General features: G+C 33.1%; 23 protein-coding genes, 2 long non-coding RNA genes, 1 other non-coding gene and 1 pseudogene across 32 annotated transcripts in view; 15 read left to right on the top strand and 12 right to left on the bottom strand.

Annotated features, from left to right (window-relative positions):
• The first annotated feature begins 14,275 nt into the window (after positions 1-14,275).
• LOC117134118 lies at positions 14,276-14,988 on the top strand. Its single transcript, XR_004458275.1, has 2 exons — positions 14,276-14,489; positions 14,840-14,988. It is a non-coding gene; the product is annotated as an uncharacterized LOC117134118 (long non-coding RNA).
• A 1,285-nt stretch (positions 14,989-16,273) lies between these two features.
• LOC103848377 (pyruvate decarboxylase 1) lies at positions 16,274-22,446 on the top strand. Its single transcript, XM_009125300.3, has 4 exons — positions 16,274-18,037; positions 18,530-18,693; positions 18,882-19,839; positions 19,929-22,446. The coding sequence occupies exons 1-4, from the start codon at positions 17,525-17,527 to the stop codon at positions 20,094-20,096; spliced, it is 1,803 nt and encodes a 600-aa protein (XP_009123548.1). The 5' UTR covers positions 16,274-17,524; the 3' UTR covers positions 20,097-22,446.
• Positions 22,447-22,719: 273 nt separating this feature from the next.
• Positions 22,720-24,826, top strand: LOC103848359 (mitochondrial inner membrane protease subunit 2). Of its 3 annotated transcripts, none has more exons than XR_004458197.1 (6): positions 22,720-22,860; positions 23,191-23,387; positions 23,458-23,530; positions 24,006-24,165; positions 24,274-24,468; positions 24,545-24,826. XR_004458197.1 is itself a non-coding variant. In XM_009125292.3 (6 exons), exons 2-5 carry the CDS (start codon positions 23,234-23,236, stop codon positions 24,349-24,351), a joined length of 465 nt encoding a protein of 154 aa, XP_009123540.1. In that variant the 5' UTR covers positions 22,720-22,860; positions 23,191-23,233; the 3' UTR covers positions 24,352-24,380; positions 24,655-24,826. The 3 variants fall into 3 exon arrangements, 2 of the variants coding, with proteins under 2 accessions (XP_009123540.1, XP_009123532.1); XM_009125292.3 differs by having other exon boundaries at positions 24,274-24,380; positions 24,655-24,826; XM_009125284.3 differs by having other exon boundaries at positions 22,776-22,915; positions 24,274-24,585.
• Positions 24,827-24,994: 168 nt separating this feature from the next.
• Positions 24,995-27,205, top strand: LOC103848351 (mucin-5AC). Its single transcript, XM_009125271.3, has 5 exons — positions 24,995-25,229; positions 25,323-25,479; positions 25,622-25,727; positions 25,799-26,773; positions 26,851-27,205. The coding sequence occupies exons 1-5, from the start codon at positions 25,139-25,141 to the stop codon at positions 27,067-27,069; spliced, it is 1,548 nt and encodes a 515-aa protein (XP_009123519.1). The 5' UTR covers positions 24,995-25,138; the 3' UTR covers positions 27,070-27,205.
• Positions 27,206-29,878: 2,673 nt separating this feature from the next.
• On the top strand, positions 29,879-33,147 carry LOC103848342 (putative serine/threonine-protein kinase). Its single transcript, XM_009125262.3, has 6 exons — positions 29,879-31,225; positions 31,377-31,489; positions 31,596-31,806; positions 31,883-32,120; positions 32,193-32,343; positions 32,610-33,147. The coding sequence occupies exons 1-6, from the start codon at positions 31,153-31,155 to the stop codon at positions 32,994-32,996; spliced, it is 1,173 nt and encodes a 390-aa protein (XP_009123510.3). The 5' UTR covers positions 29,879-31,152; the 3' UTR covers positions 32,997-33,147.
• A 1,294-nt stretch (positions 33,148-34,441) lies between these two features.
• Positions 34,442-36,616, top strand: LOC103848331 (lactosylceramide 4-alpha-galactosyltransferase). The gene has a single exon (XM_009125254.2). The coding sequence runs from the start codon at positions 34,860-34,862 to the stop codon at positions 36,054-36,056; it is 1,197 nt and encodes a 398-aa protein (XP_009123502.1). The 5' UTR covers positions 34,442-34,859; the 3' UTR covers positions 36,057-36,616.
• A 1,037-nt stretch (positions 36,617-37,653) lies between these two features.
• Positions 37,654-42,605, bottom strand: LOC103848308 (josephin-like protein). The gene is made up of 3 exons (XM_009125242.3): positions 42,589-42,605; positions 41,279-41,286; positions 37,654-38,266 (listed from the first exon to the last, which is right to left on the bottom strand). The coding sequence occupies exon 3, from the start codon at positions 38,252-38,254 to the stop codon at positions 37,844-37,846; it is 411 nt and encodes a 136-aa protein (XP_009123490.2). The 5' UTR covers positions 38,255-38,266; positions 41,279-41,286; positions 42,589-42,605; the 3' UTR covers positions 37,654-37,843.
• LOC103848320 lies at positions 40,634-43,395 on the top strand. The gene is made up of 2 exons (XM_009125246.3): positions 40,634-41,265; positions 42,780-43,395. Exons 1-2 carry the CDS (start codon positions 40,867-40,869, stop codon positions 43,209-43,211), a joined length of 831 nt encoding a protein of 276 aa, XP_009123494.2. The 5' UTR covers positions 40,634-40,866; the 3' UTR covers positions 43,212-43,395.
• Positions 43,396-43,399: 4 nt separating this feature from the next.
• Positions 43,400-49,262, bottom strand: LOC103848299 (protein OCTOPUS). The gene has a single exon (XM_009125234.3). The coding sequence runs from the start codon at positions 45,430-45,432 to the stop codon at positions 43,594-43,596; it is 1,839 nt and encodes a 612-aa protein (XP_009123482.1). The 5' UTR covers positions 45,433-49,262; the 3' UTR covers positions 43,400-43,593.
• Positions 49,263-50,475: 1,213 nt separating this feature from the next.
• LOC103848291 (mitogen-activated protein kinase-binding protein 1) lies at positions 50,476-55,903 on the bottom strand. Its single transcript, XM_009125227.3, has 19 exons — positions 55,728-55,903; positions 55,438-55,656; positions 55,253-55,361; positions 54,815-55,177; positions 54,671-54,726; positions 54,204-54,444; positions 54,065-54,120; positions 53,718-53,967; positions 53,415-53,578; positions 53,193-53,335; positions 53,017-53,115; positions 52,805-52,940; positions 52,617-52,703; positions 52,377-52,538; positions 51,876-52,172; positions 51,607-51,782; positions 51,326-51,506; positions 51,045-51,248; positions 50,476-50,871 (listed from the first exon to the last, which is right to left on the bottom strand). Exons 1-19 carry the CDS (start codon positions 55,770-55,772, stop codon positions 50,581-50,583), a joined length of 3,279 nt encoding a protein of 1,092 aa, XP_009123475.2. The 5' UTR covers positions 55,773-55,903; the 3' UTR covers positions 50,476-50,580.
• Positions 55,904-56,083: 180 nt separating this feature from the next.
• On the top strand, positions 56,084-56,617 carry LOC103848265. Its single transcript, XM_009125212.3, has one exon. The coding sequence runs from the start codon at positions 56,140-56,142 to the stop codon at positions 56,476-56,478; it is 339 nt and encodes a 112-aa protein (XP_009123460.1). The 5' UTR covers positions 56,084-56,139; the 3' UTR covers positions 56,479-56,617.
• LOC103848276 (protein DEFECTIVE IN EXINE FORMATION 1) lies at positions 56,547-61,201 on the bottom strand. Of its 2 annotated transcripts, XM_009125214.3 has the most exons (13): positions 60,915-61,201; positions 60,720-60,830; positions 60,358-60,440; positions 60,123-60,240; positions 59,872-60,038; positions 58,854-59,527; positions 58,698-58,768; positions 58,309-58,565; positions 58,009-58,190; positions 57,525-57,808; positions 57,326-57,443; positions 57,060-57,242; positions 56,547-56,988 (listed from the first exon to the last, which is right to left on the bottom strand). In XM_009125214.3, the coding sequence occupies exons 1-13, from the start codon at positions 61,040-61,042 to the stop codon at positions 56,671-56,673; spliced, it is 2,694 nt and encodes an 897-aa protein (XP_009123462.2). In that variant the 5' UTR covers positions 61,043-61,201; the 3' UTR covers positions 56,547-56,670. The 2 variants fall into 2 exon arrangements, with proteins under 2 accessions (XP_009123462.2, XP_033146572.1); XM_033290681.1 differs by lacking the exon at positions 60,915-61,201 and having other exon boundaries at positions 60,689-60,830.
• Positions 61,202-62,091: 890 nt separating this feature from the next.
• Positions 62,092-64,345, bottom strand: LOC103848258 (60S acidic ribosomal protein P0-2). The gene is made up of 5 exons (XM_009125206.3): positions 64,025-64,345; positions 63,868-63,936; positions 62,965-63,063; positions 62,499-62,891; positions 62,092-62,408 (listed from the first exon to the last, which is right to left on the bottom strand). Exons 1-5 carry the CDS (start codon positions 64,277-64,279, stop codon positions 62,253-62,255), a joined length of 972 nt encoding a protein of 323 aa, XP_009123454.1. The 5' UTR covers positions 64,280-64,345; the 3' UTR covers positions 62,092-62,252.
• Positions 64,346-64,499: 154 nt separating this feature from the next.
• On the bottom strand, positions 64,500-65,930 carry LOC103848245 (transcription termination/antitermination protein NusG). The gene is made up of 4 exons (XM_009125198.3): positions 65,502-65,930; positions 65,245-65,423; positions 64,812-65,166; positions 64,500-64,716 (listed from the first exon to the last, which is right to left on the bottom strand). Exons 1-4 carry the CDS (start codon positions 65,877-65,879, stop codon positions 64,633-64,635), a joined length of 996 nt encoding a protein of 331 aa, XP_009123446.1. The 5' UTR covers positions 65,880-65,930; the 3' UTR covers positions 64,500-64,632.
• Positions 65,931-66,078: 148 nt separating this feature from the next.
• On the top strand, positions 66,079-68,661 carry LOC103848231 (transcription factor MYB1). Its single transcript, XM_009125187.3, has 2 exons — positions 66,079-66,623; positions 67,592-68,661. The coding sequence occupies exons 1-2, from the start codon at positions 66,311-66,313 to the stop codon at positions 68,440-68,442; spliced, it is 1,164 nt and encodes a 387-aa protein (XP_009123435.1). The 5' UTR covers positions 66,079-66,310; the 3' UTR covers positions 68,443-68,661.
• Positions 68,662-68,672: 11 nt separating this feature from the next.
• Positions 68,673-71,788, bottom strand: LOC103848239 (serine/threonine-protein kinase BSK6). Of its 2 annotated transcripts, XM_009125193.3 has the most exons (10): positions 71,668-71,788; positions 71,359-71,579; positions 70,832-70,967; positions 70,604-70,737; positions 70,420-70,525; positions 70,266-70,351; positions 69,906-70,127; positions 69,678-69,824; positions 69,203-69,316; positions 68,673-69,115 (listed from the first exon to the last, which is right to left on the bottom strand). In XM_009125193.3, exons 1-10 carry the CDS (start codon positions 71,741-71,743, stop codon positions 68,885-68,887), a joined length of 1,473 nt encoding a protein of 490 aa, XP_009123441.2. In that variant the 5' UTR covers positions 71,744-71,788; the 3' UTR covers positions 68,673-68,884. The 2 variants fall into 2 exon arrangements, with proteins under 2 accessions (XP_009123441.2, XP_033146801.1); XM_033290910.1 differs by having other exon boundaries at positions 69,678-70,127.
• Positions 71,789-78,900: 7,112 nt separating this feature from the next.
• On the top strand, positions 78,901-80,517 carry LOC103848217. Of its 2 annotated transcripts, none has more exons than XM_009125173.3 (3): positions 78,901-79,080; positions 79,306-79,447; positions 79,701-80,517. In XM_009125173.3, the coding sequence occupies exons 1-3, from the start codon at positions 79,063-79,065 to the stop codon at positions 80,255-80,257; spliced, it is 717 nt and encodes a 238-aa protein (XP_009123421.1). In that variant the 5' UTR covers positions 78,901-79,062; the 3' UTR covers positions 80,258-80,517. The 2 variants fall into 2 exon arrangements, with proteins under 2 accessions (XP_009123421.1, XP_009123428.1); XM_009125180.3 differs by having other exon boundaries at positions 78,902-79,080; positions 79,704-80,517.
• An 831-nt stretch (positions 80,518-81,348) lies between these two features.
• LOC103848211 (beta-glucosidase 23) lies at positions 81,349-84,633 on the bottom strand. Its single transcript, XM_009125168.3, has 13 exons — positions 84,424-84,633; positions 83,900-83,969; positions 83,765-83,820; positions 83,574-83,649; positions 83,385-83,462; positions 83,187-83,274; positions 82,845-83,100; positions 82,638-82,753; positions 82,336-82,553; positions 82,195-82,229; positions 82,005-82,107; positions 81,752-81,860; positions 81,349-81,673 (listed from the first exon to the last, which is right to left on the bottom strand). Exons 1-13 carry the CDS (start codon positions 84,583-84,585, stop codon positions 81,466-81,468), a joined length of 1,575 nt encoding a protein of 524 aa, XP_009123416.1. The 5' UTR covers positions 84,586-84,633; the 3' UTR covers positions 81,349-81,465.
• A 10,999-nt stretch (positions 84,634-95,632) lies between these two features.
• LOC103848203 (glutathione S-transferase U8) lies at positions 95,633-99,547 on the bottom strand. Its single transcript, XM_009125163.3, has 2 exons — positions 97,952-99,547; positions 95,633-96,199 (listed from the first exon to the last, which is right to left on the bottom strand). Exons 1-2 carry the CDS (start codon positions 98,273-98,275, stop codon positions 95,843-95,845), a joined length of 681 nt encoding a protein of 226 aa, XP_009123411.1. The 5' UTR covers positions 98,276-99,547; the 3' UTR covers positions 95,633-95,842.
• A 1,944-nt stretch (positions 99,548-101,491) lies between these two features.
• On the top strand, positions 101,492-106,314 carry LOC103848194 (annotated as a pseudogene).
• Positions 106,315-107,103: 789 nt separating this feature from the next.
• Positions 107,104-107,876, top strand: LOC103848629 (protein CHROMATIN REMODELING 4-like). The gene is made up of 2 exons (XM_033276581.1): positions 107,104-107,254; positions 107,296-107,876. The coding sequence occupies exons 1-2, from the start codon at positions 107,104-107,106 to the stop codon at positions 107,874-107,876; spliced, it is 732 nt and encodes a 243-aa protein (XP_033132472.1).
• A 3-nt stretch (positions 107,877-107,879) lies between these two features.
• LOC103848184 (transcriptional regulator TAC1) lies at positions 107,880-114,545 on the top strand. Its single transcript, XM_033291661.1, has 2 exons — positions 107,880-108,734; positions 108,772-114,545. The coding sequence occupies exon 2, from the start codon at positions 113,572-113,574 to the stop codon at positions 114,091-114,093; it is 522 nt and encodes a 173-aa protein (XP_033147552.1). The 5' UTR covers positions 107,880-108,734; positions 108,772-113,571; the 3' UTR covers positions 114,094-114,545.
• Positions 110,159-110,295, top strand: MIR2111 (microRNA MIR2111). The gene has a single exon (NR_128661.1). It is a non-coding gene; the product is annotated as a microRNA MIR2111 (primary transcript).
• A 454-nt stretch (positions 114,546-114,999) lies between the features above and the next one.
• Positions 115,000-117,462, top strand: LOC103848174 (oxysterol-binding protein-related protein 3B). Its single transcript, XM_009125139.2, has 9 exons — positions 115,000-115,271; positions 115,486-115,696; positions 115,768-115,840; positions 115,915-116,033; positions 116,112-116,233; positions 116,321-116,497; positions 116,586-116,730; positions 116,807-116,985; positions 117,065-117,462. The coding sequence occupies exons 1-9, from the start codon at positions 115,159-115,161 to the stop codon at positions 117,300-117,302; spliced, it is 1,377 nt and encodes a 458-aa protein (XP_009123387.1). The 5' UTR covers positions 115,000-115,158; the 3' UTR covers positions 117,303-117,462.
• A 709-nt stretch (positions 117,463-118,171) lies between these two features.
• Positions 118,172-123,913, bottom strand: LOC103848122 (cytosolic sulfotransferase 11). 2 transcript variants are annotated; one of them, XM_018656128.2, is made up of 2 exons: positions 120,415-123,913; positions 118,172-120,207 (listed from the first exon to the last, which is right to left on the bottom strand). In XM_018656128.2, exons 1-2 carry the CDS (start codon positions 120,753-120,755, stop codon positions 119,700-119,702), a joined length of 849 nt encoding a protein of 282 aa, XP_018511644.1. In that variant the 5' UTR covers positions 120,756-123,913; the 3' UTR covers positions 118,172-119,699. The 2 variants fall into 2 exon arrangements, with proteins under 2 accessions (XP_018511644.1, XP_033147126.1); XM_033291235.1 differs by having other exon boundaries at positions 118,181-123,913.
• A 1,209-nt stretch (positions 123,914-125,122) lies between these two features.
• On the bottom strand, positions 125,123-128,036 carry LOC103848133 (cytosolic sulfotransferase 11). The gene has a single exon (XM_009125104.2). The coding sequence runs from the start codon at positions 126,252-126,254 to the stop codon at positions 125,265-125,267; it is 990 nt and encodes a 329-aa protein (XP_009123352.1). The 5' UTR covers positions 126,255-128,036; the 3' UTR covers positions 125,123-125,264.
• Positions 128,037-131,365: 3,329 nt separating this feature from the next.
• LOC117134109 overlaps positions 131,366-131,619 on the bottom strand; it is a 15,898-nt gene continuing 15,644 nt past the window's right edge. The window contains exon 2 of the long non-coding RNA XR_004458264.1: positions 131,366-131,570. This is a non-coding gene — a long non-coding RNA (uncharacterized LOC117134109). The remainder of the gene's footprint in view (positions 131,571-131,619) is intronic.

The following is a 131,619-nucleotide window of genomic DNA, read 5'->3' as shown; positions in this document are numbered from 1 at the left end:
TTTTCGTAGGGGTTAACCCATAGATTTTGAGAAAAAATTTAAAAAATGAAAATTCTATTTTAATGCATAGTTGCATCCTTCACTAACATATGATGAAGGTCAAAGAGGTTTGGAACCTTTGTTGTCTCCGTTTTTCTAGAGAATAGCGATTTTATAGTGGTTAGTCAACCAATTTAGGAGTATTATGAAGTTTTACTAAATTAATTGACAAAAAATTTAAACGACGCCATGTACCATGAAATAGAGTTTAATATACATTAATACAAATGCAGAATGTGTTTAGAAATTTTAAAACAACACTAAAGATCATATGCTTCAGTATATAGAGCATTTACCGAAAAATTAATATTTTCGTAGGGGTTAACCATAGATTTTGAGAAAAATTAAAAAAAAATGAAAATTCTATTTTAATGCATAGTTGCATCCTTTACTAACATATGATGAAGGTCAAAGAGGTTTGGAACCTTTGTTGTCTCCGTTATTTCTAGAGAATAGCGATTTTATAGTGGTTAGTCAACCAATTTAGGGAGTATTATGAAGTTTTACTAAATTAATTGACGAAAAATTTAAAAGACGCCCATGTACCATGAAATAGAGTTTAATATACATTAATACAAATGCAGAATGTGTTTAGAAATTTTAAAACAACACTAAAGATCATATGCTTCAGTATATTGAGCATTTACCAAAAATTCAATATGTTCGTTGGGGTTAATCCATAGATTTTGAAAAAAATTTAAAAAAATGAAAATTCTATTTTAATGCATAGTTGCATCCTTCACGAACATATGATGAAGGTCAAAGAGGTTTGGAACCTTTGTTGTCTCCGTTTTTCTAGAGAATAGTGATTTTATAGTGGTTAGTCAACCAATTTAGGGAGTATTATGAAGTTTTACTAAATTAATTGACAAAAAATTTAAACGACGCCCATGTACCATGAAATAGAGTTTAATATACATTAATACAAATGCAGAATGTGTTTAGAATTTTAAAACAACACTAAAGATCATATGCTTCAGTATATAGAGCATTTACCGAAAAATTCAATATTTTCGTAGGGGTTAACCCATAGATTTTGAGAAAAATTCAAAAAAATGAAAAATTCTATTTTAATGCATAGTTGCATCCTTCACTAACATATGATGAAGGTCAAACAGGTGTGGAACCTTTGTTGTCTCCGTTTTTTCTAGAGAATAGCAATTTTATAGTGGTTAGTCAACCAATTTAGGGAGTATTATGAAGATTTACTAAATTAATTGACAAAAAATTTAAAAGACACCCATGTACCATGAAATAGAGTTTAATATACATTAGTACAAATGCAGAATGTGTTTAGAAATTTTAAAACAACACTAAAGATCATATGCTTCAGTATATAGAGCATTTACCGAAAAATTCAATATTTTTGTAGGGGTTAACACCCATAGATTTTGAAAAAATTCAAAAAAATGAAAATTCTATTTTAATGCATAGTTGCATCCTTCACTAATATATGATGAAGCTCAAATAGGTTTAGACCCTTTGTTGTCTCCGTTTTTCTAGAGAATAGCGATTTTATAGTGGTTAGTCAACCAATTTAGGGAGTATATATTATGAAGTTTTACTAAATTAATTGACAAAAAATTTAAACGACGTACATGTACCATGAAATAGAGTTTAATATACATTAATACAAATGCAGAATGTGTTTAGAAATTTTAAAACAACACTAAAGATCATATGCTTCAGTATATAGAGCATTTACCGAAAAATTCAATATTTTCGTAGGGATTAACCCATAGATTTTGAGAAAAATTCAAAAAAACTAAAACTCTATTTTAATGCATAATTGCATCCTTCACTAACATATGATGAAGGTCAAAGAGGTTTGGAACCTTTGTTGTCTCTTTTTTCTAGAGAATAGCGATTTTATAGTGGTTAGTCACCCAATTTAGGGAGTATTATGAAGTTTTACTAAATTAATTGACCAAAAATTTAAAAGATTCCAATGTACCATGAAAGAGAGTTTAATAAACATTAATACAAATGTAGAATCTGTTTAGAAATTCTAAAAAAACACTAAAGATCATATGCTTCAGTATATAGCATTTACCGAAAAATTAATATTTTCGTAGGGGTTAACCCATAGATTTTGAGAAAAAATTAAAAAAATGAAAATTCTATTTTAATGCATAGTTGCATCCTTCACTAACATATGATGAAGGTCAAAGAGGTTTGGAACCTTTGTTGTCTCCGTTTTTCTAGAGAATAGCGATTTTATAGTGGTTAGTCAACCAATTTAGGGAGTATTATGAAGTTTTACTAAATTAATTGACAAAAAATTTAAACGACGCCCATGTACCATGAAATAGAGTTTAATATACCTTAATAAAAATGCAGAATGTGTTTAGAAATTTTAAAACAACACTAAAGATCATATGCTTCAGTCTATAGAGCATTTACCGAAAAATTCAATATTTTCGTAGGGGTTAACCCATAGATTTTGAAAAAAATTTAAAAAAAATGAAAATTCTACTTTAATGCATAGTTGCATCCTTCACTAACATATGATGAAGGTCAAAGAGGTTTGGAACCTTTGTTGTCTCCGTTTTTCTAGAGAATAGCGATTTTATAGTGGTTAGTCAACCAATTTAGGGAGTATTATGAAGTTTTACTAAATTAATTGACAAAAAAATTTAAACGACGCCCATGTACCATGAAATAGAGTTTAATATACATTAATACAAATGCAGAATGTGTTTAGTAATTTTAAAACAACACTAAAGATCATATGCTTCAGTATATAGAGCATTTACCGAAAAATTCAATATTTTCGTAGGGGTTAACCCATAGATTTTGAGAAAAAAATTAAAAAAATGAAAATTCTATTTTAATGCATAGTTGCATCCTTCACTAACATATGATGAAGGTCAAAGAGGTTTGGAACCTTTGTTATCTCCGTTTTTCTAGAGAATAAGTGATTTTATAGTGGTTAGTCAACCAATTTAGGGAGTATTATGAAGTTTTACTAAATTAATTGACGGAAAATTTAAAAGATGCCCATGTACCATAAAATAGAGTTTAATATACATTAATACAAATGCAAAATGTGTTTAGAAATTTTAAAACAACACTAAAGATCATATGCTTCAGTATATAAAGTATTTATCGAAAATTCAATATTTTCGTAGGGTTAACCCATAGATTTTGAGAAAAAAATTAAAAAATGAAAATTCTATTTTAATGCATAGTTGCATCCTTCACTAACATATGATGAAGGTCAAAGAGGTTTGGAACCTTTGTTGTCTCCGTTTTTCTAGAGAATAGCGATTTTATAGTGGTTAGTCAACCAATTTAGGGAGTTATGAAGTTTTACTAAATTAATTGACAAAAAATTTAAAACGCCCCATGTACCATGAAAATAGAGTTTAATATACATTAATACAAATGCAGAATGTGTTTAGAAATTTAAAACAACACTAAAGATCATATGCTTCAGTATATAGAGCATTTACCGAAAAATTCAATATTTTCGTAAGGGGTTAACCCATAGATTTTGAGAAAAAATTCAAAAAATGAAAATTCTATTTTAATGCATAATTGCATCCTTCACTAACATATGATGAAGGTCAAAGAGGTTTGGAACCTTTGTTGTCTCCGTTTTTCTAGAGAATAGCGATTTTATAGTGGTTGGTCAACCAATTTAGGGAGTATTATGAAGTTTTACTAAATTAATTGACAAAAAAATTTAAACGACGCCCATGTACCATGAAATAGAGTTTAATATACATTAATAAAAATGCAGAATGTGTTTAGAAATTTTAAAACAACACTAAAGATCATATGCTTCAGTATATAGCATTTACCGAAAAATTCTATTTTCGTAGGGTTAACCCATAGATTTTGAAAAAAATTAAAAAAATGAAAATTCTATTTTAATGCATAGTTGCATCCCTCACTAACATATGATGAAGGCAAAGAGGTTTGGAACCTTTGTGGTCTCTGTTTTTCTAGAAAATAGCGATTTTATAGTGGTTAGTCAACCAATTTAGGGAGTATTATGAAGTTTTACTAAATTAATTGACAAAAAATTTAAACGACGCACATGTACCATGAAATACAGTTTAATATACATTAATACAAATTCAGAATGTGTTTAGAAATTTTAAAACAACACTAAAGATCATATGCTTTAGTATATAGAGCATTTACCGAAAAATTCAATATTTTCGTAGGGGTAACCATAGATTTTGAGAAAAAAAATTAAAAAAATGAAAATTCTGTTTTAATGCATAGTTGCATATTTTACTAACATATGATGAAGGTCAAAGAGGTTTGGAACCTTTGTTGTCTCCGTTTTTCTAGAGAATAGCGATTTTATAGTGGTTAGTCAACCAATTTTGGGAGTATTATGAAGTTTTACTAAATTAATTGACGAAAATTTAAACGACGCCCATGTACCATGAAATAGAGTTTAATATACATTAATACAAATGCAGAATGTGTTTAGAAAATTAAAACAACACTAAAGATCATATGCTTCAGTATATAGAGCATTTACCGAAAAATTCAATATTTTCGTAGGGGTTAACCCATAGATTTTGAGAAAAAAAATAAAAAAATGAAAATTCTATTCTAATGCATAGTTGCATCCTTCACTAACATATGATGAAGGTCAAAGAGGTTTGGAATCTTTGTTATCTCCGTTTTTCTAGAGAATAAGTGATTTTATAGTGGTTAGTCAACCAATTTAGGGAGTATTATGAAGTTTTACTAAATTAATTGACAAAAAAATTAAACGACGCCCATGTACCATGAAATAGAGTTTAATAAACATTAATACAAATGCAGAATGTGTTTAGAATTTTTAAAACAACACTAAAGATCATATGCTTCAGTATATAGAGCATTTACCGAAAATTCAATATTTTCGTAGGGGTAACCCATAGATTTTGAGAAAAATTCAAAAAAATGAAAATTCTATTTTAATGCATAGTTGCATCCTTCACTAACATATGATGAAGGTCAAAGAGGTTTGGAACCTTTGTTGTCTCCGTTTTCTAGAGAATAGCGATTTTTAGTGGTTAGTCAACCAATTTAGGGAGTATTATGAAGTTTTACTAAATTAATTGACAAAAAATTTAAACGACGCCCATGTACCATAAAATAGAGTTTAATATACATTAATACAAATGCAGAATGTGTTTAGAAATTTAAAACAACACTAAAGATCATATGCTTCAGTATATAGAGCATTTACCGAAAAATTCAATATTTTCGTAGGGGTTAACCAATAGATTTTGAGAAAAATTTAAAAAAATGAAAATTCTATTTTAATGCATAGTTGCATCCTTCACTAACATATGATGAAGGTCAAAGATGTTTGGAACCTTTGTTGTCTCCATTTTTCTAGAGAATAGCGATTTTATAGTGGTTAGTCAACCAATTTAGGGAGTATTATGAAGTTTTACTAAATTAATTGACAAAAAATTTAAACGACGCCCATGTACCATGAAATTGAGTTTAATATACCTTAATAATAATTCAGAATGTGTTTAGAAATTTTAAAACAACACTAAAGATCATATGCTTCAGTGTATAGAGCATTTACCAAAAAATTCAATATTTCGTATGGGTTAATCCATAGATTTTGAGAAAAAATTAAAAAAAATGAAAATTCTATTTTAATGCATAGTTGCATCCTTCACTAACATATGATGAAGGTCAAAGAGGTTTGGAACCTTTGTTGTCTCCGTTTTTTAGAAAATAAGAATTTTATAATGGTTAGTCAACCAATTTATGGAGTATTATGAAGTTTTACTAATTTAATTGATAATAAATTTAAACGACGCCCATGTACCATGACATAGAGTTTAATATACATTAATAAAAATATAGAATGTGCTTAGAAATTTTAAATCAACACTAAAGCTCATAGGCATCAGTATATAGAGCATTTATCGAAAAATTCAATATTTTCGTAAAGGGTTAACCCATAGATTTTGAGAAAAAATTCAAAAAATGAAAATTCTATTTTAATGCATAATTGCATCATTCACTACCATATGATGAAGGTCAAAGAGGTTTGGAACCTTTGTTGTCTCCGATTTTCTAGAAAATAGCGATTTTATAGTGGTTGGTCAACCAATTTAGGGAGTATTATGAAGTTTTACTAAATTAATTGACAAAAAAATTTAAACGACGCCCATGTACCATGAAATAGAGTTTAATATACATTAATAAAATGCAGAATGTGTTTAGAAATTTTAAACAACACTAAAGATCATATGCTTCAGTATATAGAGCATTTACCGAAAAATTCAATATTTTCGTAGGGGTTAACCCATAGATTTTGAAAAAAATTAAAAAAAATGAAAATTCTATTTTAATGCATAGTTGCATCCTTCACTAACATATGATGAAGGTCAAAGAGGTTTGGAACCTTTGTTGTCTCCGTTTTTCTAGAGAATAGCGATTTTATAGTGGTTAGTCAACCAATTTAGGGAGTATTATGAAGTTTTACTAAATTAATTGAAAAAAATTTAAACGACCCCATGTACCATGAAATAGAGTTTAATATACATTAATACAAATTCAGAATGTGTTTAGAAATTTTAAAACAACACTAAAGATCATATGCTTCAGTATATAGAGCATTTACCGAAAATTCAATATTTTCGTAGGGTTAACCCATAGATTTTGAGAAAAATTCAAAAAAAAAAAAATTCTATTTTAATGCATAGTTGCATCCTTCACAACATATGATGAAGGTCAAAGAGGTTTGGAACCTTTGTTGTCTCCGTTTTTCTAGAGAATAGCGATTTTATAGTGGTTAGTCAACCAATTTAGGGAGTATTATGAAGTTTTACTAAATTAATTGACAAAAAATTTAAACGACGCCCATGTACCATGAAATAGAGTTTAATATACATTAATACAAATGCAGAATGTGTTTAGAAATTTTAAAACAACACTAAAGATCATATGCTTCAGTATATAGAGCATTTACCGAAAAATTCAATATTTTCGTAGGGTTAATCCCATAGATTTTAAAAAAAATTAAAAAAATGAAAATTCTATTTTAATGCATAGTTGCATCCTTCACTAACATATGATGAAGGTCAAAGAGGTTTGAAAACTTTGTTGTCTCCGTTTTTCTAGAGAATAGCGATTTTGTAGTGGTTAGTCAACTAATTTAGGGAGTATTATGAAGATTTACTAAATTAATTGACAAAAAAATTAAACGACGCCCATGTACCATGAAATAGAGTTTAATATACACTAATACAAATGCAGAATGTGTTTAGTAATTTTAAAACAACACAAAAGATCATATGCTTCAGTATATAGAGCATTTACCGAAAAATTCAATATTTTCGTAGGGGTTAACCAATAGATTTTGAGAAAAATTCAAAAAAAATGAAAAATTATATTTTAATGCATAGTTGCATCCTTCACTAACATATGATGAAGGTCAAAGAGGTTTGAAACCTTTGTTGTCTCCGTTTTTCTAGAGAATAGCGATTTTATAGTGGTTAGTCAACCAATTTAAGGAGTATTATGAAGTTTTACTAAATTAATTGACGAAAAAATTAAACGACGTCCATGTACCATGGGTACATGAAATAGAGTTTAATATACATTAATACAAATGCAGAATGTGTTTAGAAATTTTAAAACAACACTAAAGATCAAATGCTTCAGTATATAGAGCATTTACCGAAAAATTCAATATTGTTTCGTAGGGTTTAACCCATAGATTTTGAAAAAAATTCAAAAAAATGAAAATTCTATTTTAATGCATAGTTGCATCCTTCACTAACATATGATGAAGGTCAAAGAGGTTTGGAACCTTTGTTGTCTCCGTTTTTCTAGAGAATAGCGATTTTATAGTGGTTAGTCAACCAATTTAGGGAGTATTATGAAGTTTTACTAAATTAATTGACAAAAAAATTAAACGACGCCCATGTACCATGAAATAGAGTTTAATATACATTAATACAAATGCAGAATGTGTTTAGAAATTTTAAAACAACACTAAAGATCATATGCTTCAGTATATAGAGCATTTACCGAAAAATTCAATATTTTCGTAGGGGTTAACCCATAGATTTTGATAAAAAAATTTAAAAAAATGAAAATTCTATTCTAATGCATAGTTGCATCCTTCACTAACATATGATGAAGGTCAAAGAGGTTTGGAACCTTTGTTGTCTCCGTTTTTCTAGAGAATAGCGATTTTATAGTGGTTAGTCAACCAATTTAGGGAGTATTATGAAGTTTTACTAAATTAATTGACAAAAAATTTAAACGACGCCCATGTACCATGAAATAGAGTTTAATATACATTAATACAAATGCAGAATGTGTTTAGTAATTTTAAAACAACACTAAAGATCATATGCTTCAGTATATAGAGCATTTACCGAAAAATTCAATATTTTCGTAGGGGTTAACCCATAGATTTTGAGAAAAAATTAAAAAAATGAAAATTCTATTTTAATGCATAGTTGCATCCTTCACTAACATATGATGAAGGTCAAAGAGGTTTGGAACCTTTGTTGTCTCCATTTTTCTAGAGAATAGCGATTTTATAGTGGTTAGTCAACCAATTTAGGGAGTATTATGAAGTTTTACTAAATTAATTGACAAAAAATTTAAACGACGCCCATGTACCATGAAATAGAGTTTAATATACCTTAATAAAAATGCAGAATGTGTTTAGAAATTTTAAAACAACACTAAAGATCATATGCTTCAGTATATAGAGCATTTACCGAAAAATTCAATATTTTCGTAGGGGTTAACCCATAGATTTTGATAAAAAATTTAAAAAAATGAAAATTCTATTCTAATGCATAGTTGCATCCTTCACTAACATATGATGAAGGTCAAAGAGGTTTGGAACCTTTGTTGTCTCCGTTTTTCTAGAGAATAGCGATTTTATAGTGGTTAGTCAACCAATTTAGGGAGTATTATGAAGTTTTACTAAATTAATTGACAAAAAATTTAAACGACGCCCATGTACCATGAAATAGAGTTTAATATACATTAATACAAATGCAGAATGTGTTTAGAAATTTTAAAACAACACTAAAGATCATATGCTTCAGTATATAGAGCATTTACCGAAAAATTCAATATTTTCGTAGGGGTTAACCCATAGATTTTGATAAAAAAATTTAAAAAAATGAAAATTCTATTTTAATGCATAGTTGCATCCTTCACTAACATATGATGAAGGTCAAAGAGGTTTGGAACCTTTGTTGTCTCCGTTTTTCTAGAGAATAGCGATTTTATAGTGGTTAGTCAACCAATTTAGGGAGTATTATGAAGTTTTACTAAATTAATTGACAAAAAATTTAAACGACGCACATGTACCATGAAATAGAGTTTAATATACATTAATAAAAATGCAGAATGTGTTTAGAAATTTTAAAACAACACTAAAGATCATATGCTTCAGTATATAGAGCATTTACCGAAAAATTCAATATTTTCGTAGGGGTTAACCCATAGATTTTGATAAAAAAATTAAAAAAATGAAAATTCTATTTTAATGCATAGTTGCATCCTTCACTAACATATGATGAAGGTCAAAGAGGTTTGGAACCTTTGTTGTCTCCGTTTTTCTAGAGAATAGGGATTTTATAGTGGTTAGTCAACCAATTTAGGGAGTATTATGAAGTTTTACTAAATTAATTGACAAAAAATTTAAACGACGCCCATGTACCATAAAATAAGTTTAATATACATTAATACAAATGCAGAATGTGTTTAGTAATTTTAAAACAACACTAAAGATCATATGCTTCAGTATATAGAGCATTTACCGAAAAATTCAATATTTTCGTAGGGGTTAACCCATAGATTTTGAGAAAAAATTAAAAAAATGAAAATTCTATTTTAATGCATAGTTGCATCCTTCACTAACATATGATGAAGGTCAAAGAGGTTTGGAACCTTTGTTATCTCCGTTTTTCTAGAGAATAAGTGATTTTATAGTGGTTAGTCAACCAATTTAGGGAGTATTATGAAGTTTTACTAAATTTATTGACAAAAAATTTAAACGACGCCCATGTACCATGAAATAGAGTTTAATATACCTTAATAAAAATGCATAATGTGTTTAGAAATTTTAAAACAACACTAAAGATCATATGCTTCAGTATATGAGCATTTACCGAAAAATTCAATATTTTCGTAGGGGTTAACCATAGATTTTGAAAAAAATTTAAAAAAATGAAAATTCTATTTTAATGCATAGTTGCATCCTTCACTAACATATGATGAAGGTCAAAGAGGTTTGGAACTTTTGTTGTCTCCGTTTTTTCTAGAGAATAGCGATTTTATAGTGGTTAGTCAACCAATTTAGGGAGTATTATGAAGATTTACTAAATTAATTTAAAAAAAAATTTAAAAGACGCCCATGTACCATGAAATAAAGTTTAATATACATTAATACAAATGCAGAATGTGTTTAGAAATTTTAAAACAACACTAAAGATCATATGCTTCAGTATATAGAGCATTTACCGAAAAATTCAATATTTTCGTAGGGGTTAACCCATAGATTTTGATAAAAAATTTAAAAAAATGAAAATTCTATTCTAATGCATAGTTGCATCCTTCACAAACATATGATGAATGTCAAAGAGGTTTGGAACCTTTGTTGTCTCCGCTTTTCTAGAGAATAACGATTTTATAGTGGTTAGTCAACCAATTTAGGGAGTATTATGAAGTTTTACTAAATTAATTGACAAACAATTTAAACGACGCACATGTACCATGAAATAGAGTTTAATATACATTAATAAAAATGCAGAATGTGTTTAGAAATTTTAAAACAACACTAAAGATCATATGCTTCAGTATATAGAGCATTTACCGAAAAATTCAATATTTTCGTAGGGGTTAACCCATAGATTTTGAAAAAAAATTAAAAAAAATGAAAATTCTATTTTAATGCATAGTTGCATCCTTCACTAACATATGATGAAGGTCAAAGAGGTTTGGAACCTTTGTTGTCTCCGTTTTACTAGAGAATAGCGATTTTATAGTGGTTAGTCAACCAATTTAGGGAGTATTATGAAGTTTTACTAAATTAATTGACAAAAAATTTAAACGACGCCCATGTACCATAAACTAGAGTTTAATATATATTAATACAAATGCAGAATGTGTTTAGTAATTTTAAAACAACACTAAAGATCATACGCTTCAGTATATAGAGCATTTACCGAAAGTCAATATTTTCATAGGGGTTAACTAATAGATTTTGAGAAAAATTCAAAAAAATGAAAATTCAATTTTAATGCACAGTTGCATCCTTCACTAACATATGATGAAGGTCAAAGAGGTTTGGAACCTTTGTTGTCTCCGTTTTTCTATAGAATAGTGATTTTTAGTGGTTAGTCAACTAATTTAGGGAGTATTATGAAGTTTTACTAAATTAATTGACAAAAAATTTAAACGACGCCCATGTACCATAAAATAAGTTTAATATACATTAATACAAATGCAGAATGTGTTTAGTAATTTTAAAACAACACTAAAGATCATATGCTTCAGTATATAGATCATTTACCGAAAAATTTTATATTTTCGTAGGGGTTAACCAATAGATTTTGAGAAAAATTTAAAAAAATGAAAATTCTATTTTAATGCGTAGTTGCACCCTTCACTAACATATGATGAAGGTCAAAGAGGTTTGGAACCTTTGTTGTCTCCTTTTTTCTTGAGAATAGTGATTTTATAGTGGTTAGTCAACCAATTTGAGGAGTATTACGAAGTTTTACTAAATTAATTGACAAAAAATCTAAGCGACGCACATGTACCATGAAATAGAGTTTAATATACCTGAATAAAAATGCAGAATGTGTTTAGAACTTTTAAAACAACACTAAAGATCATATGCTTCAGTATATTGAGCATTTACCGAAAAATTCAATATGTTCGTAGGGGTTAATCCATAGATTTTGAAAAAAATTTTACAAAAACGAAAATTCTATTTTAATGCATAGTTGCATCCTTTACTAACATATGATGAAGGTCAAAGAGGTCTGGAACCTTTGTTGTCTCCGTTTTTTAGAGAATAGCAATTTTATAGTGGTTAGTCAACCAATTTAGGGAGTATTATGAAGATTTACTAAATTAATTGACAGAAAATTTAAAAGACGCCCATGTACCATGAAATAGAGTTTAATATACATTAATACAAATGCAGAATGTGTTTAGAAATTTTAAAACAACACTAAAGATCATATGCTTCAGTCTATAGAGCATTTACCGAAAAATTCAATATTTTCGTAGGGGTTAACCCATAGATTTTGATAAAAAAATTTAAAAAAATGAAAATTCTATTCTAATGCATAGTTGCATCCTTCACTAACATATGATGAAGGTCAAAGAGGTTTGGAACCTTTGTTGTCTCCGTTTTTTTAGAGAATAGCGATTTTATAGTGGTTAGTCAACCAATTTAGGGAGTATTATGAAGTTTTACTAAATTAATTGACAAAAAATTTAAACAACGCACATGTACCATGAAATAGAGTTTAATATACATTAATAAAAATGCAGAATGTGTTTAGAAATTTTACAACAACACTAAAGATCATATGCTTCATTATATAGAGCATTTACCGAAAAATTCAATATTTTCGTAGGGGTTAACACCCATAGATTTTGATAAAAAAATTAAAAAAATGAAAATTCTATTTTAATGCATAGTTGCATCCTTCACTAACATATGATGAAGGTCAAAGAGGTTTGGAACCTTTGTTGTCTCCGTTTTACTAGAGAATAGCGATTTTATAGTGGTTAGTCAACCAATTTAGGGAGTATTATGAAGTTTTACTAAATTAATTGACAAAAAAATTAAACGACGCCCATGTACCATAAACTAGAGTTTAATATATATTAATACAAATTCAGAATGTGTTTAGTAATTTTAAAACATTACTAAAGATCATACGCTTCAGTATATAGAGCATTTACCGAAACAATCAATATTTTCGTAGGGTTAACTAATAGATTTTGAGAAAAATTTAAAAAAATGAAAATTCAATTTTAATGCACAGTTGCATCCTTCAGTAACATATGATGAAGGTCAAAGAGGTTTGGAACCTTTGTTGTCTCCGTTTTTCTAGAGAATAGTGATTTTATAGTGGTTAGTCAACCAATTTAGGGAGTATTATGAAGTTTTACTAAATTAATTGAAAAAAATTTAAAAGACACCCATGTACCATGAAATAGAGTTTAATATACATTAATACAAATTCAGAATGTGTTTAGAAATTTTAAAACAACACTAAAGATCATATGCTTCAGTATATAGAGTATTTACTGAAAAATTCAATATTTTCATAGGGGTTAACCTAGATTTTGAGAAAAATTCAAAAAAACAAAAATTCTATTTTAATGCATAGTTGCATCCTTCACAAATATATGATGAAGGTCAAAGAGGTTTGGAACCTTTGTTGTCTCCGTTTTTTCTAGAGAATAGCGATTTTATAGTGGTTAGTCAACCAATTTATGGAGTATTATGAAGTTTTACTAAATTAATTGACAAAAAATTTAAACGACGCCCATGTACCATGAAATAGAGTTTAATATACATTAATACAAATGCAGAATGTGTTTAGAAATTTTAAAACAACACTAAAGATCATATGCTTCAGTATATTGAGCATTTACCGAAAAATTCAATATGTTCGTAGGGGTTAATCCATAGATTTTGAAAAAAATTTAAAAAAATGAAAATTCTATTTTAATGCATAGTTGCATCCTTCACTAACATATGATGAAGGTCAAAGAGGTTTGGAACCTTTGTTGTCTCCGTTTTACTAGAGAATAGTGATTTTATAGTGGTTAGTCAACCAATTTAGGGAGTATTATGAAGTTTTACTAAATTAATTGACAAAAAAATTAAACGACGCCCATGTACCATAAACTAGAGTTTAATATACATTAATACAAATGCAGAATGTGTTTAGTAATTTTAAAACAACACAAAAGATCATATGCTTCAGTATATAGAGCATTTACCGAAAAATTCAATATTTTCGTAGGGGTTAACCAATAGATTTTGAGAAAAATTCAAAAAAATGAAAAATAATATTTTAATGCATAGTTGCATCCTTCACAAACATATGATGAAGGTCAAAGAGGTTTGAAACCTTTGTTGTCTCCGTTTTTCTAGAGAATAGTGATTTTATAGTGGTTAGTCAACCAATTTATGGAGTATTATGAAGTTTTACTAAATTAATTGACAAAAAATTTAAACGACGCACATGTACCATGAAATAGAGTTTAATATACCTTAATAAAAATGCAGAATGTGTTTAGAAATTTTAAAACAACACTAAAGATCATATGCTTCAGTCTATAGAGCATTTACCGAAAAATTCAATATTTTCGTAAGGGTTAACCCATAGATATTGAAAAAAATTCAAAAAAATGAAAGGTCTATTTTAATGCATAGTTGCATCCCTCACTAACATGTGATGAAGGTCAAAGTGGTTTGGAATATTTGTTGTCACCGTTTTCTAAAAAATAGCGATTTTATAGTGGTTAGTCAACCAATTAAGGGAGTATTATGAAGTTTTACTAAATTAATTGACAAAAAAATAAAACGACGCACATGTACCATGAAATAGAGTTTAATATACATTAATACAAATTCAGAATGTGTTTATAAATTTTAAAACAACACTAAAGATCATATGCTTCAGTATATAGAGCATTTACCGAAAAATTCAATATTTTCGTAGGGGTTAACCCATAGATTTTGATAAAAAATTTAAAAAACGAAAATTCTATTCTAATGCATAGTTGCATCCTTCACTAACATATGCTGAAGGTCAAAGATGTTTGGAACCTTTGTTGTCTCCGTTTTTCTAGAGAATAGCGATTTTATAGTGGTTAGTCAACCAATTTAGGGAGTATTATGAAGTTTTACTAAATTAATTGACAAAAAATTTAAACGACACCCATGTACCATAAAATAAGTTTAATATACATTAATACAAATGAAGAATGTGTTTAGTAATTTTAAAACAACACTAAAGATCATATGCTTCAGTATATAGATCATTTACCGAAAAATTTTATATTTTCGTAGGGGTTAACCAATAGATTTTGAGAAAAATTAAAAAAATGAAAATTCTATTTTAATGCGTAGTTGCACCCTTCACTAACATATGATGAAGGTCAAAGAGGTTTGGAACCTTTGTTGTCTCCTTTTTTCTTGAGAATAGTGATTTTATAGTGGTTAGTCAACCAATTTGGGGAGTATTATGAAGTTTTACTAAATTAATTGACAAAAAATCTAAACGACGCACATGTACCATGAAATAGAGTTTAATATACCTGAATAAAAATGCAGAATGTGTTTAGAACTTTTAAAACAACACTAAAGATCATATGCTTCAGTATATTGAGCATTTACCGAAAAATTCAATATGTTCGTAGGGGTTAATCCATAGATTTTGAAAAAAATTTAAAAACCGAAAATTCTATTTTAATGCATAGTTGCATCCTTTACTAACATATGATGAAGGTCAAAGAGGTCTGGAACCTTTGTTGTCTCCGTTTTTCTAGAGAATAGCAATTTTATAGTGGTTAGTCAACCAATTTAGGGAGTATTATGAAGATTTACTAAATTAATTGACAAAAAATTTAAAAGACGCCCATGTACCATGAAACAGAGTTTAATATACATTAATACAAATGCAGAATGTGTTTAGAAATTTTAAAACAACACTAAAGATCTTATGCTTCAGTCTATAGAGCATTTACCGAAAAATTCAATATTTTCGTAGGGTTAACCCATAGATTTTGATAAAAAAATTTAAAAAATGAAAATTCTATTCTAATGCATAGTTGCATCCTTCACTAACATATGATGAAGGTCAAAGAGGTTTGGAACCTTTGTTTTTTCCGTTTTTTTAGAGAATAGCGATTTTATAGTGGTTAGTCAACCAATTTAGGGAGTATTATGAAGTTTTACTTAATTAATTGACAAAAAATTTAAACGACGCCCATGTACCATAAAATAGAGTTTAATATACATTAATACAAATGCAGAATGTGTTTAGTAATTTTAAAACAACACTAAAGATCATATGCTTCAGTATATAGATCATTTACCGAAAAATTCAATATTTTCGTAGGGGTTAACCGATAGATTTTGAGAAAAATTCAAAAAAATGAAAATTCTATTTTAATGCATAGTTGCATCCTTCACTAACATATGATGAAGGTCAAAGAGGTTTGGAACCTTTGTTGGCTCCTTTTTTCTAGAGAATAGTGATTTTATAGTGGTTAGTCAACCAATTTAGGGAGTATTATGAAGTTTTACTAAATTAATTGACAAAATATTTAAACGACGCACATGTACCATGAAATAGAGTTTATTATACCTTAATAAAAATGCAGAATGTGTTTAGAAATTTTAAAACAACACTAAAGATCATATGCTTCAGTATATTGAGCATTTACCGAAAAATTCATTATGTTCGTAGGCGTTAATCCATAGATTTTGAAAAAAAATTAAAAGAATGAAAATTCTATTTTAATGCATAGTTGCTTCCTTTACTAACATATGATGAAGGTCAAAGAGGTTTGGAACCTTTGTTGTCTCCGTTTTTTCTAGAGAATAGCGATTTTATAGTGGTTAGTCAACCAATGTAGGGTGTATTATGAAGATTTACAAAATTAATTGACAAAAAAATTAAAAGACGCCCATGTACCATGAAATAGAGTTTAATATACGGTTTATCAGTAGCTTTGGTTTATGATTCGGTTTAGTATTGATTTGAGATTTAACGGTTTAGACAGTTGAACCTCTTACGGCACGGCATCGTTCTGGTTTTTGTTACCTGAAGATCTCTTTCATAAGTTGTCTGAATCATTTTTGCTTCCGACAGCTTCGCTCCAAACTTAATTGGATGATGCATTAACCAACAAACAAAAACAAATATTGTTTTGACAAATAAGACACAGGCTCTAAACAGAAATTGTCTGATCAAGCAATAAAAAAAAAAAAAATTCCAACCCCCCCCCCCCCCCCCCCCCCCCCCCCCCTTTACCCTTAACCAATATCCCACATCATTGGATAGAGAAAATAGGAAGAAGACCCGCAACTATTCTAGTTCTTTACTCATAAGTCATAACCAATATGATCCAGAGAGTAACGCACTAGTAATGATGATGAATAAGGCTTAGTATTGTAATTCATCTGTAATTATTATAATTATAATCTCTGTAGCATAGTATTGCCTAAAACGAGCTGATGTTTTGGTTCACACAAACGAAGACCTATATTTTATTTTCCACTTTCAGATACTGGATAAAAAAAATATTTTTTCTAAAGAATATATGTTCTATATTTGGTAATTCAACAAACTCTATAGAAACTTTTACCACAAGGCAGCGGAAGCGGGAACGGAGATCACTAGGCTATGTATATAACCCAACAATTATCGGTTTCGTGAGAATCAAGAAACTTTAAAACATTCTCTAATAATAGTGACAAGTGGTTTTAATGGACACAATAGCTGGATCACTCGACACGTGTAAACCGGACAGTGGCGACGTCGTCAGACCGAACGGCCCCGTTCAATCTACACCACGCACTGTCTTCACCGACTCCTCCAATGCAACTCTCGGTCGTCATTTAGCTCATCGTCTCGTCGAGATTGGCGTCAATGATGTCTTCTCAGTTCCAGGCGACTTCAACCTCACGTTGCTTGACCATCTCATAGCCGAGCCAGGTCTCAACCTCATAGGCTGTTGCAACGAGCTTAACGCTGGCTACGCGGCCGATGGCTACGCTCGCTCACGCGGCGTTGGCGCTTGTGTTGTCACTTTCACCGTTGGAGGACTCAGCGTGATAAACGCTATTGCGGGAGCGTACAGCGAGAATCTGCCGTTGATATGTATCGTCGGAGGTCCGAACTCAAACGACTATGGTACTAACAGGATTCTTCATCACACCATTGGCTTGTCTGATTTCAGACAAGAACTAACATGTTTCGAGGCTGTGACTTGCTATCAGGTAAATCAAAAACTAAAACATGACACTAGGTTTTAATCAATGTTCAAATTGTTAAGTTGTGGCGGATGAACGATTAGGCGGATTATTGATATATTTTCTACATTTTATATTTATATTAGATATGTTTGTAATTATGTTTATTATAAAACTATTTTGATGAATTATAAAACAAGTAGATATACGAAAAATGATATTAGCAAAATTTATGGATTTGCACTAATATTATTACTTTATTATACAACTTTAGACTGATTTTAAAATGATGTAAGCCAATTTAAATTGCATAAATCCAATTTAAGATATTGTTTTGGTTATAACCGATTTGCCGGCTAAACCGATTTTTAGAACATTAGTTTTAACCGATCACGGTTATTTCAGTGACGTGTTCCTTAAGTTTCCTCCTTGTAATCAAAACCACTAAATTTCTTGAAACCATGAATTGTTGCAATGTGATTGAAACATAATCATTTGTTACTATGATTTGTTCCTCAGGCTGTGGTGAATAACTTGGAAGACGCACATGAACAGATAGACAAGGCTGTATCGATGGCTTTGAGTGAAAGCAAACCTGTGTACATCAGCATCAGCTGCAACTTGGCTGCAACTCCTCATCCTACATTCAGAAGCGACCCCGTCCCATTTTCTCTTTCAACAAAGTATATTTTATAATAATTTCTCATCTACTAGTCAATGTTATTGTGTTAAGATGCATATTTAAACTAATGTTCAAGAAATCGTTAAATGGTAGTTGGTGGTAGTTAGACGCTTTATAGACTATTAGTGCGCCTAGATTCGTTTATACCAACTAAACCGATTCTTGAAACACTGATTTGGATCGTTGCAGATCGAGCAACAGGATGAGTCTAGAAGCAGCTGTGGAAGCAACCGTTGAGTTTCTCAACAAAGCCGTGAAGCCCGTCTTGGTTGGTGGTCCCAAGATGCGTATGGCCAAAGCTTCTAACGCTTTAGTCGAGCTAACTGACGCTTCTGGCTACCCATTAGCCGTGATGCCTGCTGCAAAGGGTCTTGTTCCCGAGGACCATCCTCGCTTCATCGGGACCTATTGGGGAGCTGTAAGCTCACCCTTCTGCGCAGAGATTGTTGAATCAGCAGACGCGTATATATTCGTGGGACCAATCTTTAACGACTACGCCTCAGTAGGATACTCCCTTCTCGTCAAGAAAGAGAAAGCAATCATCATACAACCTGATCGTGTCACCGTAGCTAACGGTCCAACCTTCGGATGCGTCCTAATGAGCGACTTCATGACCCAGCTGGCCAAACGTGTGAAACGGAACGAGACAGCTTACGAGAACTACCACAGGATCTTTCTCACTCAAGGGAAACCGTTAAAGTCCCAACCAAAAGAGCCTTTAAGAGTCAACACAATGTTCCAACACGTTCAAAAGATGCTGTCTAGCGAAACCGCGGTGATAGCGGAGACTGGTGACTCTTGGTTCAACTGCCAGAAACTAAAGCTGCCTAGAGGATGCGGCTACGAGTTCCAGATGCAGTACGGATCGATCGGGTGGTCGGTAGGAGCTACGTTAGGATACGCTCAAGCTCAACCCGAGAAACGAGTGGTTGCCTTCATTGGAGATGGAAGCTTTCAAGTGACGGCTCAGGAGGTTTCAACGATGTTACGAAACGAGCAGAAGAGTATTATCTTCCTTGTTAACAATGGTGGCTATACCATTGAGGTTGAGATTCACGATGGACCTTATAACGTGATTAAAAACTGGAACTACACTGGTTTTGTGGATGCGATACATAACGGTGAAGGTAAATGTTGGACTACTAAGGTGAGACACTAGTGATCAAGACTTTTTCTTTGTTCCTATATAAACATGAGGCAGTTCATTTTGTAACTATGTGAGACTTTGTGTTGAAGGTGACATGCGAAGAGGAGCTAGTTGAGGCTGTAACGATAGCGAGTGAGTCTAAGAAGGATTGCTTATGCTTCATTGAAGTGATTCTTCACAAGGATGATACGAGCAAGGAGTTGCTTGAGTGGGGTTCACGTGTTTCAGCCGCCAATAGTCGTCCCCCTAATCAATGACTAGACAACAACACAAGGCCTAAAATACATTTCATAACCTGTATCAGAAAATCTATAGGTTATTCAAATTAATTACTTTGTAGCTGAGTTAGTTATTATTCCCTCCATTTTTAAAATAGTACATTAATTAATAAAACATTTTACATTTTAATTATAAATACATTTTCTGTAATTTTTCTTTCTCATATTTTTTAATTTATAAAAATTTAATTAACATAATTAATCCCGTCAAAAATTACAGTTTATCACTATTACATAATTAATAAAAATGCATTGAACATGCCAAAAAAAAATTGAAACAAGGTGGGAGTATTATTTTTTGTTACCTTGAATCAAACTGCTGATAACATCGTGTGATTTCATAGCAAAACAAAATCCTACTATATAAAAGGAGCTATTTTTAGAGTTTCTAAAGGGTGCCACATAAGATGAAATATTCCAGACCAATCGTTTTCCCATGTCTGGTGTTTAGCTTATGGGCCTCAAATAATCCAAACCCATCCAGATAACCAGTCAATTTGCAAAGGTTTTTGGCGTGGCTACATCTGATTAAATGTTCGAACCAATAAAAAATAGCAGGCTGTCTAGACTAACCTAAAACATCTTCATTTCTTCAATTTTCGTTGCCGAAACCAAGCTCTCAACCTCTCTCCTTTTCCCATTTTTTCCCCATCTTCGTCACTTTTCAGATTCTCATTTAAATTGTAACTTTAGCTATAACTACATTCCTCACATCAAAGACAGAATTTTCACGAATCACTTCAACTTCCCCTCTCAAACCCTATATATATGCCGATGTAGTCATCCTAAACCCTGTCAAATCTTAAGCAACAATGGCTTCCTCTCAAGTATCTTTCTTATTTCTTTCCCGGAGCTTCAGAAAGATCTCGGCATCACCAAATTTGAGAGGAATATGACGCACCCATAAGTTTCCTTGGATTATATATGCTTCATTATTTGTTTTTAACTTCTATTCCTAGATTTAAAGCCTCAAGATTTCAATCGTTGGTAAGTTTTAGTGAAAGTTTTGTCTTGCTTTTACTACAGTTGGTAATTGTTGTAGATGATGAGGATATAGAGAATGCATGCTCTTTGTAATGGTATGTGTTTCGTCCCAGTTAATTTAATACATGACTCGAGCTTATTATAATTTCCTGACTTTTGTTTGTGCTTTGTGATCTTCCCCAGGTTCATCGTGGTCAAGATAAAGACGAGACATGACTGGAAACAGGTGAGCTTTTGAGTACGCATCTTTAAAATCTGGGAAGCGTATTCGCAACATTAGGAGCTGAGTGATCAAGCTATTAATAAGGTGATCGGTTTTTTCTTATATAAGTGATGCTAAGGATCGTTTTGCAGAGTTTTACAGGAAACTGGCATGCAGGGGTCTTACTAAATTGCAGTAAATGATATGGCTGAGATCGAGACTTAGCTTAGGTGTGAAGCAAGAGGATTATTGCGTCTTACAATATAACAACTTATGTTTTGCGGGTCAATACACGACGTTTCTTAAGAGGGATGTATATTTCATGCTAGAATGTGCATAAGGGGAATTTTTAGAAAAGAGATAACTTAAGTGGTAGAGGGTAAACAGATGAGCAGAAAAGAAAAGTAAATAAAAAAAATCATTGCTATGTATAACAAATTGCTATGTATAACAAAACCATTTGTTCAGTGAATCAACTTAAGAGTTTTTTTGGGATTGTATACTCCTGGTCAGTTCCTTAAAATAGTTGTATTATAAATGTATAACTGTTGTTTTAGCGCAAGCAATTTGTATTATTCCTACACTTCTATTTTTGTTTATGTTTGTGACTGTGTTTCAAAAAGAAAAAAAAAATTATGTTTGTGACTATCGTAAGTTATCAGCTGCTTTAAAACTCACACAAAGAAAAAAGATACAAAGAAAATTGGAGACAGTGGTTTAATTTAAAACTTTTTCGCTGGTCAACTTTCATACATCTCTCATAATACGATGACAAAGTTGCAAATTTTAGACCATTATAGAATCCAAAATCGCAAAGTAAAATCATATTGATAACATAAGCCAAACATATATAAAAGTGAAAATAAAATAAAATTCATATACGTTTTATGGTTACTAATTTTATAAACAATATAAAAATTTTATTTTGTTTTAAAACCAATTACTTCAACCCTACCATATATGTTATTAGTAGGTTCAGAAGAGCAACATTAGTCAAATTAGACCATTTAGATCAAATATGAAAACACTAGAAAATACATAAGACCAACCATTCAACCAGATATAACAATATATATATAGGAAAACACATTCTGTCTTTTATGCTCTATTATTTTACTCTTTAGACATTTCCCAGTTTATTAGTTTTAAATTATGTAGAACTATTAAAAATACATGTAAAATATGATTGAATAAAATTTATAAAATCCAATCCGCGCGTAGTGCGGACACAGAACCTAGTTTTATGTAACAAAATTTTAAAGTTGTTCAAAAGAAAAATGTAACAAAATGTAAACTCTTTCTTTTGATCAAACGGTGGAGATTAAAAGTAATACTGTACGTTCTAGATTTAAAACCCACCGGACGCGGGAAAGTACCACTTATAACCGGCGACCCAAACTAACTCTTCGGTCTGAACCGGCCAATTTAAGATTCAAGTTAAATCCCTCTAGGCAAGACAGAGTGTTTCGTTTCTCAGCTAAAGAAAAACCCAGATTCTTCACATCGTCGCGACTTCTGCTTCTCGTCTCCCATCTTCTTCGCGAATCCGATTTGCAGGTTAGTCCTTTGGACACGTATCTGTTTCTTTCTCCGCAACTTGGTCGATTCCCAGGTTAGTACCATCCCTTTAAAAAGTTCGGTTTCTCATTGCTCGCTTCCTCGAATTTGTACCGGTTCGGTTCGGTTCGGTTTGGCTCATGCTTCAATTTTGTTTCAGTTCAATACAATTCCATAAACCAATTAGTGTTTAATTCATCACAGCTTGAGATTATGTTCACAAGATCAGCTGTGTTCGTGTTTTAATCAGAATTAGTTTTCAGTCTGATCTATTCTTAGTGTTTGGTTTTGATTAAGAAAACTTATTTAAAAATGTGGTTTGTGTTGCAGATGGTTCTATGCCTGTTTCTGAGAACCACATATTAGATTAGACATGGGAATCCAAACTCTTATATGGCAAGTGACGAAGAAAGCATTCACTGGAGGTATTATAGGGCTTACCATTTCAGATAGGTTTTGTAGCGTTGTTCCTGTGAGAGGAGATTCCATGTTTCCCACGTTTAATCCCCAGAGAGATTCTTATTTAGGTGAGTGTTTTTTGGGGGGAAAAAAATGCTTCTTCTGGTTAAGAGTGTTTTGTTGGTGGTGGTGGTGCAGATGATTATGTTCTCGTAGACAAATTTTGCCTTAAGGATTACAAGTTTGCGCGTGGTGATGTTGTAGTGTTCAGGTATGTTCCCTCTAGTGCTGAGCTACTTTTGAGTCATCCTTTAGCAAGAGAAGATAAACTATATAGTATATATTGTATTGAGTGATTACTGATACTTGATTACAGGTAGGTCTTTTGCTTTTGTCTTTTCTTGCATGCTTACATCACTCACAATGTTATTTAAACTAATTCACTAGAGCCTTTGGAATGGAATAAAAAAATCCTTCTATTCGTAATGCTGATTGCTGAATGATCATGAAATGTGTGCTTAATCTCTGATCATGCCTTAAAAAACTGTACCTTTTAGATAATTAAGTCTAAATACTTGGCCATGAAAGCAAACTCTTCCAAAGCTCAGTTATTTTTCCTGGCTCTTTCAGGTCTCAAATATGTTTCATAATATTTCTCTGACATTGTGTTGTATGTGTTCAATATAAATATATTTTTTTAATACATCAATGAGCTACTGACAGTAAGAATTGCATATCTGTGGCAGCTCTCCGACTCATTACAGGGAAAGATACATAAAAAGGATAGTGGGGATGCCTGGGGAATGGATAAGTAGTACTGAGGATGTGATCAGAGTCCCAGAAGGACATTGTTGGGTAGAAGGAGATAATAAAGCTTCCAGCTTAGACTCAAGAACCTTTGGCCCTGTAAGTCCTCTATGCTTCCCCTTAACACAGATTCTGAACGTAGACGATCCATATGATACTCTTCGAGACTTGTCTCATGTGACTCTTGTGTATAAACTTGTTTGGCAGATTCCCTTGGGTTTAATTGGAGGACGGGTCACTCGTGTCGTGTGGCCTCCTCAAAGACTAAGCAAGATTGGTGGCTAAAGCTAATGTAGTAGGCGAAAGAAGAAAAGGTAAATTTCTTGTCCTCCTCCAGATGAAATATTCTCTTCCTCAAGATCCATTGTTGAGGAATCTGCTTTGAACTAAAGAATGGTTTTGTCAGAAAAGATTGAAAGTTGGCATCTTTTTTTTTTTGTTTGGTTCCCGTTTGTTCACAATTTGTATTACCGGTTTTTCTGGTGTTCGTTTGTTATAATGAAATGGATCTATTCTTCTAAATTCACATTTCTCAAATCGGAATTGAAGTAACGTTTATGCATAATAATTTTTGTGCTTGTCTTCTAGTGGCCTCTTCGTAATTACATATCATGTTCAGGGGTGAATACTACACAACGTGTCAGGTTAGATTCTCTGCGTTTTTTGAAACTGATGCTTCGAACTATGTTTCAAACTTTCAAAACCATAATTAAATAAGAGAGATGGTACAACTAAGGCTTGTCTGGTTTGAAGTTGGAATTTAAAGAATAAAATTACTAATAATTTTTTTTTTTTAAACTCGTCGAGAAGAACATCTTGCCCACCTTCTTCTTCGTCTACTCAAAACTTACTATATCTTCTCTCTAAGTCAATTTAAAAAAAAAAAAAAACGTTGTGAGTTCTTATCCTCTGTTCTTAAGATTCTCATTGGTGGCTGTTCTAGTTTCTCAAGGGCCCCCTTAGTGTGATCTCCTCGGATCTGATTGGATTCTTTTTATTTTGGAGATTCTTTTTCGTTGTTGTGCAAGTTCAGACAGGAGAACCAGAAAGCTTCAGTCTCAGGTTTTCAAAAATGTTGAACCACGACAGAGATGAAGAACTCTCTATGTTTCTTGAGATGCGTCGACGCGAGAAAGAACACAGAGGAGAGTCTCTCTTAACAGGTTCGTCGTATATATATATATAACGTATATACTCATTTCTATATGTGTGTGTCTTGGCAATGGTGTTTGAATTTTGTTCTGTCTCTTTTTTAGGATCTGATAATGTTAGTATCAACGGAGCGTTGACGACTGCTGTGTCCGCGGCGCTCTCTGGTATCTCCGAAACGGTGTCGTCTCAACGTTATCCTCTCCGGAGAACCGCCGCTGAGAACTTCTTGTACTCTGAGAATGAGAAATCTGATTACGATTGGTAACGTTCCCATCTTATAATATCGACTTTAGTATAAAAGTTCAAAGATAGTGTAAACGAATGTTTGGTTCTTGCATTCTTTGATGAATCATTGGTCTGATAATCTATCATCTTTGTTGTTGTTCTTGTCTCTTTTGTTTAGGCTGCTTACACCTCCTGGCACGCCGCAGTTTGAGAAAGAGTCACATAGGAGTGTAATGAATCAGCTTGAGGCTCCCAACTCTCGCCCCACGGTTCTTAAATCTCGGGTATGAAACTTGTTAGACACAACTGATTCATGTTGGTTATTTGTAATTATAACTCTTGTTTGGTTCTGCAGCTGGGGAACTGTGGTGAAGAGATGATCTCAAGGAACAATGATAAGACACAAATGTCCTCGGCCTCCGGACCAAGCTCTGTAAGTGGACTCAGAAGACCATCTTCATCATGTAGCTCAAGGTCAACGAGCAGACCTTCCACACCAACAACAAGGTCAACGAGCAGACCTTCCACACCGACCAGAAGGTCCACAACTACAACCACCTTAACAACAAGACCTGTGACAACCACCAGAGCTTCAACCTCTAGATCCTCAACACCCACCTCACGCGCCACCTTAACTGCCGCCCGTGCTACTTCCTCTACAACGGCTCCACGCACCACAACATCAACCGGTTCAGCTAGATCAGCTACTCCAACTCGGTCTAAAACTCAGCCGTCTTCTGCACCTTCTAAAAAACCTCTATCAAGGCCGGCCACACCAACCCGCAGACCTTCAACCCCCACCGGTCCATCAATAGTTTCCAGTAAAGCTCCCTCTCGAGGGACTTCTCCAGCTCCAACTGTGAAGTCGTCTAGGCCACAGAAACCACCGGAGATGCCTGGTTTCTCTTTAGAAGCCCCACCGAATCTAAGAACCACTTTATCAGACAGGCCAGTCTCAGCAAGAGGCAGGCCTGGAGTAGCCTCAGCACCAGGCTCAAGATCGTCTTCCATAGAACGCGGCAGTGGTGGCATGGGACATTCAAGAAGGCAATCTTGTTCTCCTTCCAGAGGTCAGGCGCCTATTGGGAACACCAACGGGAGCCTCCCTGGTGCACGTGTGCGAGGAAAGGCTAACAACGATAGCTTTAGCCCTGTGGCTATGGGAAATAAAATGGTGGAGAGAGTGGTGAACATGAGGAAACTAGGTCCACCAAGGCTAACAGAGAACTGTGGTGGTCGAGGAACCTTGAAATCTAACTCGGCTTTCAACACCCTTGGGTATGGGAGAAACCTCTCCAAGAGTTCCATCGATATGGCCTTAAGACATATGGTAACATCACTCTTTTACAATGTTCCGTTCTAGTGTTATGTAGTAAGCACCGTGCTTATGGTTTTCTACGTGTGTAGGATATAAGACGAGGCATGACAGGAAACCTCCGGCCGCTGGTGACGAAAGTTCCGGCGTCAGCAATGTACAGCGTGAGAAGCCGGTCGACTAGTGTCACGAACTCTCCGGTGGCTACGAGCAGCACCATCAGCTCATCGGAACTGATGAGTGTGGACAACATCAACATTTTGTGCTTAGATGGGAACGATGATCTTCTCAGCGAGAGAAGCTTTTCTTGACCTTTAATAATTACTATGTATCGTATGTTTTTTGTTTTGTTACCATACTTAAATAACGTGTTTTCTAGAGATACTGAAACGTGTCGAAACAACTCTTGATAATGTTTAAAGTCTTTATGGAATTTTGATGAGTGTATGGTAGATAGAGCTGGGTTGCGGGTCAAACCCGCCAATCCGCGGGTAAACTGATTTTTTTTACTCAAAAAATTTGATCCGCTTGACCCGCAAGAAGAAAATATAAAATCCGCACCCGCCCCGCTTAAACCCGCGGGTGATCCGCTAGACCTGCGGATAATATTAATAATATTAAAAATTATTAATTTAAATATTTTTTATTAAAAATAATAATAAAATTTAATATTTTAAATATTTTTTATTAAAAATAACAATAAAATTTAATATTTTAAATATTTTTTATTAAAAATAACAATAAAATTTAGTATTTTAAATAATTTTTATTAAAAATAATAAATATTAATCTATTTATAATTAAAATTAAATTATTTTTAAAAAAAATTCTATTTAAAAATAATATTTAAAAAAAATCTTTTTTTTTAGTTTTTGCGGGTTGGCGGGTACCCGCACTGAATTTTGGCTGATCCGCACCCGCCCCGCATAAAAATCACTCAACCCGCACCCGCATCCGCGAACCAAATTTTTCAAATCACTCGACCCGCACCCGCTCCGCAGCGGATCAAATGGGGCGGGACCCGCGGATAATGATTCATATTCCCAGCACTAAGGGCATCTTTATTGGTGGGATGAAGAGAGAAAGGGAGAGAGTACCTTGTTTTACCTTTTTTTTTTTTTTTTGGTCATTAGAGAGTAAGGGACATCTCTTAATTAAGGACTTTTCTCTTCTCTTTCTTCCTCGGTTCCCACCCCCTTCTCCTAAGGGATGCCTTAAGAGACCCCCAATACAGATGCCCTAATGGTAGATTTCTAGTTTCTATGGCTTTAGACAAAAGGTCTTTGCATCGATCTTAACAGCCACTTTATGAAGAAGTCTCTCTCTTTTAATCTACACTGGAGGATCCTATATAAAGACAAACTTGCTGCAGATTACATTTGTAATTCAAAATCAAATAAAATTGTTTACCTATAATCAAATTATTTTTAGTTTTGAAAATCAAAGTTCATCTATGTAGAATCAATCACCCACAAGGTCAAAGTCATCTTTATATATGTCATTTTCTAAGCGTAATGTTGTTTGAAGCAGAGACGTAAATGGGTTATTGCTAGTGGTAAAATAACTAAATAAGGGAACATTTCCATAACTTGTCTCGTTTGGTTCGTATGAGAAGTCAAGAAGAACAATTCATTGTGACTTGTGAGGATAAGGCTAAGGCGTCTTCACGTTTAGAGAACAAGAAAACCAGATCTTACTTGACCAATTGGTTACGTGCAATCACTCCACCAAATCGTGTGAATATTATAATTTTTATTTTGATTACTTTCTTTTAATACATATGAATAAAGATTGGTCAAATTTGTTTTTATATATTTTTTGTCTCTATCAATAAGGTGGACTTTTTGCAATTTTGTTTGTGTAGTGCACATAAATAAATTTTGGCGCGTTTCTTGGGAAAGATGATGTCATATGCAATCTCAAAATTCGATTTCAGACTGACATCGACGAAAGTAAACGAATAGTTAAAACAGAAGCATCATAAGAAGATGACGTTAAAACAAAATTTTCGTTTTGAATTCTCTTTGGGTGATTTCATTCTATGCGTAACGATGACGTCAAGTAAAGGGTATTTCGATGACGTTTTTTTTTTTTTTCAAAACTTGAAATGTTGACAAACTTTCTTGAGATGAAAAGAAAAAAAATGCACGTCGTAGAGTCTGAACGGCGACAATAATAACAACGTTGAAGTTAATGTGTGCCGTGAAGTTTGGTACTCAAGCATTAACTTATCACCTATCAACTTTTATGTTAACAATAGGGCTGGGCAAATAAACCGAATCCGATAACCCGAACCGAATCTGATCCGATAAAAATGAATCCGAACCGATCCGAACCCGACGTAAATACCGAATGGATCTTGTTTTGTGCTATCTCGGGTTATGAGTATTATCCAAACCGAACCCGAATCTAAATGGATATCCGATAGAACCCGAAAAATTCAAAACCTCGAAAAGATCTTGTACCAAACATGATCTCAATTCCTAAAGTACACTAAAAATATTGAACATCTAAAGTACTTATCTATTACATGAAGGTTGGTGGCTCTATTACATGAATGTTGGTGGTTCTATTATATGAAAGTTGATGGTTGAAGATGACCATTGAATCTTGAAATATTTAGATTTAAATTTTGTTTTCGTTAAACAATGTTTCTCAACTTGGTTTTCGTTTTATCAGTAAATATGTTTATTTTTCGTTTGATTTTGAATGATCATGGTTGATGTTCCTTATTTTTTAATCGATTTTACTTAAGTTTTGGTTACAAAATAAGTACGAATCAAGTATTTTAAAACTGAAGAACCGATTTTACTCATGTTTTGGTTATAAAATAGGTAAAAATCAGGTACTATTAAACCGAAAAACCGATTGGGACTCGAACCCGAAAATATATTGGGTTGTGCCGGTTTTTTGATGATTTACTAACCCCGACCCGAACCCGATAGAACCCGAACCGGTCCCGAACCGAACTTTCATATAATCCGAATGGGGCTGATTTTGATAAACCCGAAAAACCGAAACCCGATTGGATAAAACCGAAACCCGGTTGGAACCCCGAATGCCCAGGCCTATTAACAATTGCTAATCTGTTCGTAGTAAATAGGGTGTTATTAAAAAAAAGGTGTTATTTAAATAAAACTTACTGAAAGTACAGAAGTTTGGGGGTACTTTACTGATTGTACTTTAAAAATCGAGTATTTTTATTTATTGTCTTCTGAATAGTTATATACATATACCTACCACGTTAGATAATAATTTAATGTTTCAAAGTAATGAATAGAGTGGTGCACAAAAAAAAAGTAACCAATAGCACATTTATGGCGAAAATGGAAGTTGATTTGACAAATCGCATGGTCATATAATTCACAAAATTGCATATCATTCAATCAGTTTGGCTTTATGTTATTTTCTTTTTAACGTACATCATCCTATAATTTTTATTCTAATACTGATGATCATATGTGATATTAATGAATAACTTCAAACAATTTCACGACGAAGCTGTCTCTATAACACTCATTTCGAAAAATGGTTATAGGACATTTCAATGGATAAGAAGCGCAGACGGATCTGTCTACAATATTCTGAAACTTCCGATCAATTTGCATTTCATAATTTATAGTTTAATAAGACTCAAACTTCAAATCTGGTGTAAAAGGTTTTAAATCTTCATCACGTCACAATAAATTTACACAGCTTTACGTGCTTCGCATGAAATAAGATATCGTGTCCACGAACTATCGTATTTAGAGATTTTGGTATTTTAAAAACTTTTATAATTTATAGTATTAATTTTGACGCATGAAGCTTATGTTTTGCGAGTTTTATGGCGACAGTCGACAGAGCACATTATAACAAAATAGCTCATTGATATTTTCTAAATTTTACTCCAATCAATAAGACTTTTATAGTCTCGTCGTCGTATACCTACCTGTCACTATCAATCAGAACACAGCAGCCGGACAAAAACAAATTAAAAAAAAAACAACATAAATTGCAGAAACACCTTTTTAGCGTATAGACACTGTTCATGGGTCCTATCTGGGTGGGTTTGGTTTGGTTTAATGTATTGACATCCTCACGAAAAAGTTGAAAAAAGCAAAACTCATGAGATATCTCTTTGATCAAACTCTTTGATCTTTCTTCGTGTGCGATATGGCTTTTCCCCACTAAGCAATAGCTACCCATAATCATCTTCTTCTTCTTCTTCCAGATTCTGTATTCAGGTCAAACTACTTGAGGTTCTTGTCGGAAAATTTCAGTTATTTTCTCTATCAAAACAGTTTCTTGGATTTTTTCAAAAAAAAAAAAACAGTTTCTTGGTTTGAGTTCTTGATTTGAGCTTCCTCTGTCCTTCGAGTGGTTCTTGTATATCTTCTCTCTGAGGGTTTGTGATGCACTTTAATTGCTTTGGACTTCTTGATATGTGCAAAGGAAATGATCATCTTGGACAAAAAGAAGCTGAAGGTATATTATACAAACCATTCCATGATTTAGGTTTTTTAAACTCCATCTCTAATTTGTTTCTTGGTTTTTGGCTTCTTCAATGTACATGTGGTTGACCAAAAAATAGATTTACTCACTTTCTTCTTGATCTTTGTTTCTTTAAATGATTCAGAGATTTGCACCGACAATGTGAGAGTCTTTTCGTATAACTCATTACGATCAGCCACAGATAATTTCCATCCAACCAATAGAATCGGTGGTGGTGGCTTTGGTGTTGTCTTCAGGGTGAGAAACAATAATAATCTTTACAATCTTTATTCTCAAATGTTTGTTTGTTTGTTTTGAACTTCAAAAAAAAAAACTTTTGATGTTTCTTGGTGAATCTTTGTAGGGAGTATTGAGAGATGGCACACAAGTAGCTGTGAAATCACTTTCAGCAGAATCAAAACAAGGCACACGAGAGTTCTTAACCGAGATTAACTTGATATCTATCATTCATCATCCTAACCTTGTTAACCTCATTGGCTGCTGCGTCGAAGGAAACAATAGGATTCTTGTCTATGAGTACCTTGAGAACAACAGTCTTTCTAGTGTTTTGCTTGGTAATGTTTTTGTTCTGATTCTCCTCTACAAATGTCACACTCTTGTCTTCTGATGCTGCTTGAGTGTTTTTTTTAGGTTCGAGGAGTAAGTATGTTCCTCTTGATTGGTCCAAACGTGCTGCTATTTGCGTTGGGACAGCTTCTGGTTTAGCTTTCTTGCACGAGGAAGTGGAGCCTCCGGTTGTTCACCGCGACATCAAGGCGAGTAATGTCTTACTAGACAGAAACTTTTCTCCCAAGATTGGAGATTTTGGTCTTGCAAAGCTTTTTCCTGACAATGTCACTCATGTCAGTACCAGAGTCGCTGGAACAGTGTAAGAAAACGTTTTCTTTAACGTATACTTTCATCTATAAGATCATTTCAGCTGATGTCACCGAGGTTACAGGGGATACTTGGCTCCTGAATACGCACTTCTAGGTCAGTTAACAAAAAAGGCAGACGTTTACAGCTTTGGGATACTTGTTCTTGAAGTCATAAGTGGTGGTAGTAGCAGCAGAGCCGCCTTTACAGACGAGTTCTTGGTTCTGGTCGAATGGGTAAAGCTATAAACTATAATACCTTAACACCAGGGCCGGTCATCTAAATTTTTTGAAAAAAATACATATATATATGCCTCCAAATTTGTAAATAATTTTTATTATTATTGAAACATTTACTAAATAGTCTACGGACCTTAAAATCTCAGGGCCGACCCTGCTTAACACACACAATATAACCATGTAAATGTGATCAAGGGTTGATAGTTAATAATATAACCATGTAAATGTGATCAAGGGTTGATAGTTAATATGTGGTTTGGTAGGTATGGAAGTTGAGAGAAGATGGGAGGCTACTAGAGTGTGTTGATCCTTATCTAAATAAGTTTCCACAAGATGAAGTGATAAGATTTATTAAGGTAGCTCTGTTCTGCACTCAAGCCGCGGCACAGAAGAGACCAAACATGAAGCAAGTGGTGGAGATGCTTAGCAGGAAAGAGATTAACCTCAACGAGGCAGCCTTAACGGAACCTGGTGTCTATAGAGGTGTCAACAAGGGGCGCAACCACCGTGGCCTTGGTCTTAGAGGTGGCACCTCACAGGAGAGCTCATCAACACAAGGTTACAAAGGGAAAAGTTCAGCGGCTCCTCAAGGGTCGTCTTCGGCTTCAGTTATTACATATCAGAGCATTACAGAGATGGCTCCTAGATGACGATGATTCTTTCTGTTGGTAGAGCAGATATATTTCTATTCTTGAGTAAATTGATTAGCTTCTGATAATCTGATGTATTAGTATAGTATCTTCATATACAGGCCATGAGAAAATATATTATTAATTAAATAAAATAATGATGATTTTGTTGCTTGGGTTGCAAAACAAACAGAAGCCTAGGTCTACTCCTACCAGTTCACCACAATGTTTGTAGAGAATGTGTACACTGATGGATGAATCAATCTCACAATATTGACAATGTGATCTTTGTCACAACATAGCCATTAGCAATAAACAGAATAAGGACTAACAAGCAATCACAAATCCTGATTTGAACATTGCAAAATCTTGATCTTTCCAAGAATCATCTCTACAAATAAAAAGCTGATGAGTCTTGCCCGGTAACCAGTGTCTTCACTTGATGAGCGACCCCAAGAAATGTGTATGTTGGATGCTTAGATAGTAAGAAAATAAGTGTATGAGTTCTGAAGCTTATACTTAACAATATTTTAGGACAAAACACCAAAGATGCCCCCATCTGGGACCAATGTCAGTTTAGTTGTGTCACATTTCAATACGTCCCAAAGGCCAGCTGTGTGTTAAACTATAATTGGCATGAAGTATGATTTGCAACATTCTTTTGAATCTGAATGATTGGAACAGTATTTTAATATATATCAACCATATCAATAATGAGATACGTATAATATACGTCAAAGAATTAAGTATAATACTAGGAACAATTTGTATGTACCTAACTATGCTTTCAACTGTTAAAGTCAAGATGCTCCCATATCTTACAGCGAGAGATGTTGTGTGGATGAAAAATGTAGGTGGACTTATTCAGACCTTTATTTTCTTGCCTTTGATTTCCAAATCAATTACTGTGTCCTAGAATAATAAAACAATGAATGATGGATTAGACAAACTATTTTCTTACGTAAACAATTAAACAAAAGAAAACTATAAAGAAATCAAACAACTTGATCTAATAGGAAAGTGTCTCACACATCTAGAACCTATACCTCACCTTTGGCCTTTTTAAGGTGCCTTCTTAGTTAGAGGCTAAAGCAATGAAATTGTTAATTCAACACACACATATATAAGCGTTTATCATTACTAGTATTAAGATACCACCAAAGACGGCCTAATAAATAATAATTAACAAGGATTATATATTAGCTAGTATAATATTAAGACCATATCAAAAGAAAGATTAACAATTGCTTTTTAGAGGACCAGCTAGAAAGTATTATTCAAAACCCTCAACATGTAAATAAGGAAAAGATTAGAGACTCAAATTAATGGATAATGTATTTATATATGTTCATTATTTAATAAATCCAAAAAACTAACCAAAATACCAATATGAAAACCGGACCGGACCTTAGGTCTAATCTTTATAGTTTAAGAAAAAAACTAATTGGAAACTCAAATCTATAAGATAAAAATCAAATGGAAACTAAAACCTTTTTAAAATTATATCTCAAATTAAATAGTTTTTTTTTCTAATTAGCTATATTTAAGCTGAATCAGATACCTAAACCGAACTCAGACCGAATTATAATCAACTGGATTATGAAGGAAAAGTCGTCAAAAAGATTGAGCCCTTTAAAAATTATGGAGAAATAATTGTCGTTTATTTAAACTTATGGTCCCCATTAATTAAATCACATAACGAAAATTAATAATTAACATACTGAAGTCTACGTTCTCTGGCGGCTTTAGAGAACGTTTCAAAACACGACAGCTTCAACAACAAGCAAAAAAAAGAACTCACAGACAAAAACTATAAGAAAACAACAAACACAGACATCACAAACTGTTTTCTTCTCCTCCCTTCATTTCTTAAACAAAAAAAATATGGATAACGTAGTCGCCAAGAAAGTCACGGCGATGTTTAACCACCGGCGTTTAAACCGCTCTCGATCATCACTGTTCACAGCGTTTGCTTCCTCAGTTATATCTCTCATAGTTTTCGCGATCTTCATCGTATCTCATGTACTGGTTAGAGACATCTCCGAGGTGGTGAGGATAGAGATCAAGACAGTTGTTCCTTACTTACCTCTGAGGTCAGAGAAAGAGCAGAGTAACTATACGATCACAATCACGGAGAGTAACAATCTTCACGTTCTCGACGTTTTTGGAGGAAGAGACGTGTCGGAGAAGTTTCAGCAGAGAGCAACAGAGTTTTCGAGAGATGATTGCGAAGTCAACTTCATGATGACGTGGATCTCTCCTGCGGTTATGTTCGGTAAGAGAGAGGTCTTGTCGGTAGAAAGCGTGTTTAAGTCTCATCCTCGAGGCTGCTTGATCATTTTATCATCAACCATGGATTCTCCTCTAGGGTTTAGAATCTTGAAACCGTTTCTTGATCGTGGCTACAGAGTTACAGCTATAACTCCTGACTTGCCTTATCTTCTCAAGGACACGGCCGGAGAAACATGGCTCGAGGAGATTCAGACAGGGAAACGAGATCCTGGGAAGATCTCTTTAGCTCAGAACCTCTCGAACCTCATGAGACTCGCGTACTTGTTCAAGTTCGGAGGTGTTTATCTAGACACTGACATGATTGTTCTGAAGAGTTTCAAACACTTAAGGAACGTGATCGGTGCGCAGACTCTCGAACCGGTTTCGAGAAACTGGACGAGGTTAAACAATGCGGTTTTGATCTTCGACAAGAACCATCCTCTTTTGCTAAAATGCATTGAAGAGTTCGCGTTGACTTTTAATGGAAACGTTTGGGGTCATAACGGACCGTACCTTGTGTCTAGAGTGGCTAGAGCCGTGGAAGGAACCGAGGGATATAACTTTACCGTCAGGACACCTTCTGCGTTTTATTCGGTTAATTGGGTTGAGATTGAGAAGCTCTTCAAGGTTCCAAGAACAGAGAAGGACTTGAAGAGAGTTCGAGTCAAGGTTCTTGAGATGCAGAGGAGAAGCTATGGATTGCATTTGTGGAATAAGTTTAGTAGTAAGTTTGAGATTGAAGAAGGTAGTGCCATGGATAAAATTGTTACAGATCATTGTGTGATCTGTGAGAAAATCTCTGTATCATAATGCTTTGTTTCATTTTGTAAGTTCATTCCATTGTAGTATAGCTTGTTAACTGTAATTAGAAATTTAAAAACCTCTTGTTTGGGCTCATAAATAATCCAAAAACTATTGGGCCTGGCTCATTTATTGATCAGGTGCCTGTCTTCCCGGGAAAGTGTGAAACTTTCAAACGTTACAGGGTTTGGTTTGATTGCCTACACAGGAAAAGGTTTGTTACTTGGGAGAACACCTGGACAGGATGAAGAGCAACATCAAGATCAAAATTTTACTGTTGTAAAAATCACTAGAGACCTCTTCTGTTGTAAATGGACTCACAGAAATTTGTCTTTGTACAGTTTTGGTTCCAAATGATATTACAATAACCAGTGTTCTAAAAATCAATTAAGTCAATACCTAGGTGGTAAATTTTATCTAAGCGAAACAAATGATTTTATTAAAAAGCTGGTTTACGCGTTCAAAAATCAGTTTAGGTGTTTGTCTAATCAATAATCCATTATAAAAAGCCTAATTACTGTCTAGCGATTTATTGAACACAAACGATAACCATCGAATCCCTTTTCAAACAACATAAAAAAAAGACACTACCTATTGACTGATGAGAAACTACGTTATGCTTTAGTTGAGTGGGAAAACTCAAATTCAAGAACAATATAGTGAAATGAAGACTTTCATGAGGAGGTGTACCCATAGAAGCCCTTGTGGTGGAAGTGATCTCGGCAGAAGGAAAAAATTATTAGCTCTTCATCAGTTAGTTGTATCTATTGATCTCTCCATGATTTACCCGTTAATTAGTGACATTCATTTTAGATATAAAAAACAATATTATGTCAGCATTATGGTTATATGTATGTATTCTAGACTTGTATAGATAACTAAGATTCAACTACTCCTTTGTCTTTCTCAAACCTACTCAACCTAATGCTCTCTTTACTCATGTAATGTTTTACCTTTTTAAACAAGACAGAGAATCTTTCTTTATGTCTTTTGCTTTCTTGCCAATGTTATAAAACCCTTTGTTGCAACTTCTGGCAGTGCATTCCACTTCTCACACAAGGTCTTTGTCTTGAGAGGAAGAGGAACACATTTTTAAAGGTGTAAGCTTTTCCCTTGGATTCTTTAGATACTATTGATACGTTTTGTTCTTGTTAGGTCAGTTTTTCTGGACCTACATTTTCTAAAATGCTAAAAGTATCTTATGATGAAAATAAATTGTGTGTTTCTTTTCTTTTTTGTTGAATCATCAAATCCTTCTTTTAAGAAATCTCTTGGAATTTTCCTCTTGTTATTTTTTGTTGAACAAGAATTATTATTAACGGGGTCAATAAAGAAGAAAGACAAGTGGGGATTTCCCATGAGCTTTCTTGTCTTTGGTCCTTTGATGTCGACCCCCCTTTTTGATTTTTAAACCTTGCTTCCCTCTTTTTCTTTTGTCATTAAAGTTTAATAAACTAATTATATTACAGGTTCATGAAATTTAATCATATTGATAGGTTAAACAATGTACATATTATTTGTGTTAGTGTTTGTACCAAAAACACATAAGATTAGTGTAATTTTTTATTTATTTCCTCCCATAAACCTTGATCTATGGTTTGCAAAATGAATGTTGAAAATATGATCCAAGAATTTATTGTCTTTCAAGTCAAAACTCGCAATCTTTGTGTGAATTGTAAAGAAATAAATAAACAAAACACACCTATACAATGCATTATTGGCAATTCTAAACTCCTTTTGACATTACAACAACATGAAAACGACCCGACCCGTATCCGAATCCGAACCGGATCAAATCAAGAAGACCACGTTGGGACAGAGTTTGATCTGGTCAGAGAAAAAGAAGAGTTCAAGAACTGAATGCAGTCTTCAATAGCTTCTGCTCTGTGAGACTCCGACTCAGCTAGAGACTTTGACCTTTTCATATAAATAGACGATGAAGAAGAAGCAGACGACGAAGACAGCAAGAACGACGACGACGTTTTGTCAGTCTTATTCCTCCCGAAGGACATAAAACGCAGCGTTCTGGCGAAGCTATCCCCGATACGTCGCATCAGCTTCCTGGCGGCAGGGGAGCTCCTCAGACCACAACTGAGAAATCCGATCATAACCACCTTTCTCCGGTCGTGATGTTTTGAGAATATGGGCTCGTCTGTGGCTTCTGGGTTCGGGCAGAAACTTACTCGTTTGCATGCTCTTCTTGACATTTTTCTCTGAAACTATGTTGACAGAGGGAAGAGAGAGAGCTTAAGCAAAAAAAAAAAAAAAAGAGAGGGAAGAGAGAGAGAGAGAGAGAGAGAGAGACCAAAATAGTAAAAGAGGAGACTTTGAAGACCATTTATAGGGGAGGTGTGTATAATAATAACATAAAAGACTTTGGGTGTGAAAATGTGAAGAGATAAAATAGAGGGGTCAGTTCAACAACCACACTCAAAAATGAAACTTGTAACTCAATTTTTTATTTGACAACTTCTTAAAACTCTTTTTTTTTGTTCTTGTAATTCATAATTGTACAAATACAAAAGTTTATCTATGAAAATGGATTTAGTGTTGGAACTCTTTATCTTTTAACGTCTACAAAATTTTCCCTATTTATTTGTCAAAAAAAAAACAATTCCCTAGTTATAAGAGGTACTACTACATGTGTATATACTCTAACAATACTTATATACTCTTAGTTGTCGTTATATATAAATTGTTATATACTCTTCATTTCAAATAATTTGTCGTTCTAGAATGTTGCACACAAATTAAGAAATTAGTTAAATGTTTAAATTGTTCTTGTTTGACCTTTAAAATTATATAACACTTATTATTTATTTTAGTTTAATTAAAAGTAAAAGACATAAACTAATAAAAATTTGCATTGAAATTATAAAACGATATTTATTTTATAAAGATAATTTTATGCTACAACAACACTTCATTTAAACCGGAGAAAGTATTTAGCAAAAAAAATGTTATACGTTTTCCACGAAATTCAACTGGTTTGAAAGTTTGAACGGTTCAAACTTTGAACTACAAAATTGAGAAAAATATAAGCAAACGCGTCAGCCGACAATTGCAACGAGTATTTTTTTTAAATAATCCTTTTTAGACGATAAGGAATGAGTTCACATGTATTAGTATATTAATCAAGTAATCAACTGGTTGATAATAAAGTTAATCGAAACGGAACATTATTTTAGTAGTACTCTATTTATTCAATCTGTCCTAAATTACATATGTTAACATCAGACTTTCGAAAGAAGTAAACAAAACGTATGAAGCAACCCCATAAAAATGTTCTCTGCACACAATATGCGGTGTGAGGTGGTGGTTCCGGAGGAATGTCCTCTCAAAACAGTGAGTGCTGCGCTCAGGTCTTTTGTTTCCTAGTCCTTTTGTTTCATCTTTCTCAGTTTTCAAATGTAAAATCACTTTGAAAAGAAGACATAAGCTCATTTATTGCTCTTGAAAATTTTAACTATTTCTTGTTCTACATCCCTTTTAATCACGACAGATTATGCATTTACAGTGACACATATGTAACATTGTTCTTCTCCTGGTACAAGATTCAGGACCCACTTTGTCTTGTCTTCTTCTCACTTTGATGGTTATTGCAACATACTAACATGGGAATGTTTAACTGAATCAACGAAAGTCTTTGTTCAGTCATCTCGTGACACAGGATCAAATGTCTAGTTACACACAACACATACATGTGTCATCAGTTGCCACTTGCTTCTATGTCGCTTAACTGAGAAGAGAAGCACAGGGAAATGGACGTAATGTGAAATAAACCTCAACATGGGCCATTCACAAGAGAGGCCATAGAGGAAATCAGACACTATGGATGCATACAAAATGTTATTAGCAGTTAGTTCTCTGACCTTCTAATTGGTTCCTCCCTAATCACTTGATTACTAATAATCATTTGGGGAGCAACTCAGATTAAATACTAAAGTTGATGTGTTGTATTTGAATTTGTTAGTTGTTAAGGTTGAATAAAGTACGGTATGTTTGTTCGTATATGAAAAAGGTAGGAGCGGGACTGTATATAGTGAAATAGGTTTTTTCCAAAGTCTCGAGTAAGAATGATCAGACCTTAACCGGTTTAATATTATCATCTGAAACACCAAACCGTTAAATCAGACCAAGTCGTAGGCATGAGCGTTCGGGGTCCATCGGTTTCGGTTTGGTTGATTCAGATTTTTGGGATTTTCGGTCTTATGCTTATAAGTCCCGTTCGAGTTGTACTAATTATAGGGTCGAGTTCTGCTCGGTTCCTTCCGAGTTCAGTTCGGATCGGATTGTAACCAATATTTGAAATCGTCCAAAAATATATTTTTCAAACCTTAAAAGATGACAATTTTTTTCACATTTAGAAATTATTCACAAATCTAATTAAAATTAGTTAAACTATTTAAATTAATTAAAAAATATCAAATTAACAAATAAAATAAACTACAAAAATATTTTGAATACTCTAAAATATCTAAATCACCTTAACATATATAAAAATATTAACATATTTAACTAATTTTGGATATCTTCGGATCATAGTTTGGATTTCGGTTCGGTTATAACCAAACTCTAAAGTACTAAACTTATAAGTTCCGTTCGGATATTTTTGTATAACGGTCTGGATCCGGTTTCAGTTTTTCCGGTTCGGGTTTAGGTAGGTACTTCGGGTTGGGGTAAAAACACGCAAGCCTACCAAGTTGTAAACCTCAAACCGTTTAATTAATCAGACCAAGTATAGACTCTAACTACAATAATCCGTGAAAAGAGGGTCTTTTGTGTAAATACCTTAAAACTCAAAAACTTGTTTTGGATAATGCGTAAACTAACTAGAGGTGGTTACACACTCTGTAACGACCCCCTCTTCTTCAAGAAGATGATAAACACACTTCAATCTTTTCGGACATCTTTAACACCAAATGTTCTGTCCAATGCCTCAAAACATTCCATTTCAAGAACTCAGTTCATCTGTCTCTCGAAATCCACGGGAGATGGAACTTCAGATTCCGATCCCGATCGTCCAAAGCCCGAAGGAGATACTCGGAGACAAGAACTCTTGGCCAGGATCGCCATGCTTCAGACATCGAAAGTCCGTTTAACTGATTTCTTGGACGAACGGTCAGATTACCTCACCAAGTTCGCTGAAGAAGCTAACGCTGAGTTTGACAAGGTTGGTGAAGACGCCATGAAAGACCTCGACGAAGCAAGCTCAAGGGTATTGTTTCAATGTCTTTTTTTTTTTAACAACTATTTTTTTTAATATAAAATGTAAAGTTACAATAAAAGTATAGAAAATAATAGAATTACAAATAAATGCAAAATTAAGATCATAAAACATTAAAAAAACAAATATATATGTAGACATTTGTTTTAAAATTTGATAGACACATATATATGATAATATATACTAATCTTATATACTAAAACATAAGTCACAACTTTGATTCATGTATGATTTTTTTAAAAATTGACCCTCCCTAGAAATCAGTTATCATTCATTTATTACTAATAATATAGATTAATAATATCATTCCTAATATAACATCGACTCCTATAAACCATGATTGGTTAACAAACTTACCTTGATTCATGTGTGATATTTTTATTTGAATCATCATTTAAAATTTGTAGTAAATGTATTTTCTTAATGCTAATATATAATCTTTTAACTACTGAAATCATAATATAATTTGATATCTTTTAATTTAAAATATAAATATATATATTTAATTTTCTTAACAAATGTGTTGAAAAACGTTATAACAATATCTTAATTATCAAAAATTGTATATAAATATTTTCTCTAATTTTGTAATTAGTAATAAAATTAATGTTATTATACATTAATATATATATTTTATTATATATTAATGTTATTATACAAATAATCAGTTTATAAAATGAAAAACATTATATCAAATTTTACTATTTTATAGTTATATCTATCATTTTAAATTAAAACATTGTATTTAACTAAATATGATAAAATTATTTTAAATTGATAAATTAGTATATTTTATTTTGACAAACATTAAAAATTTATGCTAAAAATATAATATGTTGGTAGAACGGGTTAACATTAGTAAATTAGATAATTCATGTATAAAATTAACTGATCTTAAACTTATATATATATATAGTTATTATTTTAAATGAATAAACATAAAAAAATACTGATAAAGGAAATCTAGCGCTTTGAATTACGGATCAGGATCATAATAATTGAATAAAAAATAATTTTAAAATATATATAATAAAAAATACCAAATATATGTGATGATTTGAAATAATCAATTAACTTACAGCATGAAAACTATCAAATTGTTATATTTAAGATATTTATATATAAACATTTAAATATATAAGTAACTTTAAAAATATATTCTAATTATGTAATATATATATATATATATAAACATGAAAATTAATACCCGCACAGTTGTGCGGGTCCAAATCTAGTGTAAAGTTACAATAAAAGTATAGAAAATAATAGAATTACAAATAAATGCAAAATTAAGATCATAAAACATTAAAAAAACAAAAAAAAACTATGTTTCAATGTCTTTTTATTAAAAATGTTCATAATTATTTTTCTAACATTTTCAAGTAATATGAAACTTTAAATGTCAAATTTAAAGTTTGAAAATGTTTAGTTTCAATTATTAATAGTTTATTTTTTTTGGTCATTTTTTACTTATATAAGCTGATATAATTTTTTTTTCTGAGTAGATATTAGAGAACATTGAGAGCAAGATGCAAGCGTTTGAGGAATCTGCGGGGTTGAACAGGTTGGAGATAGAGGAGAACGATAACAAGCTGGCTGAGTTTGAGGAGAAGATCGTGGAAGACAGGAATGAAGGATTGTTCTTCAAGAGCTTGCGAGATAAGAAGCCTGTGGATATAGAGAAAGCTAAAGAGGAGACTGAGAGAATACAAGAGGTTACCAAAGTAAGTGCAGGATCAAAGTCGAGAAGGAACATTTACCTCGGTTTGATTGGGATCTTGGTTGTAACAATTGCTGATTCGTTTGTTTCTTCCCCGGATTGGAGAAAAGTCGCGGTTCTTGGAGCTATTCTTGTTGCACTTCTTACTCAGTTCGTGTATGAGCAGACATTGTTATCAGAAGAAGTAGATAAGGGTAAAGGAAACAAGAAGGAATGAATGAGAGACAGGAAGACATTATGTTTACTCGAATCATTCACACAAATGTGAGTCACCCATATGCTCGTAATGTATGTATATTCCACTGTATAAATGCTATTTAGGGAAAGACGACCATGTCAGAGTGTTCAATGATCTTGCTTTGTTAAACAAGTAACTAAATTAACTGAAATTTTGGAACCAATAACGGCTGGTTAAAGGCGGTTTATTCCGGTTATAATAGACAACGTAACCAAGTCATTCGTTTGAAACCCATCCCCTCTCCCCTTAACATTTTAAAAGTAAACCAATTGCACCGAAACTAAACCAAACCAACAAAAACGACAAAGAAGGTTCAGAGAGCTAAACCACTTAAACCGAACCATCCAGTGAACAGTTTTTATCAATACAGCCTCATAACATTCCTCGCTATAGAATGGCCGTGACTATTCGCCCACCCGCCACCACCACCACCTCCAGCTCCAACGCTCATTCTCCGGCTACCGTTCATCGGTGCCAAATAAAAATTCAACATCCCGTTTTCACCAGGCCTTGAACTCTTATTCCTCTCCAACCCGTTGACTTTCCTCGCCGGTACACCGCGTGAGCTCCGCCAGCTCACATTGCTATTACTCCTCTCCATCCTCGGTCCTCCTTCTCCTCCACCGTTCCTCAGCTCCGGCCATGACTCCACCATCCCACCGTGTTCCTCCTCTTCCTCGTACTTGTTAACGCTCTTCCTGTAGATAAGCCCTAAGATGCTCCACTTCCCCCACCGTCTAGACTTCTTGTTGCTATCGTTACTATTCACTTTCCTCTCACAGGTGATCGCCAGTTCCCGGTAAAAGCCATTATCATTACTATTCACTCTCCTCTCACCGGTGATCGTCGGTTCCCGGTAAAAGCCGTTACCTCCCGTCTCGACAACGTAACTGTCATCCCTCATTGATCCTCCTGAGTAAGTATCTATTGATATAGACACTCGCGGCTTCTGCTCATCCGCCACGTGGATTTTTCTTATAGAGCTTGATCTGTCGAGACTCTTCCTCCTCCGGGAGGATGAGTCATTGTAATAGTCTCGGGTTTGGATTGATCCGCCGGGGATTATAACCGGGTCCGGATCGGACTCATTGTTCGCTTGATTAAGTGGTGGTTCTTCCACCGGAATCTGCATATCTGATCGGGTTTGCACCGCCGCATCCTCCACCACGGAGAGCATCGACGGCGGCGGCGGAGGTCTCGCCGTCCGTCCGATCAGAGTCCCGTCCCACGAAGCTCTCGGCTCGTCGAACGAGTAAGGAGGATCGTCGACCGAGATCCTCCCGATATCGACGGAGAATCTCCCGGCGGCGTCGACGGAGAATCGAGGATCGGTGTCGCACGACCTCCGGTAGTCGGCGATCTCCGACTGCGTATCGCGGAGCTGTCTCCCTATCGGTTTCTCCACCGGTAGCCTCTCGGATCCCGGCCGGTGGTGATCGTCGCCGTTGCTCCGCCGCTTCTTCAGCTTCTGGTTCCATTTCTGAAGCTTCTTGCTGAAAACAGAGGCGGCTGACCAGAAACTACGTCGTACCGATGCCTTCTTGGTTTGAGAAGAATCAACATCTATTATCTCCTCTTCGCTTATAGCTTTCTCAGGGACTTTAACATCCTCTATCTCATTTCTCTCTTCAACAGCTTCGTTGCTGGAGTTATCATTGAGAATCTCGAAGTCGACGTAGTCATCTTCAGTTTCAGCTTCTTCGTCGTTAGCTTCTAATACAGGCTCCTGAACGCTAGATTTTCTTGGCTCCGCCTCGGCCTCGCCGCCGGAGACGGTGATCGGAGGGTAACGTTGCTCATCTTGAGTAAACAAGTTCAAGAGAGAGCTACGAAGTCTGACGTCGCAAGATCTACGCTGCGGCTCGAACAAGCCGGAGAGTCCCTCGCTGTTCTTTGACGCCGAGAACGATTTTGTGCGGCGGAGCTCCGGGAAGAATCCGGGTTTTACCCGGCCGTTTCCACCGTTGTTACCAGAAGGCTTGAAGAGGGCCTTGAGAGCCGCGGCGGAGATGGTGGGAGGCTTCCGAGAAGAAGATGATGCAGTGTCATTGTTGGTTTGGTCTAAGACTGAGAGGCGTTCACAGAGACAGGAAGGGCAGAAACCGGTGAATCGCTCCTCCGGGTGACGGTCGCAGGAGGTTGGGAGACGGTGTGGCTGTGGAGGTGGAGCGGCGGAGACTGGGTCAGTTGCCGGATTCATGATTGGAAATGGTGGTTAGTCCTTCCTCTGCTCAGAGTTATTGTCATCACTGTCTCACTCGGCTTGTAGAGAGAGAGACAACACTGAGATTATACAGAGACAGAGAGAGATTGGTAGTGTTGTTTCTGATTCTTTGTCTGGTTCCAACGGTAATTAACAAATTAAAATAAAAATGTTTCAAGGAATATCAAATCAAAAGATGGAAAATGGATCAGGGTGATTAGTACTAAGAAAGATATTTTAGAAAAAAATTTGTTTCACAAATAAGTATTTTTAGTGTTTTTTATGAAAAAATTATAGACTTCAGAAAAATTAATTGACTTTATTGAATTATTATTAGTTAAAGTTTATTGAAAATTGAAAATCACAGAAAACAATACATAGTAGTTTAATGTATTTTTTAATATGTGTGAAAATATTAAAAAATCAATATTTCTATAATTTTCCCAGCTTTATTCAATTCATCATATAAGCCAAAATCTTACTCCCTCTGTTTTTTAAAGATGAATGTTCTAGGATTTTCACACTTATTAAGAAACCATATTAAAACTTAGTTATTAATGCATAGTTTTTTGTAACTTTATATTTCTTATATTTTTAAACCAATAGGATTAAAAGAAATGTAATTAATATTTTTGAAACACATAATTTTTCATTATTAGTTGACAAAATATGCTTTGAAAACATAAAAAAATACATCTTTTGGAAACAAAATATTTTCCTAGAACATCTATCTAACTATCTTTAAAAAACAGAGGGAGTATTTTGTATCCTCTTTATAAGAAACAAATTTTGGCCTTGTCTCCCAGTTTACTTGTGTGTTAACATGCGTTTAGTGAATGAATACACTAACTAATTGGAGATATGTCAAATGTCTATGTTCTTCCGGTATTGTCTCGTGTAATATAAACCCGTTACTTGTTGAGCCGGTGTTTTGTCAAAGGTGATTATTTTAAATAAAAATTCACACTTGTTTTGACAAATTTTCAAAGCAACTCACATGCTTCAGTGTCAGTTAACATGCAAAAAAGTATAGTGTGATTCCAAAACATTTAAATTACAGAACTTAATAGAACGCTATATATAGTTTTTGTTCTTCATCGATCTGATGAATATAGATGTAAGCAAAATTCGTTTCAAGTTAGGGAAGTTACTAGTAAGATATTAGCTGCTGATTAAAATATTTGTCAGTGCTGCTGCTTCACTACAGGTCTACCGTAGGAATCATGTCAATCATCGCTACATCAATCATAGCAGCTGCGTCAACTATGAAAGTTACCGCTTTAACCACCGTAACAATTTCTATTTTTACCAGCAAACAAAAGATGCAAACCACGCCATCGCAATTCTTATTTCTTGTCTCTACGACATTCTCTTCTTTCGCTTTCTTCTTTTTTTTTCTTTTTCCTTTTTCTTTTCATTCGTTTAACAAATATATCTTTTCGATATTTGAGCAAAATATCAGACTAAATTTTGTTTTGAAGATGAAATCTAAACTTTTTACCAAGCTACTATTATGAGTGTAGTCTTATCGTATGCTGGCCCTGATCAGTTCAAGAATTAAGTTGTGTAATGTTTTGTTTGGTAAGTACGGGTTTTTTTAATTGGTTTAAATAGATTTTTCGATTTTGAGTTTAGAAACAAGAAAAATACGCAGAAAATAGGGATTAATTTGAAAGTTTTCGTTATCAATTTCATAGACTGTATTGTTTGTATACTTTTTGTGATGCATTCGATTAACTTCAGCTTTATTTTCTTTATCTGATGAAATTTTATATTGCCTTTTCTTTTGTGTCTTTCTTTTGTGATTTCCCGCAAATATTTTTTTTTTTTGATAAGTTCCCGCAAATATATTGAATTTCTTTATTCAAAATAAATCCAAACCTGTGCTGTTAATTTGATTTTGGAGCTATATTTTGTCCTGGTAGCTAGTACTAGTACGGTCTTTGAATATCTCTAGCATGGGAAGCAGATCATGTCATGCATACAATAATTTTGTTTGTGGAATTATTTTGTTTTTAACGTAGGAATAATGTATACATCATACTTCATACATGCAATAATTTGATTACGAATTACGATCATCGACTTGTAAGCAATATCTGAAACTTGAAATGAATATAGAAGGGTGTGTTTTCCTGTCTGTATCCTCTCTTGACTTTTTTTGTGTGGTAAAAAAATATCCTCTCAGACGTGTGTAAGAATACTCCAATTATACCATATCCCACGTGTAAAAATCATTTGCTAATTATCTATTTTTGTAAATTAATGTCTTCCTGGTCGTCAGTATTTTTTATTATTTAATACTTTTGTAGTCGTAATTTTTTTTCGGTCAAAGTAGTAAGTATTTCAAAGTAATAAACGTTTTTTTTTTATTTATCAAACAACAGTTTTATAAATCATTACTCTCTATAGCTGGAGAAGTCGTTTACATCAAGCAATAACAAGGCCAAATCGACTAAGAACATCTGCTGCTACCATAACAAAGCAAAGCAATGAGATATAACACCATAAAATAGGAGCAAACATAACACATAAACAACACATAATATCGCTGAGTAGTCCTCGAAACTCAACGCCAATCGTGCTAAGAAGTGAAATGAAACTTTGGGAATTAGAGAGCACAAGTACTGGTCTAACGCCCGAAATTAAAACCGCAACAGAAGCCGCTTTAACAATCACAAGCTCAGCATTACAAGCAGAAGCGACAAAGCACCAAATGAATGAGCCTTTGAACAAAACAAACTCTCTTTGTTTCTACACTGTGCATATTTGGTAAATTATAAATATTGTGAATGAATAAAATTATAGATAGAAAGCTTGTAATTTTGTGTATTCCAGGTAATTTTTCTTACAAATCTAACTTAATACCATGCATATTGAATTTATGCCGGTTAGTAAACATTGGACATTTAAACAGTTAACAATAGTGATGGCACTGATGTGGAACATAGTAATGATTTCAAAACTATATAATATATTATCTTCGCACAATTTCATATTTAATCATGAGTATCACGATTAAGATTTTTCTTTTCTACGGGTATCAAAACAAAGGATAATATCATGGTAAGAAGATTTCAAGCGGTAAAAATACTGAGCAATTGTATACAAAGCCGTGAGTGAACTCTCTTCTTATCTTTCACTCACTTTTCATAGTCAACATTAAGTCACTGATCAACAAAGAGCATATACCAGCTCGTGCGTAGACATACTTAAACTTTTTTGATCAACATTTATCTCCCAAATTATGCTTCTGATTAAAAATAAAATAGTTTCTGCACCACTATTTCGTTATTGATAATAACCATTTAGTATCTTTCAAATGGTGTAACTCATTATCAAACAAATATACTTAAACTAATTGGTAACCAAACTAATTTACAACTTTTTGTTATACATTTCAAATTTCTAGGCGTCACTCGCTCCATATTAAATTGGTTTATGACATTACTTACATACACATATAATTTTCAATAATTGATAGTCATTATCAAATGTTAAAGGAAACATAAAAGAGGAATGTAATCACTACAAGAGAAACAATAAGTTGGAAAAGGACAATCAAAATATGACCTTTTTGGCCCACAACATCCGACCACTCAGAAATCAATGGCTTTTTGGTTTATCAAGAAGAAGAAAAAACAACCAAACTTAGTTTCAACTTTCTTAAAAAATCGAAAAAGATTTTATTATTTTACATAGAAAGCCTCTATTTTGGACCCAACATGCTTCTCTATGTCATTGTATTCACATTTATGAAAGTCTCTTTAGTTCCTTTCTTACTCAGATACTCAAAGTCTTAACTAATAAAGTGTCCATGTACAGTATCTTGTAACTTGTAATGTAAAGATCTATCTATATAAATGTACTTAACGACGACATATCATGTGATATATAAGTGTATGTCATATATATACAGTCCACGTCAAATTAAAGCACCATTGTTATCAGAATGACCTTTATATGAAAATGAACTTGTATATTGGTTTTATGTTAAAATTAGGTGAAATAGATGAAAACTCACAAGGTATAATACTTTACGAGTAAAAAATCCCTTTTAAAGTATAACTAATGCAAGAGTTAGAAGTTAGAACCATCATAAACCTTTGGTAAAAAAAAGGAATTAGAATTGTCAATAATATTATATTCTTTTTGAACATCTATTAAATGAGGAATCCCAATAAAGAGAGGAACTCTTTTTTTGTAAGCATGTTACTACAGCAAGACAAGAAAAGCACCCAAATCAATACAAACCTCAAGGCTTTGTTTTATTACAAAGTTTTAGCGAACTGGTTATTGGTTGTTGTATTTTAATGGATTTGAAAATCTGAACTAAATCTAGTGTTATTGGTTCTATGATTTTCAAATATGTATTAAAATCATGTGTTATTGGTTTAATGATTCATAAATTCTATATCAAATCAAGTGTTATTCAATCGTATGGATTTACTAATATATTTAATTTTATAATGGATTTGAATAGATTTGTTTGGATTTTTTAGTTAAAAATACAAAGACTCAAATCCAAGAAAAAACCTTCGGATTTGCATATTTTACTTGGATTTATAAATACTATATGGATTTCTAAATCAATCAAAATATATAAACCAATAACACCTAATTCTTTGATAAAATCTTTGAATTAATGGAAATCCGTTTGATGTTGAGAAAAATACATAAAATTCTTCATTTTGAATTTTGAATTTATGATTAATTTATTATTTATACAGAGCAATAATTTTCATAAGAATGGGCTTTGTGGATCCACATATCAGTGTATATATGTAAAGTACCAAATCTACATATGATATGGTTCTACTTCTATCCAATAAAATGAGTCTAGTGTTGCCATGAAAATCAGCAGCTACTAGTAGTTCTCAAACGAAGAGAGCTAGAAAAGGAAAAGTTGAACTACTAAGAGGGTTAAAATCTCAACATTAACTTGGTGGATCCGGTTTTGAAGGTGTCACTATTGAACACTAAAGCTTTAGAATCTGAAATGACTATGAAAAGTAAAAGTCAAATGTCAAGAAAATAGGAAGAGCAACAAACCCATTATTATTCAATTTGTAAGATGCATAACTGTACAGTGCTAAAGTATACAATGTTTCCATCACTTTGTATATTGAACTAATAGGAGACATTTTATCCATCACTTTGTTTTGTATTTTTGTGCTCAAGCATCATCTTGGCAACAATTTCATTAACTTTCTGAGACATTTCTGGCATCATCAAAGCTGCTTCATCAAACAACTGGTCTCTGAGTTCACCTGAGATTCGATCTCTGGGAGAAGCTGTAGATAATTCCGACATTGACTTGACCAAAACTGACGCAGCAGCTTTCAGGCTGTGCAATGCTTGACGGCAAGACGTTATTCTTTCTTGAAGTGAATCGTCTGCAAGCGTATCATGGAATACTTCTGAAGAGGCCTTGTCCTGTGGCAGAACATAACCAGCGGTTACATAAAACTTAAAATCACATGTTCAGTTTCTACATACACACAAAATAACGTTGGCACTTGGGATCATTGATGGAAATTTTATGCATCTCTGAGTGTTTTAAAGCCTATAAATATGTAAAAATGCGTTAATATATAACTTGGTGAAACCTGTTCAGGATGTTCTTCTGAGCTCTGTGAAGACTGATCATTCACCGTATCAAGAGGGAGATGTTCTTGGATCGATCTCAAAATCTTGTACCCTGATTTCTGGGAGGGTGTACGCAGAAATTGTCTGGTTCCACCAATGTAGTCCTTTCTAAGAACAAATTGAGTAGAATATCTTCTTTGCTGCGATGTTTTCTCGGCCTCCACCTATGGATAAAGTAAACATTTGTGGCCATGAAGATTTCTCTTGGTAATGTCGAAGGAATAGTGAAGAGAGCTCTCACCTCTTCTATCATTGACAAACTGTTGTCGAACTGTTTGAGCATGTCCCCCTGCTCGGCAGAGCCTTTGGTGCAGAATTTTTCTGGTTTCTGTTGTTTAATGGAAGATGTTTGGATGTTCGGAGAATTTAAAAGATCCAAACACACGTTGTAGATAGTGTTCCAGCGCGTTTCCTTCCTATGGCTGTCGAGAACAAAAATTAAAACAAGCAAAGTGGTTCTTCTAAAAGCAGGAAGAGAGGTAGAGAGAAGAATGATGCAGTAACAAAGCAAAAGCTTCTTACCTAGGAGCATCTCCTTGAGGCACTGAAGTTTCACTGTCGCTAGAGCTTTTGGACAAGCTTCCAAGGCATAACTTTCCGGTTCTTGAACCTTGCTTGGGAGTTTGGCATTCAAGATTCGTAGAAGAGCAGTCTTCAGCAATGTTAACAACATTCACTAGAGCTTTATCTTCATGTTTCTATTGTGGAGGTAATAACGACACTTAATGTCAGAAGAACTAGAAGCATGTAGCTGACTTTTTGGATCTAAAAAGTGAATTTTTGATTTATACCTGGTTTGAAACAGAATCCTTACAAGCGGTAGCAATACCATATGTTTCAACTTTAGTTTGAGCCCACTTAGGAAGTCTAGAGACACTGAACTTAAATGAAGATGTCCATGGAGAGAGTTGCTGAATTTGATCTGCATTTTGATCGTCTTCCTCCACATAACCCACAATCTGCATAAACTTTACCGGCTGGGCCATAGTTACAGGATCTAAGCTGCCATTTTCATTTACTGCCCGTGTCATACGAGTAACCATTTGCAAGGGCAGTTTCCAAACAAAAATACAGCCGTCACCTGCTACCTGTTAATAAACACCAAGGAAATTTAGTATATCTCAGTTGTTCATTTTCATTTGAGGATACCAAGAGAGATCCAAGTTTTAGCACATAAAGCTCTCTAATGGTTAATGAATTCAATAGGAATGAGACATTGATCTTGACTTCATCAAAAAGCCAAGGTTCTTTACAGCTGTAAAATAACAGAAGGCAACAATTTAGAAACTTACTGAAATGATATGTTTGCAATCAGGAAGGAAAATAACACCAGTCACGGCTTCGCCATGTCCTGTGGCCTGAGCAACCAACTCTCCTGTGACAAAGTCCAAAAGGCAGATTGTCCTGTCAGAGTAGGAGCATGCCAAGTAGCTGCAGCTAGGGTCCAAAATGACCTATAGAAGAGATTTTATTGTCAGCACTAGAAAATTCAACAATATTGAATCCCCTAACAAACTGTTGGATCAATGCACCTTTATGGGATCTCCATGGTCTCTGTTTTGCTTGAATGATCTGACAATCTTTCCGCTTTCTATGTCGAATATGTTTATCTTCTTATCCTGCAATCATGAAATAATACATCAGACGCTTGTTTAAATCCTAGGTGTATAATTAATCGACCGAATCTGCACGAGACATCGAGAGGTCGCATTAGCAATACCTGTCCCACTGTGACAACAAGTCCTGATGTTGGATCTACAGCCATATCATGGATGGTTCCATGAGAGGGAGTTTGAGATTTAGAAGGTGAAATACGCACATTACTTTCTTTTCTGAAAACGTCAAACAAATGCAACCTGCAACAATATCAACAATTATGCCATACATTCGCTAAAGTAAATATGCAGCTTTTCTAAGCATATAGAACGTTACCTATCTGCACCAGAAGTTAAAATTTTCCGGCCGTTACATGCGAATTTAACAGATTTCACAGCGGCTGAAACACTAACACTCCCAACGGGATCAAAGTTCCTGACAATAACAACATATAAGTTCGTATGACCTTTCAAGGGAATTAAGAGAGCATATTAAAGCTGTTGTTTTAACACCTTTTGACATCATAAACGTGGATCGCTCCGCCCTTTCCACCAGAAGCAAGCAAGAACTCGTTGCTTGAGGCAGTTTCACAATTAACATCTTTCAGTCCAGGAAAGCTAAAGCTCAGTGACTGAATTTCTGATTCATGAGCATCCTGCAATATGTTTACCAATATGTCTGGATACCAATCACCAAAGAAACATAACCAACAAAAAGTTAAAAACTAATATTACCGTAAAACATGTATATTCTGATTCTTGCAAATCATATATATGAAGGTTCCCTCCACAGTCACCAGCTGCTAAGTACTTTCCATCATCACTTACTGCTAGTGCTCGGAAACCATACGTAGTACCACATGTCTCAACAAGCTCTCGTTCAAAAATTCCAGCACTAGCTGCATTATAAGGACATTATGAGTGAAAATGACCAATCGAACTGGATAAACAATCTAAGAACGTAAATATTCAGAACATTCAAACACAATAAGATCTTCACTGATATGTTTTCAAATTCTAAGCATATGTGATAATTACCTAAATGCATAGTCCCTTGTGATTCAGATTCCGAGGCCTTGCTGCCTGCATTGGCTTCTAACGGGTCCATTTGAAGATCAAGATCCCACAACCTTATGGTTCCATCTTCAGAACATGTAGTGAAGGAAACCCCTTCAGAGCATCCTCTAGCTACACATGCAGATGTTGGACTGTGCAGATTTCCACAAGAGAGGTTTTTTATATCCCGAATCCCGGCAGAATGCGATATCATCATAGAGCACCTTGTAGGCTAGAATAAGGAAAATATATCACCATATGCGGTTGTGTTCAAAGCTTTAATAGGTAACTAACTTTCTATGGCAAATACTGAAATAGATTTATATTACCTTGTTCACGTCATTCACATCCCAAACATAGAGACTATGATCCCCATAGATGACAACTGTGAAGCCGAAATTCAAGCTTAGTCACAAAGAAGATTGGTAAAAGCATTGTACTGCTATTATGACGTTCTTCTACACTAACCGAGCTTATCTGTGGTCGAAAACTGGCACGCAACTGCGTCCGGATAGCTAACAGGCTGAGATTCTGTATTTTTTAGTTCTTCTGAATGAGATTGATTTTCAGTGTGGCTCTTTCTAGCATCTGAAAAGTGTATTGTGGCAGCATATTCTAACGTTTCAGGAGTAAATAGCTGGATCGCTCCCTCGCTGCAAGCGCATGCTATCAATCTAGTGGATGCAGATAGAGCAAAACATTTCTCAACCTGACAGTTCATTACAAGCCAATCAAAGAAAATATTGTTATAACAAAAAAAAAAGTCCCAGAAACTAACATGAACAATAATGCTGTCTGATGCCTAGGGTCACACAACACAGACAAGTTAATTAAACTTATAGCTAGGCTCATTAAAATAACACAGCAATGTTCCGGACCATAGTAAATGAATTTTATGCATATCTAAATGCCAGTGTGAAATGAAATTATTGTACCTTAAGATCCACTGATTTCTTGATCAACATATCACAACTCATGAGCATCAGAACACCTACGCAGTAGAATAAATTTAATAACCGTCGCATGAGAAGAATGTACAAAAACATATATTCACAGCTGTAAATTTGTGGAGCGAATACCTGCATCTGTAAGAGCGTATATTGACACAACTTCTTCACCTCGTTCATCACTTCCACTAGATTTCACTCTATTAGCTGATATCACTGATACAAACGAGTTTCCTTTCTGAAACCCACAGTCACTCGGCTTCCCATGAAGTGCCAAAGATCCTACTTTGTTTGACCGTTTCCTCTGAAAAGAACCAACTCTCCAATACTTCAAATGCTTGTTCCCGGAAGTAACAACAAACTTCCCATTGGATGAGAATGCCACAGAGGTAATATCAGAGCAAGAAGTAGAACTCGCTTTGACCTTCGCCAGCAAGACGCTTTTACGCCAGTCCCAAAGATATACATATCCTCCAACACTCACCAAATATTCCCCTAAAATCCAAATTAAATAAAATTAAATACAAACTTCAAAACTAATCAACTAAAATCCTTAAAAGACTAACTAACCATTTGGTGAAAAGGAGAGACACTGAGCTCCATAAAGATGACCTTTCAGCTCAGCCACAAGCCCCAAACTCTCACAGTCCCATATCAATACCGAAGAGAGATTCGAAGACTGAGAATAACCAATTAAACACCAATCAAGACATCATATAATCTTTATTTAAACTGCATGCAAAGAAAGGCCATACCTCTCCAGCAGCTACAAACCGGCCGTTGTGCGAAACCGCCACACAGCTCAGAGTCTTAGGCACACGGTGAGATACGACGAGGTGCGATTGAGTGCACGCGTCTACATCGTATACCACCACAACGCATCCCGCCAAGTAGACACACTTCGAGGTGCAGGACGCCGAGGCTAAACCGTTGGCGTTCTTTGTGGTTAAACCGATTATCTCTTGCAGAATCAGCTGCAAAATAAATAAAAAACAAAATCAATTCGAGATTTGGTTGAGCTAGTGGTTGATTAAGACGTACGTACCTTAGCTGATGAACAAGGCTTCTTCAGTGTCTGGCTCAGCTTCATTCTGATTAGTGAATTACAAACCCTAGCGAGAGGGAGAGAGAGATGATGATGATCCTAGGGATTTCAGATTTTTCCGATTTGATTGGGATCGTCGTTACCATAGGAGGGAAAACAATTTGTAATTGATTTGATTTTTTTCTTTCGAAATTTAAAAAAAAATCTTCCGTTATAAAATTAAATTAATTTAACCTAATTTTATAAAGCCCACTATAAAGCGGGCCTTTAAAGGCCCATATAGTTTTGGTTTTAATTATTGTCAACTGGTTACGTTTCGTCTTTCTCTAAAATCTTTCTTTCTCTCGCTTACCAAACAAGCAGGAGGAAAAAAGCTCGAGAGCAATCGAAAACCAACGATCTTGTTGTGGAGATGAATTTCAGAAGCTTTGAGGAGTTCTGGCCTTTCTACGTGATGCAACACTCGAATCCATCGACGAGACGGTGGCACTTCACGGGGATAATCGCGAGCATCGTGGCTTTGCTGTGTTCGGTTCTGATCAGCCGGTGGTTCCTGGCGCTGGTGCCTCTGTTTGGGTACGGGTTCGCGTGGTACAGCCACTTCTTCGTGGAAGGGAACGTTCCGGCGAGCTTCGGACACCCGGTTTGGTCGTTTCTTTGCGATCTCAAGATGTTTAGGCTGATGCTCACGGGAAACATGGAGAGGGAGATGAAGAGACTTGGTAAGAGACCATTGTTGCAGCCGTCGTGATAAGGAACTGTTTGTGTTTTGTCTTTAGGGCGTGTTTGGCTACCCTTTTATATTTCTTCTCATTACAGTTCTGCGTTTGGACTTAAGACTCTTATACATGAATGGCTTCATTGTTTCCTAATACTAAAAGTTGAATTACATAACTTTTTTTTTAAGAGATACAAAACATCAAAACTTGTGTAGTACCTTAGATTATAAGTCTGTGTTGCGCGAGAAGGATGGTAAGGGAACGGCTTCTTGAGGCCGTAGTATCACGAGCAGACCGAACATGCCGAGCATAGGGAGGACAAGCAGCCATTTCAGAAGCTTGTAGTAATACATATGGAACGTTAGAGAGAACTCGTCTGAGAAATGGAGTCCATTCTCGTCCACCATCTCCACCATTACGGTGCCTGTCGTCCTCACTCCAACGGTCGGTAGTTTTATTCTGTATTTGCCCGGTCGGTCATAGATCTGGCTCTGCTTTATCCTCCTATCTCCTTGGTAGTTGCCCGGAACCAACAGCGTCGTCTGTACATTTGAAAATGGATGTACTTTAGTTTCACGGGCCATTGCTAATCATCCATCTATAAAGAACTTACTGCAACGTTGTAGGGTGTTTGTGAACCAGATGGGTATCTGTAGTTATCGACAATCTCGATCTCAGCCCAGAAGTTTTTGCCTTCCTCATCGCGGAAACCTCTGGTTGAATGAGTGACAAAAACACCTTCACGACCGTAACGGTTTGCCTTATTGTTCCTCCCTTGATCAGTCGATCTCCACGCCTGATGAATTTGAGAGCCAAGTGTGAAATCAATAATCTCTCACATTAATAAAAGAAACATGAAGATGTTGGAATTGATCTTGCCTTGAGGGGATGGTGAGGAGAAGGTGTAGAGAAGCAAAAGACGTTTCCATTCATAGTTGAGACAATGAGATCAAGATCATCTCCACCGTCAACATTATCAGCTAAGACCATGCTGTATCTGTAACATAAAACATTTGCGCCATCAAAATCCACTGGAAAAAAAAGCGAAACTACCAAAAATATCAAGCAAGTGACTTACGAAGTTTCACCAATATCAACAACATCAGTGCATGAAGTGGGTCCGTCTATGAGGTACATGTAACCGTCAAAGGATGTGGTCACAATGGTGAGTCCCTTCTTTTTCTCACCTCGCTTGTTCAGATCAACAAGAAGAAGCTGGTTCATCACTCTTCCATGAGTTCTGTACGGGTAAGGACGGATAATCGAACCATCCTTGCCACTAAGAACGTAAATGTTTCCTGATGTTGTAGGAACCACAACGTCAGTATGTCCATCACCATCAACATCGCCTATTGAAGGACCCTGAAAGAGAATACTGGTATCAGCCGCTGATTGCGAAGAGAACATTACTTACAAGTTACAACTTAAAACAACCACAAGCGATCCTATGAAAGATCATATGCACTATGATCAACTGATAGAATCGTGTTGATGCTCCTACAAGTGGTTCATTCAAAAGACTGTTCTAAACTTGATGAGAATGAACGGATGTAACTGTTTACCTGGGGAACAAGACTCTTTAAATGCACTTCCCAAATTTCAACTCCTTGCGTGGTCCATGCTGCTACATTTCCGTGGGAATCAGTTGTTACAAGTTCAATCTTTCCATCGTCATTTATATCAGCTGCAACCACTGCTCCTTGAATTTCAGCCATTTCAAGTGGGAATTTTTCTCTGATGTTTCCTGCAAGAAGACGATAATCTTAGAATTCAAATCAACACTGAGACTTGCAAAGAGTGTAATGAGACTCGTGTATTCAATGTTAATAAGGCAGAGCGCAGGACGCTACAAGAAGTCTTACCATGATGGTCCATGGCGTAGAATAAGCCAAAGGAAGTTCCCACAAGAATATCCAAGTAACCATCGCCATCAAGATCAACCACCGTTGGGGAAGAATAAATATATGCACGGAAGTTTGCATTATCCGTACTCAAATCTAGCTCTTTGACCCACTTAACTTGTTTCGTCTCAAGATTGAAAACCACAATTGAACTAGCAATATAGTTTTTGATGTCAATACCGCCAAGCTCTTTCAGATGTTCTGGATTGTCATAATACCTGAAAAAATATGCTTATCAGGATCAGTTATGTTCAGCAAAGTAAATAAACTGGAAGCGGTAATGTTATCTCATGTACTAGTGATACTTTTGTATTGACAGATTATAGTAAAGAGATGAAACACAAACTTACTCAGGGTCGAAGAAATAGGAAACAGCAACAACCATCTCCTCTACTCCATCCTTGTCTATGTCAGCAATTACCTGATTAAAGAAGTGACACTGTAAGATATCTCATGGACGCAAGTAACCTAAGATAATGTTTTTTTTTACATAAAACGAAACTCACTGGAGTGCAGAGTATATGGGCGTCAATATTCACATAATCTTCTGTATACTCGTGTTTCTCCTCGACCCACTCCTCATCACCCCACATGGTATCGTTAACATAATCGTCATAATCAGAAAAGTATTCATCACCTAATTCATCATTATCACACAAAAAGTCAAAGGCTGAATCTGCTTCAGCTTCTAATACTCCATCGTTTTCAACTGTGGCCATGCGAACACCTTCACTGTTGTCTTTATTGTCAGAATGGCCGTCCGCAGATTCTTTCGAGTCATTATTTTCCAGAAGTCGCCTCCCACTTTTGGTTCCTGTCTCTGTCGTACTACTGTTACCAGATGTCCCCAAAGTTTCTGAGGAATTATCCGTACTAGAATTTAATTTAATAACAGTCTCCTTCTTAACTTCACTGTTCTTGCTTTGATCCACTTCACTGGAGGTTACATTTCCATTGAGAATTTGTGCTGAGCCAGCTGTAGTATCATTTGCTGCTGAATTATTTGCTCTAACATCCAAGGTGGAGTTATGTAGCTCTGGAGTAGGCTTGACGACGGCTTCTGTTTGGTTATTCTCAGGTTTCTTTTGATCCTCTTGAGATGACACATTTGAAGCCTCACCATGAATTTCTTTCGACATCGAGACTGTAACATTTGGTGTTGTGGTAGTTGCATTCGGTTCTACAAAGAGAAGAAGTGAGAGTCACAAAGTAAACTTTCATCAAGACTGCTAATCCATGTACTTTCTTTACCGTCTAGATACAGGACATAACGATAAGCTAGTGGAAAACCTCATCGGATAATGCAAAATCCAAACGATAAATGCAAGACACAAAATACAAAAATATTCTTAAGATCAGCTGAGGCAGTTGATACAAGCATAAACTTAGCTTTCCACTTTCAATTAACTAAACCACACAACCAAATCTTTACCAGTTCAGTGTCAACTAATATCAGGATGTGCCAAATTTAAGCAGCAAACTAGAAAACTGATGTAGAAGTTTAATATGATAAAAAAAACTTACGAGTGGTCATCGATGCCTTCATTTCCTCAGCTTCATGCACAAGCAGTTCATCATGGACATCAGGATGTGAACGGTCAACAGGGCCAGGGTTCAGTCCCACATGCCAGTTCTTGTTAACTTTCCTACGTGGCACTACTAGCTTATCTAACATCAAAAAGCCCGACACCCTGAAAACAAAACAAAAAATTGAAAACGCACAAAAAAAATCCAAGGATCATGATAACAGATATAAAGTATCTATCAATAATTACCTGAAAAAGAGCACCTCGCCATTGTAGGTGGCCAGAGCAATTTCTCTAACACCATCTTTGTCGATATCAAAAAGAAGAGGACTTGCATGAACGTTTGACTGATGAAAAGCAGGCCACCCTAGCATTCCATTAGTGCATCAGTAACATTACCAATGTCCTCGATATTCTACATCATTAGATGAACAAGCCCAGGGCAAAAAAAAGTCAGATAAGAAGATAAGATATATCCCAGTACCTGGCATCTTGTCTCCATCAGAGCCTTCAAGAACTTCAAGGTAGTGAACAAAAGATGGAACAACAATGTCAAGCTTTCCATCACTGTTACCAAGAAACACAAATCAGGCTTCAAGAAACAAAAAAAAAAAAAATTGAGCCAGCACTCATTATCCTCAACCAAAAACTCAAACTCAGAACACAGATATCTAACTTTGGATACGACTCAAGCACATAATCAACATATAATTGGTGGTAAAAAAACACAAATAAAGGTTTCAAGAAACAAAAAAACTGAGCCAGCACTCATTATCCTCAACAAAAAACTCAAATTCAGAACACAAATATCTCACTTTGAATTAGATTCCACCACATAATCAAAACCTGTTAATATCAGCAATCAAGGGTGTGGCATAAACGCTAGAAGTGACTTCAGTTTGCCACCTCAGCTCCAAGTTTCTCGGGCACTGCGAATTCAACAAAGCATCTTCGTCACTGCACACAACCCAAAAACTCAAATTCGGATCAATTACTAACATAAATACGCACGAGTGCATCGAAATTGACGCGTTGCCTTACATTTCTGGGTAGCTCAGCTCGTCATCGGTGGCTTTACGCTCCCTGAACTTGTTTTCTCCGTAGGAGGGATTCGATAGGATGAGGAAGAGGAAGAATCTCAGCAGACACCGACGCCCACGGGATTTCATGGTGAATCAGGCTCCAGATTCAGCTACGAAGAACTGAATGCAATTATGAGGGTGAGATTTTGCAAAACCCAATCAAATTTGGACTAAGTAATATCGTTAGCTAATTGAATGATGCAGGAAAGAGTTACTACTTGCCGTTTTTATCTAAGCACAAATGAAAAATAACAACACGCTACAAATATGAGAGATCATATCTATCTATCTATCTATACTATTATTTGCAAAGTAAATTTTAGGAATCGAGTTCTCACATTAAAAGTTAGAGCGGTTAATATATATACTACACTTTATGAATAAAATGTATAACAAAATTAAAAAATAAAAACAAAATTTTAATTTATTTGGTTAAATAATTGATTAAAATTAATAATAGTAAGAATTATCTAAAATCTGAAAATATAATTTAAAAAATAGATAATTTCTGTATATATTGTATTGTTATCTAAAAAAAATCTTTTAATAAAAATATTAAAACATGAATTATATAACTAAATATTAATCAAATAAAATTCTTAATTATATAATTAAAATAGAATATTGAATTATCCAAAATCTGAAAAGATAACTAAAAAAGAAGATAATTTCTATATATATATATTGTATTGTTATCTGAAAAAGTAGAAGATAATTTCTTTATATATATTGGATTGTTATCTGAAAAAATATTTTAGTAAAAAGTTAAAAACATAAAATTATAAAATTAAAATAGAATATTGAATTATCCAAAATCTAAAAATATAATTTAAAAAAACAAGATAATTTATATATATATTGTATTGTTATCTATAAAAGTAGAAGATAATTTATATATATATTATATTGTTATCTGAAAAATATTTTAGTAAAAAGTAAAAAACATAAAATTATATAATTAAATATTAATCAAATAATTTTTTTTAATTATCTAACTAAAAATATAATATTAAGTTATTTTAAGATTTATTTTAGTATAATAGTGTACAAAGAACTTTTTAAAAATTATGAAAACTTTGATAAATAATCTATCTCTACTGAGTAGATGTTTTAATTAGAGAGAGAAGAAAGAAGAAAATTATCAAAGACTACTATAGAATGAAACATTTTCAAACTTAAAAACAATTGCATAAATTTGAACTGGCCAAGATCAATAAAATTGAAAAACATCATACTACAAACGAAGTAACACTTATAGCATCGACAAAAAAAAGGAAACATTGATAGATATATTAATCTATTCATCACCGAACATGTCGAAACCACCATAGTCTTCTTCATCTGATTCCTCAACAACTTCCTTCTTCTCCTCTACCTTGGCAGCTCCAGCTGAGGCACCACCACCCGCATCAGCAGACACTGCCGCTACAGCAACAGCAAACTTGCTCGGATCCTGTATTCAAGATTAGACCAGAAAATCAACATCAATACAAAAACAATACAATAATCAACGCTTCAAAAGTTGCTCAATCTGATGACTAACCTTCAAGAACTCTTTGACCTTCTCTGCTTGAGGGAAAGTGTACTCAGTGGCAACAGAGATGGCCAACGCATTCTTGTAGGCATTGATGAACATATGCGGGGCAGCAGCAAGGGTAGGGAAAGAGATAGCTAGAGCCAATGAAGTGACCATTGAGATACCAGCGGCAAACTTCTGGACAAGGTCATCTTCCGTAAGATCAAGAACCTCTGGGCTGAAGACAGAGCCGTTGTCATAAACCGACTGGACGACAAGACCGTAAGAGAACGGTCTGATCCCTAGCTTGGCTAGAAGGGCGGCTTCGGAAGAACCGACCTTGTCACCTTGCTTGATGAGTTCAACAGGGGTGATGATTTCCACTGTTCCTTTGTTAATCTTAGTTGGGATGTTAAGAACCTACAAAATCCCAAAAACAAATTAATAAAAACTTCAACAAGTCAAGGGTATTACAAAACATGATTAAACAAACCTGGAAGAAAGATGTTTGGGATGGATCGAGACCGGTGTTGCCAGGCTGGACAACAACATCAATTGGGGCAACCAAACCCACACGAGCAGGAGCACCAACCTGTTCATATAACACAGACATATAATGAGTTAAATCTCAATCTAACCACATTGTGAAAGAATCAAATATTTACGAAATCCACTACAAATGTAGAGAACATTTATCTTTTTCAGATACACATGAGCTACGGTTTCGTCAAAAACGAAGAGCTAATAGTTATGTAAGAAGCCATTCATGTCTATACGATTGTCTATACGATTCAAAGCTATATAAAAACACATGCCAACAAGATTACAAGGCAGACTTTAATAACAGATTTAGACAGTACTTTAGGTACACATGAGCTATGGATTAGTCATAAACGAACACCTAATATGCGGAACAAAACTGATATAAACATATAGTTATGTAAGAAACCATTCATGTCTACAAGATTCTAAGCTACATATACACACACTTGCAAACAAGATTACAAGGCAGACATTAAGAACAGAGTTACAAATTGTCATGAAAAAATTGAACCAGAGGACAGTAGCTATTAAGAACAATGTTTTAGGATTCGTCACGATCCCCCCGACAGCTAAAATTCAGAACTAAACTGATACAAAACACAAGATTCAAAGCTATTAACAGACAAAAACAAGACATGACAGATGAAACCAACCTAGTACTTGGCAACACTTGCAAACAAGATTACAAGGCAAGACATATTAAGAACAGAGCTACAGATTGTCATGAACATGTCGAAGCAGAAGACAGTATCTGATTAAGAACAATGTTAGGGACTCGATCCGACAGGAAAAATGTGGAACTAAACTGATAATTAAACAGAATAAGAAACCATTTCAAAGCTATATTACAAACCTTGTACTTGGCAACTTCCTCACTCACTTCCTTAAGGTCACCCTTGGTGAAGATCAAACCAACATTTCCCTAAACAAAAAAAACACATTACCATAAAAGATTAAATTTTACGATTAAAAAAAAAACTTTTAGAAAATCTAAAAATGTAAAATCGAACCTGAAGGAGGGGCATGAGATTGAGGATTCCAGTGTTTCCTGAGTTCTCAGCGTGAATCTTAACCGAACGTTTCATCATAGTGTTCTTCCCCATGAGCACCACCGAGTCTCCGCGAAGTCCCTTCCTGATGTTCTGGAGCTGAGTCGATCCCACGTTGTCCGCGGCGACGACCAAGATCTGTGTGAACTCGTCGATGAGCTGGCATAGCTTCGCGTCGTAAGCGATCTTCTTCTCCGCCTTTGTTGCCTTCACCATTGTTGCTAAGACTCGAAGTTCTTCTTCTGTTCAGAGAGTGACGGAAACAGCTAGGGTTTTCGTTTTTATAAAATGAATCTAGGGCTTCTTCTTAACGATATGAATCTAACGGTTAATAACTGTTTACTTATTTGGACGGCTCTTGTTTATTTTAATGTTATTGGGCTTTTTCTCCAGGCCCAATACATTAAAACGGCACGCAGTTCAGAAGAGTTTGTTAAACACAGCAAGATGTTTGATTTTTCTGAACTTATTTTTCTAAGGAAGATGCAAAATCATTGCCCAAGCATCTGGAGCGTTAATGCATTTCTTTGCAAACTAAATAATAAAAATCACATGTTGTGAACAAATGTTTAAGTCTGAATCTCAGGAACAAGTTCATTGATGTCAATCTCCACTAGAGTCTCCTTCCCAAACAAAGTAAACCCCACCGTTGCCTGCAAAACAACACAGTAAACAAGCAGCTAAGCAAACACACATTTTAAGAGCTTTTTATTTGTATTCACACAATGAGCTAATACTACTTCGTTACCTTTGCGGTTTTACGGTTCAGTTTCTTTAGGTTGCCGACGAATTCAGCAAATGTCCCTGATAGAACCCGAACCGTAGAGCCAGCAGCAAGTTTCTTCTTCTTGGCCTTTGTTTCAGTGGCAAGAGTAGCTTTCCTTGGAGCTCTTTTCGGTTTAGTTTCAGCGAGAGATTCTACTGTTTCAGTACCATCTGAATTAGATGCAAGAGCTTTCTGCAATGCTAAACTAGCTTCTTCCTCAGCTCGTTCTCCCTCATCAAACTCACTGTCTGCTTTCTCTTGCTCTACTTTCGCTTGTTTGAAAATAGCTTCCAAGTCACTATCATCCACAGGTCTCGGTTTATTAATCTGTCTCTTGCTGCAAAAAAAACGCAGACACAAATCAATTCACTAAACCATAACACACACATAGAGAATGAAGAGTGAGAATACTAACGTGTTTCCAACTTTTGAACCTATGAAACCTCCAACACCCTCAACTTCTCTTATGGCGTCATGAATCTCTTTGTTCAATACACACCTGATGAAAATACAACCCGGGAACACCGGTCTCGGTTTAACAGATATAGAACCGTTCTTCAGCTTCCTCTTCACCTGAACAGCCGGAGCATACACCTGAAAAGCCAAGTAATCAACTTTCTCAAAGATTTGCTCAGTAACTTTCTCAAAAAACGCAGTAAAATGAAGTTTTACCGTGAATTCCATCTCAGGGAACTGACGAGCGAGAGCTCGAGCCAGGACCTGAGCGGTCTCGTGACCCCTCACTCTCGAGACTCTAACCACCCACCACTGCTGACCCGCATCAGCCAGAGTGTCAAGATTCAGCTCCTCCGTCCACGACGCGTACCGTTTCTTCGGTTTCTTGATCAGACGCTCTTCGACTTCTTCTCTCCAGCTGTACCCCGATTTGCTCTCCCGCCTCTCGTTCCGGAGCTGCCGCCTCTCCCTCGCCGTCAGCTCGTGCTTCCGCTCAACAACGCATGCGGAGATAGAAAGACGCGTTGTTCTGATCGCCGAGGGAATTAAGCTGCTTGGACTCCATTGGAGAAGTCCTCCTTGCAGCTTCATCATCGTCTCTTTTCCGACAGAACTCAGTTAAAGATAAAATCCTCACTTATCGGATAATGTTTTGTAACGAACCGGTTAATCCCAATACCGATATGAAACTAAACCGGAGTAAAATTACGACGGGTTAAATCAGTAAAAGGCCTAAATAGGCCCAATAAGACGACGTAACTTCCCGCCATACCGGAAAGCGACCAACTTCCGGATCTCTTCCGTTTTATGAAGTTTACTTAAATATCCTCGTTAAAGATAAGACAATGAACTAACGGTAAGGGTAATATTGTAAATGTGATCGGAGGGGGCGAGAGATAATAAATAAAGATAAGCAGACACCGAAACACTTATACCCTACGAGCGTGTCTTCACGCGACACCAACGAGATTACGAGCCCAACGCTTTAACAGTTAAGTCCGGTCGGAGAGAGAGAGAGGAAACGTATGGAGGGAGAGATGTGGGGACGATCGGGGATTGGAGAGATAGAGGAGGCGGTGGCGGGTGGAAGAAGAGATGAACACGATGGTGGTGTGGCGATGTTCGTTGGAGAAGGGACGAGCGGAAGGAGAAGGAAAAAGAGAATCAAAGGGACGTGGTCTCGGGAGGAGGACGTTATGTTGAGTGAGCTCGTGGAGAAGTTCGGACCGAGGAATTGGAGTTTGATGGCGCGGAGTATTCCTGGTCGGTCGGGCAAGTCTTGTCGTCTTCGGTGGTGTAATCAGCTTGATCCATCTCTTAAACGTAACCCTTTCACTGGTATAGTCTCCCTTTTCGAGTGTTTGATTTTTCAATTGGGGGGTTTTATTTTATGATCGGATTGTTCATGTGATCATGATGCCCTTTTGAGGTTTGAATCATCCGTTGTGAATTGGGATTGAATTGTTACTATTGATCGGTGATGATTGTCTGTGAAATGGAATTGAATTGTGAACTTAACGGTTGATATGTGAGCTTTGCCTGGTTCTTACCAGTGAAAATACTCGTTGGTTTCAATTAAACTAAAAAGAAAATTGAAAAAGGATTAACCTTTGGATCTGTGTTTTCTAATTTTGAAAACGAGTAATCTTTTTGATTCTTGTGGTTGCTTGTATGCTTGTGAATTGTGATCCATTTCAGCGTGAACTGAGGATTAACTTGGAAAAGAGTACCCTTTGGATCTGTATTTCTGAGTTTGAAAAGGAGTAAATTTTTTTATTCTTGTGGTTGCTTGTATGCTTGTGAAATGCAATTAGATTGTGATCTTAGCTGCGGAATCACTAGTAATTTTCAGTGTGGACTAAGAAATAACCTTGAAATGAGTAACCTTTTGATCTGTGTTTCTGAGATTGAGATTTTAGATTGTTGCACGAGGTTGTAAGTACAAAGCTTATGTCTAAGACTGAATTTGATTTAAAGTTGCACTTGATGTAAAAACATGTTTTTTAATTAATATAATTTAACATTCATTCAAAAAAAAAAGAGAGATTTTAGATTGTTATGGATTGTGATTTGTGAAATTCTACTTAAATCCCATAAGAACAGAGTAAGGTTTATTTGAGGATACTAACCTGGCTACAGTTGTTGTTGTTGTTTGTGTTTAGTGTTGTGTGGTTCTGGCTTCCAGTGGTCTGTATTCTCAAGTTTTGCGTTATTTTTGTGTCAACTTTATTCTATGGTTCATTAGCATTTCATCAGTAACACTAAATCAAACACTTCTTTGTCTTTTTATTTTTGGGTTTATAAAGAGGTAGAGGATGAGGCTATCATCACAGCACATGCCATCCACGGAAACAAATGGTCTATTATCGCTAAGCTCCTCCCAGGAAGAACGGACAACGCTATCAAGAACCACTGGAACGCCACTCTAAGACGTCGATGCACAGACTTTGAAACGCCGACAACAAACACAGCGACTAGAAACTTAGTCCTGCATGATTCTAGACTCGACAGAACGATGAACACCTTCGCATCATCTGAAGAAACTTTATCATCAGGCGGTGGTGGTGGTGGCGGCGGCCATGTAACTACTCCACTTGTATCTTCAGACGGCAAAGAAGCCACCTCCATGGAAATATCCGAAGAACAATGCGCAGACAAAGCAAACGAGGAAGACATTTCTAGGCAAGAATGTAATAATGATCCTCCAACGCTATTCCGGCCAGTAGCCAAACTCAGTTCTTTTAACCCTTACAATCACATGGAAGGGTCTTCCACTCCACATACACTAAACCAAAACAAGTTCCAGTCATGTAAACAAGACACAGCAATGCTGAGATTGCTTGAAGGAGCTTACAGCGAGCGGTTTGTGCCTCAGAAATGCGGAAGTGGGTGTTGCAGCGTTTCTCAGAAAGACTCATTGTTGGGCCCAGAGTTTGTGGACTACTTAGACCCACCAACGTTTCCTAGTTATGAACTAGCTGCTATAGCGACTGATATAAGCAGCCTGGCTTGGTTGAGAAGCGGTTTAGAGAGCAGCAGCGTGAGGACGATGGAGGAAGCAGCTGGTCGGTTAAGGCCTCAGGGGACAAGAGGACATCGAGATCATTGTCTTGTGTCTGAACAAGGAAAGAGCAGAACCAATGTCCTGTCTACATAAAAATGGCATTTTCTTCAGGTTTCACCATTTTTTTTGTTTTTGTTTTTTCATCTCTTGATGTAGAGAGATTGAGTTTCACTTGTAATTGAAGTTGTGATGTAATTTAGTAGAAATAGTTTCTATAGCTATGAGATTCGAGTCTTTTCAAAATTCCATGTGACTTGTATAGTACTTTGTAACATGACTTCACAACAACCCTACAATGATGCTTAATGTCAAGACACTACTAATTAGTGTGAACATGTAAGAAAAGGAGAAACACAATCCAGTTAATATCAAAGACAAAACAGGCAAAAAAAATTCTGTTTTTAGCAAACAAAGCCAAACATTCAAACAAGTATATATGCTATGTGTGTATTGACAATTTCTAAATACGTATACATATACGTACAGAGAGAAAAAAAGCTGTACAAATCTTAGTTTTGTTGTTGTTGGTTGAACTCTAAAAAGCTTCAAGGGAAGAGCCATGTCTAAGTGCTTCTTTAGCTTCAGCTTCCATCTCAAGCTTTAAGAGACAAGCCGCTTGTAAGTAGAGAGCGGTTGAACACTCTGGAGATGCAACCTGAGCTTGCATCGCATCACTTAGAGCCTCACTGAACATATCGTTCATTAGGTAACATAGACACCGTCTGGTTAGTACTGTTGGTGATACCACTGGTGCTCCACTCATGAACTGTTCATAAAAGAATAGCTTATCTTATAAATAATGTATATTTTTTGTGGGGGAAATATAAGGTTCCTTGATGATTTATAGTGATACCTCTGTGTAGAATTCTATTGCGGTTTCATAATCCTTAGCACGAAATGCAGCATCTCCATGCTTCTTGTAATCAATATTCTCTTGCATTCGACCCGTCCACATTTGGAATGAGAACTGCAACATATTTTTGGCAACCTCATGGTGGATATTTAGTGGGTACCAAGATATCAGTGTTATAAAAGTTGGTATAGACGAAACGATTTTTCTAGACCTATATTTTTTTAAATTGTCTAGGTGTTTAAAAAATCGGCATCGGCACCCGTCTAATCAATAATCTCATATAAACACCTAATTACCGTATAGCATCAATATTGGCACCCGCCTAATCAATAATCTCATATAAACACCTAATTACCGTATAGCATCAATATTGGCACCCGCCTAATCAATAATCTCATATAAACGTCTAATTGCTGTCCAGTGATTTCTCGAACATTGCAAAAGATTATGCTTCTCACAAACATATATACAATACCTCATTTGTGACAGCAACATCATCCTCTCCATATCCAAGTTTTTCTAGAAGTTCATGTATGCTACATAGATCCACTCTCCAGCATGCTTCTGCAAGAGGGCTCAAGCGCAATGACTTTTTTGTTGAAGGTTTAGTGTATAATGGAGCCTGCCAATTATTAAGTCTCATGAATACATATGCAAAACCTAAAAACTTTGGAAGAATCAATGTGGTCAGGTCATGACTTACAGGGATGTTTTCTCCTTTGACATTTGGCCACGACTCGGCTCGTTTCTCAAGTCTTGAAAGAGCCGACAAAAGAAACTTTATGTTTGGCCTCTTGTCTGGTTCAGGACGCAAACAGCGTGAAGCTAGGTGAATTAGTTCTGTTCTATCCTCATCAGAGAACTGACCATCCAGAGCTGAATCCATTAGTACCAAATAGTTTTTGCCACGGAACAGATCAAGTGCCTATAATGACATATAAGCCAAGATACATTATGTATAGTAATAAAATGATGCCTCAGAATGTACTAATCACATTCTACTTAACTAAGAATCAATTCACTTCTTGATGACATTAAGCTCGGTGAGAAGAAAGAAAGTTACATGGTTTGGTGGAATATGTCTGCCACTCATAAGATCCAGTAACAAGGTACCAAAGCTGAATATGACACTCTCTGGTACCACAGTGCCTAGCAAAGTTACATTATAAAGTTAAACAATATTCTTAAGAAGTTTACTCTTGAGAAAAGGAACATACCTAGACGCAAATATTCAGGAGGAGCAAATGCTAAATTGGTGCTGTAACTCTTTCCCTCTCTGCTACACTTCATGAGACCGAAGCAAGACAGCCTTGGATTCCCAACCTGTTTGAACACTTTAATTAGTTAAGTTATGGTAAATGATTACAGTTATCAAACCAGGGAAATGTAACTTTTATTAACCTTATCAAACAATATTCTGTAGGTGTTAAGATCATGGTACAAATCTATTCCCCTATCATTACAATACTCCAAGGCTGTCGCAGTATGCAACGCAACTCTCAACCTCATCTCCCATTTCATTGGTCGTTTCTCCCCTGAAAAAAATCATTTGTTAGACTCAAATGATGCCAAGGAGATCACAGGCATGAGATTATCAAAAAGTGTAATAAAAAGTTGACTCTCTCTTACAGTGGAAGAGATGCTTTGCTAGTGTTCCATTAGGCATGTACTCAGCAACAAGAAGCCTCTCGTGACCTTCTGAACAACAGCCGATCAAATTAGCCATATCCTCACTCCTACACCTCCCCACTGCTTGTGCTTCTTCCTGAAAACAAAAACAAAAACAAAAAACACAAAGCCATATTCAAGAAGTTTTCTATGTGCAACTGATCATGCTAGCACGTTAATATGCATTGTATTTGTTTACCAAGTCAACAAGAAATTAACATCTGTAACAGATCATAATCTTGAACATAAACCACATTCAAGAGAAAGTTTCATGGAAAATCTCAACCAACCAAGTCAAAGACAATGAACACGAGTTAGATGGTTCACATGAATAAATCAAACATATATTTAGGTCCTGTTCGTTTTTGTAATACATATCATCCGAACATTTTTTTTTTAGTATTTGCATCCAATTACAACATTTTGATGAATTGTTCGTTTTTTTATTTATTTTATCAGTAAGTATCGATAGAGTAAAGACCACTAACGATGAATTCGGAAGGATTAGGCCATGAAAGCCTCTGAAACCGCTTAACAGCGATCATTCGACCGTCGTTGAGGCTCCCTTTGTAGACGATGTTAGGAACCTTCTCGTTGTGTTCCGACACGATGTTGTTGGCGGAGAATCCGTTGGTAGCGACCTTCAGCTGTTCCAAACTGAACTCTCGGAAACTCGGACATGAGCTTCCGTCCTCATCTTCGTTGCTATCTGCATAGAAAAAACGACAAGGAGGTTAGTTTCTCGATCATCGTCTTCTTAAAACGCATAAGAGGAGTAACTGGCTTGGATTTTTTACTTATTTGTTTGATGATTGAGGATTTAATCGACGGAGAAGGCGAGCGGCGAAAAGGCTTGAAGCAAATGCAGCCCATCGCCGGCAACGAGATTGGTTTTTTTCTTTGGTTGACTTAAACTTTGAAGTTCTTGGTGGAACTCCCGCGTCGAGGAACAATTATATATTTTTAAAAATAAATAACTTCAATATTTTGTAATTAAATACTTCTGAAACAATCAACGTGGATTTATATTATTTAAATACGTAAAATGTCAACAGGAAGTTGATATATTATAATGAATTTAGTTTGCTTGTTACATTTGATTTCTTCATTTGAACATGAAACCTTAAGTGTTTTTTTTTTTCAGAAACAAAACATAATATATTTTTTGAGTTTTTGTCTTCAATTTAGCCTAACAGTAGAGTCTATTTTCAATGGATCATCTTAGATGCATTTAGTTTTAGCCTAAAACTGTTTTCATGAGAATTTATTTTATTAGTATTGGAAGTGTAATACCCATCTTAATAATCTCAGCACATAAAATCATATGTCATCCTCCAACCTCCATGCTGTGACTCTTATAAACATATATCGTCATCAAATCGTTTGATATATTTTTCTCATTGCTGGCCAAAGACCCTCTAGAAACTCTAGTATGTATAATGGGGCGCTCGTTTTGGTATATATATATATATAAATCATTGCATATAGACATAGAAAATAATCCTACGCACATATTAAAACAAAAAACCTACATGAATCTAGCCTCTAGTCCTTAAACAAAAACTCTCACAAACTCTACGAGCTGACTTATATACTTGAAATTCCATAAGACAATTTGTTTTGTAAATTTCATACAAATACTGTCCAATAGTACAAACATGAAATTCTTATAAATAAATAAACCCTTCATTCTAATATTCCAAAGAGGATGTAAAGATTTTTTTTGGGTAAAAATATAAAGATATTATTACCAAATTTTCAAAATTTTGACAGAATTACAATGGAAACAAGAAGCGAACGAAAAAAAAATAAAGTTAACCAACGATTCAATCTAGCCTAAGCCGAAACAGACACAACAAGCAAAAGCTCTAAACCAGAGGTCTTTGCCAATCCACACTTACCGCTTTCCGTAAAAAGAACTAGTTAAACCGAAAGTCAGAACCTAGTAAGAGAATGTAAAGTTGTAAACAATGATTTTGGTTAGGCTCAAAATCTCTCAGTAAGAACTTTCACCCCCTATAATATCTACATGTATTAAGTCTAAATGTCATATTATTATATGATACCAATGCATGCACGTATACTTAGTAGTCACGGACATATAGATGATCCAAACCTCAAACATTTACATGCACCACACTATAGCTTACACACGAAACATAAACTCTGAATCTGATCATATCTAAGCTAACAATTAAACAAAAAATGGAGAAAATAGACTAACCAAACAATAATGATTCACAATCTAGCATCATTCAACCACATATAAGAGCAATATTATTGGTTCGGTTCTGTTTTTTTTTTTGCCCAGGGCTAAGAAACATGAGCGGATCTAGAAAATTATTTAATGGATGGCCCCACAAATAAATAATATATTAAAATATTAAATAATTTAGCGAATTGGAATTTATTCAATTTTTAAAAATTATACCAATCACTAAAATTTTACATCTTGTTTTTTTAATGAACAATATGAAGAAATAATATTTTTCATAACTTTTTGATAGTTATTTTTCATAATAATAAACCTTCATTTTAAGTAATATTATAAATTACTGCATATAATAATTAAAAACCTTTATTACTTTTAGTTTTATTAATCTAAATATTTAAAATTTTAAAATAATAGAAATATTTGTTAAGAGCGAAACTAGAAATATTATAGTTTTTATTATGGAAAATTTATTAATTAAAAAAAAGATTATGAAGAAAGAGGAATAGTTTTATTTAGAAAAAATAAGAGAAAAGTGAAAAATATTTTATGAAATGTTAAGTAAGTGTGTACAAATTTGAGGAAAAAATATAATTTTAGGTAGGAAAAATAAAGGAAAAAGGAAAAAACAATTATTAAAAAGTGATTAAAAGAGTGTAGAAACAAAGACTAGAAAGATAGTAACGGGGTCGAACTTGTTTTAAATCTTTCTACATAAAAATAAATAAAATTCCTACTACAATATTCTTTTACTTTAAAAACAAGGTTCCTACAGTCTTTTTTTGGCTTTAGATTTAAAAACTAATTAAAGTATGATTGTTAATTTATATGGTTGTAGATAAAAAAAAATCTAAAACATTTGATAAAGCTCAACTAGTTAACCCAATATGATGAGGCGGGTAATTGGGTTACAGAAGAAAATGGTGTGGAAAAGGTGGTGGTAGATTATTTTGATGGTTTGTTTAGTTCAACTAACCCGGGGGAGTTTGATAGTTTTTTGGAGGAGATAGGACCATCAATTTCCCCACAGATGAATCTTATGCTACTGCGAGTAGCAACGGAGGAAGAAGTCCGTCAAGCTTTATTCATGATGCATCCAGAGAAGGCGCCAGGCCCAGATGGAATGACGGCTCTCTTCTTTCAGCACTCCTGGAATGTCATTAAAAAGGATGTGGTTGAGTTGGTAAATAATTTCTTGGTTACAGGAAATATGGATTCACGGTTGAACATAACTAATATCTGCATGATACCAAAAATAGAAAGACCTACAAGGATGACGGAATTGAGACCGATAAGTCTATGTAACGTTGGTTATAAGATTATCTCGAAAGTGTTGTGCCAAAGGTTGAAGAATTGTCTTCCCCATCTAATTTCAGAAACACAATCGGCTTTTGTGGCAGGAAGGTTAATATCGGATAATATTCTTATTGCACAGGAAATGTTCCATGGTTTACGAACCAACAAATCCTGTCAAAATAAGTTTATGGCAATTAAAACGGATATGAGTAAGGCATATGATCGGGTAGAGTGGGATTTTATCGAGGCTCTTCTTCAAAAAATGGGATTTGATTCTCATTGGGTTAAATTAATGCGAGGGTGTATATCTTCAGTTCAATATAGAGTTCTTCTTAATGGGCAACCGAGAGGCCTTATAATACCTCAGCGGGGATTACGTCAAGGAGATCCATTATCTCCTTATTTATTTATTATGTGTACTGAGGCTTTAATCACGAATATAAAAAAAGCGGAGCGGGAGAAACATTTAACTGGTATGAAGGTAGCAAGAGCGTGTCCACCAGTTTCTCATTTGCTATTTGCAGATGATAGTTTGTTCTTCTGTAAGGCAAACAAAGAAGAGTGTCAGACTATTCTTAGGATACTAAAGGAGTATGAGACTGTATCAGGACAACAAATCAACTTTCAGAAATCCTCAATTCAATTTGGACATAAAATTGAGGAATCCAATAGGCAAGAGTTGAGAGATATTTTGGGGATTCAGAACCTAGGAGGTATGGGTTCTTATTTAGGTTTGCCAGAAAGTTTAGGGGGATCTAAGGTTCAAGTGTTTGGTTTTGTACAAGATCGTCTGAATAATAGGGTGAATGGCTGGACTCTTCGATTTTTTACAAAAGGGGGAAAAGAGGTGATTATTAAGTCGGTTATCACGGCTCTGCCAAATCATGTGATGTCGGTGTATCGACTACCGAAAGCTATAGTGAAGAAGTTAACGAGTGCAGTAGCTCAGTTTTGGTGGAGCCCAGGAGGAAGTACAAGGGGTATGCATTGGAAATCATGGGATAAATTATGTGCCCATAAGGATCATGGTGGGCTAGGTTTCAAGGATTTGACGGATTTTAATACAGCAATGTTGGGAAAGCAGCTGTGGAGGCTGATTGAGAAGCCAAATTCTCTTTTCTCGCGAATCTTCAAAGGACGGTACTACAGGAATGCTTCACCCCTGGAACCGATTCGCTCATATTCCCCGTCGTATGGCTGGAGGAGTATTATCTCTGCTAGATCTCTGGTTTGTAAAGGACTAATTAAAAGGGTTGGAACAGGGTCATCTATCTCAGTATGGAATGATCCCTGGCTCCCATCCACTCGCCCGAGACCAGCAAACAAAAATTTTCACGATAGCTACCCGGACCTCACAGTGGATTCCCTCATTCATCAGGAATCCCGAACATGGAATTTACAGGCAATTAGGACTTTGGTGGAACCCAATGATGCAAAAATGATTGAAAGTCTTCCTCTGAGTAGAAATCTGTTGGATGATAGAAATGGATGGCATTTCACTGAAAATGGAAGATACACGGTACAATCAGGGTATCAAATTGAAAGGATATATCCTGATAAGGAGAAACAACCAGAATTTTATGGACCCAACGTGGATATTCTTAAGGCATTCTGCTGGAAAGTGAAGTGTCCTCCAAAGTTAAGGCATTTTCTATGGCAGTTGTTGACAGGTTGTATAGCAGTGACCAAAAATTTAAAATCATGTGGAATACAAGGAGATACAAGATGTGCAAGGTGTGGTGATCCGGAAGAATCAATAAATCATGTGTTTTTTGAATGTCCTCCGGCACGACAAGTGTGGGCACTATCTAAGATTCCATCGAACCCAAATATTTTCCCTTTGGGCTCGATATTTGCTAATATGGATCATCTGTTTTGGAGAGTTAATCCAAAAATGGAGGATCATCAGTTTGCATGGATTCTATGGTACATTTGGAAGGGTCGGAATAATAAAGTTTTTAGTAATATTGATGTTGACCCGAGAGAAACGCTAAACTTAGCTGAATTGGAATCAACACTTTGGGCGGAGGCACAAATTGTTAATGATTCCAGGATGGCCCCTGAAGCGCAGTTCAGAGTTAACTCACAGACTACAGGAAGATGGTGTTTCATTGACGGTTCTTGGAAAGACAAGGATTATTTCTCAGGACAAGGCTGGTTCAGCACGCTTCCGGAGTTTGAGGGTTTGTTAGGGGCAAGAAATGTAAGGGCAAGTCTTTCACCTCTTCATGCGGAGTTGGAGGCTCTAATTTGGGCAATGGAGTGTATGAAGAACTTACGACAGTACCGGGTCACGTTTGCAACGGATTGTTCTCAATTGGTGAAGATGGTTTCTGAACCAGAAGAATGGCCGGCATTTGAAAGCTACCTGGATGACATTAAGTTTTTGAGAAGAAGCTTTACCAACTCAGAGATTGTTCATGTTCCAAGGACGGAAAACATAAAGGCGGATCGCTTGGCACGTAGTGCTCGGACACAACCGTCTTTCGTCGTACACATGGATGCGGAGTTACCACATTGGTTTACAGAGTCTATATGAGTCTGTAAATTTTCTTGCTGTCAAAAAAAAAAAAAAAAAAAAAAAAAAAAAAAAAAGTTAACCCAATATAATATAACATATCAAGTCTTTGCTTTCTTGAACTTCATGCTCCAATTTATAACGTAACATTAAATTAATTAAAAAACTTACACCTATTCAATAATTTCCGAGGCAAAGGCTACAACCTGTTGGTGGTGTACAATCTCATGCAAACAAAACCGGATCACATTTCTAGTTGATGATAACATAAAAACTGTAGAAAAAATGAGTTTTTCTCTGAACTTATTTAAATTTGTGTTTATTGAATAGGTGTAAGTTATTTAATTAATTTAATTTAATGTTATATTATAGATTGGATAGTATGAAGTTCAAGAAAGCAAGGACGTGATTGTTAATGAGGGTTATTGTTTGGGTTTTATCAAGTGGTTTTATCTTTAATTTCTATCTACAATCATATAAATTAGCAATCATGTTTTAACTAGTTTTTAAAGCTACAGTCCAAAAAATGGTTCTAGGAGCCTTGTTTTCTAAAGCAAAAAGATTATCAACAAAGAAGAATAGATTTATGTAGTTAAAATAAGAGAAAAATGAAAAATATTTATGAAATGGTAATTAAGTGTGTAGAAAATTGAGAAAGCAAAAAATATTTTTAGGTAGTTAAAATTAAGAAATTATTTTTTAATTAAAAGTAATTAAAAGAGTGTAAACACACAAAGAATAAAAAGATAGCTAAACCGAGTTAAACTTGGTTTTGGGTGGGACACAATGCAGCCATTTAAATCCAAAAAATACTCATCTTTATTTGTACAAGCATTTCACAAGAAATTATATTAATTAGTATGTGGCACGTGCTACATCTCTTCTCAAAGTGAGACCGCTTCTGATTGGATTGGTTCTCAAAAGAAGGTTATTAACACCAAAAAATTATTATTTTTAAGAAATGATGTTTTTAATAGTATATATTCTTAGATTTTCTCATTCAAAGATTAAAGCTAAGTTAAAAATGAAAGATTGAAACTAAGTTATAATAATATTTGTTTTCTAGATATGTACTGGAATGTATTGAAACTAAGTTCTAATATTATGATATTATTTTAACAATTTTGTTACTCGAACCAAACCAAGAATCAAAACAATCGAACTAAAACCGAACCAAACTTTCCAAACATTTGAACGAATCCTAAACCTCTAGAACTGAAAAAACAAAAGCCAAAAAAATCGAATCGAAACTGAACCGAGAAACGAATAATATTTTAGTCGATTTAATAAGTGGCATCTCTAATAACTCCTTCAAAGTGATGTAATTCCATATGAGTTTATGTTTTGATATAATGGTTCATATCATTTTTCTTCTCAAAAATAATATTTCAAATATATTTTTATTAATATTTCTTGTTAAATTTTTATAATGCTTTTTATTTTAAAAACTTATAATTTTAACCTATAATTTTATTTTTACTAAATTTTAATTATGTATAGTTTTTAATAGAATATACAATAATTTATATGAATTTATAATTGTATTAATGGAAATATTAATATTTTTTTAAAGTCTAAATGTATATTTTTTAGATATAAACAAAACTAGTTGAAAACTTAATGATTAATTTGTAATTAAACAATATATTTCAAAATTAGGTATTGAATTGTATTCTTTTAAATTTGATAAATTATTATTTAGATTTTAATTTTTCCTAAAATGATATACCACTGAAAAAAGTTTTCTTTATTTTGATGTTTTTCTTTGAAATGATGTACCATTAGAAATGGTCCAAGACTTCGGAGTCCAATATATAACCTATTAAATGATCCAATGCTTAGCACGAAACATAAACTCTGAATCAGATCACATCTGAGCTAAATAATTACTCTTAAGAAAAAAGATAAACAAAAAATGGAGAAAATAGATTCAGCAAGAAGCAAACAATAATGATTCACAATCTAGCATAAACCATATATAAACCCATAAATGGGGTGATCTTTACTCTCTTATTGGGTAAAATATTTGGGCCTGTATAAATTTAAAAGTGGGCTATGTAGCAAAGCCCATTATTTTATCCAGATATCTAAAGACTCTCGAGCTTCATCCTGATTGATCGATCATCGATTCGAATCCCTAATTCTCATCTTCGATTCATTCTTGCCATGGCGCTTCATTGCAAAGTAAGAATCTTTCCATTTCTTCATTCGATTTATGTTCGTGGGCAGAGTTATAATCTTGTTTTCGATCGTAAAGTGTTTGAATTTGCAACTCGCTGTCGTAAAGTTCCGAACTTTTTCGTTACTCATCAGTTTCCCACTTTAGCTGTCTTTGATGAATGTATTCGTTTGATGGGCTCTATCTTTGCTGTGCTGGTCTCACTTTTAAAATCTTTTGCTCTCTGATAGGTTTCGAACACAGTAGCAAGCACTTCTCTGCTTGGTGGTTCGACGAGGCTGCTTCACTTGCCTAAGTCTTATCCCATTCACTGCAACATGGTTTCACCAAGTAGTACATTGGGGTTAGGTCCTCTCAAGCTACACAACAAAGGTTCGTCTGAGTTTTATTCTTACAAGCTTTTATTATTATCCCTGAGATTTTGGTGGCTGGAGGTGATTTAGTAAATATTTTAAATAAATAAAAAAATTCTTCAAATTTAGGGGTTTATGGCATAGGCGAATGTTTCATTCGGCTTTGTCCAGGACCGGCTCTGGCTATTATCGACTTGATTTTGGTTCGAGCATTTTGATCTAGTTTAGGCAAAACCTGTTTCTAAGTCTTGGTTTTGTTTTTTTTTTTAAAGTAGGTTCTCGTCTAAGGCCATGTCGAGTTAAACGGGAAGAGAATAGCCAAACCACAGATGTTGAAAGCGTATCAGTGGATGAGGACACGTTGAAGCAAGATCTCGAGACTGCAGTCCAGGAAGAAAACTATGTGGAGGCAGCTAGAATCCGGGATAGACTAAAAGAGCTTCAAGAAGACAACAAAGCCTCTGTTTTGTCTGCCAACACTCGGTTCTACCAAGCTTTCAGAAACGGGGATTTGGCTGCGATGGAGTCTCTATGGTCAAAAACCGGAAAGCCCTGCTGTGTCCATCCAGGAGCTAAAGGCATAACCGGGTACGATGATGTGATGGAAAGCTGGGAAGTTGTGTGGATGAACTACGAGTTTCCGTTGCTTATTGAGTTGAAAGATGTTGAGGTTCATGTCCGAGGGGAAGTAGGTTATGTAACGTGTATGGAGTTTGTGAAGACGAAAGGGAGTAGTAGCTGGGGAGCTCAGTTTGTGTCGAATGTGTTTGAAAAGATCGATGGGGAATGGTTTATATGCATTCACCATGCTTCTCCTGTTGATATTTGATCCAAGTATCAGAGAAATGGCCGTGTGATATAGATTGGCGGTTGCTTAAGGGAGATGAAGGGCTGTTCTGTTTATATCTTGTGGTTGGTGATTGGGACCAAAGCATTAAGCATTAGAGGGAAACAAGAGGCATAAGTTCTGACGTTTGATGTTGTTGTCTTTGGAATCTGTATGAAGTCTATTTTCTTGTAGGCGCAACAATTTTTTTATCTAACATTCTAAATTTCTAACTTGACTATATTATAAGGAATATAATAGTTATGAAGAATGACATCAAACTCAAATTAATTATAGATAATAATTAAAGGTCACAAAGAATAGACATGAGCAGTGCCAGTTAAGAAGATCACAAAGCTAATGGTGAACATAACATGAAGCTTATTGTAAAATCTAAAAATACATGTTTCATGCCAGTTAATCAATTTCAAATTTTAAATAGTTTACTTTCATCCTCTTTTTTTTTTGTCAAACCACTTGCATTAATTCAAATCCAACCAGTTCAAACAACATTCAACTTTCATCCTCTAATTTTTAAATTCTAGTCTAATTTTAAATAAGTCAGTGGGTGCAAACTCCTTAATCTAGTGGTTAAAAGTTCAAAGACTTTTACACCAAAAGGTTCGAGATTCCTAAAAAGTACAACTTATGAATAAAGTTTTATGTACAAAGTTAATCGGATATTTTATATCGATGCATGTAATGATGTAAAGCCATTCTTATATCCGAGTGTTGCGGAGAGTCCTGTTACCATAAGTGTAAATATGTAGAACCATTCGTCAAATATCTAGTAGTTACAAGAAGATGGAACATTAGATGTAAACGTTGTAAAGTTCATTTGATAAACTATGTCTACGTAAAAAGATAAAATGTTATTGAATGATTGCTAATTGCTTTGTCATCGCATTTAAACGAAACTTGTAGAAACGTTCAAAAGTTTTCGAAATTAATTTATGTTTACTTGGACAACTACTTAATCATATTTTAGTCTTTCATATGTAATTCTTTTTTATTGTTATATTTTAGTCTTTATTAATTATTATAACCAAGGTTCAAAGCCGCCTAGATCTTGTCAAATCACGTGAACACTGAAGAAGTAAAAAGACAATTCTTTATTATTATAACCAAGACCTCATCGATCATGGTCAATCACAAAGGGATACAAGGAGAGATAGACATTAAAACATGAAAACAAATTCTCAAAAGACAGCTCAAAGCTCATCCCTGTTGATCATGGATGGACGAACACCTTGACTTAGGAACTCTTTGTAATACTTGCCCGACTCTTTCTCATATCGTGTGAGGTTATTTTTGAAATCAATGTAGTAGAGTCCAAATCTGTTCTTGTAGCCATCTTGCCACTCAAAGTTATCCAACAAAGACCATACAAAGTATCCGGTAACATTCACCTTGTCGATGCTGCATAGATTATACATTTTTTATTAGATTCTCCAAGACAACTGTTAGTATATCATATAAAAGTGAAATGTAACTTACCAAATAGCTTCATTCATGCTCAAAAGATGCCTCTGAAGATAATATTTCCTGTTGTGATCAGCTGTACCTACTGCAACTGAATCTGTAGCCCCAAGTTCTTCTCCATATCCTAAGAGGATCAAGATGAATATGTTTTAGATTCATCCTAAAATAAATAATACTAGCTAAAAATAATAACTATCTCTTGTATTTTCTAATTAATTATGCTATTCCAAACTTTGAGAAATAAATTATAGAATTTTTAGTTAGTTACCGTTTTCCATGATCATAATTTCTGGGTTGCCATACTTATCCTTGATGTACTTCAAAAGACTTCTAAAGCCTCTCGCAAAAACGGGAAGTGCACCGGTGATAGGCTGAAACGCGACATAGGTGAATGTGTTATCAATTTGCTAGTAACAAATTAATGTCTCAGATTTCTAATTTCAAATTCAAATGTGTACCTTGCTACCGATGCTGTAATTGTACGCGTTTTTAGCTGAAAATAATTAAAATACATTTTAATTAGCACCAAATACAAATTAAGATTTTGCGTTTGATTTGCTGGCATCGGTTCAAGTAAGGGCAATAAAAAAAAGGCTTACTTTCCCAGTTAATAAGAGAATCTTGCATCCATCTTGGTTTAGAAGGATCTGGCTTCTCCAGATGGTTTGAAAACACTGAAGTATAGTAGTTGAGCCCGACGAAATCGGCTGAGTTTTTCAGTTTTGCTTTCTGTGCATCGGTAAATTTAGGCAATCTATGTCCAACAATATCTTTCATGATCTGTGGGTAATCTCCATACATAGTTGTGTCCAGATGCCTATAAAATTAGTCAAATATATATCATAAACAAAATAACAGTATAATTAAGTATTTAATATCACATCCGATATTAACCACTTACCATCCCAAAATAAAGTCAAGTGCTCGGTCTATGGATGCACCGTCCTGTGAATCAGCAAGGTCATGTGGTTCAAACCAAGCCGGACTATGTGCGATACCGATCTTACCACCTTTACACTGTGGTCATAAAAAATAACACAAAACAAACTATTTTCAGATCTGAAAGAAAATAATTAACTACGATTTAGTTTATGATCTAGCTAGCTACCTTTTCGCATTGTCGGAAAGCTTCAACGGCTTCTGCGTGAGAGTTAAGGAGATTGTGAGTGACGAGGTAAGCCTCGAATCCTGATCGTCCTTCCTGACATTCTTCCTTGACATACTTTGAGCAACGTCCTGGTGCTTTCTTTCCTACATCATAACCGGCGTGGGAGAACACCCATGGTTCGTTGAAAGTGATCCAATGTTTCACTTTTCCTCCATACTCTTGGAAAACAAAATCTGCATACTCCCGGAAATCTTTCCTGCAATTTAATTAATACGTCGCGTTATTAGTTGCTAATATATGATATATATACAAATTCGCATTCGTTTTATAAAAAAAACTTACACAATCCTTTCACTTAAAAAGCCGCCATATTCGTCCTCTAGATCTTGTGGAGTGTCCCAGTGAAAGACTGTCACGAACGGAGTAATACCTAATCACAATAATAATGTTTTTTATTAGAGAATACAATTATGGGTAGCAACCGTGATATGTATGTAGTTTTGTTACTTAAATTTATATGTTTATATATATCCATTATACCATTTCTTTTGAGCTCGTCGATGAGGTCGTGGTAAAATTGCACACCAGCTTGACTCACGCCTTTCTCCTTTCTCCCATCTGATAAAACATTTTTTTGTTTCTTAATATGTTTCTAACAATCATGTAAACTATATATTATATGCACACCAAATATTGTTAACACAAGATTAAATTAGTACATATACTTACGAGGAAATATTCTGGGCCATGCGATAGACATTCTGAAGGCATCTGTGTTTAGATTCTTCATTAGTTGGATATCTTCCTATAAAACATTATTTAAGACGAGACAATTATCAGCACGTAATAGGGTCAGTATGAAATATTTAGTAAGATATACGTATAATTAATTTATTCAATCCATAGTACTATTTCTATACCTTATAACGGTGGAAGAAATCAACGGCCACATCGCCGTTATCGTAGTTGCATCTGGCTGTAATTAAAAATGGTTTTTGATAGTAGTTAGCGAAAAAAGTCTAGGCACAGTAGTTAAAAAATAAGTAGGCACTAACATGGAAATCTCTTGCAGTAGATATCCCATAAGGACGGTCCACGACAGGTTTCATTCACTGCGCCTTCAACCTAATGATATAACGAAAATAGTTTGTGTTTAGAAATGATATACAAAGCATATGTGAATTCTCTAAATATAACATACTTAAAATGAATTTTTTTTTTTTACAAAAAAAAAACATACTTAAATGGTTACTAAGTAGCGTTTATTATGAATATTTTTTTCTAGCTACTAGCGAAGAAAGATAGAAAGACCATAGTGACAAAGTTATATTTATTATTTAGTTTTCTATTATATGTGTTTGACGTATAGAGCATTGTCTAAACTTTATAGTTCATGAAGCACTAACATATAAATTAATAAGAGTTTTCTATTCTATGATATTCAACGAAACACGATTTTTAAAAATGACAAATATGAATTCAACAGTTCCGTCTACAAGATTGTTTCGTGTAAACTAGTATATGCATATTCATAATATATTTTTCAAAAAAAAAAAAAAATTCAGAAGAACTTATGTACCTGATATGCTGCAGTAGCCGTGCCAAATAGGAAACCTTCGGGGAAACTTGCCCGGCTTAGTTTTGTCGTCGGTGGGCAAACAGGTCCATCGGCTGTTGCCGGAGAGACGACGATGGTTAGGAGCAAAAGCAGCCCCATGAGAGGAAACTTATGCAAAGCCATTTTTGGTTTGTAGTTTGTTTTACTTTTCTTCAAGAATATGTTTTGGTATGGCGTTAACTATACAGCCTAGTCCTTTATATAGCGATTTACATTCACTGATTGATCTCTACTTTTATTTTGTTTTGTTTACTATGCCAACTACCACCAGGGCTCGTGGATCATTTTTTCTATTAGCTACTTTATCAACCAAGATAATATTTTCGACCAACTCTGAATACTTAATTGTCATTGACTTAAACCAGTTGCTATCTTCTTCTTTTTCCCCACTAAAATATTAGTGCGTAATTGGATACAGGATGATTCATTGCATGGTCTACTTAAAACTGGTGTTCAGTGATATTTTTTTTTAACAAAGGCTTTTATTCGGGTAATGATTAAATTGAAAAATAGAGACTAATTGTAGGTGATTTATGATCTAAATGTTTGCAAATTGAAGATATTTTCATTTATACTTGTCAAATAATATATAGCAGAAGCTTAATAAAATTATTTATAAAGCTTAATACCTAGAATGGTATTTCTCGCTGCATTATTATTTCTAAAATTTTGGAACATATTATAGCTTTTGTTCAGTTAATAATTAAAATGGTAATAATAAGCGATTGTAAGTGACATATGATCTTAACTGTTTACAAATTAAAGATGTTTTCACTTTGTACTTGTCAAATAATACGTAGCAGAAGTTTAGTAAGATCGATTATTATTGAAGCTTAATTAATTCATGGAATCATATTTACCGTTGCATTATTGTTATTACTAAAACTAGATTTTTTAACCGCGCTACGCGCGGATAAAATATTATATGTATTTCTCAATTCTAAAAAATAATGCATAATATTGTATTATATTATTTAAAGAATATAAAATAAGACTACATAACATAAATATATTTTAAAAATTTTCTTTGTGGAAATCATTATGTTGTTTGATTGTTGTACTTGATTCAAATATTTACATAGTTATTTGTGATGGATGAATAACTATATTTTTATTATCAGTAAATAATATATATATTATATAATATAAGAAAAATAAATTTATTTACTTTTAAAACAAACTTGTCTCATGTTGGGGACTCGATTATAGACATATCATATTCGAATAAGACACTTTTACAGTTATCAATCTTCTTAACAGTCAAGAAACAAATTTGAATATCAAAACATTATCTCATACAATCTCTTTTTGAAATAACTGCTCTGAAGAAATTGAATTTAGGCATAAAAAAAGGCTGGAAATGAATATGGAGCTGTGTTATCTAAGTTAGCTTTACAAAATACTATTCATAGTTCATATATCATTTATGTCCATCCTATTTTTTTTGTCCATCATTTCTTAAACATCTTGAAATAACTGATGCTAATTAATAATAAACTTTTGGCTGGAAAAAAAAATCAAATTTGTCTAATTATCGCTTAATTTGTCTAACTGATATATATGTATTTCTCAATTCTAAAAAATAATGTATAATATTGTATTACTTTATTTAAAGAATATAAAATAAGACTACCTAACATAAATATATTTTTTAATTTTTTTTTGTGGAAATCATTATGTTGTTTGATTGTTGTACTTGATTCACATATTTGCATAGATATTTGTGATAGATGAATAACTATATTTTTATTATCAGTAAATAATATATATTTATTATATAATATAAGAAAAATGAAATTATTTATTTTTAAAGAAAGTGGTCTCATGTTGGGGATTCGGTTATAGACATATAATATTCGAATGAAACAATTTTACAGTTATCAATCTTCTTAAAAGTCAAGAAACAAATCTGAATATCAAACAATATCTCATACGATCTCTTTGTGGAATAACTGCTCTGAAGAAATTGAATTTATGCATCAAAAAGGACTGAAAATGATGTGCAATGCGAAGAAGCTTCCTCAACTCAGACATCATCCATGTTCCCCGAACGGAGAACCAAAGGGCGGATAGCTTGGCACGTAGTGCTAGGAAACAACCGTCTTTCGTCGTTCATATGGATGCGGAGTTGCCGATTTGGTTTACATAGTCAATATGAGTCTGTGAATGTCTTGCTGTCAAAAAAAAAAAAAAGATGTGCAGATGTGTTATCTAAGTCAGCTTTACAAAATACTACTATTCATAGTTCATGTATCATTTAAGTTTATCATTTCTTAAACATCTTGAATAACTGATGATAATTAATAATAAACTTTTGGGTGAAAAAAAATCAAATTTGACTAATTATCGCTTAAATATTTTATTAATATTGTCTAAGAAGCTTTCAATTGATATCATAGTTTAATTTTTATTAGTTTTTTTGTTAATTTTAGAGTTTTTTGTATTTAAGATTTTTTCCATATTAAGCTTATATTTCTTTCGCATAATATATATATGTCATAAAAATTACCATCAAATCAAATTTACATATTTATTATTTTGTTTTTAATGAAAATACACTTTTTAAATAATTTAATTTAAAATAAAATTATATATTAATTTGTTGTATTCTAACAATTTGATTGATTTAATTAATTTGCTTTGGTGGATAACTTAAAAAGTTTTCATATGAATTGGGGAAAGTAAGCTTATGTTGTTATATTATATTTATTTATGTATATGGAGTCTATATATAATGCTAGTGTAATAAAGGAAGAACATTATTTTTTTGTAACTTCAAAAAGATACATTATTACAGTTTGAAATTATTCAAAATTGAATAAAATGGTAATTAAATAAATCTAATGGTTTTTTAACTTGTTTAGTTGGATTCTCATGAAAAGAAATCGATAGGTTAAACAAATGTTTCAAAATTTGTTGTGTTATTCTTTTGTCTATAAATTACAAAATTTATTGAATTGATATATTTAATTATTGCACCCTAAAATAATATTTTATTAAGACATTAGAGAACTATGTTTTGAGTTGTTTTGTCAAAATTGTACAAAAATCTATGTTTTTTCATATTTGTCAAAGAAATTTATATGTTAAACTTACTTTTACAAAATTCTTAGCTTTGTCACGAAAACAAAAATCTATGCTATTTCATATTTGTCAATGTTCAAAATTGAATAAAATGGTAATTAAATAAATCTAATGGTTTTTTAACTTGTTTAGTTGGATTCTCATGAAAAGAAATCGATAGGTTAAACAAATGTTTCAAAATTTGTTGTGTTATTCTTTTGTCTATAAATTACAAAATTTATTGAATTGATATATTTAATTATTGCACCCTAAAATAATATTTTATTAAGACATTAGAGAACTATGTTTTGAGTTGTTTTGTCAAAATTGTACAAAAATCTATGCTTTTTCATATTTGTCAAGGAAATTTATATGTTAAACTTACTTTTACAAAATTCTTAGCTTTGTCACGAAAACAAAAATCTATGCTTTTTCATATTTGTCAATGTTCTAACACTTTCAAAGAATATATTAGCTTAGTCACTTATTTTTTTTTTCACAAAACAAAGTATCGGAGTCTTGAAAGTTGAATTCATATTATTGTAAATGTACATAAGAGTTTGTGATTACATATTTAGTGATTCTTGTATATGTGTTCTAGAAAGTTTCAATGGCTTAGTGGTATATGCCCTATATTTATATCATACTAACCCGGGTTCGATCCTTTCCTTTGCATTATTTTTTTATTTTTTACGAAAAAATAAATGAGATGACGTGGCAACTTCGGACTCTCTGATTGGACGATTTTTTGTGTCTACGTGGACACTCTAAAAGGAGCTTATATCCCCCTTTTAGTATAGTATAGACTAGGGATTAACCCGGGCTACGCCCGGGATTTTTATTTTTTTCTAATTTAAGTTGTTAAATTATTTATATTTAGGCTATGATTTATATTTATATAAATGTTAAAATGCATGTCATAATTAAAATTTATTTTTAAATTTTAACACGTTAAATTAACATATTTTTTACTATTTAAATATTTTTTTGTAATTTTATTGGCTATTTAGTTATCATATTTAGCAAAACTATCTTTTGAGTGTTGGAATAAATGTTTTAGAGATTTTATTAAACTGCAGAGTATTTTTGGACCGACCACATGCTCAACATTCGATCGATCCGTAAAAAGATGGTCGATCTCCTTGGCCAGGTAAGTACAATTTTAGCAAAAATATCTTTTATTTTCAAATATTAAGTATATAACTATTCTTTTTAATATTTTTTTAATTGTATTTTTGATTAAATTATTGTATTATAATGGTTATGTAAATATTTTTTGTGATGTTTGAATTTTTGTTGTTCGTATACTTAACCTAGATGATATTGATGTTTAACAATTTATTGTTTTCTGGGAATAGAAAATAATGATATATCAAAACGTATCTAATACTTGTTAAATGATAGTATAATGTAAATTACATCCATTATTTGTAAATAAACATTTGTTGTTTTTATTTTTATTTTAAATCAGAAATTATTTTTATTTAAAAACATTATTCATATATAATATAATAGTTTAAGTTTGGAAGATTAATCTATATATATAAATTATGTATATTTTTTAAAACATAATTTAAGATATTATATATTGAGTATCTGAATAAAAGCTGAATTTCTTATCTTGAAAATCAGATATTTATATTTTTGTCTTCATGTTATACTCACCAATCCATCATTGATATTTATAACTCAGTATGTTTTTTAAAAAACTTAGTTTTAAGTAATAAACGAATTTAATAAATTAAATTCATCACCTATAATGTTCTGTAAACTATATTTGAAAACTCTCTAAAATTATATTTTAAGCATAATATTATTATTATTTAATTTAAGTTATTTTAAACATAATATATGCTAAACCAACTTAAATTATATTTACAATAAGACCATCCTAAACCGGTTAGTAAACCAAAAACAATACTAAACCAATATGAACCAATACCTGATTCGGCGAGGAAGGAAGTGTTTCGGGATAAACGCTTGAATGGTTATCAACTGAAATGGTTTGATCATGAAAGAGTTAGTATGAATATTAACAAAAAAAATTATAGATTAGATTAATTTAAATTTGTAAGAATACCTTTGAGTCTATGAAAAACAATTCAATTCCCATGAATAAGTTTGGCTTTTGGAAGTTGCGGGTTTCCCAACAATGAATCCACCTAACAAAAAGTTTGTTGTTATAAAAAAATCTCATTCAATGTCATTAAAGGTTTCTGGGACGGCAAGAGTTGATAGTGAAACCATTTTTTTGCTCGAGTGCTTTGAAATTTTGCTTAATAGTGTGACGTTGATGTGGATGGAATAATGAGTTTTATAGGGACTTTCTTGATGTAAAATTATACATTTTTTTTTGTTTAATGTGGTATTTCCATTTTTATATAATTTACTACCATTTAAAGATAGAAGTACATTTTAAGATAGATCCTTAAATCTTAATGTACTTTTTCCATTTTTTAAAATGTTTATTTCCATTTCTTATATTTTTATTTACGTAATATCTAAATTTTATATTTTTAAATAGATATTTAAATATTAATGCACTTTTTCCATTTTTTAAATTGTGTATTTACTTATATTATATATTTTACATTTTAAGATAGATGTTTAATGCTTGATGAACTTTTTCCATTTTTAAAAAAATAGTGTATTTACTTATTATTACATATATAATTCATATATTATATATTTACATTATTTACTTATTATTTATTTTCATGTATATGTATTTCCATTTCTTGTACTTTTAATTTACTTAATATCTATATTTTACATTTTAGATAGATGTTTAAATCTTAATGTATGTTTTCCATTTTTTAAATTGTATATTTCCATTTGTTATACTTTCTATTTACGTAATATCTATATTTTAAATTTTAATATATATTTTTAAATCTTAATGTAATTTCCCATTTTTTAAATTTGGTATTCACTTATATTATATATTTACTTATTATTTATTTTTCTTTATATTGTGTATTTCTATTTCTTATACTTTCTATTTACTAATAATTTTATATTTTAAGATTGATTTACATTTTAAGATAGATGTTTAAATACTAATGTATTTTTTCCATTTTTTTAAATTGTGTATTTCCTTTTCTAATACTTTCTATTTACTTAATATCTATATTTTACATTTTAAGATAGATGTTTAATATTTAATATACTCTTTTCATTTTTTAATAATTGTGCATTTACTTATTATTGTATATATAATTCGTATATTTATATATTTATAATATTTACTTATTATTTATTTTTCTATATATTGAGTATTTCTCTTTCTTATACTTTATATTTAGTTAATGTATATATTTTATATTTTAAGATAGATGTTTAAATCTTTACGTATTTTTCTATTTTTAATGTAAAACAGCAATGTTTAATAGAAGAACTTGGACAAATAGTCAAATAGTTATATTTATGTTTTTTTTTTCTTTTTTTAATAAAATTCTAATGTTACATTATGAAGATAACCCGTTTTCTTAGTGAACAATGGTAATCTTACACATGTTTAATGTAGTTTTTCTATTTTTTTATGTTGTATGTTTACATATTATTGTTATTTTTAAATGTAAAATGGTAATTTTACATATGTTTAATGTAGTATTTCCATTTTTTATGTTGTATGTTTACATATTATTTATTATTTTCGAAATTATATATAATTTTTTTTTTACAAAATAGTAATGTTACATTATGGAGATAAGCCGTCTTTTTTTTAGTGAAAAATAGTAATCTTACATATGTTTAATGTAGTTTTTTCATTTTTTATGTTGTATGTTTACATATTATTTTCTAAAATAAAAATGTAAAATGGTAATCTTACATATGTTTAATGTAGTATTTCCATTTTTATGTTGTATGTTTTACATATATTTATTATTTTCAAAATTATATATAATGTTTTTTGTTTTTTTTATAAAACAGTAATGTTACATTATGGAGATAAGCCGTCTTTTTTTATGTGAAAAATAGTAATCTTACATATGTTTAATGTAGTTTTTACATTTTTTTTATGCTGTATGTTTACATATTTTTTATAATTTTCGAAAATAAGTAATATTAAAATGTAAAACTATATTTTAATGCCATGTGTCATCTTTCGAGATTATTTATATATTTACTTATTATTTATTTTTCTTTATATTGTGTATTTTTATTTCTTATACTTTCTATTTACTAATAATTTTATATTTTAAGATTGATTTACATTTTAAGATAGATGTTTAAATACTAATGTACTTTTTCTATTTTCTTAAATTGTGTATTTCCTTTTCTTATACTTTCTATTTGCGTAATATCTATATTTTACATTTTAAGATAGATGTTTAAATCTTAATATACTTTTTCCATTGTTTTTAAGTTGTCTATTTCTTTTTCTTATATTTTCTATTTACTTAATATCTATATTTTACATTTTAAGATATATGTTTAATATTTAATATACTCTTTCCATTTTTAAAAAATTGTGCATTTACTTATTATTGTATATATAATTCATATATTTATATATTTATAATATTTACTTATTATTTATTTTTTATATATTGAGTATTTCTCTTTTTTTATACTTTATATTTAGTTAATGTCTATATTTTATATTTTAAGATAGATGTTTAAATCTTTACGTATTTTCTATTTTTAATGTAAAACGGCAATGTTTAATAGAAGAACTTGGACAAATAGTCAAACATATTTATGTTTAATGTAGTATTTCCATTTTTATGTTGTATGTTTTACTTATATTTATTATTTTCGAAATTATATATAATGTTTTTTGTTTTTTTTTATAAAACGGTAATGTTACATTATGGAGATAAGCCGTCTTTTTTTTTTTAAGTGAAAAATAGTAATCTTACATATGTTTAATGTAGTTTTTCCATTTTTTAATGCTGTATGTTTACATATTTTTTACAATTTTCGAAAATAATTAATATTAAAATGTAAAACTATATTTTATGCCACGTGTCATCTTTCGGGATAAATTTTTTCCGCTGATGTGGACGCCCTATGGAGCCTCAAAAGCTCCCTTTTATTAGTAGAGAAGTCAAACATATTTATGTTTAATGTAGTATTTCCATTTTTATGTTGTATGTTTTACTTATATTTATTATTTTCGAAATTATATATAATGTTTTTGTTTTTTTTTTATAAAACGATAATGTTACATTATGGAGATAAGCCATCTTTTTTTTTAAGTGAAAAATAGTAATCTTACATATGTTTAATGTAGTTTTTCCATTTTTTAATGCTGTATGTTTACATATTTTTTAAAATTTTCGAAAATAATTAATATTAAAATGTAAAACTATATTTTATGCCACGTGTCATCTTTCGGGATAAATTTTTTCCGCTGATGTGGACGCTTCCATTTTTTAATGCTGTATGTTTACATATTTTTTACAATTTTCGAAAATAATTAATATTAAAATGTAAAACTATATTTTATGCCACGTGTCATCTTTCGGGATAATTTTTTTCCGCTGATGTGGACGCCCTATGGAGCCTCAAAAGCTCCATTTTATTAGTAGAGATTTTGGAACATATTATATTCCGCGTGGCAAACGAGCAACATATTAAAATATGACATTGACTAGAATAAGTCGTCCTGTTACTCCAAAAATAATGAACCTTCCTTAAAACCATTTAGTTCACATGGAATAAGGCCAAGGGTGCACCTGCTTTCAATAAGACACGAATATTTTATACGATAGATCAATAATATAGACGATGGGTTCTCTACCTTTATTTTATTTAACATATCTGTTTTCAAATAATTTGAAAGCATATTATATTTCTCGTGTTTAACGAGCAAAATATTAAAATGTAATAAATAATAATGGATGAATCATTTTGGTTTGGAACTCGAAAAATTTAAGTTTCCATCTGTTTTCTTATCAAAAGGGCTTTCTACAAAATAAACGCACACCTAAAACGCTAGTTAGCCTAGTTTTACGTTTATCTTCCTTTTTTTGGGGGCAGCCTACACCCAGTGCTAAGCTCAATTACAACACATAATGTAAGTACCATATCTTAAACCAGCCCGCATTCATATCAAGAGTGGTGAATAAACCTAATCAATGGAAAAGTGGAAATACGTTGGTCCGTGCCAACTGATTTATCTAATTGTGAACTCTTCATCTTACTCAAGGAACCATGTACGCAAGGATCTGATTCGATGGTCACATGCTTCAGGATTTGAAGAATCTCCAAAATTTTGTTCAGACTGCATGAGGGAGTGTCGACAATCAGAGTTTTAGGATTAGGTTTATTTAAATTGTTTATTAATTATCTATGAAAATTAAAAGATAACGGTTGTATTATGAATAAAGAGAAAAATAGACAGAAGAATTGATTTTTTTTTTAATTTCTGAAACTAGTTTTTCTTTTATATGCTTTTCAAAACGAAAGCAGAAAATTCATGTCAAAAACTCGATATTCCTTGTATATATGTCCACCGATATATCCAGTGGTAGGCTTTCAAAAATACAAAATTGAATGATAGTAACTAGCGAATTGTTTTTTTGCCAAAAGTAACTAGTGAATTGTTCACGGAGCCAAATACTTACGAAATGAATTCTCATTTGGATCTACCAACATGGCAACATTTCAGCCTCGTCTTCAGTGGAAATCCAAATTGTTAAGAGTCATAGCTACCAAAGCCAAATAAAATCTCCTCGAAATTTTAAAATAATAAAATCTCCACGTGACATGAGAGACATGATCTTCGTTAATAAAAGGAGTTTCAGAGAACAGAATACCAATGGTTTTTAAGTTTTAAATACATGAACAAAACGAAAAACTCGAGGGCAAAAGTCCAATATAGTGAAACCACCAAGGTCCGGTCCCATCACTGGAGAATTAACATTTTGGCATCATCAGGAACATGGGAACGACACGTAGCAACACGTAATTATTTTGGACTACTTCTGTGAACCAAGATATCTTTTTATAATTAAAAAAAATGCAATAAAGAGTAGCAAGAGGTGTAGGAAAAAATATATTTGACGAGTAGTTTAGTTTGTCTTCTATTAGAAAATAATAACAAGAAGAGAACGAGGAAAATGAGTCAACTAATTAGTCTTCTAATAGACCTGATACAATCAAATTAGTCTTTGATAAATGTATTGTGAGATCACGAGTAAGAAAAGGCTGGATAGATTCGTTAAAGCGTAAAACACAAGAGATAAATTATTGAAGCAAATTAGTTTTTTTTTTGGATAAATTCTATTGGCTATCTGGTCAGCCTTAGAAGAACACATTTAATGTTATATAATGGATTAGCTCGAAAGCGTACTACATTGTATGATCCGAGTGTAAATATTTTTCGACTATTGCTAGAAGGTGAACCGGTCGCCAACGATCCACTATATAAACTATCTGGACTGGAATCTAAGCACAAACTGACTAATTAGTAATAATTTAAGTTTTAGAGGGAATCGATTCAAGACTAACATGGGTAAATTAGTTTATTTAGGCTTCTTATATATGTTTATAATTATAATTTTGTTTTTATAAATGTGTTAGCACAATAATGGGATGCTAGTTTTGAGGATGGTGGAAGTTAGATATACTAAAGAATCACGAAGGCTGAGATTGATTGGAAATATTTTCATTTTCTATAAAATTGGTGGTAGTCGTCTATGCCAATTCTACATGACAATTGGCCATGTCTTGGCTCCCTTCTCTCTATTTTTGCAGGCATAAATAAGAGTTATATAAATAAACTAATATTGTTCGTTTATCCATCCTTGTTTTTACAAAATTTTCCAATAATGTAAAAAGGCTAATTTAAAGAAAAAAAATAACTAACGAGTAACGACCTAAAAATATATTAACAATGGCCTCTAGATTTTAATAAAAATTGTGGGCTGGGCTGGGTCATTTGTAAAGCTTTTTCTCTTCTTAATAGGAAAACCCTTTTGACAAATATAAGCCCATGAAGTGGTGAGTATATTTCTGATGTTTGTGTTTTTGAGTGTATGTTTGGGTAATGCTTACCAGCCGGGTGAATTTTTTTCTTTTGGGTGAAACACCAACCGGGTGAATACAATCTTCTTGCTCTACTAAAATTACTTCTGCTAAACACGTTTCCACTAAATTTTCAATAAATTGTCCAACTTCATATTTTGTTTGAATGTTCCTTCTAGAGACTATAACCATTATAGAAAGTTACAGAAGTTTTAACAAATAATACACGTAATAAAAACAAAAACAACATACAAACAGCTTTTTTTGTGTGCAAACAAACAGCAGACTTTTCTAGATATAACATACATACTTTTCATAAAGTAAGAGAGTCTTTGTCTTACTACGCTTCATTGGATGCGTTATTTCCAAATTGGGCTTTGAAAAGAGCCATGAGCTTCTCCTTAGGCGGCAAGACTTCCTTAATAATATTATTCCGAACGAAATTCTGCGACCAACGTTGAAGTTTTGGAAACCTCTCTGCGGTCATGATCATCACACCTGAAGCTTCTTGCGCAATTCCAAACCAATATGCTATGAAATCAGCTGCTATATCAACAAAACCAATTGTCTCTCCTCCGAAAAACTGTTTATCTCCAAGCTCTTCTTCGAGGTATTTCAAACCGTCATAGGCTTCTTCTACCATCTTCTCTCTTTCGCTTTCAGGTCCCCAACAAGCCTTCCACAATGTTAACATTACCTAAAACATACAGAACAATGTTGGTGTTTGCTTGTAAGTTGTAACTAGACGATAAATCCAATCAGTTTTTTGCATAACTATTCTCTAATTTGTAAATAAATTTAACAACACTCTCCTAAGAAAAAAGCTATGTGATGTAATCAAAATTGTATCAAATTAACGCTTTTCAAACATGCATATTTAGTGATAAATGTGTGTTTTGATAACATCTATCTTATTAAAACTCAAGTACAAAATTGGAGTGTTTGGAGACTTGAATAAGACTTTTAAAAATTTGGAGTGTTTGGTAACATGGATTGCAGTCTTTTAAAAAAAAATATTTTTGTTTGAAAACAAGGATAGTAGTATTAAGAAAAAAAAGTAATGGGCTTATGTTTTTTTAAAAAATTGAAAGTTATCTAGGCCACTTTTAAAATATACCAAAATGGGTCATTCTAATTCCCTAAAAAAAAATTTTCTAAACTAACCATAAAACAAAATTTAAACTTTATATACATATTTCAAATCAAAATAATAATTCAAATTTGATTTATATCAAAAATTGATTCAAAAATATACATATATTCAAAAATGGATTTTTACTAAACTATTTTTCAATAACCATTATAAAAAAATATTGTCAATATATATAAGAAAAATATAATACAAAGCCCAATTTGAAATACCAACTCAAATTATGGTTTTCATATTTCATATTAAGTTTTAAAAATATAATATATGTAATTATTTATATGATGGTATGTATAAAATACTATTAATTATATGATTACTTATATGATGGTACATATAAAATACGATTAATTATATGATGATAAAATACGATATATAATAATGACTAGGGATGGGCTTTTGGATACCCATACGGGTTTAGTTCTGATCGGTTTGTATTTTGAGTTTTCGGGGTCAAAGATTTCAGCCTTATTAAAATGTTTCTAAATTTTTGTTTGAGTTCGATTTGGATCTTTGCGGGTTTGGTTTGGGTTTGGATAACTAATTTAAATTATTTTTAAAGTCTTAAATCATTATATATTTTAAATTTCTCAAAATGTATAAATAAAATAATATATTACGTATAAATTTGAATAACATATGTCATAATACTTAAGCTTAACATATCAATTGACTTGATTTAAAATTTTGGATACGAAATCAATAATTATTTTAAGTATTTTTGGAGATTTGAGTATACTTTAACTATTTCAGATATTTACTTTTGACTATCTATATATATTTTCAAGTATTTAAACCAATTTAAAAGTATCATTTTTGATGTTTTATATACGTTAATCTAAAAATAATTAATATATATAAGTATATAAATCTATTTTTAGATAAATTCGGATACCCAAATACTTCGGTTCGGATCAGATTCGGTTCTCTAAATAACAAAATTTTGAATAATTAGAATATTTAATCAATTTATGTTTGAGTTTGGTACTATATCTTTGGATCGGTATCGGTTATGTTCCTCGGATTCATTTTTCCAAATCCTAATAATTACATGAAAAACAAATATCAACATATTTTTCAAAATATACACCCGCGCGCCTGCGCGGGTCAAAATCTAGTGTGATATTACAAAAATGCAATGTTCAAAAAAGCGGTAGACACGGTAATTAATAAGACGCTATATAAACAGCTTTTAAAAAAATGTTTTCGAAAAATGCCTTCGATTATGATCAATTTGCGGTTTAAGTGGACAAAAATGAATGTTTTCACTATAAAATCTCATATATATCAACATGTGTGTACCTTATCATCCACATACTTAGCCCAAAAACGGGCCATAGAGCGTTCATAAGGATCGTGAGGCAACAGAGGGTAACTTGTCTTCCAAGTATCTTCAATGTATTCGACAATCACCAGAGACTCAGCTATCGATTTGCCTTGGTGGACGAGGACAGGGACTTTCTTGTGTATAGGGTTTAATTTGAGAAGCATAGGGCTCTTCTGAACATAAACATCTTCTTCGATGTATTCATACGGTATGCCCTTAAGTTTCAGGACCATTTCTACTCTTTTGCTGAAAGGACTTCCCCATAACCCCAAAACCTGTACTTGTTCTTCTTGGTTCATCTTTCCCGCTTAGAAACAACTAATTTGGTTTGGTTTTCTTCTTTGTGTGTGTCTGTGTTTTGAGAAATGGTGGTGAGCAGCTATTTATAGCAATTTAGGATTTGGTTAAATGAAGGATAAATGAATTATTGCTAACGATGATGCCAACAAAATGCTTGTTGGCTAAGATTTTGACTTTCATGTAGGGTAGTGGTTGAGCATGTATTGTATGTATTGTGATTTAACTACTACATATAGTTGTGTAAAATGTCACACAATTTAAAGTGCTAGTACATAACGTTTTATTGTAAATTTTTGTCATCCTGACCTTCGATGTGAAACTATGAAGTATGAACATCTATGTTAGTACCTTCAGAATTTTCAAAGTTATAAGCTTTGCTCCTTGATCGATACGTGATTGAAATAAAAGATCGGTACCCTCAGTTTTTGACGGATTCAATACTTTCTTATTAAGTTATTTTTCAGTCTGACTCGTTCCTATTGATTACGTAAGCGATTACGTTCGTAGATTTTGAAGAAACGGGTCCTTATTGTCTAACTGGATTATTTAGAAAAGGCCATCATCATTTCTGGGACCAACCTTTTAACTTATGAAGGTAACATCTTTAAATTACAAGTCTCTGAGAAAGGCCTAAAACAAACCTACTAGCGAAGTTTGCCACTGTTTTGGTTTGAGAATGATTTATTATTGTGTACACAGTTTCATTGTTTGATTAGAAAATCAAATTCACATAATTCAAGAAAAATTCATTATTTTTATAACATCAATTAGTTAACATGTTGGTTAACCGTATCAAATTATCTATCAAACACTTTGGCTTTGGATGTGCTCAAATGTGAAGTTTGTTTTATAAGCTATTGTTTCAATTGATACTTGAATTTTCGTTTTTCAGCTTTTTCTGCTACCAGTTATATAGAAAATAAAAATATACAAATACATGCAGATTAAAATATCTTGTCAGTTTTTTTCTTTTTAAAAATACTATTTTGGACATAAGAAAATCTAATCTATCAACATTTGGAAAGCTGAATTTACCCGTTGGGAACTTCCACCTGATTTTCTGTCGTTGATACTATAAATCTATATGCATGATCAATTGATCATGCATAACAAACCATACAGTATCAGCTAATATTAACCAACCCTAAACGGCTAAACCCCCACAAAGGTGCTCTCTATATAAAAACAATTAAATAAATCAATGATCGTGGAGAGGAATCGGTTCACATAATGATTCGAGGGAAGATCTCTTTAGTATGCAAACACAATGATAATAAGCGAAAATGAAGTCAAAAGAAGTCGAATATCATATGTCTATAAAACGCATAATACTAAGTACTCCCAGCATTGGCTCATAGAGAACAAATAATCTTTTCTCTAATGATCTGATGTCTCGTACTTCCCTGCTTTCATTTCACGCTTTATATGAGTGCTTACGTAGAAAACACTCCATGCGAATGTAGTGGTTGTAATCTACTAAGTTGTGGTTAAGTTACAAATATTTTTACTAAGTTGTGGTTTCTTACTATGTAATAAGAAAACGTATTAAAATGACATATCAATACTATTAAAAGGGAAGGAGTCATAAAAATCTACTTATAACAAGTCATAGTTGGACCATTTCATTTAACTAGAATTCCTATTATTTCTCATACTACTAACTTCATTATTCTTCACTAAAGACAAATTAGTCATAAAAAATGATACTAACCTAATTCTCTACATATACATTTACTATATACACATTATTCCATCATAATTATTTTGTGTTATTATTAAATAATGTCCACCCTATATCAAAAATTGCATCTTTTACAGAGATCAACCATTATTTTATACCAACCTTATTAACTAAACTGATCTCATTAACCATGTTATATATATGAACACTTCAGCATTATCATTCACAAACTAAAGGATGTTTGTCACAACTTAATATTCCAAATTGGTTGTATTATTTAATACCAAACCAGTTCTTATACGAATTCATATATATGATTATGGTCTACATAAACCCGGTTCAATCTTTCCATCTGCTATATTTTCAGAAAATGGCTATTTATCTTTGGTTCTGTTAAATATTTAGTCTAACTAATTATAAATCGGTTAGTGATAACTTCTAAAAACTTTGAAAACACATAGTTATGTATTAACACTATATCGATACTTTAAAATAGGTTAGCAGTAGAATTGTGTTTTAGAACAAAATTTACTTATTTTAAAACATAATATTATTTTGAAAATAGTTTTGATACTATGTGTTATATTAAACATAGTTATATATATATTTTAAATAAATAATTATATACATAATTTATACTTTTGGTTAACTAAATTATTTATCAACCAAATAAAAATATTCAGGTAATTCAAGTTTTCGGGTTATCCGGTTTATAAATAGAATTTTTATGATATTTGGTTATTTAAAATTGAATGTAATTAATATTTTTAAATATATAATTTTTATTTGAAAATTCAGGTACTCATTTGGTTCTCGGTTTGGTTTCATTTTTTCAGTCATAGATATATGGTTTGCCCTATTATTTATGCAATTCAGTTTAATTTTGGTTTTTCAGTTTATTACGGATTGGTCTGTGTTTTTGGATAAATGTGCTCAAACTTATACATTATCTTATATAGAAATTTGTTTAAAATATATTTAATTACAAAAACAAACCTGCGCTTTTCAAGCACGGGTGAAAATCTAGTACTCTATTAAAATAGAGTACTATTTTTTTATCTACCATACACAAGTCTATGTTAGACCATTCATTAAAAATTTAATTAAATATCCTAAAATTACTCATATATGATATTTTTCTAACAAAAACAATATACATTTAAACAATAATATTTCTAAGAAAACATAAATATATTGTCATTAAGTAATTATCATTTGACTGTTTATCATGTTTAATATAGACCATATTTTATATATTTCAGTAACTAATTTTGAAATTAAATAGTATAGCCCAATTTTTTTTAAATTATCAAACTAAATTTTTATATAAAACAAAATAAATAATATTTTATTGGTTGTAACATTTTATGTTGATATTTTTAGTAAAAATAAAAACATTAAACTAAAATAATATTTTATAATATAACAAAAATAATTTAATTTATTCACATAAAAAAAATTGTGAATAAAAATTTATAAACAAAGAAGCTAATAATTTTTTTATTAATTCATATAAAAATAATGTTTAAAATTGAGTTATTAATATTGATGTTGCATTTTAAATAAATAAACAAAAATACTTCATTAAAATATGATTTGTACAATATCATCAAACAAATTTCAACAAATATAAAATTTCAAAATAAAAATTATATACATAAAATTGATATTAGATATATATCTTTATAACATATTTTATATTTTAAATATTAATTAAAAATATAAATATATCCGCACGGATGTGCGGGTTAATATCTAGTTCTTTATTAAACAGATGGAATACTATTTTTCTAACAGTAATTTATTTTGAAATTGATAATTTCATGACTATAGAGATTCATTATGTATTAAACATTAACGAGTTACTAGATCTTACGATTTGACCACAAGTCTGATTCGGATATGAAAACTCAATGAAAATATTATACCGGACCGAAATAATAATAATAGAACAGCTTTTAAATATTTTAGATATCTAATAATAAATATAAATTCATTTAATATTTGAGTTTACGGTTACCAAAAAAATACCCGCGCTTCTTAAGCGCTGATCAAAATCTAGTTATGTATTAAACATTAACTTGTTAATAAAGTGATTGTTTTTTTGGGGAACCTACATAAATTGGTAGTAGGCAAATGGTGTCCTGTGTCCACCATGAATGCTTTGTTCTACATGTTCCCGACCTTTCTTCTTCGTTTTGTGAATTAATTTATCGTAAACCAAAACATAAAAAACCAAAAATTATTTATGCATGCAAAGTGCTATTCTCGCTTCGTAATCACTAAAAAAAATAAAAGAAAAATCGAAATATTAAGACATTTTTTTTGGAAATTGTTAAAAAAAAAACAGGATATTTCTTGGAAATTGTTGAAACTACACATCACTTCCCAATTATGTTTGACCTTTCGGCTTCATCCTCCTTATAAGTAGATCAAACTGAGTAGAAAAATTATTCTTGCCTCTTCATCTTCGTTTGGCTTTTCATCTTCTGTATCCGTGCTTCTGTGGAGTTGCTTTCTTGGTATCATTCGATTTGCTTTGCCTTGTAAGACAAGCTATGTAGCTATGTTCTACTAATTAATTAAGTACGAACAGTACTAACATTTTTCTCTGTTATTAGGTTGCAGAAATTTCTAGTAACATGAATTGGGAAGAGAAGACTAGTCTGGTTAAAAAAGTCTTCTCTTGGTCAATTGAAGATATTCTCAACAAAGACATCTTCAAAACCAATATAAGGACGATACCAGACACGTTTAGGTCCGTTGATGAGTACCTTAAGTGCTTTGTTCCTCATCTACTAGAGGAAACACGGACAGAGTTGTCCTCAAGCTTGGGATCTCTGTCAAAATCTCCTGTCTCTCGCATAAGCTCTGCCCAGCCAACGAAAATAGAATTTCCGAGTAAAACATCAAACAGTTTCCTTGTATCACTGATGAAATTTGATGCAGAAGGAAACAGAACGAAGTACGAGCCGAAATGTGGTGATCTCATTGCTCTCACGACAACATCAGGGCCAAGACGCGTCTATGACTTGAACCCTCTGGTTCTTGCATATGTATTCTCTGTTGAAGATGAACTAGGTTTCTCTGTTCATTTGTCTACGTCTACATCCATATCCATCGATGAGGGATTTCCATTTAGTTCTTGTGTTTATCTAATGACTTTAACCACAAACACTCGTATCTGGAACGCTTTGCACGGATGTGGCAATTTGAGTCTCATCAACAGTGTCCTTCAGGCAAATACTGCGGTAAGTAAATAATAAGAACATATATGATTATAATTTTTTGTGTTTGTTATATTTGTATAGTATGTATTTTTATGCTATTTTTCTTGAGCCTATAACTATAGTATTTTATAAGAACAAGCTTATTGCATAGGTTATTAATGTTAATACTTTGAGTTGAATATCTCAACTTTTGAGATCCCCATTCACTTAAATATTTTTTTTTGTTTATTGTGAAAACCCCAAAATTAAGAAATATGCAATAGAATATTCTCTAAATCTCTAGACAAAACATGAGGCTATGTAAGTAAATAAAAAGAACATATATGATTATAATTTTTTTTATTATAAATTTTTGTTTTTGTTATATTCGTATAATATGTATTTTATGCTATTTTTCTTGAGCCAACTAAATTTTATAAGAACAAGCTTATTGCATAGGTTTTTAATGTTGAGATACTTGAGTTGAATATCTCAACTTTTGAGATCCCATTTCATTTAAATACATTTTGTTTGTTTGTTGTGAAAGCCCCAAAATTAAGAAACTATGCAATACATGCTCTAAAGACAAAACATGCGGCTGATGGGGAATGATTGTGGTTATTCTTCTATTTTCAGGAAACAGAGAACTCTGTTCCTTCTAGGGATTGGGGAAAAGATATTTTGGATATGATACGTTCAGCCAACTTGAACTCTAGTCAGGAATCTGCAGTTTCAAGTTGCCTTGAGACAAGGAATCTACGTGACAAGACTTGTGTGAAGCTAATATGGGGACCACCTGGTACTGGCAAAACAAAGACGGTGGCTACTCTTCTCTTTGCCCTTCTCAACCTAGGTTGCAAAACAGTTGTGTGCGCTCCTACAAACACTGCTGTGGCGGAAGTTGCATCTAGGCTCTTGGTGTTGTTTAAGGGATCTTCTTCATCTGAACATTCTACTTACGGTCTGGGGAATATTGTCTTAGCCGGGAACCGAGGCAGGATGGGGATAGACAGCAAGAATGAAGATCTCCTTGATGTGTTTCTTGATCATCTCATCAGTAAACTGAAGAAACTCTTATCGCCACTGACTGGGTGGAATACTGTCTTAGCCGGGAACCGTGGCAGGATGGGGATAGACAGCAAGAATGAAGATCTCCTTGATGTGTTTCTTGACCATCTCATCAGTAAACTGAAGGAACTTTTATCGCCACTGACTGGGTGGAAACAGAGTTTGGAGCTGGTCATAAAGTTTATTGAAGACCCGGAGTCTCATTACAAGGAATATCTCTTGATATGTGAAGAAAAGGAGAAGGAAAGAGGCAAAAGGAACAAAAGCATTGTTTTAAATTTTGGAGAGTTTATAAAGAAGAGTTTTGATAAGTTAAGTGAAAGATTGGGGACTAATATGGTGGATTTGTACACACATCTGCCTAAGTCTTTTATATCATCTGATCATGTGAAGAAAATGGGCGAAGGCTGCGATGCTCTTCTTGGTGTCAAACAATTCTTGGAGGAGAATTCTTCTAAAGATGATTTTAAGATTGGCAGCTCTTTATTTGATAGCTTCAACAAAATCGTCGGTGTTGATTTCCTTCAGCCTCTACGTTTGCTTCCCAGCTGTTTTGGGGTTCAAGCCTTGTTGGAAGATGAGGATATAAGGAAATTTTGCCTGACAAATGCACACATCATCTTCTGTACTGCCTCTGGCGCTGCCGAGATGACCGCGGAGAGGACAGGATCCGTAGAGCTGCTAGTAGTTGATGAGGCAGCTCAACTTAAGGAATGTGAATCTGCTGCTGCATTGCAACTTCAAGGCCTGCACCATGCTGTTCTAATAGGAGATGAGCTTCAACTACCAGCAATGGTGCAAAGCGAGGTATCTCTTTTGTTTTGTACTGTTTATATTTGTTATTTTAAATATAGTTTCTGTGAAACTTTTAAATATTTTTTATGTTTTTTTTAGAATGCAAATGTTGAAATAGCGTTTGATAGTCTTGTGTTACCCATGCAGATATGTGAGAAGACCAAATTTGGGAGAAGCCTGTTTGAGAGATTGGTTTTGCTTGGCCATAACAAACATTTGCTTGACGTTCAATACCGTATGCATCCCTCTATAAGTGTTTTCCCCAACATAAGAGTTTTATGATGGGAAGATCTCTGATGCTGCGAATGTCAAAGAAAGCAACTATCAAAAGAGGTTTTGAAGGAAGCATGTTTGGTTCTTTCTCGTTTATCAACGTGGGACTTGGGAAAGAGGAGTTTGGTGATGGACATAGTCCCAAGAACATAGTTGAAGTTGCTGTTATTTCTGATATCATATCCAAACTTTTCAAAGGTATTTTACTATATCATATTAAATATATTAAGAATAACATAGTATGTGTGTTTTTTTCAAAAAAATATGCATTGCATGTATTAGGTGAGATACTATGTATAGAAATACTATGTTTATATATATATATATTATGAAAACGCATTTGTACAGAGATGCTATGTTTTATATTCTTTTGTAATTTGCATATTATTTGAAACAGTGTCATGTGAGACAAAGACGAAGATGAGCGTTGGGGTTATTTCACCTTATAAAGGTCAAATAAGAGCAATCCAAGAGAGAGTTGGAGATGAGTACACTCCTCTATTTGGTGATGAGCTTTTTACTTTGAATGTTCGGTCGGTTGATGGGTTTCAAGGAGGAGAGGAAGATGTCATTATCATATCCACCGTCAGAAGTAACGATAACGGAAAAGTAGGGTTTCTCAGTAACCGTCAAAGAGCCAACGTAGCACTCACTCGTGCAAGGCACTGTTTATGGGTGATTGGGAATGAGACAACTTTGGCGTTGAGTGATTCGATTTGGACAAAGCTGATAAGGGACTCGAAGAGGCGTGGATGTTTCCATGATGCTGCTAATGACAAGAACCTAAGAGAAGTCATGAATGATGCTCTGCTTGAGGTCGACATGTCTGATGTGTTTTCGAGTTTTCAATCTCTTTCTATCCGGAAAGGTAGAAGAAATGCATGGTAGTTGTGTAAACTCATTTTACATATCCATGTTTATTTATTATTTTCTCAATAAAATTTATGTGCTTTGTCCAAAAAATTAATTATGTGATTGTGAACTTGGTTATTTATGTGTGGTTATTTTACTACTTCTAGGTGTTTTTTAAATGGTGTTATTTTTTGACAAATGATCTCATTAATAGCAAATTAAAAATACATCATCAATAAGCACATTTAAGTTACAAAAAATAAATAAACAAACACATTTTCTTAAACATATTATTACATAGGTATCAGATAGCCATATAATGAGAATGATGTAACATAAGAAATGAATTTGACTTAAATATAGTTTTATTCTCTAACAGAAAGTAAATCAGATATTGTCCTTTTAATTTCAGTTCATATATTAAATTGAAATTTAGAATAATTTCTTGCTAACAAGATTAATATTCTCATAATATTTAAATTCAACTTCAAGGTTTCGAAGTTCATAAAATATTCTCTTAACATAGACACATATATATATAAATGTCTTTTCTTTTGTTTTAGATATAAAATAAAATTATAAAAAAATTCAAGGACTCATTTAATAATAAAAAATCTTATTACTAAAATGAGTATGTGAATAGTTTATTCATAAACTTTTTTTTCTTCCAAAAAATGTTGCTCAATTGAATAAAGTTTTCTCTAAGTTTTCCTTCAAAATGAAAAATTATTAGAGATGGTCCGAAGAACTGAACTGAATCTGATTCAAAAAATAGTACTGAATCTGAACTGAAATTGGTTAAATATCCGAAAGGATATCTTCTATCTAAATATACTATCTTTTTCTCCTTGCCAAATCTATTGATTTTTCCTGAAGATATATCTCCTTAATCATAAACCAATGATCAGCTTCTTCAAAGATATCTTCTATCTAAATATACTATCTAGATATGCAGTTACCTCCAATGCTTGATTCAAGCAACAATGTGTTGTTCTTGGGAAGATCAACCAATCCATCTCTCGTTGATCCGAACCGAGTGTTGAATCTCCACAATCAGATGGGGGATGTAGTAGCTCCTCAGAGAACAAGTTACCTCATTGGTTACGGGATGCTGTTACTGTTCCTGCTGCAAAGTCGCCAGAACCACCCACTTTGCCTCCAACCGTGTCAGCTATAGCTCAATCAGTACGAGTTTTATACGGTAAAGATTCTACTACCATTCCACCGTTTGTGATACCAGAGCCGCCACCTCCTGTTCCCAGAGATCCAAGACACCACAGTATGCGAAAGAAAATGAAACGTAAATCACGTCCGTCAACTCAAATGGCTACAGAGATTGCTAATAGCAGCCACAATGTCGCAGAAAGCAGCTCTCAAGGCAATCCACCAGCTCCTCCATTGCCTCTATCAGGTGAACCAGCTTCGTCCGAGCCAATCAGAGTTCCAGCTCCTACAGAAGAACCATCTCAAGTAACTAAACCAAGTCTAGATGAAGTCACTTGTACGTCAAGATCTGTATCGCCAGAGAGCAAAGTCTCTGAGCCTAAATCTACCAACCAGGATGGAGACTCAGATTTAGACACCTGTGAGGCTGATCAACTTGAGAATCATTTAGACGATAAGCCTATGGATGTGGAACAAGAATCTGAAAATGCGTCAAACAAGCAATGTGAGCCAACAGAGGCTGAAACTCCAAACATGGACGCAGAACAGTTGCGTTGAAACTATATATAACAGTGTTGATTTTGTTTAGGTCCTTGCGATCAAAGTGGTACTATATATGGATGGCTATTAAGTTTTGTAGGTATGACGCAAATCAGTGAAGAAGCAGTATATGTACTGCTGGATTTTACCATTTTTATTAAATTCTTCTTGATTGTAAAGCTTGTGTAAGAGAATGACAGAAGCTTATTTTAATGATCTAACTGGTTGTTGGTTTGGTTTGTTTAATACCACATAATGTAGATTGTAATGCTTACTAGAATGCTTCAGTTAGAAAAAAAATCTTACTTCAGTTGAAATTCTCTTCCGGTTCAGTAGGTTCCTATTACCGAATTATTTATCACCGGTGTTAATCAGTATTCAGTTGTATTGCTCTGGATTTTCTATAGACAATGTGGAGGTAAATTCATATAGAAAAAGAAGTTTGAAAGATTGCACAGAGTAGCTGGTCTCTTTTCTCCTGACGTTTTAATATGCTTCAGAAATTGACACCCAGACCATGCTAAATTATTAGATCCGGCCTTTTAATAATTTTAAAAAAAAAATTATTTGTGAAATCAAATAATTGACTAAAATACTCAAATAATTTATATAAAAATTAGAAAATAAGTAATATCATTTTTGTAGGTTTAGATACTACAAAACAATTTCATTTTAAAATAAAATCAACTAAATTAATAGAAACTTTTAACAGATAAGACACATAAATAGTTTACCAAAAAATAATAATAAGACACATAAATAAACACAGATCACAGACAACATACAAACAACAAGACTTCAGCTTTTGACGGATTCAATACTTTCATATCAAGTTATTTTTCCATTCTAACTCGTTCTTATTGATTACGTAAGCAAGTTTACGTTCATTGATTTAGAAGAAACGGGTCCCTAGTTTTACAACTGGATATTTTTAGAAAAGGCCATCATCATTTCTACGCCCAACAACTTAAAAATCTCTTAGAGGCCCAAAACCTCAGACTAAACTACAATACGCAATTTTTGATTAAGCTGATAATGAAATTGAAACGAATTTTGGAACCTACTTGGGAAGTTGGGCACATAGCGGTAAACATTAACAAAAAATATAGCCCACATGGACGTGGTCGAGTGGTAGTCAAGGATCGTTTTGAGTTCAAACTTCCTTCAAAACTACATCACAAATGCGTGGAAACAGGGGTTTTATATTGTTCTTTTGGTTGGTCGGATCTCTGGACCGTTCTCCAGCTGACCCGATGCTAGTAGCTCGAGTGTGGTTGAAGGGAGTCCATTGAATCGGATTACCTGAGTTATATAAAAAAAATTAACAAACAATACACTATCCTACATCTCGGAGCTAATAATTAACCCTAAACCCCAAAAGGTGCTCTCTAAGTCTCTATATATAAAAACTTAATAAATCAATGATTGTGAAGAGAATAGGTTCAAATAATGATTCGAGGGAAGATCTCTTTGGTATGCAAAGCACAATGAGAATAAGCAAGAAAATGTAGTCAAAAGAAGTCGAATATCTTCTGTCTATAAAACGCATAATACTAAGTTCCCATCATTGGCTGATAGAGAACCAAAAATATTTCTCTAATGATATGATGTCTCACACTCCCTCCTTTACTCTCACGCTTTATATGAATAGTGCTTACGCAGAAAACACTCTATGAGAATGAAGTGGTTGTATTTTGCTAATTTGTGGTTTCGTAAGATTGGTCGACATCAAAAACGATTTTAAAAAAATTACATTATTTACACATAAAAAGTTGCCAGGTTAAAGACTAATGCAAGTGTTTTTTTGAAGCACCAGTCCACAGGAATGCATTACACAATCTTTCAAGTTTACGCTCAGTAACTAAATTAGACACCACCTTCACATTGTAAAGCATGCCTCAAAATAACTGTGAGTTTATATCTAGAAACTCGCATAGCAATCAAATATAAATATTCTCTTTAAAACGCTATAAAGCTTAGTGTACCGAATCTACATTGATCCCGGGCATAGTAACCTTTACTGAAACAAAGCTAAGACTAAGACATACAAATGCACAATAAAACTTGAACAAAATGATTTTGTTTTCCATTAGAGCATATGTTCTCATAGCATTAAACCTTTCGAATAAGCATCTTCTCGTTACTATTTAGCCTCACGAGGCCTATAAATTCTCACATCTTCCTAGTAACTTATCAATAACTACTAAAAAAACAACAAGAACAAACCACAAACCACAAAACTCCTAAACTAAACGAGATCTTACAAGATAAGAAGCCAAGGAGCATCTACAGATGACGAGTATTGGTGAGGACCGGGTAATCTGCATCCTGGGGTTTAAGGTTTAAGTACACGCAAAAATATGCGTACGCATATATTTGTGTGTGTTAGTATAGCTTTTAGACCTCAGGATGCGGATTACCTCTTCCTTACAATACGTACACGGTTACACGGTTAATGAGAGGTTGTTTCTTTTTTCTTCTTAACATCGCTACTAGATATTGAAGACGAATACTCCATAGAGTCAGATAGACAAGAACTCTTGGTAGTATCCATGTTTATCCGTAAGTATATGTAAATTCAATGTGTACGTACGTGCATATGGATGCATTATTATATACTACTACGTACATGTTACACACTTAAAAAACTTTTAACAAATAAGTTTTTTTTTTTCATAATTAGAACTACATATTACTCATGAACATTGAACGCTAATATGATATTAGAGTATGTATATTGGTTTTGTTAGCTAGAACCGGTTTGTACCGGATGGTTTACTTTTGTATATAAATTCCATGTACATCGTCATTTACAACAATTAACAGAAACAATTATAATTTTCAGATTTTTTCCTCACTAGAACTTTGTTTCTGTTCACCATCAAACTTCAATTCCTCTAATATTGTATCAGAGCCAATCTGATCTTGGTTCTTCCGCTTTGATTCAACTGGATTCAAGCTTTTTTTGGCTTTGATTCAGTTTCGTTCATCTTTGTTTTCGTTTCTTCTAATAGATGACTTACCTTCATGTCAAACAAAAATAACACAACCATTTTTCTGGCACTAGTTATTTATGACCCCGGATTCATGCACGAGACGAGATGACAAGAGTCGTTAACAAGTGGAGACACTAGTTATTTCTCCATGTTAATCATATAGAAAAAATTATTTATGTTCAAAAAAAAAAATCATATAGAACAAATATTCACAGTCGAATATTTAATTGCCGACCAACAACTAGCATAATATTTTAAGTAAACACTATAGATTTTGTCCGTAGCATATACATGACGTATCAATGAATGTACTTACATAACTATTGCTGTACATAGATTCTTATAATTCAAAACAAGATCAGCTTTCGTAAACTGAAATTCTTCATGTGAGATTAGATCACTAATATCAAAAAAAATTGAAGCTTCTTACACCGTTACACGTCTTTGTTTAATAGTTAACATGTGAAATACCGTTAGATCAATCCTAAGTATTATAGCAGTTATGTGATTTTGGGGTTGTATATGGCGTGTTCCCAATAAATCTGACCTCAAAAGCTTTTTTTTTTAATCGAAACTCGCTTTTTTTTTTTTGAAACTCCCTGACCTTAAAAGCTAAAATGCTAAATATAAAGTAAAAGCATGATTAACTCCAATTTTTTATTTGAGATTTTTAACTCATGATTTAACACTTTTTATATATTTTTTGGCTAAAAACGTCTCTTATATCTCTTATATAAAAGATAGTTTTTAGTTTTTTTTCGTTAAGTACTATCTGTTAGCCGAAGCTAAGAATCTCAATTAAGAGACCGGAGTTAATCATGCTTAACCCAACAAATACAGCTTTTATGTATCATAAACTTACTCGGGAAAACTCAGAATGACATAAAAGTTGAGCTAAAAAAACTCCTTTAATTAATAACTAACACATGATGTACTAGTTAAAAGTTGAAACAAAAGGGTGACTTGTGTCATAATAAAAAAAACTAATTTTTAAGTAGGGAATTTTCAATTAGTGACTCAATGCACGAATGCTTGATGGCAACGGTTAGTTGATTACAATTAACTGTAGAGTTGTCTAATCAATTGAGTCTATGACACGACTCTTGTCCCTCTTTGAAATAGTGAGATGAAGTTTATATATTTATGCATCAACCTGTAACTATTTTAACTAATATATTTAGGTTCATCTATAACTATAAGTATACGCAATTACAAATAGTGAACCTATATAATCACGGCATAGATTTATCTATTGCTCAAGGCGAGGGGCCATTCACTTCCTTTAACAAATATATGTATTTGGAGTTGTGATTTGGCATTTTGGTTCGACTATGTATTTGATTAAACTATCTGTTTATTATTTTTTAGCGAGGTGACTCATTACAAAAAGAACATAAAATTTACGATCAATACCCATCAAAACACTATATACTGTTCTTGTGAAAAGGTTAACCATAATATTCTATTATAAAATTTATTCAACAGAGGATGAGATAAAAACGTTAGTACTAAATTAATGAACGTATTTCATCTAAAAATTATGTGCTTCTGTAGTAAAATCCTTGTATTTTTTCTCTCTCAAACTGTAGCTTTTGTTTTTTTTTTTTTTTACTGTAGCTTTTGTAATAGAAGGATTTTAGTACTATCTGTTTATTAATTTCACTCTTCAAATATAGATGTCCAATACTGGGATAATTGTTGTTTATTTCAGGAAAAGCACAAGTTAAAATAATGCTTATATATAACAAAACAACGCTAGTGTAAACTACTAATTGTTCAATGACAAGAAGAAAAGGCCAAACTGCTTGGTTGGACCATTTGTTTAGTCAACTGTGTATCTGTTATTTATTACAACACTAATAGAGAGTAAACAAAACAAAACAAAACAAAACAACAATAATCAAGCTTTCGCTACATTAAAAATTTGAAATGATCAAAAAAACATGTAAGCAGTATAATTTTGTGTCGTTTTGCTATATTTGAAGGCTGGTGGTCTTGAAATGATACAAGTGGTTAACGTTGAGTAATATATATATTTTGACTATGCATTGTACATTTTACTTTAGCGACCATATACAACTAATCACGTCGATCACATCTTAGAAACAAGCATACATGAAATCATACTGGGAAAGCTGTAAGCCGTTTGGACTGTTTCAGCGAGAAAGAGAAAAGCCTATAGAATACATGTACATTGTATATATACATGTCTACAAAAACACTCTTTAACAACCACACTAACAAGTAGTATACGTATTTGCTTGAATAAAAAGTAGTAAACGTATTTGCTTGCATAAATATTTCTTCTAAAAGTATTAACGAAAAATAATTGTAGAAACCAAATTAAGTATTCTTAGTCATAAGATACCAAAAATTGTTAGATTAAAACATTTTCTTTTCGGAGTGTTAGTTGAGATAATGTTTTCCCAGAAGTGTCTCTATTTTATTCTATCCCAATTTGATAATTAATTATTCACGTAATGACATAGAAACTAGTTGGTTTCAGTTTTCTTGCTTTGTCGTCTTGGAACGGTAAATTTTGATTAGAAGCCCTGATTACTTAATTGTTCCACCAATTAAAAAAAAACGAATAATTTGAGTTGACGAATTCATTTCCTGGTTAAATCACACATACACACTTCTTGTATGTTCTTTCTTTCTCTCAATGCTAAATTTTCACAATTTTTTCTTTATTCTACGGAAGACACCCATATTCTATGGCAAACATCAAAAACCCTAAAAACGTGGATGATGATTCCGATCGCATTTCAAGAAACAGTCATCAAAGCGTTGATAACTCTCTGTCAAGATCTTACTTATGCAGTTTCTGCGTAAGGGGCTTCTCGAATGCTCAAGCACTAGGAGGACATATGAACATCCACAGAAGAGACAGAGCTAATCTCAGACAAAGGCTTATGGAAGATCACAAGGATGATGTTGTAGCGGAGAGTGATCATCCATCAGAAGGTATCTCTCTAGACCTTAATGAAAAACAACAACAACAAGACGCCTTTACATGTGAAGATGATGATCAAAATCAAGATGTGGAAAAAGATATAAGTCCTGGTAAGAAATTAGGGTTTTGGGTTCAAGAAAGCAAGATTGATACTACTAATGATGATGAAAAAGTCACGGAGGTTGGCATAGATGGTTCGAGTTCGAGTCATCATGGTGAGATTGAAGGATTGGATCTTGAGCTCCGGTTAGGCCAAAGCGCCGGGGAGAAGAAGACAACATAATCGCTCAATGATCATCATATGTTTCTTTGTATGAAAAGGAACAAAGTCCTTGAAACATCAAACTCTTGAATCCGTCTATTACAAATGGATTCGTGGAATGTATTGAAGGTATGCATGTGTATATCTATTGTTGCTACCATTATCATTGTTGTTGTGTGTTTTCCCTGCTTTGATTTATTTCACCAACTTCTGTAAATGATATACAAAGTCCAAACAAACATATACATGTAACATGTAGACAAATATAGATTTAGTGCTTGCTTGATGATTGTTATCGGAAAATGGATAACTTTAGCTTGATTTAAAATTATTGATCCATACATCAATGGTAGATATCATACCGAAAACGTTTTTGAATCGTATTACATCTATATGAAGTTAGGAACTAAACAAAATTTACGTTTCGGTATAACCGAAAAGAAAATAAAACCTAACACAAAGCCAAAACTATATGAAACGTAAGTTGGTAAAGTCATTTGAACCCTTAAGATTTCAAAACCTGCATGATACTATGTAAACTAAAAGGTCCTTTCCGCTGATCATGATGATAATAATTTGATAAACATAACTATATGCTTAATATGCGATGGTGATGACTTTGATTTGTGAAAAGTCCAATGGAACATATACAAAAACATGTATATATACGAGCAGAGACCATAGAGAGTGTTTCAATTTGAAGAAGCATGCATGTAGGTGTCGTCATCAATGACGATTACCCCTTAAACACCTTCCGGTTTGATTTCCGGTTTATAGAAATATATGCTCCGTTTATGCTTAACCAACGAAAAGACGGCTTTAATCGAACCGGTTCGGTTTATATTTGACGTTAATTTCGATTCGGAGCCGGTTTGATCATGTTAAAAATTGAGAAAGTGCCAACGCAGGTCCAGCACACGATCCCAAAAAAAATCCTCTGCATCGTCTCCATCGCTGTTCTTCCATTATTGACGAATCTCTTTCCTTCTTAATTAAACACACACCCCCTTTAGATTCCCACCAACGCCTCTCTCTCTCTCTCTCTCGATTTGTTCATCGCCGGAGCTCGTGGTCCGCGGCGGAGAGATGGCTCCTAACGATCCCAAAAACGGCGGCGGCGGCGGAGGGAGTGGTTTCTTCGCTTCTCTCGCTTCCTCGATCTCAAGTTTGGGATCGGCCATGACCAAATCAGTTAACGGGTAAGGCTTTTGAGATCCCCCTTTTATATACAAACGTTGTGATTTGGTGTATCCCCTGTTTCAGATCTTCGTATAAAGTCGATAACTTTATTTTTGTAATGGAATTGATTTTTAGATGAGAGGTTAATTCACATATTGGGTTTGCTTAAAGTTTGAATCTTTGTTGGAATAGGCTTAATGGGTTTTGATTTTTGTTTTGGTTTTGGTTTCTCAGTTTGGTTGGCTATGAGGGACTTGAAGTTATTAACCCTGAGGGAAGTACAGAGGATGCAGCTGAGGAAGCTAACAGAGGAAGATGGAAGCAAGAGGATAGAGATGGTTATTGGAAGATGATGCAGAAGTACATAGGGTCTGACGTCACATCGATGGTGACCCTTCCTGTTATTATCTTTGAACCAATGACAATGCTCCAGAAAATGGCTGAGGTTTGTGTTCATTACAACAGCATCTCATGTTTTGTTCTGTTTGATGATGATATGTGCTCTGTTTCTGACAGTTGATGGAGTACTCGCATCTACTAGACATGGCAGATGAAACTGAGGATCCTTATATGCGCATGGTGTATGCTTGTAAGCGCTTCTCCTCCTTTCCTTCTTGGAGTTTATGTGGTCTCTGTGTGGCTGAATCGTGTAACCTTTAACAGCTTCATGGGCTATATCTGTGTACTTTGCTTTCCAACGTACGTGGAAACCGTTTAATCCAATCCTTGGTGAGACTTATGAGATGGCTAATTACAATGGTGTCAACTTCATATCCGAACAGGTCACAGCCATTTCTTTTTAGAACTCACATTAGCGCTTTAGCTTCCAGATTGTTGACACCAATAGTCTTGTTTCTCAGGTCAGCCATCACCCCCCGATGAGTGCAGGCCATGCTGAAAACGAGCATTTCACTTATGATTGTACTTCGAAACTGAAAACAAAGTTTCTCGGCAATTCCATTGACGTTTACCCAGTAGGAAGGTAACTCTTCAAAACAAAACCACAGCATGGGCTGCTGAATTAACATTCTTTATCCTGAATCTTAAATGTGATGATTCTTTGGTGCAGGACACGTGTGACACTTAAAAGAGATGGAGTGGTTCTTGACTTGGTACCTCCTCTAACCAAAGTTCATAACTTAATCTTTGGACGAACTTGGGTTGATTCTCCTGGGGAAATGATCATGACCAACATGACAACTGGTGACAAAGTTGTTCTTTACTTTCAACCATGTGGTTGGTTCGGGTCAGTTAACCTTCAATGCAACCTCATCTTCCTGTATTTTTATATTTCCGTAATAAGTTTAAGACATGTGCATTCACGGTCTGAACAGATCTGGTCGGTATGAAGTGGACGGATATGTCTATAACGCCAATGAGGAGCCCAAGATACTAATGACTGGTAAATGGAACGAGTCCATGAGTTATCAGCAGTGTGATGGTGAAGGTGAACCTCTCCCGGATACTGAACTAAAGGAGGTTGGTGACTTCTCTCTTTGTCATTAACTCTAATTCTCTTTGATGACATTTCTAATGCTATCTTATGTGTTCATAGGTCTGGAAACTCGTTGATGCTCCAAAGGATGACAAGTACCAATACACACACTTTGCTCACAAGATCAATAGCTTCGACACTGCCCCAAAGAAGCTCTTGCCGTCTGATTCAAGGTTACGCCCTGATAGATACGCACTAGAGATGGGCGACATGTCCAAATCCGGCTATGAGAAGAGCAGGTATGGTTACAAAAACTTGTTCTTTAGGATCTGAAGTTAAAGTAAAGCTAACGCTCATCCTTCTCGTCTTGTTACACAGCATGGAAGAGAGACAGAGAGCTGAAAAGAGAACCCGCGAAGAGAAAGGCCAAAGCTTTACCCCCAAGTGGTTTGATATTACTGAAGAAGTCACTCCAACACCATGGGGCGATCTCGAAGTTTACCAGTTCAATGGAAAGTACTTGGAACACCGGGAAGCTGCTGATAAATCTGAAGATAACACCGACCCTAAGTCAATCCCATTCAACCCATGGCAGTTCCCAGACATGTCGACTTGAGTGAACTGCTCCAAAAGACAAAAGAAGATCAAAACTTTTGGTATCATGTGTTGTAATACTTATTCTCTAGTAGTTTCAACAAACTCTTGCTTTCTCTAGTTATAGTTTACAACTTCTATTGTTCTTTTTTCATTTTATTCAAATCAATTTTTCATCCTCATTGCCATAGGTTATCTCCTCCGCCTTGAGGCTTAATCGTCTCACCAAACTAAGAGGTTTTAAGAACCTCATTACAAACTTATGGAACACTTGTCATTTTGTGATTGATGTAATTATACTTTCTATTTAAAATTTAACTAGAGCTTGACCCGCGCACCCGCGCAGGTGTTAGTTTTTTTTATAAATAAATATTTATTTGTATAAGTGATAATATATATTTTAAAAGTTACCCGTTTAATTTATTTTTAATATGACATTTCTAAACACAATAATTATATAGTTTATATTGAGTAGTTTTATTTTATCATGTAAACCTTTAGTTATATCATCTATTTATTTAGAATATGACCTGTAAAGTCACACAAATGTATTTTTATTTTTTATGGATCAAAATTTTATGATTATATATAATAAAATTGTTGTATAAACTATTTTTATGGATCACAATTTTATGATTATGTATAATAAAATTTTTGTATACTATTTACTATGTATATGTGGAATTAGTAAAATAATTACCGTATAATGTATGTAATTATGAAATGTATATATGGAATTAATTATTTTCAAACACACATATGTATAATGAAAAAAAAAGAAAAGACAATTAATATTAAAATTTAGGTTTATTAATTATTGTTACCATGATTTTTTAGTTAGAATTTGATTTTGGAAATACATTAATTGAAGAGAAAAGACAAAAATCCTAAAAGATAGGTTAATTAATAACTTCAGTGGCATGCTATTGTAAATATAGTGGAAAACTAAGGGATAATCTAATTTTGTACTCCTCTTTTAATAGATTAGATAGAACAATTAATTTATATTAAAAAGTTAATATTTTTTTGTTTAAAAACAGATCCACACTTTTAAAGTAGTAGATTTTTTAAAAATATTTTCCTTTTAATAGTATAGATGTTTTGAAAACCGGGTAGTTGGGTCAATGATTGGACCGGATCAATGGTCAGACCGGTTCAATCAGTTTAACATGATTTAAATTTTAATTTAATTTTAAATTAATTAACTATATAAATGTAAGTATAACTATAAGATAATTTTGATACAACTTTATATCAATGTTATATTCTAAAACTGATATGAAAATAAAATGAAAAATTCAAAAAAGAAAATATGACAACAACTAATTTATTTAGATATGTGTTAGAAAACAACAAAATGAACTTTTGATAAAATCTTAGATATGCATAATCACCTACTGAGTTACGTATCCACCTTTTTTATCAATTTGGGGTAGAAGATTTGGCTAGTGGCTAGTTCAGATAGAAAATTCTCCAAAGTCCCAAGCCTCTTGACCACTTTGGGGTACAAGATTCGGCCAATGAGACAATAACATTTTTAGGCTTCTAATCTATTGTATGTTGACCAGCTTGTTAGAACTGGTTTCAGCTACACCACAGACAAAACTGATATCCGTCATGATGAAATGGGTTTGATTACGCAAGCAGAGCATGATCGTTTAGAAAAGATTGTCCCACTATACGAACTATCCATTAAGCTTTGTGGTACTTCCCTCCTTTCATTATCAAGTTTTTTTCTTAAAATTGCTCCATGTGTTTTGATGGATCATGAATCCTTGCTTTTTTGGGCATACAAGCGATCGTTCAAATGCTTGTATGATGAAGACAACAAAGAGTTGGGTTTGCAGCTCTGCACAAATCAGAAGCATACAAGCATTTGATGAATAATGAAGACAGAGAGAACATGAAGTGGCTGAAAGTGTTTAACAAGTATGATCTCTACGGCAAAAGCAAGGTTCGTATAAACGTGGAGGAAGTGAAGCCATACTATATCTCCCTTATCATCAAGGTTTATATATTCTATATATACAAAATGTGAATTCAAGTTTCATATTTACAATCATTCAATTTAACAAAAAAAAATTTTAAGAACCTCAAAGAGGTTCGTCCATTGGACCATGAGAAGTTTAATTATACTAACAAGGGTTTTAAACTTTTCAAATCTCAAAATTAATTATTAAAGTATTGATTAGAGCCCATTATGGATTTTTACCATTGGACTTGCTCTTAGGTGTATTGTCTACGTGTCAAAAGAAAACAAAAGAAAATGCACATTTTCCCGTAAAACCAACATTTTGATAAAAAAAAAAAATTAAGTAACACACCAAAAGATTACCGAACTGTTAAAGAACTAGTTTCATACAATCTTTTATCATTAAAAGATTTCTTTATTGAATATCAAACATCAAGCCAACTTGGATCATTCAAACTTCAACCCTGAACCTCCTAATTTCTTCTCAACCATCTCATCGAGTTTTCTTGCCATTTCATGAGTGAGATGATTCTTCCAGTCACCAACTCCTCCTCTACGAAAAAACGCATGGGGAGCAACTCCGCAAACAGATGTCCCAGTCTTGTTGGTCTCCAAGTTACTCAAGTTACCAAAACTACACAGTTCCAAGATCTTCTCCACCGTTCCACTTTGCTTTTCTTCTTCAGTAAACGAACAACCCAAGAAATCTGCGAGCCTCATAACTTGAACCTCAGGCTTCTCTATCATTTCTTCATACCTCATGAAGAGTACCGGATTCGAGTTCACCAAGCTCTCTTTCCAATAACGTAAGACTTGATCATCAAACGGTCCCAACGAGTAAACCCCTTTGATAAAATCGTCAACCATATCTTCAAGTGAATAGTTACTGTATAACTCTTTTCTAACAACATTGCTCCTGAAATGCCAACGAGAGACCAACACATCTTTTATGTTCCTGCACATGTAAACGACTTTGCATGGAGAATCTCTTAGAGAATCATGAAGCGTTTGAAACGGCATGTGGGTTGCAAAAAGCCTAGGGGAAGGAAGCTCTTCTAGGTCAGGACGTTGGTTCTTAACATATAAATCAAGTTCAATAAACCGAACGAGGTTGTGGGGATTGTCGGAGAGGAGGGGATGGGATACAAGATTAGGAGCGTACTTGTTTCTATGGACGACGGCAAATACAAGAGCCTTGAGCCAGGTGGTTCCTGATTTGGGGAAAGAAGCTAGGATGATATCGCTGTCTCGTGCTCGGAAATGTTTTTGGAAGTTTAGGATTGCTTGGAGTGTGCTGGGATAGTACCAAGATCCTTGATAGCTATAGAGGTTTTTTCCCATGAAATCTTTCTCTGAAGGTAAAGAAGAGATCAGATTTTCACATTCTTGGCTCAAACTATCGACCTTCATGAAATTTGCAGGTGTTTGAAGAAGATTTTGTGAAGCTTCCATAATAGGAGAAACGGTAGGAAAGTAAAGAAGAATTTGACTTTGTATAATCATGGGGTGATAAGAGGAACGATCATATAAAACGGTAACATGATACTAAAAATAATTTGAAAGTACATTTCACATGTTTTATTAATTTGCTGGAGACTTGGAGTCACAGAGAGTTGGTGAGACCAGTAAACATTATTTGCGGATAGACAAATGGACACATAAAACGAACACACCTAACATCCACTATTAATTAATCAGAGACATGGAGAGTTGGTGAGAGGAGGAATCATTTGGGTAGTGAGATCCCTTATATATTAAAAGAGAAACATTGTCAATAAATGTGTTCACACTTATATTGACACATGTCATGCTCACAATCATTTCAATTTTATTATGCTTAAAATTGCCTAATTAGCAAAATATGTTTCCAAGTTTGCATCTCATGTGTCCCTACATAAAAATAGTTTTGGTATATGACTGTTATCTTGCGATTAAAACTCCAACTTTAATATTTTCATTGATTAAAAACGTGAGAAGAATTGGTTGACTAAGTTGAAGAATATTTGTTGAGCTTTTTGTAACCGGTATGGTTATTCTCCTTCCTTCGAGCTTTCACGAGCTGTATATAAGCGAGATGAACTTGATGAAACAAAAAATCGAAATAAGCTTCTCCAACCGAAACCAGCATGGTTGTTCTCCTTCGATGTGCTGTCACGAGTAGTATGTAAGCAAGCTGAACTCGATGAAATAGCACATCGAAAGAAGCTTCTCCTACTGAAACATGCATGGTTGGTTTCCTTCCTTTGATATTTCACGAGGCTATACTTCATAAAGTGTAGAGTGGAAGAATAACATATAGCACTTCGCATTGCATGAGATTAACAGTCTGCAACAATAGGAAGAACATACTTAGCCGAAAAAATATTGAAAGTTAAGAGAATACATCATCAGACACTCATGGCGAACTACTTTGATGTGTGCCATTCCAAGAGGCGGGGTTTTAGGACATCGTGTGAGTGGATAATGGAGCAGCGAACTAACTAGAACAGTATGACCTCCCTTTGCCAGCTGGCATAGCACATCTAAGAGATCGAGAGATAGCCATGCATGATTGGAAAGTCTTAATTTTTGGAATGGCTATGCATGATATTATTGACAAATAGATGGTCAGAAGAATAGCGACAGAAACATGTAGAATAAAGCTCTACTGGAAAATAGATGGCCAGAAGAATAGCGACAGAAACCACCATATCGGATTCTCTCTTATAATATATAAGGGAAGTTAAGTCTGTGTGTTACTTCTTCATGTTTCATATCTTAACGTAATCTGCATGGAAAAAATTGATGTAAATAAGTCTTCCCTTCATCTTTCAGAATTGAATACTGTAATTTACTCCATGAACCATCCATATAGACTATGCAACAGTAAGTAGTAACATAGCTTAGGTTCTTAATGGTAAAGTGACTGATCTTACTATCAATTATCAAATTGTTATTTTGAACGTGGTATATTTGTCATTTTCATTGTTATTCAGTTAGTAATGAACCTAAATCTGCCAGAACTATTATTCAAAATCACAAGAAACAAGATGTGTAATCCTTTCTAACTATACACATATTATTGATGAGTTATTTTTGTCTGCTCGATTGATGAGTTATTCGTCAAAATTTGAAATGTATCTTTTTAAAATATGTTTCAGTTTGCTATTTAAGATGCATCGTTAAGAAACATCCATCAGGTTGTTATTCCTAGAGTAGTGAACCATATCAAATTTGTCATTTCTCATTATTATTCAGTTAGTAATGAACCTTAGGTTGTCAACTATGATTTTACATAGCTGAAACTCACTCGGGTTTGTCTTGGTCATGGTAAACAATACTTTGTCTATATTTTTCTAAATATAATCGTTCAAGGTTATTCAGTTCGTATTGAACATCATGTTCTTTATTATAAACAACACAGCTGAAACTCACTTCGGATTTGTCTTAGTCATAATAAACAAAAGATCTGTCTGTATTTGTCTAAGTTTAAACTGGTGTTAAAGAACATATGAGTTCCGTAAGACAACTCGTGTTCAATTACATTTCATGGAGTCATTTTTTATGTGTTACAAATTGTATATGTCGTTTATTATGTATAAATATGCGACATCTAAAATATTTTTGTTATTGTTAAGATTACTTGGAGAAGCGTCTAACATTCAATGTGTCTATGTGTCAGTGTATATCTTATGAGTCAATGAAATCCCTTTAGCTGTTTAGAAAAGTAATGTCAATTTTTTGCCTACCAATTTAATTTAATTATATACAAAATAGATAAATGTGATATTTATATTTACTTACCATAAAATGATAGTAAATAAACAAGAATGATTTGTCTACCAATTTAATTATATTGCTAATAATTAATTTTCCTCAATTATTAATTATATATTTCCTATTTGTTATTATACAATATAAAAATGTAAAATAAATAATAATACATAAAATAATTTGTATATACAAGGTCCATCACACACAAGATGTGGATAAATGGTTTTTATTCAGTATTTATACATTTGTTAACTATTATTAAGATGTATAACAAAATGTGTAGTAGAGTTTATAATCACTAAATATAATTTTTTTTAATAAATTTATTCCGCACATGGTGCGGATTATCACCTAGTGAATAAATAAAGCGCAAGATGTCGATGGTTCAACATGGTCTTTAGGGGTGGACGGATAAAGTATTTGTGAACAGATCTATTTCACTCGGATAATCAATTATTTGATCCGATTTAATTTTTAGGCATCTACATATTTGGTATCCTTGGCATCCAGATATTTGATGTTCCGGATATATAATATTTTAATTTTTTAAAACTAGATATCTAATTTGAACATACAAATAAAAATCAAAATAATATAAAATAGTAATGTATTAATAAAAAATAAAATTATTCACTTTTTAAAATTCTAATAACTAATATAATAAATTTAGTAAATAAAAATAGTGTAAAACTTAAATAAAATAAATCTATATATATACATATAACTTATATATAAAATTATTTAAATATATGTATGTACATGCATATAACAGAATAGATATCAGTTCAAAAATATATTAGTATTTATGATTTTTTTTTACGAATATTACATATTATCTTTGCTTTGATTCATGGAGTTATATATATCTAATATTTGTTCGAATAAACATGAATAATGAAACGAATCAAATCAAAATTTACTGATATTTTATTAAGCCCTAGTGGTCTTTAAAAAGAGAGGATCATAATACATACTATAACCTGTCTAGCTAGTTATACTAATTTTCATAAGCCTTTCAAATTTATTTTAAACTAGAGTCTAATTTAATCGTTTTTTCAAGAAAAAAATGATCAAATTAGATTGAAAATGATCAAATTTGAGTTTCGTCGATAGAATTTCAATTACTCTCGAAGTTTTCTGTTGGTTTTATTGTGTGTTATTGTAGCTCATAATACACCAGGTTTAATAGTATTTAACTCTACTCTGTTTTTCCTGTAAAATAGATATTGTTATATTTCTTTTATTTATAAAAAAAAAATAACATTCTTCTATAATTTGTTATATATATTTAGAGATGATTATTTTGGAAAACTAATATTCTTCTCTATTTTGCTCTTTATTATAGAGCTCATTTGTTTTAAAAGAAAAATAGTAAAATACATTGAAATTGCCTATAGTTAGTCTCTCCATCTTTTAGAATATGTTTCCTCTTTTGTTTTGTTAAAAAAAAAAATCTCTTTTGGTTTTGTATCTTTGCAGTTTTGGGAACCGTCGGTTTTAGTTCCGATTTTTATTTAGATGATAAAAAATTAGCCTAAGAAACAAAAAATCATAAACTATGAATTTATTTATGTATTGTGGGTGAGAAAAAAAAACCATTCTCTTGTTTTATAAAAAAATACTCTAACAGGTGTCTTTTCTTTCAAATTCTGAACAAACAAATACTTTAAATAGTTGGTTTTCATGTTGGAAAGGGCTCTTCATCTTTCTCTCTGGCTTTCTTTGTCCAATTTGGTTTCAAAAATCTTTACAAACTTTTTTTTTCTTATGAAATCCAAGAAACAAAGAGCCTGCTTACGAACTATAGAACTCTCAGTATAAAAAACTCATGCTGACAACTATTTAATTATATCAGAGTTTCAAGAAAAAAAAAACTACTTTATTCTGATAAGAGCCTTCAGTTATCTTACAAAGATTTCTTCTCATCTTTTAACTGGTACGTATAAGCATAATCACCTTTTGAGTTCTGTATCCACAACATAACTTCCTTCACCTTTTTGACCACTTTTGGGTTACAAAGATTTGGCTAGTGGCTACTCCATATAGAAGTTCTCCATCTTTAGCCGGTTTAGGTGTATTGTGTACATGACAAAGAAAAACAAAAGAAAACACACATATTTTCCAATATATACATTTTTAAAACAACACACCAAAAGATATGCAAACGATAACTGAGCTTAGCTTTCATATAATCTTTATATATCATAACACGATTTTCTTATTGAATATCAAACATATAAAAATTATTATGAACTTGGATCACTCAAACTTCAACCCTGAACCTTCTAGTTTCTTTTCAACCATCTCATCGAGTTTTCTTGCCATATCATCAGTGAGATGATTATTCCAGCCACCAACTCCTCCTTTACCAAAAAACCCATGGTGAGGAATTCCACAAGTAGATGTCCCAGTCTTGTTAGCCTCCAAGTTACTCAAGTTACCAAAACTACACAGCTCCAAGATATTCTCTACTATTCCACTTTGCTTTTCTTCTTCAGTGAACGGACAACCTAAGAAATCAGCGACTCTTATAACTTGAGCCTCAGGCTTCTCTATCATTTCTTCATACCTCATGAAGAGAACATGATTCGAATTCACCAAGCTCTCTTTCCAATAACTTAATACTTGTTCCTGAAACGGCCCGAAGAAGCAAACCCCTTTAATATACTCCTCAACTATATCTTCAAGCGAGTAGTTACTAACAAGCTTGCTCCTGAAATGCCAACGAGAGACCAACACATCTTTTATGTCCCTGCACACGTAAACAACCTTGCAAGGAGAATCTCTTAGAGATTCATGAAGGGTTTGAAAAGGCATGTGGGTTGCAAAAATCCGAGGCGAAGGAAGCTCTTCTAGGCCAGGACATTGATTCTTGACATATAAATCAAGTTCAAGAAACCGGACGAGGTTGTGAGGATTGTCGGAGAGGAGAGGATGGGATTCAAGATTAGGAGCATACTTGTTTCTATGGACGACGGCGAATGCAAGAGCCTTGAGCCAGGTGGTTCCTGATTTGGGTAAAGAAGCTAGGATGATATCGCTGTCTCGCGCTTGGAAATGTGTTTGGAAGTTTAGGATTGCTTGGAGTGTGTTGGGATAGTACCAAGATCCTTGGTAGCTGTAGAGTTTTCTTCCCGTGAAATCTTTCTCTGAAGGTAAAGAAGAGATCAGATTCTTACATTCTTGGCTCACATCATCGTCCTTCATGAAATTTGCGGGTGTTCGAAGATTTTGTGAAGCATCATCCATTATAGGAGAAACGGTAAGAAAGTATAATAATTCAATAGCACATTTCACATGTATTATTAATTTGTTGGAGTTATAGAGAGTTGGTGAGACCTGTAAACATTAGTTTGGGATCAGACGAATGCACACATTAAAGGAAAACAAGATAAAATAAATAAAAAATAAAGACATCTCACATCAACTGTTAATTAATCAGAGAAATGGAGATTTGGTGAGACGAGCAGACATTATTGGGTAGTGAGATGAATAAATAAAGTGTAAGATGTTGATGGTTCAACGTGTTCGTTAGAAAGAGAGGATTTATAATACATACTGCAACCAGCTGTCTAGCTATTATATACTTATTTTCATTATCATTTTAAACTAGACTATAATTTACTCGTTTTAACAAAAAAAGGAGAGCATCAAATTAGACTGAAAAAAATCAGATTAGCGTTTCAATTATTCTTGATGTTTTATAAGGCTTTGTTTATGTGTAATGGTTTTCTTGTGTGTTAATGTATCGCATACATCAGGTTTGGTTGGTCTCTCCATCTTTTAGAACTATGTTTCCTCTTTTGGTTTTCTGTCTCGCAGTTTTGGATACCGCCAGTTTTTAATTCGGTTTTTATTTTAGATGATAAAAATTTAGCGAAATAAACAAAGTATCATAATTTAGCGAAATAATTTGCTTTCATTATTTCAAAAACTCTAGACAGATAAAGGACTCTCATGTATCTTCTTTTTTCCCACATTCCTCGTTTTCTGTATTTTTATTTTGTTGGAAAGATTATAGTGACAAATGTGAACCCAAGTTTGAAGCAGCGTTTCTGGTATTCGCATACACGGCTGAGATATGGAACACGAGAGCTTGTATGATTGGTCTCATTGGAACCTTCATTGTATGAGCTGGTGAATTCAAATAGTTTTGGAAGTACTTATGCATATAAATTGACAAAGAGATCAACTCTAACAGATATCTTTTCTTTCAGATTCTGAACAAAGGAATACTTGAAATAATTGGTGTTGACGTTGGTAAAGAGCTTGATCATCTTCCTCTCTGATCTTCTTTGTCTGATCTGGTCTCAAAAAATCATTACAAACTATAAAATTCCCCATATATTAACTTGACATCTATTATTAATGGAGAGTTGGTGAGACCAGTCCACATTATTGGGATCGTAGGATGCATGTAAAAGTGCTAAGATGTGGATGGTCCAACGTTTTGTGCACCGTATTCTTCTTCTTGGCTTTCTTAAATTGAAAATCAAATAGTTTTGGAATTATGTATATATATTGACAAAGAGATTAACTCTACCAGATGTCTTTTCTTTCAGATTCTGAACAAATGAATACTCGAAATGATTGGTGTTGATATTGTTAAAGGGATTGATCTTAATTGTCTGATCTGCTATCAAAATCTTTACGGACAATATAACTCTTCATGTAAACACTTATACTGAGAACTGTTTGATGTCTTTCCACCTGTTAATTGGTATGCATATATAAGCCTAATCACCTATTGAGTTCTGTATCCACCTTTTTTACCAATTTGGGGTAGAAGATTTGGCTAGTGGCTAGTCCAAACTTCTTTGAACATCATCATATGTTAGTGAAAGATGCAACTATGCATTAAAAGAATATTATCGTATTTTTTGAAATTTTCTCAAAATCTATGTGTTAACCCCACTACGAAAATATTGAGTTTTTGCTAAATACTTTATATACTGAAGCCTATAATCTTTATTGTTGTTTTAAAATTTCTAACCATTATCTACATTTGTATTAATGTATTTTAAATTATTTTTATGGTAAATGAGCATCGTTATAATTTTTTATCAATTAATTTAGTAAAACTTCATAATACTCCCTAAATCGATGGAATAACCATTATAAAATCACTATTTTCTTGAAAAATAGAGACAACTAAGGCACCAAACCTCTTTGAACATCATCATATGTTAGTGCAGGATGCAACTATGCATTAAAACAATATTGTCGTATTTTTTGAAATTTTCTCAAAATCTATGTGCTAACTAACCCCTACGAAAATATTGAGTTTTTGGTAAGTAATTTATATACTAAAGCCTATAATCATTAGTGTTGTTTTAAAATTTCTAACCACATTCTACATTTGTATTAATGTATTTAAGCTCTTTTTCATGGTATATGGGAATTTTTATAATTTTTTATCAATTAATTTAGTAAAACTTCATAATACTCCCTAAATCGTTGGGAAAACCACTATAAAATCCTTATTTTTTTGAAAAACGGAGACAACAAAGGCTCCAAACCTCTTTGAACATCATCATATGTTAGTGCAGGAAGCAACTAGGCATTAAAAAAGTATTGTCGTAATTTTTGAAATTTTCTCAAAATCTATGTGTTAACAACCCCTACGAAAATATTGAGTTTTTGCTAAATACTTTATATACTGAAGCCCATAATCTTTTGTGTTGTTTTAAAATTAATAACCATATTCTACATTTGTATTAATGTATGTTAAACTCTTTTTCATGGTAAATGAGCATCGTTCAATTGTTTTTATCAATTAATTTAGTAAAACATCATAATACTCTCTAAATCGATGGAATAAGCACTATAAAATCACTATTTTCTTGAAAAATAGAGCAACTAAGGCTCCAAACCTCTTTGAACATCATCATATGTTAGTGCACGATGCAACTATGCATTAAAACAAAATTGTCGTATTTTTTGAAATTTTCTCAAAATCTATGTGCTAACTAACCCCTACGAAAATATTGAGTTTTTGGTAACTAATTTATATACTGAAGCCTATAATCTTTAGTGTTGTTTTAAAATTTCAAACCACATTCTACATTTGTATTAATGTATTTTAAGCTCTTTTTCATGGTATATGAGAATCGTTATAATTTTTTTATCAATTAATTTATTAAAACTTCATAATACTCCCTAAATCGTTGGGAAAACCACTATAAAATCCTTATTTTCTTGAAAAACGGAGACAACAAAGGCTCCAAACCTCTTTGAACATCATCATATGTTAGAGCATGATGCAACTAGGCATTAAAAAAATATTGTCGTATTTTTTGAAATTTTCTCAAAATCTATGTGTTAACCCCCTAAGAAAATATTGAATTTTTGGTAAATATTTTATATACGGAAGCCTATAATCTTTAGTGTTGTTTTAAAATTTCTAACCATATTCTACATTTCTATTAATGTATGTTAAACTATTTTTCATGGTAAATGAGCATCGTTCAATTGTTTTTATCAATTAATTTAGTAAAACTTCATAATACTCCTTAAATCGATGGAATAACCACTATAAAATCACTATTTTCTTGAAAAATAGTGACAACTAAGACTCCAAACCTCTTTGAACATCATCATATGTTAGTGCATGATGCAACTATGCATTAAAACAATATTGTCATATTTTTTGAAATTGTCTCAAAATCTATGTCCTAACCCCTACTAAAATATTGAGTTTTTTGTAAATACTTTATATACTGAAACCTATAATCTTTAGTGTTGTTTTAAAATTTCTAACCATATTCTACATTTTTATTAATGTATGTTAAATCTTTTTCATGGTAAATGAGCATAGTTCAATTGTTTTTATCAATTAATTTAGTAAAACTTCATGATAATCCCTAAATCGATGGAATAACCATTATAAAATCACTATTTTCTTGAAAAATAGAGACAAGTAAGACTCCAAACCTCTTTGAATATCATCATATCTTAGTGTAGGATGCAACTATGCATTAAAACAATATTGTCGTATTTTTTGATATTTTCTCAAAATCTATGCGCTAACCCCCCTACGAAAATATTGAGTTTTTGGTAAGTAATTTATATTCTGAAGCCTATAATCTTTAGTGTTGTTTTAAAATTTCTAACCATATTCTACATTTATATTAATGTATGTTAAACTATTTTTCATGGTAAATGAGCATCGTTCAATTGTTTTTATCAATTAATTTAGTAAAACTTCATAATACTCTCTAAATCGATGGAATAACCACTATAAAATCACTATTTTCTTGAAAAGTAGAGACAACTAAGACTCCAAACCTCTTTGAACATCATCATATGTTAGTGTAGGATGCAACTATGCATTAAAAAAATATTGTCGTATTTTTTGTAATCTTCTCAAAATCTATGTCCTAACCCCTAGGAAAATATTGAGTTTTTTGTAAATACTTTATATACTGAAGCCTATAATCTTTAGTGTTGTTTTAAAATTTCTAACCATATTCTATATTTGTATTAATGTATTTTAAGCTCTTTTCAAGATATATAAGAATCATTATAATTTATTTATCAATTAACTTATCAAAACTTCATAATACTCCATAAATTGATGAAATAACCACTATAAAATCACTATTTTCTTGAAAAATAGAGACAACAAAAGCTCCAAACCTCTTTGAAGATCATCAAATGTTACTACAGGATGCAACTAGGCATTAAAACAATATTGTCGTACTTTTTGAAATTTTCTCAAAATCTATGTGTTAACCCCTTTGAAAATATTGAGTTTTTGGTAAGTAATTTATATACTGAAGCCTATAATCTTTAGTGTTGTTTTAAAATTTCTAACCATATTCTAAATTTGTATTAATGTATGTTAAATCTTTTTCATGGTAAATGAGCATAGTTCAATTGTTTTTATCAATTAATTTAGTAAAACTTCATAATACTCCCTAAATCGATGGAATAACCACTATAAAATCACTATTTTCTTGAAAAATAGAGAGAACTAAGGCTCCAAACATCTTTGAACATCATCATATGTTAGTGCAGGATGCAACTATGCGTTAAAACAATATTGTCGTATTTTTTGAAATTTTCTCAAAATCTATGCGCTATAATCTTTAGTGTTGTTTTAAAATTTCTAACCACATTCTACATTTGTATTAATGTATTTTAAGCTCTTTTTCATGGTATATGAGAATCGTTATATTTTTTTTATCAATTAATTTATTAAAACTTCATAATACTCCCTAAATCGTTGGGAAAACCACAATAAAATCCTTATTTTCTTGAATAATGGAGACAACAAAGGCTCCAAACCTCTTTGAACATCATCATATGTTTTGAGCAGGATGCAACTAGGCATTAAAAAAATATGGTCGTATTTTTTAAAATTTTCTCAAAATCTATATGTTAACCCTAAGAAAATATTGAGTTTTTCGTAAATACTTTATATACGGAAGCCTATAATCTTTAGTGTTGTTTTAAAATTTCTAACCATATTCTACATTTCTATTAATGTATGTTAACTATTTTCATGGTAAATAAGCATCGTTAATTGTTTTTTATCAATTAATTTAGTAAAACTTCATAATACTCCCTAAATGATGGAATAACCACTATAAAATCACTATTTTCTTGAAAA

Source organism: Brassica rapa, chromosome A01 (assembly GCF_000309985.2).
Source record: "Brassica rapa cultivar Chiifu-401-42 chromosome A01, CAAS_Brap_v3.01, whole genome shotgun sequence".
Taxonomy (NCBI): Eukaryota; Viridiplantae; Streptophyta; class Magnoliopsida; order Brassicales; family Brassicaceae; genus Brassica; species Brassica rapa.
The sequence above is the reverse complement of the archived record's forward strand: the minus strand, read 5'-3'. Positions and strand labels throughout refer to the sequence as shown.

What these genes read in the sequence shown, in the direction of transcription:
- LOC103848331 (XM_009125254.2), top strand. Translation starts at nt 34,860, where the DNA reads ATGGATAACGTAGTCGCCAAGAAAGTCACGGCGATGTTTAACCACCGG.
- LOC103848351 (XM_009125271.3), top strand. Translation starts at nt 25,139, where the DNA reads ATGTTGAACCACGACAGAGATGAAGAACTCTCTATGTTTCTTGAGATG. An exon ending in GAGAAATCTGATTACGATTG is followed by an intron (nt 25,480 to 25,621) that starts GTAACGTTCCCA and finishes TCTTTTGTTTAG; the next exon opens with GCTGCTTACACCTCCTGGCA. An exon ending in CCACGGTTCTTAAATCTCGG is followed by an intron (nt 25,728 to 25,798) that starts GTATGAAACTTG and finishes TTGGTTCTGCAG; the next exon opens with CTGGGGAACTGTGGTGAAGA.
- LOC103848174 (XM_009125139.2), top strand. Translation starts at nt 115,159, where the DNA reads ATGGCTCCTAACGATCCCAAAAACGGCGGCGGCGGCGGAGGGAGTGGT. An exon ending in ATGACCAAATCAGTTAACGG is followed by an intron (nt 115,272 to 115,485) that starts GTAAGGCTTTTG and finishes TTGGTTTCTCAG; the next exon opens with TTTGGTTGGCTATGAGGGAC. An exon ending in GACGTTTACCCAGTAGGAAG is followed by an intron (nt 116,234 to 116,320) that starts GTAACTCTTCAA and finishes TCTTTGGTGCAG; the next exon opens with GACACGTGTGACACTTAAAA.
- LOC103848258 (XM_009125206.3), bottom strand. Translation starts at nt 64,279, where the DNA reads ATGGTGAAGGCAACAAAGGCGGAGAAGAAGATCGCTTACGACGCGAAG. An exon ending in AGGAAGTTGCCAAGTACAAG is followed by an intron (nt 63,064 to 63,867) that starts GTTTGTAATATA and finishes TTATATGAACAG; the next exon opens with GTTGGTGCTCCTGCTCGTGT. An exon ending in AGGTCAAAGAGTTCTTGAAG is followed by an intron (nt 62,409 to 62,498) that starts GTTAGTCATCAG and finishes TCTTGAATACAG; the next exon opens with GATCCGAGCAAGTTTGCTGT.
- LOC103848231 (XM_009125187.3), top strand. Translation starts at nt 66,311, where the DNA reads ATGGAGGGAGAGATGTGGGGACGATCGGGGATTGGAGAGATAGAGGAG. An exon ending in TAAACGTAACCCTTTCACTG is followed by an intron (nt 66,624 to 67,591) that starts GTATAGTCTCCC and finishes GGGTTTATAAAG; the next exon opens with AGGTAGAGGATGAGGCTATC.
- LOC103848122 (XM_033291235.1), bottom strand. Translation starts at nt 120,755, where the DNA reads ATGATTATACAAAGTCAAATTCTTCTTTACTTTCCTACCGTTTCTCCT.
- LOC103848239 (XM_033290910.1), bottom strand. Translation starts at nt 71,743, where the DNA reads ATGGGCTGCATTTGCTTCAAGCCTTTTCGCCGCTCGCCTTCTCCGTCG. An exon ending in CTCAATCATCAAACAAATAA is followed by an intron (nt 71,580 to 71,667) that starts GTAAAAAATCCA and finishes TTTTCTATGCAG; the next exon opens with ATAGCAACGAAGATGAGGAC. An exon ending in ATGTTGCTGTCACAAATGAG is followed by an intron (nt 69,317 to 69,677) that starts GTATTGTATATA and finishes AATATGTTGCAG; the next exon opens with TTCTCATTCCAAATGTGGAC.
- LOC103848291 (XM_009125227.3), bottom strand. Translation starts at nt 55,772, where the DNA reads ATGAAGCTGAGCCAGACACTGAAGAAGCCTTGTTCATCAGCTAAG. An exon ending in TTCGACCACAGATAAGCTCG is followed by an intron (nt 54,121 to 54,203) that starts GTTAGTGTAGAA and finishes TCGGCTTCACAG; the next exon opens with TTGTCATCTATGGGGATCAT. An exon ending in ACCATGGAGATCCCATAAAG is followed by an intron (nt 52,539 to 52,616) that starts GTGCATTGATCC and finishes TCTCTTCTATAG; the next exon opens with GTCATTTTGGACCCTAGCTG.
- LOC103848217 (XM_009125173.3), top strand. An exon ending in TCTCAAGCTACACAACAAAG is followed by an intron (nt 79,448 to 79,700) that starts GTTCGTCTGAGT and finishes TTTTTTTTAAAG; the next exon opens with TAGGTTCTCGTCTAAGGCCA.
- LOC103848320 (XM_009125246.3), top strand. Translation starts at nt 40,867, where the DNA reads ATGCGTAAACTAACTAGAGGTGGTTACACACTCTGTAACGACCCCCTC. An exon ending in TCGACGAAGCAAGCTCAAGG is followed by an intron (nt 41,266 to 42,779) that starts GTATTGTTTCAA and finishes TTTTCTGAGTAG; the next exon opens with ATATTAGAGAACATTGAGAG.
- LOC103848265 (XM_009125212.3), top strand. Translation starts at nt 56,140, where the DNA reads ATGAATTTCAGAAGCTTTGAGGAGTTCTGGCCTTTCTACGTGATGCAA.
- LOC103848342 (XM_009125262.3), top strand. Translation starts at nt 31,153, where the DNA reads ATGCACTTTAATTGCTTTGGACTTCTTGATATGTGCAAAGGAAATGAT. An exon ending in TCTTTCTAGTGTTTTGCTTG is followed by an intron (nt 31,807 to 31,882) that starts GTAATGTTTTTG and finishes TGTTTTTTTTAG; the next exon opens with GTTCGAGGAGTAAGTATGTT. An exon ending in TCTTGGTTCTGGTCGAATGG is followed by an intron (nt 32,344 to 32,609) that starts GTAAAGCTATAA and finishes GTGGTTTGGTAG; the next exon opens with GTATGGAAGTTGAGAGAAGA.
- LOC103848359 (XM_009125292.3), top strand. Translation starts at nt 23,234, where the DNA reads ATGGGAATCCAAACTCTTATATGGCAAGTGACGAAGAAAGCATTCACT. An exon ending in CCAGAGAGATTCTTATTTAG is followed by an intron (nt 23,388 to 23,457) that starts GTGAGTGTTTTT and finishes GTGGTGGTGCAG; the next exon opens with ATGATTATGTTCTCGTAGAC. An exon ending in ACTCAAGAACCTTTGGCCCT is followed by an intron (nt 24,166 to 24,273) that starts GTAAGTCCTCTA and finishes CTTGTTTGGCAG; the next exon opens with ATTCCCTTGGGTTTAATTGG.
- LOC103848629 (XM_033276581.1), top strand. Translation starts at nt 107,104, where the DNA reads ATGCAGTTACCTCCAATGCTTGATTCAAGCAACAATGTGTTGTTCTTG. An exon ending in GAGAACAAGTTACCTCATTG is followed by an intron (nt 107,255 to 107,295) that starts GTTACGGGATGC and finishes CAAAGTCGCCAG; the next exon opens with AACCACCCACTTTGCCTCCA.
- LOC103848133 (XM_009125104.2), bottom strand. Translation starts at nt 126,254, where the DNA reads ATGGATGATGCTTCACAAAATCTTCGAACACCCGCAAATTTCATGAAG.
- LOC103848377 (XM_009125300.3), top strand. Translation starts at nt 17,525, where the DNA reads ATGGACACAATAGCTGGATCACTCGACACGTGTAAACCGGACAGTGGC. An exon ending in CCATTTTCTCTTTCAACAAA is followed by an intron (nt 18,694 to 18,881) that starts GTATATTTTATA and finishes GGATCGTTGCAG; the next exon opens with ATCGAGCAACAGGATGAGTC. An exon ending in GTAAATGTTGGACTACTAAG is followed by an intron (nt 19,840 to 19,928) that starts GTGAGACACTAG and finishes TTTGTGTTGAAG; the next exon opens with GTGACATGCGAAGAGGAGCT.
- LOC103848203 (XM_009125163.3), bottom strand. Translation starts at nt 98,275, where the DNA reads ATGAACCAAGAAGAACAAGTACAGGTTTTGGGGTTATGGGGAAGTCCT. An exon ending in CTAAGTATGTGGATGATAAG is followed by an intron (nt 96,200 to 97,951) that starts GTACACACATGT and finishes TGTATGTTTTAG; the next exon opens with GTAATGTTAACATTGTGGAA.
- LOC103848184 (XM_033291661.1), top strand. Translation starts at nt 113,572, where the DNA reads ATGGCAAACATCAAAAACCCTAAAAACGTGGATGATGATTCCGATCGC.
- LOC103848211 (XM_009125168.3), bottom strand. Translation starts at nt 84,585, where the DNA reads ATGGCTTTGCATAAGTTTCCTCTCATGGGGCTGCTTTTGCTCCTAACC. An exon ending in TTTTTAAGTGAAAGGATTGT is followed by an intron (nt 83,101 to 83,186) that starts GTAAGTTTTTTT and finishes ATTAAATTGCAG; the next exon opens with GAAAGATTTCCGGGAGTATG. An exon ending in ATTACAGCATCGGTAGCAAG is followed by an intron (nt 82,108 to 82,194) that starts GTACACATTTGA and finishes GTCGCGTTTCAG; the next exon opens with CCTATCACCGGTGCACTTCC.
- LOC103848299 (XM_009125234.3), bottom strand. Translation starts at nt 45,432, where the DNA reads ATGAATCCGGCAACTGACCCAGTCTCCGCCGCTCCACCTCCACAGCCA.
- LOC103848276 (XM_009125214.3), bottom strand. Translation starts at nt 61,042, where the DNA reads ATGAAATCCCGTGGGCGTCGGTGTCTGCTGAGATTCTTCCTCTTCCTC. An exon ending in TTGATTGCTGATATTAACAG is followed by an intron (nt 60,441 to 60,719) that starts GTTTTGATTATG and finishes TCTTGGTAACAG; the next exon opens with TGATGGAAAGCTTGACATTG. An exon ending in TGATGGAGACAAGATGCCAG is followed by an intron (nt 60,241 to 60,357) that starts GTACTGGGATAT and finishes ATGGAATGCTAG; the next exon opens with GGTGGCCTGCTTTTCATCAG.
- LOC103848308 (XM_009125242.3), bottom strand. Translation starts at nt 38,254, where the DNA reads ATGTCAAGAAGAGCATGCAAACGAGTAAGTTTCTGCCCGAACCCAGAA.
- LOC103848245 (XM_009125198.3), bottom strand. Translation starts at nt 65,879, where the DNA reads ATGATGAAGCTGCAAGGAGGACTTCTCCAATGGAGTCCAAGCAGCTTA. An exon ending in GGTTCAAAAGTTGGAAACAC is followed by an intron (nt 65,167 to 65,244) that starts GTTAGTATTCTC and finishes TTTTTTTTGCAG; the next exon opens with CAAGAGACAGATTAATAAAC. An exon ending in TGAACCGTAAAACCGCAAAG is followed by an intron (nt 64,717 to 64,811) that starts GTAACGAAGTAG and finishes GTTGTTTTGCAG; the next exon opens with GCAACGGTGGGGTTTACTTT.